General features: G+C 35.9%; 11 protein-coding genes and 1 long non-coding RNA gene across 14 annotated transcripts; 6 read left to right on the top strand and 6 right to left on the bottom strand.

Annotated features, from left to right (window-relative positions):
* Nucleotides 1-6,590: 6,590 nt before the first annotated feature.
* Nucleotides 6,591-7,417, top strand: LOC121248184 (basic leucine zipper 43-like). The gene has a single exon (XM_041146565.1). It carries the CDS (start codon nt 6,678-6,680, stop codon nt 7,269-7,271), a length of 594 nt encoding a protein of 197 aa, XP_041002499.1. The 5' UTR covers nt 6,591-6,677; the 3' UTR covers nt 7,272-7,417.
* Nucleotides 7,418-10,067: 2,650 nt separating this feature from the next.
* Nucleotides 10,068-12,895, top strand: LOC121248183 (probable galacturonosyltransferase 9). Its single transcript, XM_041146564.1, has 3 exons — nt 10,068-10,468; nt 10,694-11,932; nt 12,357-12,895. The coding sequence occupies exons 1-3, from the start codon at nt 10,295-10,297 to the stop codon at nt 12,630-12,632; spliced, it is 1,689 nt and encodes a 562-aa protein (XP_041002498.1). The 5' UTR covers nt 10,068-10,294; the 3' UTR covers nt 12,633-12,895.
* A 3,465-nt stretch (nt 12,896-16,360) lies between these two features.
* Nucleotides 16,361-19,242, top strand: LOC121248182 (6-phosphogluconate dehydrogenase, decarboxylating 2). 2 transcript variants are annotated; one of them, XM_041146562.1, is made up of 2 exons: nt 16,361-16,516; nt 17,473-19,242. In XM_041146562.1, exon 2 carries the CDS (start codon nt 17,481-17,483, stop codon nt 18,945-18,947), a length of 1,467 nt encoding a protein of 488 aa, XP_041002496.1. In that variant the 5' UTR covers nt 16,361-16,516; nt 17,473-17,480; the 3' UTR covers nt 18,948-19,242. The 2 variants fall into 2 exon arrangements, with proteins under 2 accessions (XP_041002496.1, XP_041002497.1); XM_041146563.1 differs by having other exon boundaries at nt 16,363-16,516; nt 17,476-19,242.
* Nucleotides 19,243-47,076: 27,834 nt separating this feature from the next.
* LOC121248500 (protein GLUTAMINE DUMPER 4-like) lies at nt 47,077-47,409 on the bottom strand. The gene has a single exon (XM_041146982.1). The coding sequence runs from the start codon at nt 47,407-47,409 to the stop codon at nt 47,077-47,079; it is 333 nt and encodes a 110-aa protein (XP_041002916.1).
* Nucleotides 47,410-49,669: 2,260 nt separating this feature from the next.
* On the bottom strand, nt 49,670-55,283 carry LOC121248181 (protein DJ-1 homolog D-like). Its single transcript, XM_041146561.1, has 5 exons — nt 55,128-55,283; nt 54,896-55,012; nt 52,510-52,950; nt 51,191-51,553; nt 49,670-50,200 (listed from the first exon to the last, which is right to left on the bottom strand). The coding sequence occupies exons 1-5, from the start codon at nt 55,191-55,193 to the stop codon at nt 50,012-50,014; spliced, it is 1,176 nt and encodes a 391-aa protein (XP_041002495.1). The 5' UTR covers nt 55,194-55,283; the 3' UTR covers nt 49,670-50,011.
* A 3,606-nt stretch (nt 55,284-58,889) lies between these two features.
* Nucleotides 58,890-63,825, bottom strand: LOC121248180 (protein DJ-1 homolog D-like). The gene is made up of 5 exons (XM_041146560.1): nt 63,658-63,825; nt 63,426-63,542; nt 62,424-62,864; nt 61,005-61,367; nt 58,890-59,603 (listed from the first exon to the last, which is right to left on the bottom strand). Exons 1-5 carry the CDS (start codon nt 63,721-63,723, stop codon nt 59,415-59,417), a joined length of 1,176 nt encoding a protein of 391 aa, XP_041002494.1. The 5' UTR covers nt 63,724-63,825; the 3' UTR covers nt 58,890-59,414.
* A 1,999-nt stretch (nt 63,826-65,824) lies between these two features.
* LOC121248179 (CASP-like protein 2A1) lies at nt 65,825-68,894 on the top strand. The gene is made up of 3 exons (XM_041146559.1): nt 65,825-66,179; nt 68,219-68,339; nt 68,429-68,894. The coding sequence occupies exons 1-3, from the start codon at nt 65,968-65,970 to the stop codon at nt 68,699-68,701; spliced, it is 606 nt and encodes a 201-aa protein (XP_041002493.1). The 5' UTR covers nt 65,825-65,967; the 3' UTR covers nt 68,702-68,894.
* A 1,288-nt stretch (nt 68,895-70,182) lies between these two features.
* Nucleotides 70,183-71,189, bottom strand: LOC121248178 (microsomal glutathione S-transferase 3-like). The gene is made up of 3 exons (XM_041146558.1): nt 70,858-71,189; nt 70,687-70,762; nt 70,183-70,601 (listed from the first exon to the last, which is right to left on the bottom strand). Exons 1-3 carry the CDS (start codon nt 70,971-70,973, stop codon nt 70,356-70,358), a joined length of 438 nt encoding a protein of 145 aa, XP_041002492.1. The 5' UTR covers nt 70,974-71,189; the 3' UTR covers nt 70,183-70,355.
* A 4,026-nt stretch (nt 71,190-75,215) lies between these two features.
* Nucleotides 75,216-75,687, bottom strand: LOC121248177 (60S ribosomal protein L36-2-like). Its single transcript, XM_041146557.1, is given in 1 exon segment — nt 75,216-75,687. A coding segment is annotated over 1 exon segment (330 nt). The 5' UTR covers nt 75,673-75,687; the 3' UTR covers nt 75,216-75,342.
* A 5,353-nt stretch (nt 75,688-81,040) lies between these two features.
* On the top strand, nt 81,041-81,624 carry LOC121248176. Its single transcript, XR_005937406.1, has 3 exons — nt 81,041-81,305; nt 81,386-81,507; nt 81,598-81,624. It is a non-coding gene; the product is annotated as an uncharacterized LOC121248176 (long non-coding RNA).
* A 2,273-nt stretch (nt 81,625-83,897) lies between these two features.
* On the top strand, nt 83,898-89,555 carry LOC121248174 (helicase SEN1-like). The gene is made up of 10 exons (XM_041146554.1): nt 83,898-84,143; nt 84,983-85,543; nt 85,658-86,764; nt 86,878-87,202; nt 87,328-87,586; nt 87,676-87,889; nt 88,034-88,401; nt 88,541-88,677; nt 89,033-89,110; nt 89,374-89,555. Exons 1-10 carry the CDS (start codon nt 84,030-84,032, stop codon nt 89,424-89,426), a joined length of 3,216 nt encoding a protein of 1,071 aa, XP_041002488.1. The 5' UTR covers nt 83,898-84,029; the 3' UTR covers nt 89,427-89,555.
* Nucleotides 89,556-90,087: 532 nt separating this feature from the next.
* On the bottom strand, nt 90,088-127,945 carry LOC121248175 (transportin MOS14). Of its 2 annotated transcripts, none has more exons than XM_041146556.1 (24): nt 127,461-127,945; nt 127,218-127,316; nt 126,784-126,906; nt 126,592-126,711; nt 126,245-126,328; nt 126,089-126,148; nt 124,904-125,032; nt 124,393-124,454; nt 122,829-122,885; nt 113,919-114,042; nt 107,794-107,928; nt 107,237-107,317; nt 105,273-105,386; nt 105,037-105,116; nt 104,589-104,724; nt 103,932-104,078; nt 101,640-101,725; nt 100,666-100,850; nt 100,474-100,566; nt 98,745-98,932; nt 98,501-98,612; nt 92,728-92,885; nt 91,874-91,990; nt 90,088-90,592 (listed from the first exon to the last, which is right to left on the bottom strand). In XM_041146556.1, the coding sequence occupies exons 1-24, from the start codon at nt 127,686-127,688 to the stop codon at nt 90,368-90,370; spliced, it is 2,943 nt and encodes a 980-aa protein (XP_041002490.1). In that variant the 5' UTR covers nt 127,689-127,945; the 3' UTR covers nt 90,088-90,367. The 2 variants fall into 2 exon arrangements, with proteins under 2 accessions (XP_041002490.1, XP_041002489.1); XM_041146555.1 differs by having other exon boundaries at nt 126,784-127,008; nt 127,461-127,944.
* Nucleotides 127,946-129,950: the final 2,005 nt, after the last annotated feature.

The raw sequence follows: 129,950 nt of genomic DNA, 5'->3' as shown, positions 1-129,950 counted from the left end.
ATATATAGATGATCGTGTCCAATGTGCACATCAAAACTAAGATGATTATCTTATTGAAACACACAAAAGTATTACATAATTTATTTATTTTGGAGAGATTTTATTTACATATGATAAAAGTGGGCAAAAAGGAAAAATGATGAATTAGGTCTTGTTGGTACATGCATATGGTACCTGGTGACTTTCTCTTACAACCAATAATCTCTTGAGAACCCCTTTAAAAAAAAAAAAAATAATCTCTTGAGATCTCATGACCTCACGAGAAAAAACAAGTAGCAAAGTAACATGATTGGTTGTTGGGAGGAATTTTTGGGTGACCGCACGTGGCTTGTAGCACATCATGACAAAGTGTACCAATTTAAGGCATGATAAAATTCAAATAGAAAAAAATCAACGCGTAATTTATAAGATTTTCTTGACCATGTGATCAGAATTTCATGTAGAATAAGATTGAATAGTGAGTTGATATGAAAATTAAATAAAATATTATTTTTTAATATTATTATTATTTTATAATTTAAAAAAGTTAAATTATTTATTATATTTTATGTGAAAATTTAAAAAAATTATAATGATGATATGAGATGAGTTGAGATCACTTTTCAATTCAAATGGAATCTAATTGTTGGCAATGAAAATCTTCCCATTTATAATTTAAAAAAGTGCTATATATATATATATAAGTTTTACAAGTGATACGTTAAATTTATCATTTATTTTATAATAAAGTGAATTTTATAATTTGAAGAATTATATCAAACTATGTCAGTCTGTAAATTTATTTTTATAAAATTTTTTTGTGACCAAAATATTTCTCTATAATTTATAGACCTCGTTTGGTTATATAAATTATCTCATCTAATCATTACAACTTTCTCAAACTTACACACAAAAATATAATAAATAATTTAAATTTTTTAAATCTCAAAGTAAAAATAATATTAAAAAAATAATATTATAATAATATTTTATTCAACTTTCATCTCATTTCATGTTCAGTACTATTCTTTTGTATCTAATTTTAACCTAATATTCTAAAAATTACATATGACTAAATATGATAAAAAAAATAGAATGTTAAACTCTCATCAATCGGGTTCGTTTGGATTCAGAGAATGTTTCATCTTATCTCATCATTAAATTTTTTTAAATTTTCATATAAAATATAATAAACAATTCAATTTTTTCAAATCTCAATTCAATTTTTTTAAATTTTAAAACAATAATAATATTAAAAAATAATATTCTAACAATAATTTTTTTAAAATTTTTAATTTTCATCTCATCTCATCTTATCTTATCTTATCTTATCATATCTCAATATCTAAACCATCACTTAATCTTAATCTTTACAAGCTTAAAAGAATCCAATTAGATTAACCGGATGATCATCATGAGACTTTCATCTATCTCCCCCCATCAGTAATCGTATCAGCAATCAACAAACATTAATGAAGGTTGGCTTAGTGGGGTGCACACTTGGTACCAAGCTGAGAACACCTTCAAAATTTGCCACCGCCCTTTATGGGTGGGGGAGGCAGAAAAAAAAAAAAAAAAAAAAAGCCCTCCAAAAAATTAAAGGCAAGGAGTCTTTTTTGTAGAGAGAAACCCTACCCAGAGTATAGAGAGAGAGAGAAAAAAAAGTGTGAAGAGGGTCTTTTGGTTGAGTTGACAGGCTGAGCAATAGGGTTAGAAGGTGGTGCACTAAGCACCCACGCGCGCTCGTTAGCAAGGGACCCACAGGGTCACATCTATCATGCGCCCGCGTTTTTCTCGTCTCTCTTGCCCTTCTCTGCATTATTTGCTGAAATTATTGTTTTTTGGGTTTCCTTCTTTCTTTCTTTTTCTTCTTGTTATTTTTTTGGACGGTGTTTTTGGTACGAAAAGAAGGAAAGGAGTTAAATCAAAGCAATCTCTGTGCCGGACCCAAGCCGTTATTCTAGGGCACTGTCCCTTCCAATTCCCAAGGTCATCAATCTTCCCAAAATGTCACCGTCATTGGCTTGGAAGATAGTGATTTTGGAAGGGTAAATTGGGTAGGGTGCAGAGAGATATGGGTAATGATTTTCAGAGGTAGATAAGATATGTAAGTTGGGTGAGGGGCTATGGCTCCTCCGTTGAGTTCTATTATCATTACTTTGAGGTCACAGATTTTTTCATGGCATACACACTCTGCATTTGGTAGAAACAAAATATACCGTGATGTCTATGAATTATGTTTTCCAACAGACATGAGGTTGTTTATTAAAACAAGTGTCGGAATTATAAAATATAACATAAAAAATAAGAGAGACAATTGTATATTTGAAAAATTATTTTTATCAGTTATTACTTATTATCTCACACTCGACATTTTATTAAAAATACTTCACATCCTATAAAAAGAAAGAAAGAAAGAAAGAAAGAAAATGCATGGTGTGTGGATGAAAAATAATCTCTTTTTTTTTTTTGAGATATTTTATAATTCCGACACTTGTTTTACTAAACAAATTCATGTATGTTGGAAAACATAATTCATAGACATCACGGTATATTTTGTTTCTACCAAATTGCATACTTGAAAAATTCTTCTCATTAATTATTATTTACTACCTCACATATGACATCTTACAAAAAATATTCCACATCCTATGAAAAGAAAAAAAGAAAGAAAATATAGAGTGTGGGGGTAAATAGTGGCTGATGTATATCATTTTTCTATTTAGATGTGGTGTATGAACAGTGAAACTCACCACCCTCTTGCATCATTAGTGCAGACAAAAATAAAACATCATGTGTGATTTCTTTGGATTAGAGTGGGAAAAGAAGGGGGGGGGGGGGGGGGGGGGGGGGGGGGGGGGGGGGGGGGGGGGGGGGGGGGTTGGAGATGAGCCTATCTCCTGAATTCTGACTCGAGCCTATCTCCTGAATTCTGACTCGAGAATTTAGTGGGAAATGTAATATGATTTTAAATGTTATCCATTTCAAATATTCAATGCTTTACTTAATCTGATCAAAATAGTTCTAACACAATATTTCCAAGTACTTCTCGTACTCCAAATTATGATCCTGATCTTGGGTTTGACAATTTGGGTAATTAAGCAGGAGTTTAGGCTAAAAGGTAGAGGAAAGAAAAATGAGGGGAAATTAAAAAAAAAAAAAAACGTGTCACATAAAAAAAATTATGTTTGACAAAGCTGTTTAATAGAAGATAAAAGTACTTATTTCTGAAATCGTTGACACTACACATTCCCTGGCACGAGAGTGGTCTTATTTGAAACTTTTGACAAACTGAAAGAAACATATTGCAATGATGCGCGCAGCAGCTTAGGCAAAAGTCATAGTGAATAGGTTTGTGAAACATATGAAATTACTTATATAAAGTTACAACAGTTAACGATGTAGTTAGTGATGGTAATTAATGAATATCTAAGTACTAAACAATAGTACTAGTAGGAAGGGTGAGGTCGGATTCCATTTTTACTATCTCATGATATGGCAAATCAAATCAGACTAAACAAACATAAATTAGTAGTACTGTTCCCAAATGGATAAAGATTCCAATAAGAATACAGATTTGGATCAACCAAGTAGTTTATTTATAAAGAATAGAAGATATTCAAGTGGCAGGGGTCAGTTTTCAACTTGAAAAGTCCAATTAAGTGCAACATGATTGACCATTGATTATGATTTTATTTGTAAGGTATAATATATATACAGGTACAAGTAGACAAGAATAAGTAGTGATGTAAGCCTCCAACCACAAGCAAAAAGAAACTTAGGAAAATGGAGAAAAAAGAAAATGGAACAGGGAAAGAACAATCACAAGACAAGAAAAGAAATGTGAGTCTAAATCTGTCTAATGATAATATTGACCATTCGGTCCACTCATGACTAAACCAAAGAGAGAGAGAGAGAGAGAGAGGGCATTTGCATCAATAGGATTTTGGCTCTGTATGCATTAGAAAGCTTTTCATTTAGTGGGAAGACTGCATTTCAAAGTACATCCCATTTTCTCTCTTTTGATTCCCACCACCATATAGCAAGAGTTTTGTACTCAGGTGACCCTGAGTGTCAAATACCATAGCTAGCTAGTCCTCTCCATGTTTATGAATAAGGCTGCATTTAGATGTTGAACTGAGTTGAGTTGAGATGATAAAATATTATTATAATATTATTTTTTAATATTATTATTATTTTAGAATTTGAAAAAGTTGAATTGTTTATTATATTTTGTAATGAGATTTGAAAAAGTTGTAATGATGAGTTGAGATGAGTTTACTTACCAAACGAAGCCTAAATCTACCAAAACTTGACCAAATTTTATGTGTGTGTGTGTGTGTGTGTATATATATATATGCTTGAAAACTTACTAGTAATTAGCTGATTGAATAATAAAAGTAAATCAGATTGACAGTAAAGTAGTCGAACTGCACTTGATTTTCAATTTCATCCGCAACCCTCTTTAATTAGTGCAAGCTTATCCTATGCCTTTACAGCATAGGTTTCAAATGCTTCGACAAATTTTGACACGCAAAATATAATGGCAACACCTTAACACTCTTAAATAAAATACGAATCATTAAGAAAAGTAATAAGGACAGAGACTCTCTCTCTCTCGATTGCCACTTTAATCTTTCCTATTAAAATCATGGTTTAGCATTTGTCTTTGTCATACTAGACAGATATTCAAACCCTAAAAGAAGTGGCAGTGATCACCAAGTACAAAGAAGAAGCCACCACTAAAAATTGGCTAACCTTTCATTATCTGTTGCGTTTTACTTTCAACTAATAGAATCAATAGAATAATGATCTACTTTCATTCAACTTTATAAAAGTATAGTACTCATGCGCTAGTGCAGTGCACTCATCGATCCATTGCCTTCTTCAAGTACTACTGCTTTCCCTTGAACTGTGAATCCTCTTGCAGAAATCGGACAGTTTGATCAACGTTATTAGTAGCAGAATTAAGGTAGCATGGTTTCCTGTTAGCAGCAGCAGTACTCTAATATTAATGTTATTGATGTTTATGATTTTGCAAATTGACGTGAATATGGCTGATCTTTTGTGTTTCGAATATTGGATGCCGTTTCAATATTTTAGTACTGTCCTTCGTTGTGATGGCCATTTTGTTTTATATATCGATCATCAACCAATGATTTATTACTTTCGGCATATTGCCAACTCGAGAGCTGCTTGAGAAATGGACGTATATTTGGTAAAGGTTCACGTCACGACCATTTCACTTACTCCCAACTTCAAAGATTAAAAAATTAGTGCATTGGCCATTCTTTTTCTTAAGAGACATTCCCCTTTCATGTAATAATTAAAAAAGAAGAACTGCTCTTAATTTGATTAACTTATTATGAGCCTTGCTACGTACAAGTAGTTTGGTGCACCAAATCGCGTATCGACACTGACATAACTATTTTTATTGAAAAGAAAAATAAAAGAAGGAAAGTTTTGAGAGAAAAAAAAGGTCATCTGTCTTACGAAAATTTATTTTGTCACAATTCACACCGTTTCATTGAACGGATGCCTTACATGTTAGCATCGATGCACGGTTTGACGTGCGAACTCGCTTACAAAAAGACTTTCCCTTTTATTTTATAGAGGTTTTATGCAAACCCTCATTAATTAGCAGGTCATCGTGGACTATGATTAGTGCCTAAACATGTCAGATAGAGGAGGACCGGTATTGGTCGATGAAAATAATCAAAAGAATGAGGGTCAAGGCCTGTTAATCTATTATATTTAGTCTCTCATACAAGTGGTAATTGAGTCATCAAACTCAATATAATATTTCGTAGTTATGGATATAGTAGAGAGTTTGCCATTCCCCCAACATCTTTCCATCGGTTTCGATCCTTACGTGTCAAATGGTTCTATTGGGTGTGAGTTTAAGTGAAAAACCATCTAACATTAATGTATCTGGCTTGGCAATAACACAACCAATATTTTAGATTGACTTCTTTGAACTCCATTTAATTCTCTCCTGTGCTTTCCTTTTGCCAAAACATTCTCACATCTTAATAATTGTACTCCCCACGAACTGCCTTTTTCTCTCATCTGATGTAAGCATATCTTTGATCTCAAAATGATTATCCACAAACACAATTGCAGCCCCTTATGCTTATATCTCTGTATCATGGCACGCATGGTTACATCTAACCACTACATGGTAACCTATGGATTGTTGTAGAGCTTCACGCATATATCAATATGGAGAAATGATAGTTGCAATCTTGAATGTGCAATCGTCGTGCTATTACTTTGAAAAAAGTAAATAAATAGGTGTACACATGAAAAAAAGATTAATTTTTTAATAGTAAATCATATTATTTTTCAAAACAACTGCACGACGTTTACGCATTCCACGATTATATATAGTATTACTCATGAATATGTAATGCCACTTTTTTTTTTTTTTTGTTTTGTTTTTTGTATTTTGATTTTTGATTTTTTTTTTCTTTGAGCAAGGTGATGCCGCATGAAAGGATCATGTGTGCATGATTTATATTCCAATGGCATGAGATTTACGAAACTTCCCCCACGGTTGCTAAGAGTGGGGCCATTCAACCTTTTTCCCATCCTATAAAACACCTGCTCTGCTCACGCTTTCCTCCCCCTTCAACACGAACAATATCAACTTCACCTTCCCTTCCAATACCCTGCATTTTCTAACTCAAGTTCTAGCCATGCAGCCTAGTGAGGTTACAGCTCTTCATTATCTAGTCCCTCCAAACCCATCTCCATACCCTTCTCATCACTTTAGCATGTCTCAGAGTTGCACACCTGGAATTCAATTGAACCAATTTTCTAGCCCAATATACAATTTCCAGTTCCCTCAAGCTCAAGAATTCAACCCACAATCATCATCTTTCAGCAGCAATTCAACTTCTGATGAAGCTGATGAGCAACAACTGAGCCTTATCAACGAGAGGAAACAAAGACGGATGATATCTAATAGAGAGTCTGCGCGTCGTTCACGTATGCGCAAGCAGAAGCACCTAGATGAGCTCTGGTCACAGGTGCTTTGGCTCCGGAATGAAAATCACCAGCTCATAGATAAGCTGAACCATGCCTCGGAGAGCCATGACCGGGTGGTTCAAGAAAATGCTCAGCTCAAAGAGGAAGCTTCAGAACTTCGCCAAATGCTTAATAACATGCAAATCAATAGCCCCTTCCCTTCCTTGAGAGACCTTGAAGATGTTCCCTGCAACACAGCTTACCTCAGAGCTGAGTCATCAAACCAGTCCATCAGTACAAGTTCCATGGATCTGCTTGGCTAAATTATTAGATGGATGAAAAAGTCCTACTATTATCCTCTTTTCTCTTTTTGGTTCTTCTGTTTGTAAGGAAGTGAACCAGTTTTTGGCTTGCTTTTTAAGCCATAAGAGATTGCCGTTAAATTATAATAATATGTATGTTCTGAGCATTTTATTTTGATTCTCATATATATATATATATATATATATATGTCTATAAATGATGCAGCCCAGCCTTCCAAGGGTTCTTCTATACATACTAAATAAACAAGAATCTAAATTTATATCACCATATTAACATTAAAAGTACTACTACTTGTACAGCCTAAACTTGAGCATATTAATGCTGGCACCACCTATATGGAGCACTCTCGGAGACTTCATCATGATTCTTCCATAGAAATTATTTCATGAGACATCGATCATCATGTACTGATCATCTGAAAACTGAACCAGTGGATCATATGCAATATAAATGAAAAGTATTCGTGTAAAAAATAAAAAATCCTATGAATCGTTGTGCAAGAAATGTGGTATTGATTATGTCAGGTGTGCTAGGGGGAACCAGTGGCTTTGGGTGTTGGGGAGTTGGACATGACAGAGAAATAAAGGTAGTGATCAAGTGGGTTTTGGTGAACAAAACAAAAATTGCCATAAAAAGAAAAATATTTGGAAAAGCTTTCCACTGACTCCCAAATACTGTTTGGTACTTTTGAGGAACACCCTTGACTGAATGTAATAGGAAATTATTTAACATTCAGCTATGCAATTTAATTCTGACTCAGGTTGGGTCCAGCAGAGTTTGTACGTGTTCCGGTCATTAAGCATAAGCTACATATTATTTTATTTTCTCTTTGGTAATTAATCTTGTTCATTGCAATTTCCTTTAATATCTGATGTTGGACATCTTAAATTTATGTGAAATCATGTTATTCAACTCTCCGATAATGATTAAAGCACCCTCAGATAGTTGGACTCCTAGCAAGAACGTAGGAGTTGACTCTTGGAATGTTAGCGGGTCACAGTTCCATATATATATATATATATATATATATATATATATATATATATATCTCGACTGTTCTGTTCTAAAATAACTTGCGACTGTAGTGGGGACAGTGAAGAAGACAGATTATGCTCAGAGGTTAGAAAAAATGTATTTTGAATGAGAGAAGCGCTAGCTCCTCCTCTCCATCAACAACCATAACAACAATCTCCTTCAGAACCGCTCACTATCTGAATTCTGGAGAGGAAAAGCTCAATTTTAAACCACCATACGTGCACCAACTACCAAGGTCCCATCTTGAATTAACATGTTAAGCATACTTATGGTGGACTGGGGTCTATGCAACCATAGCTTTACAAGGCATTGGGAGTTTCTTAGGTTGTCATGTCACGCTTGCAATGCCTCTATAAAAGTCGTCCAGGATGACCCAAAAGTAACAATTATACATTTACTGATAGCAATAGTTCTGATCTGTAAAGAACATGGTAACAAATGTCCCAATGTTTTTGACACATCTTGAAGCCAAACTCTTCAGATGCTCTGGCAGTTCACTTCCTAGCTCTTAAACAACGACCAAATCTGTCCCTTTGTAATGCATCACTCATTGCCACAGACAATATATGAAGTCCTAGATACATTCCATTTCAAGCAAAGTCCAAGATACATTCAAAGCCCATAGGTTGTCTGTTACTTCTGAAATGTTATGATGTAATCATGCCTGCATTATGGTAAATATGGTTAAGTATTAATTCTAAAATATCTTACTCTAAACAGATTTTAGCCTGATATAATCATGTGAGAATCTAGGTTAACAAGATACTTTAAATATGTTGTTATGGTAGTTTGGCCTCTTAATTAACATGAATAGAGCCAAACATTCATTCATCCCAGAGAATTATGGTTACGTGCTGTCCACCAACTCATTTGAAGTGGGAGATGTTGGATATTGGGTCTTTAGCCCGGCTAGATAGAATACCCATCATTAGGTCCAGCCCTTGTTGAAGTGGAAATCGTGTTTCACTTTGGGAGTGAAGCAAATGGGCATCATCCTCTCATCAATTCTGGGGGTTGGTTGTTGGTAATTGCACAGAGGCAGATTACCTAAAACCAACTCATTTCTCAGTACAATATCGTTGAATCAGGAAAGTTCAGGTCAAGTTATTACAGTACTGTTAAATTACATTGTTGGTCATCATAATCATAAAGAAAAATTCTATAGATCAGCCGGTCAATCAAATACACACCCCCACACCTGACGTGTCAGATCGGGTTCACTAACAACAAATTTGAGAGGGGAGGGATTGAGGGCTTCGGGGAGAGGGGGGCTGAGGTCAGAATCGGTTCGTTGTTAGTGAACCCAGTCCGACACATGAAGTGTGGGGTGTGTTTTTGGTAGACTGGCTGATCTATAGAATTTTTCTTTCTTAATAAACAACTACAGGATACTAGAAATTGGTACATGGAAAATTCAATTAAATTTCTAGACTTAAATTTCAATATTCATAGAAAATAAATAAAATGTTTTCCTTTGCCTAGGGAATGAAACAACTTACCAGATATTTTTACTAAGAAAAAATTTAAAAATAAGCCTTACATCACATATATTTACTTAGTCAACTTATAATTTATAATTTTTATATTTTATCTTGAGGATTAAAAAAGCTCAACGCACTCAGAACTAGAAAAGCTATGTGCAAGTACAAACAATCCACAGATTGCTGCATCTGATGGGGGCCCAAGTGAACCAGCCCAGAAAGCTGAACTGGCAACATCTACTAAGCAGATCGAGGGAAGAAAGTCGGCAACTAAACCCGAAGTTGAAGCTCCTAATGGTCCACCCCACAGTGCCCCACACTCGAATTGTTTATTCAGCGAACACCCATCTTCGATCAATGTAATAAAGAAGAAAAAATCCACCCAAAATCGGTTTCTTTTCGACGCTCTCTCTTCCTATCCTAGGTCTGGCGCACTGCCAACAGCATTTGGTCTAACTTTATAGATTTCATTCCGATCGAGGCTCAAAGAAGAGATCTTTGATCCGATGGCGGTCGCTGTCCGAGGAAGCCGGGGCGGTGGGGGATCGGGTATCGGTGGATTGAGCTTCCGGAGTTTCTTCTCGTACCGGATCTTCGTTTCCGCCATGTTCTCCCTCCTCTTCATCGCCACACTCTCCGTTCTCCTCACCACCAATCCCTCCACTCCTCAGCACGACTCTGTAAGGCACTCCCTTTCCGTTTTCACTTTTGTTTTTATCTAATATTGGAGAGCAGTAACAAAGTAATGGTTTTCGCTTTATTACAACACAATCTTTATAATTCCCCTCGAAAATTTTCTCAATTAAGCTAAACCCAACTCGCAAGTCGTCTTCATTTAGAAAACAAAGATGACTATTTAGCAATTAGACAAGACCCACGTTGATCTTATGAGTGTTTGGATGCAGACACTTCCGACAACTGGTAATGCGTACGTGCATCGAACATTTTTGGCATTGAAATCCGATCCACTTAAAACGAAATTGGATTTGATACATAAGCAAGCGAGTGATCACATTACGCTTGTGAATGCGTACGCTGCCTATGCGAGGAAGCTTAAGCTTGAGATTTCTAGGCAGTTGAGGATGTTTGATGATCTAGCGCAGACATTCTCGGATCTACAGATGAAGCCCACTTACCGGGCATCGTTGTTTGAGTCCGACGGTCCAGTGGATGAAGATATTTTGAGGCAATTTGAAAAGGAGGTGAAGGATAGAGTTAAGACTGCACGGTTGATGATTGCAGAGGCGAAGGAGAATTATGATAATCAGTTAAAGATACAAAAGTTGAAGGATACAATCTTTGCTGTTAATGAGTTGCTTATTAAGGCAAAAAAGAATGGGGCATCTGCAAGCTTGATTTCTGCAAAGTCGATTCCAAAGAGCTTGCATTGTTTGGCAATGAGGCTTGTAGAGGAGAGGATTTCTCACCCTGAGAAGTATAGGGAGGAGGTGTCTAAGCCAGAGTTTGAGGACCCAAGTCTGTATCATTATGCCATATTTTCTGATAATGTGATTGCAGTATCTGTGGTAGTAAGATCTGTGGTAAAGAATGCACAGGAGCCTTGGAAACATGTTTTTCATGTTGTTACGGACAGGATGAATCTTGCGGCAATGAAAGTTTGGTTTAAGATGAGGCCGGTGGAAGGAGGTGCCCATGTGGAGGTGAAGGCGGTAGAGGATTATACTTTCTTGAATTCTTCATATGTGCCAGTATTGAGGCAATTCGAATCATCAAAGTTGCAGAGGTCTTACTTTGAGAACCAGGCAGAGAATGCTACTAAGGAAGCTAATAACATGAAGTTTGGGAACCCAAAGTATGAATCAATGTTGAGTCACCTTCGTTTTTATTTGCCAGAGATCTATCCAAAATTGCACAAAATCCTATATTTGGATGATGATGTTGTGGTTCAGAAAGACTTAACTCCCCTATGGAAAATTGATCTAGATGGGAAAGTGAATGGGGCTGTTGAGACCTGCTTTGGGTCTTTCCACCGCTTTGCCCGGTATTTGAATTTTTCGCATCCTCTAATTAGGGAGAGGTTCAATCCTAAGGCTTGTGCTTGGGCTTATGGGATGAACATATTTGATCTTGATGCTTGGAGGTTTGAGAAATGCACAGAGCAGTACCATAACTGGCAGAACTTGGTGAGTGAATAATTTCTTTCACTTTGACATCTTTGCATCTGTTCGCTAATGGAGTAATTACACTTTTAGCCCACAAACCATTACATGTTTTTCACATTGCATTCCAAACTATTAAAAGTTTCTTAGCACCATAAACTACCTATATTTTTCAATTTGCACCATCAATTAAGATTTGACCATTAAGATGAACTAAAAATTGGCCACATGAACACATGGTCCATCAACATGGCCAATTTTCTAAACCTAGCACGTTTTATTTAACTTGTGGGTGTGAAAAGTTTAATATACCCGTCCATTAATTTATGTGATGGTTTATTCAGTATGTCTTATCTATATCTCTTGTCATCTATAATGCACTTGACAAACTAATTGTACAGTTTTAATTTGGTAGAATTGTTGACTCTCACTTGTGTTCCGTGATTAGAATGAAGAACGCACCTTATGGAAGTTGGATACTCTTCCGCCTGGCCTGATCACCTTTTACTCAACAACAAAATCATTGGACAAATCCTGGCATGTGCTAGGGCTCGGCTACAATCCCAGCATTAGCATGGATGAGATCAACAATGCAGCAGTCATCCATTACAATGGCAACATGAAGCCTTGGCTTGACATTGCTATGAACCAATATAAGAATCTTTGGACCAAGTATGTGGACAATGATATGGAGTTTGTGCAGATGTGCAATTTTGGCCTTTAACTGAATAGCAGTACTGCTCCGTCATCGATCAGGTAACATGATAAATGAGTGCCAGCAAGGGTCCATATTGTGTTATCTTATTCTTGCCAGTTCTAAAATCTGTATTAGTTAACCTGCAGTGATATTGTCGTTATTTTTTATTCAATGGTGAAGAGCTACCCAACATTTTCACTTTTGGTTTCTGATGTTCTGTTAGCGGTAAGCTGTCTGGCATGAACTGTAACGAACTGTATTGATTATATACACATAAATTATTCTTTTGATGAAAAATATTTTTCCAATTTTTTTCTTGCTCGAAACATGGCTCTATTTTATTAGAAGATTCTGCATGTCACTAGCACTTCCAATTTTTCAGATGACTGCTGGTCATCTCTTGTTCTTTGTCTAAAAATGCCTGTCTTGTGATTCAATGGCTGAAGCTTCTCTTTCCAAATTCAGTACAAGCATTTTACGTTCACATTTAAACATGGATTTCATCTTGTAGTGTATATGACAAGAGAACGGGCACTACTTAATAACAATTTGGAAGAAAAAAAAATCTGTTGTGTTCCTTGAATGTATTTAGGGTACATAGGCTTTGCCTATTTCGTTTGTATTAATTAAGCTCTTTTCTTACTTATATATATAAAAATCCGTCTCTGCCCTTACAGAACTGAGAAGTTGCAGCTACTTGAGTTTAGGAAGGTAGCATTAGATTCTTCGTTGTTGTTTTCAAAGAAAACAAGAATGTTCTGTGGAGTGTAGGGTCAAAATGGAGTCTTCGCAAAGTTGGCATGGTCTCGATGAACTGATACAGTTAGAAAAGTGGATTTGAGGGGTAAAATCAACATTTTCTCAATTCAAAGTTAATTTGACTTTTATGTTATATTTGTGTTGGGATGATTTTAAGTAAACTTACAGGCCGAAGTAAACTGCGCTCAAGTTCGTAACCCAAACAAGGAGTTTTTTTTTTTTTTTGGGATAACTCGGGAATCTCCCCATGGCAGAGCCCTTAAGACTCATCCATAGAACATGAGAGGTTTAGACAGTGAGTTGAGATGAAAATTAAATAAAATATTATTAGAATATTATTTTTGTTTTAGAATTTACAAAAAGTTGAATTGTTTATTATATTTTTATTTGAAAATTTAAAAAAATTATAATGATTAGATGAGATGAGTTGAGATGATTTTGATATCTAAACTTAAATATTCGGGGAGACTAACACAACAATCCACCGCCATGCCTCTCACTTAAATTGCAGTTTGATTCCAGGTGAAATAGAACCTGTGGCATGGGCTAATGCACACAAATTCGCCCTTACCACATGGGCTACCCATGGGTGGGTAGGAAACTTCTATTCTTAGCTGATACTTCCAAGGTATCCAGGATAAATGTATATCGACAGATCTGTATTTCTGGTAACCATATTTATTCTCAAACTCATAATCGTGCGTGGGTGCGCAATTGTGAAGTAAAGTATTGGAATCTCATGACTTCTGCTACTATTTCTGAGGTTCATTCGTTTAATCTGAGCTACTATTGATTGACAGTTTAGAAGGGCGAGAATAAGGAAAAAAACACCTACTGGGAGCAGTTCAGCCGTTGTTTTGCCGTCGGGCAGGCGGTAGTTGCTTAAACAGACGATTGTTATAGTCAGTTCCGGTTGTGGAGTAGGGCATAACAGTTATAAAACCACTCGTAAGGGTTGATAACAGTGCACAACAATGTACAAGCTTCTTGCCCATATTTCCTGTATTCAGTATATTCTAGCCACTGTACATGGTGGACAACGAGTTGCGGCCACCTGAGGAACTCGTTCCTCCACCATGTCGTGCTTGATAGCATTTGGTTTTTCAACCATTCAAGAGAAAGGGGTCGTGAATTTTATCATGCAGACGTTCAGCAAAATTTTAAGCCCCATGCTTTGAAATTCTGAAGCTAAACATATATGTATATATAAGAAATTCATTATAGCAAATCCAAAAGATAAGCATGCACTGAGAAAGGATTAAGACGGAGAAAAGGGAAAAAGAGAGATGTGGAGGATAAGATAAAGGTGGGTGCCAACCACCAACCCCCTTCTGGATTGGGGTAGAAGGTATGGTGCGGTATGTCAATTGTCACCTACCTTTCTGCGTGGGGTTGGAGAGGTGACCTGTCAGGAAAAAGATATTTAGCAACTCCCCCCAAGAGCCAACGACATGCTTATCTCTTCATCATTACAGTAATTCTTCTTGCCATTTTCACATCGGTACCGTTATAATTTAATCACTGCCATTCCTTCCATAAAAAAAGTAACTGTCTTGCAAAGCACTTGAATTGCTAGGAGCCTGATGGCACTGTTATTAATACCGTATCGTACCTGTTGGTATGGTCGGTATTTATCGTATCAGATACCAGCCGTACCGGCTATTAGGTCGATATAGATACTATATATATTTCGTACCGGCTGGTACTGATTAATATTTCGGTTTGTACCGGTCTGTACCAGCCGATATTTTAGTCTTAATTTTTTTTTTATTTTTTCACATTATAAGTTTATTGTTTTATCTTTAATTCAGATTAAACTATTTATAATTTATATATATATGTATTTATATATAATTTATTCATATATAGATTATTATTTTAAAATATAATTTATATATATAATTTATTTATATATCAATTATTTCGAAACGATACACAAAACGATACTAATATAAAAATATTTTATTTTAATATTTTGACCGATACAATATTCAGTACGATATTGAAAATATTACCTGATACTCCATTTATCTACACACAACATGGTTAGGGAAATAACAAACGGGAATTTACGTGTCCGGATTTGGCTGAACTAATTTGAAAAAATAGTCTATCCATTTCCCTCTTTATCACAACTCGAGAAAAGTTCAAATAGCCGGCTTCGAAATGCAGCTTGAGATGACAGGGCCCATTGGAGGCACATTGAACATTCCGGTCGGCCAGATTCAGAGAATGGGGACTGCATCACCATAACAGCCAAAAAACTAAAAAGCATGACAGGAGGAAAGGGGACCCATGCCATTCCTCTCATAACTGCATTATTTTTACAAGGTGAAATATATAGAAAATACTTTGATCATAAATTGATTCCATAAAAATAAATTTAAAAAATAATATAATTTGATGTAATAATTTAGATTATTAAATTATTTTTATTATAAAATAAATCTAATAAATTAAATTAAACTACGTTATTTTATGAATTTACTTTTAAATAATCTAATTTTATAGTACTTTTCAAACATATAAATTCAGCTTCTAAAAATTTCTCTATCTGTCTCAAATCTGCTTTTAAAATTTAAATGGATTTGATGAACAAGTTGATATAAGATAAGGAAAACATATAAAAAACAATTAAATAATTTGAGCATATGATGACACAATGCTCAATATTATGAATATTTATAGAATGTTAAATCACTAATTTTTTTTAAGTAGTAGTTCTTTTAATGACTATCAGAAGATGAAAATACTATATATCTATTTACAAAACTATTGAATCATTAATATCATATTCTCAAGATTAGAAAATTCTCAAGATTCAATACTGAAAAGAAAATCTAATTGAAATTGAATGTTTAATTATTGAAAAGAAAAATCAATTAGACCCATGACATGGCGAAATCCCGGGCGTCAGATCACTGTAGAAAATTTACCACCTACTGGCTACCAACACGTGGTCAAACTTGACCTGCTGAGAGACTGGTGCTGATATTACTTTTCCAATGTCCAAATATAAGTGGTGGTTGGTAGCTGGGTCCGGACTCCCTATTCTGCTCTCCGTGCCCACCCAGATCTTTGATTTCTAGAGTTTTGCTTAGTTGTCCCTGAATCTCAGTCAGCTTCATCGATCAGAGAAGAAAAACTTCAAGGTTTGGGTCGTTTAGCTTTCTGGGTTCTGATTAAGTTCTTAGTGCTTGTTTTGGTATAAATTGATGTTCTGTCTGCCGAAGTTCATTACCAAAATATAAAGCTGTCTAATAAAGTCGAGTGTTTCTCACATTTATATTAAATTTGGTTTACATTCTTTTGTTTCCGTTTGTTTTACTGCTACCTGTTAATATATTTGTGTCGCTTCTATATCGGATTCGAGTGTTCGGGGAAGATCTCGCAGGTGAATCTAGCTTGAATACCATCTATCCCCGGTGAAAAGCCAGAGATTTGTGTGATTCATGTTCCCCCTGTGATTTTGTCCCATGGATCGATCATTTTTCGGAAATTATGAGAGAAAACTACTTGAATATTCTTCTCAATCTCTGTTTTTTATGGGTTTTTATTTTAACTACAAAATTTTTGTGATCAAGGATCGGCGCGTCATGTTTTTCTGGTTAACAATAAGCGGCGATTCTCTTGTCGGTTATGCTATGGTTGACTGAAATTTTGTGATGAGTAATTAAAAACTTGATCTTGTCCTTTCTTTTGATCTGCCTTGAGAACAAGTTTGTAAGGAAAAGGAATTCGAACCTGCAAACGTATAATTTTTTGTCCTCGATTGAAATCATAAGATGCTGGTAGTTTTATCCTTCCGTGAATATCTGGAGGATTTTTTGGAATTGTTATCTTCTTCAAAACGAAATAAACTTGACTTTCTTAAGTATTATCTGAATGTCGGTTGAACTGTCCATGTGGTCTTTGTCGAAAGATTCTTTTGTTGATTGCTTGTGTGATCTTATGAAGTTTTATTTTTCATGAACTCCGGTAATTTAAAGCTTTCATAAAATCATTCAGACGTTTTTTCTTTTTATTTTTTCTCTAAGGTTCTTGTATGAACTTTTGTTTAAATGACAATTCTTGGCTTTGTTTCACTGACAATGCCGAATTTGGGCAGAAGAGAATATGGCTGCACCCTCCCAGCCTACAAGAATTGGCCTTGCTGGTCTGGCTGTCATGGGCCAAAACCTGGCTCTCAACATTGCTGAGAAAGGCTTTCCAATTTCTGTATATAATCGAACTACCTCGAAAGTTGATGAGACTGTTGAGCGAGCTAAGAAGGAAGGAGATCTTCCTCTATTTGGTTTCCATGATCCCAAATCTTTTGTGCACTCCATCCAGAAACCTCGTGTCATCATTATGCTAGTTAAGGCCGGGGCACCTGTTGACCAAACCATAAAGACCCTCTCTGTTTACCTGGAGAAGGGTGATTGTATCATTGATGGTGGTAATGAGTGGTATGAGAACACTGAGAGAAGAGAGAAAGCCATGGCCGAATTGGGTTTACTGTACCTTGGAATGGGAGTTTCAGGTGGTGAGGAGGGTGCTCGACATGGACCCTCTTTGATGCCTGGAGGGTCCTTCGAGGCTTACAAGAACATTGAAGACATTCTTCTTAAAGTTGCAGCTCAAGTGCAAGACAGTGGCCCCTGTGTGACTTACATAGGCAAAGGTGGCTCTGGTAATTTTGTTAAGATGATTCATAACGGAATTGAGTATGGTGATATGCAGCTGATTGCAGAGGCTTATGATGTACTGAAATCTGTTGGAAAGTTGTCAAATGAGGAGCTTCAGAGTGTTTTTTCAGAATGGAACAAGGGGGAACTTCTGAGCTTCTTGATCGAGATCACTGCAGATATATTTGGAATTAAGGATGATAAGGGTGAGGGATATTTGGTTGACAAGGTTCTGGACAAAACTGGCATGAAGGGTACTGGCAAATGGACCGTACAGCAAGCTGCTGACCTATCAGTTGCAGCTCCCACAATCGAATCTTCTTTGGACGCAAGATTCCTCAGTGGATTAAAGGAGGAAAGAGTTGAAGCTGCCAAAGTCTTCAAATCTGGTGGGTTTGGTGATATCTTGACTGATCAAGCTGTTGACAAGAAGCAGTTGGTCGATGATGTAAGGAAAGCTCTTTATGCATCCAAGATATGCAGTTATGCACAGGGAATGAATCTGATCCGTGCAAAGAGTATTGAGAAGGGGTGGGACCTGAAGTTAGGGGAATTGGCTAGGATTTGGAAGGGGGGTTGCATCATCCGAGCCATATTCCTGGACAGAATTAAGAAGGCATATGATAGGAACCCTGATCTGGCAAACCTTCTTGTGGATCCAGAGTTTGCAAAGGAAATTATTGAGCGACAATCCGCCTGGCGAAGAGTTGTGTGCCTGTCTATTAACTCAGGTATTAGCACCCCGGGCATGTCCGCCAGTCTTGCTTACTTTGATTCTTACCGAAGGGAAAGATTGCCAGCTAATTTGGTCCAAGCTCAAAGAGACTATTTTGGTGCTCATACTTATGAAAGGATTGATGTGGAGGGATCTTTCCATACTGAGTGGTTCAAGCTTGCCAAACAGTCTAAGAATTAATGCTTGGTTGTGTTCTACTTGGTCTGGACTCAAAATATTTCCAAATAGTATCTGCTCTGGACTCTGCTGGGGGAGCTGACACCAACTCTACTTGGTGAAATTATCCCGTTTATCCTGTTTAATCATTTGAAGTCAATTTGTGTTGTTTGTCACGGTTGTGGTTAATCCTGCACTACTTTTGTGTTTTCCTTTCAAAATAATCCAATATGTGGTCTTTCTCCTGTTTAAGAAGACGCCTTTCAGTGTGGGGCAAGACACGTTTGAACATTAATAAGCATCATAAAGAGTTTTGTTATGTATCTTGATCCATTTTTTTTTAATATCCCTAAGTGGTTATGTTGCACAAAACTCGATGATAACTCATTGTTACTAGAGATCACTCACACATATTCCAACATGGGGATTTTCATTTGTCTCTTTCTTTGGAAGAAAGTGAATGCAATTTGCTAGACTGTTGCCTAACTAACCAGATCAGAGAAGAACACTGGAAAGGAGTAAAGAGGTACTTTGGTCATTTATTTTAAATGTTATTATTGTGCCCTAACTTGGTTTGAATTTAGTATTCATCAATAACCTGTAATGCAGTGAAATCCAAATCCAGTTAGAAATAAAACATGTTGCCATCAAACCAATCACAATGTTTTGGTTGTGTTGTATTCATTTTTCCCTTTTTGTTGCAATTGAGTGGAAAATGATTTTTTTTTTCTTTTTATCAAACAGAAACAATCATTGCATCACTCTCATTTGGGTGGTAGTAAATTCAACCAGAAAACAATTGAAACAGTATGTGGTGTTGGCATTTTTCGTTTTGACAGAGTTTCCTTCATTTTTTTCTAATGATTTGACCCTAATTGGAATCTCATTAATTTTTTGAGTGATTTTAACTACAACATAAACGGAAAATCCTGCATTTCTATAGTTCTTCCTTCCACCAAGATAAAATGCCCATCTTCCCTCTTTTGTTGTTGATATACTCATGTTTCACGAGTTTGCTGTATCTTTCATGTGTATATCTTTCAAACTAGACCTTCATGATTTTCCTGCAGCTATTCATTTTGGCTATTTGGACCCGGACAAAACAACGAATAAATGGAAGAAGGAAAAAAAAAAAAAAAAAAAAAAAAAAAAAAAAAGATCCGTGTCGGTCAGCTGTATATAAGAATTATTTTTTAAGTGGTTTTAATAATGAACGCGAGCTGCTGCAAAATCTCAGCCTTAAAATATGCTATTTCAGCACCAGTAGTAATTTTTCTTTCTTAAAATCATTAACAAGTTATTGCTTACTTTCTTATGGACGCAGGTCAAATATTATGGTAGGTCACATTCAAATTTTAAAGTATGATATGCACACTGGCATGTAAATATAATTTTTTAAGATTAAAAATCAAAAGAGAAATAATATTTACAGTTTTAAGATATGCAAGTCTGTTTTTGAAAAAAGTTGATAAATTTAGAACTCACATAAAAAATTATTTTTTAGTGGTGAACTCTATTTTTTTTCAAATTGAATACGGGAGACTTGCATACCATAAGAGTGTATTTAATACTACTAAATACTCTTTGTCATGACAAATTGAGAATCACTAATCACTATTAATTAATTACGAATTCCTCAAAGCTCAAGACTTGCATACCTTAAGACTTGCACATTGATAGTTGGCTCCTGACACTTTTTTTTTTTATTTACTTAGTGATTAAGGATTTGTCTTTTAATGATGTTGTAATTTTTTTTTAAAAAATATTTAAGAATATCAAAAAAATCTATGAAAGAAAAAAGGAAAAAGAAAAGAGGATTTAGCCTTCTCGAGATCAATCCTCAGTGATGTAGCACTACTCATTTGTATTAGTATGGGCAGTCATTCCCTCGAGTTAAAAAAACAAATGTGTACAGGTGGATGTAGTAGTTTCAAAACTCTTTTTAACAGACGTGCTAGCTAGCTAGCTAGCATTGACACAAATGCTGCATGCCCAGGGGTGTGTATACATAGCAAAGAGATCGATGTGTTGTCAAAATGTCTTCCCAGAAGCTAGCTAATATATGTCACTTCTTACACCGAATCGATCATTTATGGTCATATAAGTAGCATGCAGCACCAAATCTAACCCGCCTCATGATCACATATATTAATGTGCAAGTCTTAGATCATCTCAAAGGGTACAAAAATTTCATTTAAGAAGATGATTGATGCAGATAGCATTAGTTAATGTACATTGAGGAAACAGAAGACTTTTTATTCACTCTGTATTTCTATATGGCCAAATTGGATTAGATCTGAGCAACAAAGTCTTTAAGAGGCAGCAGGCATGCACCCATCTGAAGAGGCTGCTTTCAATTTCTCTCCACCATTTTGTATCTGAAATGGTACGAAAACTGATACAAAGAAAGAACGGTAACATAGATATGTAGTTTGCTTAGAACAATTACCATATATATACGTATGAAATACATGTTCCTTGTTTACATAGAAATTATAATAAAATAGAAAAGAAGATAGAGAAGAGAGAACGAGAGAGAGACTTTATTTATTATCTTCAAGTGTTATTAAACACATAATATCTACCCCTATTTTAATTGATAAGTGATCAATCATGAGGTAAAGAAAGAAATACAATAAATTAACTATACTAATTAATTTATACAACAAACTAAATATGATTGAATACATATAGTACTAGAATATTATTATGAACATATTATATATTTTATAAAAGTTTATATCGACGGTACCTAGCTAGCCAGCGGTTGGTCCTAATTAAGCTTATGGTGATCACAGTACTCACGCCTCCCACTAGTACTCATGTCGACAGTGCCAACCCGCCGCGCGCATCCACTAACATACATACATACATTCAAATTCAACAACAAAAAAAGAGCCCACTTTTGATGAGAACCAAATAATAGATGGCCAGCCAATGAAAGTAGCACGCGTGCTCCCTAGAAAAGATCGAGAGGCTTAATTAATTAATTAGCTAGATTTATGTAATTAGGAAAAGAAATTACTCGATCAGACGCCCAAGCCTAGCTAGCCTAGCTATTAATATCCAATATTGAATATTGACATGATCATCTACTCGATCGATGATCGGTGCATGGCTGGGTGGACGTACGGCCGAGAATCATCAACCAGCACCTCTCGATCACTACTACTACTACTACTACTACTACTACAGGCACGTACGTACACATGATCGACCGACTCACGAGTTCTTAATTACGACCTCGAAGGGTTTAATTTCAAATATGTATGGTAAATGCTATGATTAATGATTCGCGTGCTTTAGTATTCCTCCGGTCCCCTTTTCCGTCCAAGTACATGCATACATACATATATATATATACATACATATACATATATATATATATACACACATAAGTCATGGCATATTATATATGCTTATTAGCAAGCGCATACACGAGTGCTGCGATCCCTGGTGAAAATAATAATACTAAACTGTTAATGCTTTTCCAGCCAGCAGGAAAAACAAGAAGTTTGAACAGAATTGTAACGATGATCTGATGGAGAGAGCATGCATGCACATGACACTTAGGAATTACTTCATGACACAGATCGAAACCCAGAATTTATTTATTATTATTATTTGAAAAAAATGCACATGCATGCATCCTGATCCATATCATTAGAACCTGTGGACGACAAGAACTAGCAACTTAATTTGGATAAGTAAGGATATATAATTTCTTGTGAGACCAGGTTATGATCGTTTCTTTCTTCAAAATTAAAGTCATTAGCAATTACTCATCAACGAACGTACATATTCCAGCAGCCATTGCTAAAACGGACAAGAATACTCTTTGCAGAACATGATGATTGAAGCTGAAGCATGATCTATATGATCATCAGTTGCAGATCGTGAGTAGAGCAATTTGTACTGGAAGCTGTGACCGGTTTAGCTATGTACGTGGGCTTGTCATCCCCGGCCATTATGACAACAATCTTTGGCTCAGCATCAAGCTGCTGCACCGTGACTTCGTTGTTCGTGGGCATTAATGCTGGCATCTCTCGTCCTTCACGGCCCGATGATCTGCTCGAAGCGTGCTTTCGGTGTGAGCATACTAGGATCACCAATGCCCCGGCAATGAGTACTATCATTATAGCTACGCCACCATAGAGGTAAGGTACCGGAGACTTCCATAGATGGGGGCACCGGTCACCGACGCTGACGTTGATATGGTTGGTGACCTCATCTCTGATATCTCTCTCTCTCTCTTTCTCTCTCTCTCTCTCTCTCTCTCTCTAAATTAACCTAATTTTGGTGCAAGTGCAATGGGGGTGGTAGTTGGTTTTAGTGCAATGGAATAAGAGCTTGGGTTTTCATGGATATATATATATATATAGAGAGAGAGAGAGAGAGAGAGAGAGAGAGAGAGAGAGGGGTTATTTGACACGTACTTGGGTAATTAGTAAATCATACATATATGTGTGTGTGTGTGTGTGTGTGTGTGTGTGGGCACTGATGATTACCATGGTGCCCTTGGTTTCAGGATGGAAGATTCTTTGTTGTGCTTCTAAAGATGCCTGTAAATGGACGGATGTCAAAAGTGATCACTTGGAGAGAGATTGGCTTTGAAAAGTAACATCCAAAAAGAATGGTTATGCAGTAGAATGAGGTTGGTCGTTCATGAATTCATGAAGGGGAATTTGAATTGTTTGGAGTTTTTTTATTACTACAAATAAATAAATTAATGGTCCTCTTGGTAAGAGATCAGGAAGATTCTCTGTTATGCTCTTTCAGATGCCTTTTATTTCTTCATGTACAGGAACTCGTTGAATCGGGCAGCTTTCAAAAGTACTGCCTTATCTTATATATGATTAGATTAAAGCAAATCTTGCTTTTTTTTCTTTCTTTCGCTTTGTTTTTTATTTTTTTTGAAAGCAGGGGGCCGGGAGGAGGCCGGCTTTTGGTACAGAATGCTAAAGACTTTCCTAAGTGCCTTCAAGAAATTAGAATGTAAGTGTAATTGGAACTAAAGGAGGTTGGTCGTTGAAGAAATTTATTGGCGTAATTTATCTCATAAAATCAGTTTTATAAGAAAGGTAGATTGTTCATTTTTTATAAACATGTCCAAGACCTTATTTATTGGTAATAGGAGATTATTTCTCAATACATTCCCTTATGTGCAGGCTAATATTTTTTCTGACTCTTGTCGCAGGATAAGTAGTATTGTGGGCTCCTATTCGTCCTGTGGAAGACTCTGATACTACGAAAAAATTCATAGGCCTAACTCATTTCATAAAATCGATTCTACAAGAAAGAATTGTTCATTCCTTATAAACATATTCAAAATCTTTTCCACATGCAACGTGATATTAATATTCGTCAATAGTGGTTCGTTGACTATATAGTTCTTGTTTTGAGTTTTCGCGTTGGGGTCTTCTAGACTGCATAAAATGCCATGGAAGATTCTTTGCTATGCTTTAACAGATGCTTAATTAATATATAGTTAAATGATATCAAAAGTGAGATGGTAATTAGTGGAGCTCTCAAAAGTAGTATTGTTCTCTCATACTTGATGATATCGATCGCATGAAATCTAAGGGTGTTTGGCAGAGGCACGTGGCATATTGAGGGACATCATGATTAACGTACTATATTATATTGGATTTTGGTTCTTAATCTCAAAGAAAAATTTGTTTTTCTAAGCAAAATATAACTCGTATTGAATTATTGATAAAATTAAGGTTTATGTTGGGGTATATATAGAGATTGATTTTGAAGCTGAAAAATGTGTTTGTTGAAAGTTGGCTTAAGCCAAAGTTCGCTCGACATACCGCTCGAGCGAAGCTCAAGTCTAAGAGTTTGCTCTAATCCTGCTCGACACTCCACTCGAGTGAGATACAAATCCTAGTATTCACTTGACATTCGCTCGACACCTCACTCTAGCCAATATTCATTTGGCTGTTTGCTCGAGGCGCTCTCGAACGCCGCTCGAGCGAAGTATGCAGTTTTGTCAAATTAGAATTTCTATGCCGTCTGCTATATATATGTCATATTTTGACATGTCTTGGACAACCTTGAGCATATTTTGAGAGAGAACAATTGTCTAGTGAATGTATATTATGTAAGAGAGCAAAAAGTCATAAAGAGTGTGAGTTGAGATTGAGTGATTGTAATCTCTTCTGGTTAATAAGATTTCTGCAGTTCAGTAGACTTAGACAATTTATTGGACCACTTATATTGTGAGTTGTATGCTTGATTGTGATTGCTTTTACTTTATTTGTCATCGTTGGTGTGTGTGTTCTGCATAAGATTTCACAACAATTGGTATCAAGAGCTAAGGTCAGATCTGAAAGAGAATGATGACTAGAGATAAAGTGAACACACCCGGGATCGAGAAGTTCGCTGACACTAATTTTGGGTACTGGAAGATGCAGATCAAGGATTATCTTTATAGGAAGAGGCTCCACCTACCACTATTGGGAAAGAAGTCAGAGAGATGGTTGATGTTGAGTGGACCCTGTTAGATCGACATGTTCTAGGACTTATTCTACTAACATTGTCCAGAACAGTGGCACATAATGTTAGTAAGGAGAGAACCACGATGGATCTCATGATGACTTTGTCAGGTATGTATGAAATGTCGTCTGCAAACAATAAGGTGCACTTGATAAAGAAATTGTTTAATCTGAAGATGTCTGAAGGTATGTCTGTAGCCCAACACTTGAATGAACTCAATACGATCACAAATCAACTTTCTTCTGTAGAGATTGACTTTGATGATGAGATCAGAGCGTTGATTCTGATAGCATCGTTGCCAAATAGTTGGGAGGTCATGAGGATGGCTGTGAGTAGTTTAGTCGGCAAGACGAAACTGAACTAGGATGATATGCGTGACATGGTCCTTTCTAAAGACGTACGTATGAGAGACTCGAATGAGTCCTCGGGTTCAGGATTTGCCCTGAATGTTGACTATAGGGGCAGATGACATGATAGGTCAAGCTCCAAGAGTAGGGGGAAGAGCAATATGAGATCTGAGCAGCAGATCGCATGCTGGAGTTGTGGCAAGTTGGGCCACATCAAGAGAAACTGCAGGAATCAAGAAATTTCTGATGATGATGATGTGAATGTAGTGGTAGAAGAAATTCATGATGCATTAGTTCTTGCAGTGTACAGTTCGATTGATGATTAGGTGTTGGATTCAGGGTCTCCATTCCATAGCACCTCACATCGTGAAATCATACAGAATTATGTTGCTAGTGATTTTGGGAAGATATATGCGGCTGATGGAGAGGCATTGATGTAGTTGGAGTGGGTGATGTGCACATCACACTTCCAAATAAGAGCATGTGGACTTTACAGTAAGTCAGACATGTTCCAAATTTGGCGCATGCCAAGAGATCTAACTCTTTGTATTTAACAACAGGGTCTAATGATGCGTAGGGAAATACAAGAGTGTAAAAAGGTAGGCTTGATCGCGCGAAATATGTAAGGAAGCCAAAGGGAGTTAGCTTTACCGTTCCTCATGAAAGCATGGAAAAGTTGGCTAAGGTTGCCAAGATCGGTTCGAGACAGGATACTCCTAGTGCAGTAGGAGTTGTGAGTCGCCCAGTGAATGTGCTGACTAAAGGCGATGTACGTGGAAGACTGAAGTCGATGCGTCTTCTAGTTTGAAGACGGGAGCTGTGAGTTGCAGAGATGATAGGGTTTGACTGGAAACAGAGGCTGGCATGTGGAGACCCAGTCTCTAAGTGAGAGATTGTTGAGATATATGTGGAGATTAGTTTTGGAACTGAAAAATGTGTTTGCTGAAAGTTGACTCAACAGTTGGCTCAAACCAAAGTTCGCTCGATATCGCTAGACATACCGCTGGAGTGAAGCTCAAGTCCGAGAGTTTAATCGAGTCTCGCTTGAAACTCCGCTCGAGCTAGACACAAACCCTAGTGTTCGCTTGACCCTAGCTTGACATGCCGCTCGAGCCAATATTCATTTGGTTGTTTGTTCGAGGAGCACTCGACACACCGCTCGAGCGAAGTACTCAGTTTTGCCAGATTAGGGTTTCCATGCCGTGTGCTATATATATGTCATATTTTGACATGTCTTGGATGACCTTAAGCTTTTTTTGATAGAGAACAATTGTCTAGTGAGTGGAACAAAAAGCTCTAGAGAATATGAGTCGAGATTGAGTGATTGTAATCTCTTCTGGTTAATAAGATTTTTGCAACTCTGTGGACATAGGTAATTTGTCGAATCACGTATATTATGCGTCGTGTGTTTGATTATGATTATTTTTACTTTATTTGTTATTGTTAATGTGTGTGCTTTGCATAACATTTCACAACAGGTTATACTAAAGATATAATTAGAGGATGAGATGATCACGTGAATTAATCTCGATAAAAACTCCATTATTACAATAATTATATATAGTATTTTGAAAAGAAAAGAAAAGAAATTAAATTAAAGCACATTATTTCATGAATCGATAACTTTTTGCTCAATCGTGTTAAAGAGAGACAAGAACTAAAAGAGAGTACGGTTTTTAATTAATGCGGTCTAGCTAAGGGACTCATGATGTAATATGGTAATATTGTTGTTTCTGAAAATAAACGTAACTCATGGTAAATTTGCATTGAACTATGTTGCTTTGAAGTATACAGTACTAGAAATTTTGATCATTCCTTGATCAATATCCTTGGGTCCTTATAATCAGATAAGATATATTAGAGGAATTGAAGAAAAACCAGCTGGGGTCCAACAAAGGTACGTACGTACTCATGGAGATCATTCTCACTTTTATAGATAGATAGATAGATATATAGTTATAAGGATGGCCGGATCATATGATCATCCTCAAATATAGGAAATTAAAAGAGTGATCAAATTACTGTCCCAAGGGCATTAATGCTTGAGATCCAAGCGTGCTTGCATGTCGAAGGGGCCGAAGGCCGGCCGGAGACTAGAGAATTAAGAATGGAGGGAGCTCTCAGCTCTGTGAGGTATTTTTTGAAGAAAAAGGCTAACTTTTTGAGAGAGAGATAAGAGAGAGGTCCTTCTAACTTTTTGAGTGATAAACAGATCTTTAAGATTTAATGCTGCCGGAGAACATTCATGATTTCCTTTAAGATTAGAATTTAGGCTTTTAATGATGCAACAACGTAATAAATTGTATAATCTAATCGAGACGACCTTCGAACGCCCACTCTAATGTAATCGCTACAATTTTGAGTATTTTAGTATGAACTTTTAATTAATTTGGCTCTTGCAAAACAGTAATCATGAGCAGTGATAAAATGTATAGAATCGTTTGGAATACATATGGTTAACGTCGTGTTTCGCACATATTTGAGTCAAGCTTTGACAACTCAGGTCTTCGAAAACAGGCCTGCAAAAGATGGAAAGAATGGCAACTTGGAGAGGGTGGCCTAGGGGCCGGGTAGCCTGCGATGCTAAAGTTAGTAAATATTTTTGAAAGTTTGTAAATAAGTAAGAGATCAGTCTAGGTATCAGAGAAATATTCTCGTATCTGAGATATGTTATTTATACTATATGTCTGGGAGCAGACCGTGCCTACTCCTATGAAATCTGCATTCTCCGTACTGTTCCTTGTGTCAGAACTTGTAAATGCGACGTGGCTCTGCGATGGTGTCATTAATGTGGCGTGTTGCTCGGGTGGTGGAGTCATTGATGCGGCGTGGTTCTCCAACCTCCTTCTCTCAGTCTGTCTCACCTCTGGTCTGTTCATGTCTTCTCTGTCAGTAGATCAATGGCTCCTCGTATATCATGCTTGCTGTGCGGGTGGGCACTTGAGGATTGGACACTGCTCAAGGGGTCCTCAGACCGACGAGTCCCAACCCCTGCAGTACCACTCTTCCTACAGGTTGTGTTCAGAAGAGCTTTCCCATGGGCCGGGTTAGGGACTATTTATTCTAAGGGACTTTTTATCTTGCTTCTCTTTTATGCACAGGCTTCCTAGGCTTGATGGGGGAAAATCCCCCTACACTATTTCACATATAGCTATATATATATATATAGGTTAATGCATTAAACTAACATGCAGGTCATACATTAGTTCAATCCTTGTAAGTATATTAATCAAATTAGAGAAATGATATTTGCTATCGTAGAATGTGTTAGTACTGTGCAATTCCTTAGAAAAAAAAAAAGAGTAAATACAAGACTTAATTAAAAAAAAAAACTAATTTTTTAATAATAGATTCTACTAATTTTTAAAATAATTGTACGACGCTTGCACACTTCACGACTATATGTAACATTAATCATCAAATTAATGTGCGTAGGTCGAATACTTAATGCTTTGATCTAGCATTAGTGAAAATTGCATAAGCTCAACAAATTAACACTAGAAGAGAATGCGGGTAAAGAATGCATGTCCTTTTTCATGAGATTCTTCACCACTTTGGGACTACCCTATGCTACGCACGTACATAATACCCCAGAAATGCTATTTTGGCTTTATTATTCCTAGCTATGATCTCGGCCATCAAGCACGGTTAAAACATAATTTACTTGTGAACTTATCATTTAATACTATATTAAAAGATGATGAGAAAAAAAATAATGAGTAAAATTTTTCATTAAAATAAGCTTTTAATTTCTGATTATGTGTTGTGTAATTAGCTTCATTGCTTATAATTAAATTTGTTTGGTCGACTTAATTAAGTTGTAAAGTAATGTTACATACAATTGTAAAGTGTGCAAACGTCACGCAGTCATTTTAAAAGAGTAGGGTTTATTATTAAAAAATTAATTTTTTTATGTGAATTTCGTATTTATTTTTTATTTTTCAAAATGATTGCGACTATCATTTCTCATTTAAGTAGCTATATGAGTGCAAAGATATCACATTAATTAATATTGTCAATCGATTTTGCGAGGACCACCCAATTAATTATATAATTGGGTCCATGATATTGATCGATCAGCAACTTAATTCGATTTGGAACGTTTAATTAATTGAATAAGTAAGATAATAATTATTAAGAATAAAGTGGCATTAATATATAATATTAGATACCCATGAGAGAGATCAGGGGGCCGGGGAGAAAATCTGGATCGATAATATTTGTCTCCCACTGGAAAAGATCATGAAGTGGTGGAAAACACTTAGTACTGCTTTTGCTTTTGCTTTTGCATTTGCATTTGCATGATCAGTTGCTATATGATGATCTTACAAGTCATTCAATCTTAACATCATGATCACCAATCTTCTTCCAAGTCTTCAAGATCCGGCCAACATTAATTCTATTCAACCTTTTAGACTTATTTGGATCATCACCACTTCCTATTCTTTTTTTCAAAAAGGATCCACTAGCTAGTATATAGTCTTCTACAAAGAAGCTAGCTATCTAGTATTCAAAGACTAGGATAAGGAAATAATGGTTAAAAAGATTAGAAAAAAAAATGAGACAATATTATGATCTATTCTATCAATAAAATATTATTAATGCTGATATATGCCGGATGCAATTTTCTTTTTCAAAAAATTAAACCTATTTAGCTAGGATATATCATTAATTTCAAAGTTCACACTTTTTAGAAGTGATATTATAAATTATTTTCAAATGTGGCATTAAATTAATAGAATTTTCTGATTCCAACTTATAGACTTATTTATTAACTATTTGATGCCGCAACAAAGAATTGCAAGACCGACAAATTATATATATTTTTTTAAACTGAAGTAATTGCCAACTTGTATAGTTTTTCAACATATACAAGCTTCGTGCAACTATAACTTAAAAAAGAGATTTACTGTAGTAGATCATATTGGTAATTGTTGAGAGGTGGGTTGAATTTTGTTGAAAAAGTGCATCTATAGATTTCTCGCTCGAGCAGTGTCTCTGTCGCTCGAGTGAAGTTTCAACTCGAGAGTTCACTCATCAATTGTTCGACAATAAGCTCGAGCAGTGCACAATCCGTGAGTTCATTCAACACCCGCTCGATACTCAGCTCGAGCAGAATGCAAACCCTAACGTTTACTTGAGAATCGCTCGACACCTCGCTTGAGCGAATGTTTTGTTTTGAGTACTCTGCACCGTTTCACTATATATGCACACTGTTTTCTACATATTGACTACTTTTGGCATTTGAAGCAACCGTACACTTACGGTAGAGAGACAGACTACTTTATTGGGTGTACTGAGGCTTTGGGATTGAGAACTTTTGTGATTGATCTCTTGTATTTCACATTTGTTGATAATGAATTTATTGAGACCGACCCCGCCAATGGACATAGGCTCACATTGAGTCGAACTACTTAAATCTTTGTGTTTTGTGTGTGTAATGGTTGATTTTTCTTTTATTTCTTCCGCTATTTCACTTCAATTTAGCAGTTGATAATCAGTTAATTCCAACAGTAATATATATATGCAGTTAATCCCAACAGTAATATATTTGCTTCAGATTTTTGGCACCTTTTGTTTCTCCAATCACAATCATACATGCATATATATATATATATATATATATATATATATATATATACTAGCAGTTGGGCAATGTGCGAGCGAGGCATATTTGCCTGGTTGAATGAAAAACAAGTTGTTTTGTAAAATATAAACATGCTTTGTGTTAAAAAAAAAATGTAATCATAAGCAAAATAAGTGGTATATGGAGAATCTTTTATGAACTCAATTTCTGCACCTAGCAAGTGAAAAGAGATGCGGAGAATCTATGTGATGATGACAGTACTTCACTGCATAAATCGAAGCAATACAACCGAAGAAAATAAAAAACGAGAAGTAGCAAAATGAAATTTCTAATTAGCGAAACCAAAGCATGGTCTTGGTCACAGAATAGAAAATTCTGAATCAGTTTTATTGGAGTGCAAAAGAATATGTATCAATAGAAAAAAACACATTATAGTTAGAAAATGAAAGAGAACCCAATCGTAAAATTCTGAGTCAATTCCTCCAAAGTAGCAGTCTATATGTAAAGCCACAAAAACTCCTACGGAAATTGTAAAAATAAATGTTACAGTAATATGAGTAATATAAAAATTAAAAGATTTTAGATATTCTAGTAATAGTTTTCTTAGCAAAATATATGAATTGTAGAATTCAACCATACTACTCAATGACCTAGGGAGTACTAAAAAAATATAGTCTTTTATTTCTATATTGTTCTCACATTTCTTTCATCATTAAAGTAAGTCTCTTCTATTTTGGAAATTCCAAAAATATTATAATGGTAGAAAATCATTTTATTTAAATGATTTTAGTTAATTAAGAATATTATGAGATTTAAATTATATTAAAAATTTTAATTATTTATATGATTTTACTCTTTTAAAAATATTTAACAAAACTCTATCACTTATTTAATGATGAAATATTAATATTTTATAAATTAAAGTTGAAATTTTATTTTAATTATCTATTTTAAGTTAGTTTATTTTTAATGTTTTAATCTTCGCCTATTGTTGGATCAATTCTGGAGATTCAGGATGAATGGTTGAGATTTAAAATCTAAAACCTAAACTTTTTCTTTCATTTTTTCCTCTTCCCTCTCTCTCCTCCCTCCCTCCAGCCGCACTCCCCTTTCCCTCTCGATCTCTTCTCCTCGGCTCCGCCCAGCACAACCGGCCGCCGCTACCGCGCCACCACCAAGCCCAGTCACTGGCGACTTTCCCCACATCGATCTCGTGCCCACAGACCTCTCTGTCTTCCCCCGCAATAGGCCGAAGCCCGTAGCCCTCTCTCTTCCTCTACACGCATGGGTTTCTCCCCGTAGTGCTGCCGTCAACCACCCCTACGACACCACACCAGCAGCAGCAGCCCGCCGAGCTCATCCCCACAGACCCCTCTCTCTCCCGCCGCAACAGGTCGAAGCCCGTAGCCCTCTCTCTTCCTCTACACGCACGAGTTTCTCCCCATGTGTTGATTTGTGATTTGTGTGGAAACTTGTGTGTTGATTTGGTGATTTGTGTGGTGATTTTTTGATTTTGTGGTATTTTTGTGGTGATTTGGTTTCTCTCCGTGTGTTGATTTGTGATTTATGTGGAAACTTGTGTGTTAATTTGGTGATTTGTGTGGTGATTTACTGTGAGATTTTGTAGTATTTGTGTAGTGATTTGTTGTGAGATTTTGTGGTATTTGTGTGGTGATTTGCTATGAGAGTTTGTAGTGATTTTGCCGTGGGGATTTTGTGATTTTGTAGTGATTTGGTTTCTCCCCGTGTGTTGATTTGTGATTTGTGTGGAAACTTGTGTGTTGATTTGATGATTTGTGTTGTGATTTTTTGATTTTGTGGTATTTGTGTGGTGATTTGCTGCGAGATTTTGTGGTGATTTTGCCGTGAGTTTCCTGTGAGGATAGAGAGGAACACGGAAGCAGAGAGGGACATAAAGTGGAAGATAGTGTTCATCACTATTCATATTACTGTTTATTACTGTTTACGTTATAGCGGCTTTAAGTATAAAGGGATATATGTATGGAGAGAGAGAGATAAACTATAACGTAAAAAGAGACAAACGAAAGGGAAAAGGATGATCAACATGCTGCATGCTGCATGGGGTCAAAATTGTGACCAAATTAATTGTACGAGTTTAATTTGGCATATATGCAGTATCGACAACAGTACTACAATATATCTGTCAAAAACCTCTATTGGTGGTGGTGGCGGCCTCACTGACATTCGTTTAATTAACGTGGTAGTCACTAGTCATGACTGAAAATCATATATATTAATTCTTCAGTGCAGAATGGCCTAAAGATTGCACATGGAAATTAGCATATGATCATGATCAGGTTTTGGCCGGCCTGGTTCAAATGCATGCATGTAAATTAATTCCAATATGCTTTAAAACCATTTATTTATTTTACAACAGATAATCAAATGATTATATGTGGTTGCACTACAAGAAAAATGAACATTTATATTGAGTTATTTGTAACAAAAATGATTATTTATAACGATTGAGAATAGACTCAATTTGATAAGACATAATCATTTTCGTAAAACATAACTAACAGCAAACAAACAATTTTCTTATAATGCCAGGAGATTAAACTGCATGGTCTTTTTTATCAAATTAGCAATTAATTAATATTATACATAAATATGGTGTAGTACTGTAGCATGTAGGGTTCTAAATGAATCAATCTGTTTGATAACCTGCTCGGTACTCGCCCGGTTAAAATCGAATTGAACTTGACTCATGAAAAAAAAAGATCGTCCGTGAAAACAGATACTTGCTCGATTAGTAAATCATACCCTACAAAACTTGATTCGACTTGGCTAAGGCTCGTTAAGACCCGCTTATTTATGCTCGAGTCGACTCGTTATCCTGGCTCGATTAAAACTCATTCATATATTGATAAATATATACATACACTTATGTATATGTACATACATATATATATGTATTGGCTAATAATATAAGCGTAACACTTTTATAATTAAATATATAATATGTAATCTAATTACTTATGTCTATATATTGAATATATTTCATAGTTATATTTTATAATTTGTACAATAATCAGTTGGTAATATTTAATAATCTCTTATACTAGTATGTGGGAATCATATATGAAATAGATATATACTATCATATTCTGTGTATGTATTAATAATATATGTAGACATATAATATATTGTTATTATAGATAAATATAAATTAGTTAGATATTAATTATTTTAAAATTTTTAAAATCTTACAATTCAATAGAGGTTCTACTTGTTAGTTGTATAAATTCAATATTAAGTTTTTTTTATTTATCTAATTTATTAATTATGAAATTTTATTCAATAAATAAATAAATAGTTCGAGCTCGAATAAAGAATAAATAAAAATCTCGAACTCGAACTCAAGTATTTTGAATCGAGTCAAGCTCGACAAGCTAAAAACCGGCTTAGCTGGACTCGAGTACAGCCCTATGCAGTAGTACTACTAGAATTGCTATATATTTATCACACTAATTTGGTAAATATTAAAGACGTAACGCTGATCGGATCTATCATGATTTAGATGTGTACATGGAGAAGTATCATACTATGTTTCCCACCATATTTGAAGACGATGTACTGGAAATGCACTTCCACTTCCACAACCTAGCTAGCTAACGCGCGCCTTAATATATTTATATTCCTTATATATTAAAAGCGCAAATGAATAGAAATAAATAGTATTTTTGTTTGACACTTTCTATTCCACTTATACTTATGTGTAATTGATTGTTATTATAGTTATGCCCTTGAATGCTCTATATAAGATTATAGTATTTTTTTTGTCCAATTTTGCCCTTTGTTTTCTCAAATTCCCATCTTTTTGTGTTTTTCTTTTCCTCACCAAATATGTAAAGTGTATTTTTACGGTATTTCACTTGTCTCTTTATAGGTTTTTTCTTATTCAAAGGTTGATCGAAATTTTTTTTCCTCTCACTTTCTCACGTTTCCTATATCTTTTACTCTCTACTTCCTCACACAAACTTTTAGATTTTTCAACATTGGAATTTCTCTTATTGCCTGTGAATCTCGCCGTTACGTGGGTATGAGTTTTCTTTGTCTCTCTTCTCAGTTGAAGCTCTTTAGATTTTTAGAAGCTGTGCAGAAAACTCACATGTATAATCTGGGTTAGCCTTCCTTCGAAATAATGAGATTAATAGACATATATCAATTTGGATGAAACCAGTCATCAAGTTAAACGAAATAAACACTATATAATATCTGTTTAGATCTAAAAAAATTGGCAATGAGACGATTTAACTGTTAACAAACAGCAAATCGGATGAAACAAGTATTATGTATGTTTAAATAAAAAAAAATTGGTAATGAGACGATTTAACAAACAGAAACAAGGGAGATCTTAGAGATCCTTACACCGACGCATTGGGGCGACGTGAGTGAAACAAGATTTACGTAAAAAATTGTGTTTATAAACTTGGTGATTTTGGTACGCAACTCTCACAAGCTTTTCAATTGAATGATGAATTTTTATATTGGCCATTTATGTAAATAATGGTATTTTTAATTAGGTATTGTTCAAAATCTTTTAAAGAGCTTTTATTTAATAATTGTTACTATTATATGCTTCTGCAAAAAGATTTTAGGACTTTTTTTTTCCTCCAGCCAGACGCTACGTACCAGGGTCATATGTGCCTTGCACGTAGCCCTCATGCTAGTATATATATAGAGATTTACTATTCATAAGTCTCACACACCACACACCATACACCACACTTTTTTTATTTTTTTTATTTTTTTTTGGTTTTATTCTTCTTAAAATAATTGAATTATTCTACTCATCATCCATATACCACACATTTGGTAAGAGAAAAAAAATTACGAAAATAACAAAAAGTGTAGTGTGTGAAGCTTATATATTTTATTCAGCGTTTTTCAGAAAGCTGCAGGCAACCCTTTTAATAACTTACTCCAATTAATATTGTTTAGTCGCTATATATAAAGTTTTGCTAAATAAATTGGGACTTTTTTATTCAGATAAAAAATACGATTTTTTTTTTGTAAGCATATTAATTATATTTTATCGCAAGTTTATTGTAGTTATTAAATAAATTAAAAATTATTTTTTTTATATTCATTGATGTGACATATACTTTTATATCAATAATATATTTAATGTGTCAATAAATAAATTTATAATTTTTCTTCGTGCTATTTATTAATTTGTCTACCATTACAAACTATATATAATATATATTATATCCATATAATATGCTTTTAATTATGAGTCTTCGTGTGTTCAGTTTTAATATTCCTTAGTAGCGATTGCAAATGTCAAAAATCAAATCGAATAAATATTTACCTTAAACGTGTCAAAGTACACTCATGCGTTGGTCAATGCCGCGATTATTCGTAGCGTATTGGAAGAGTGCAATATTTAGTAATCAAGTAAAGGGAGACCAAGGATTAATTATTAGTCCAGGCGATAAAACATTTAGATTCTATTTGGATGATGAGTTGAGTTGAGATTAATTTTTTTTTTTAATAATAGTGACTTGAGATGGTGGAGCTCGTTTCGTGAAACTCATTTAAGATAAGTTTAGATTTGTTTAGATGTTAAGATGAATTTAGATATATTTATGGAAAGTTGAAAAATATTGTGAATCTCGCGTGTAAAGAGGTATTGAGTTGAAAAAAATATGTAAGTCCTACGTGTAAAGAAGTTTTAAATTAGGATGAGTTTAGTAATTGAAGAGTTGAGTTATGTTTAGATATTAGAGTCTTAGACTGATCAGCTTAAAATTAGATTGAATTGTTCAATTTTCAAACGGGGCCTTAAACGTACATGACTAGCCAGCTTAGTTATTCTCAATTTAAATATTTGTTATTTTTCCATTAATTAGTACAATAATTAGCTCCATCAAGACTTCCAATATCTGAAGTGCTAACGAAGGAGAAGGATAATTCTTCGTTGACTTCAGGGTATTGAGTTTTTTTTTTATCTTTTCTTTTAGAGGATATATAGTATACTATATCGTGATATATCCAATTAATTAATAAAGAATATTCTGCCACACAAGCACTAATTTTTTAAGTTAATCGGTATTGATCATACCCTTAATTGCAAGTAATTTTTTTTTTTTAATTTTAGAAAAAAAGTAATATTCATATATAGCAAAAAGAAGAGGAAGTAAAAGAAAGATGATACATGAAAAGAAAAGAAAAATAAAAATATAAAAATAAAAAGAAATATGTAATATTAATTAAGACCACGGCCATGCATATTCATGTATATAATAATTTGTAAAAAATATATATAATTATCCTCATGAATTTACAGACCAATCCGACAAGCTAGCTAGCTCCATTAACAATGATAAAAACCTAGACTAGATCAAGAGATTAACGGAGAATATCTATGAAGCTGACCAGAAATTAGAAGACATGATGATCTGGATAAAATTAGAGATCATGTACGTGTTGAGGTTTAAGTCAAAAGTTACCAACCCAGAGCATGCATGAAAACAGCTTATAAATGGATTAGGACGCAGACAGCAGGCCATGATGCAGACCTGCCAGCTTAATTACATGATCCTGTATGTATATTAAGGATGTCATGCTGCCATGCGTAAGCATAGTTGTTAGGGTCCTCTCTGCTCGTCTTAATTAAGGATGATCTTTCTCAGAAAGATGGTGAAAACTGGTCTCTGCATGTTCGCTTTTTTGAGCATTCAAAGCTTCATAATTTTCCTGTCGCGGAGTACCATATCATGTTAACGTCGGGAGAATGAATTGAGACATCCTCACAAGAGACCAGTTCAAACTGATCTGTGATTGTTCTAGACATCCTCAAGATAAACGTCATCTGCAACAATAAAATTAGTTTGAATTTTGAAATATTTTTAAATCATGTTCAAAATTCAAAATAATTAGTTCAAACTTAGTTTGAATTTTGAAATACTTTTAAATGTACTTATTTATCTTATCATCTTTTGGATCATGTATCTACAACACCTATAAATATTTAAATAAATAACAAGTAACAATCTCACCTAGCCATGTTAGGTGAGAATTCACAAGAATATTTGTGACCTGATCTTCACAAAATCAACAATAATCTACAGTACTAAAAAGCCGTCGGCCAAGTTCTTTTAGATCAGATCGACATGATACGACCCTAGGGTTGGCTTTGTCACAGTATTCAAGGATATCCTGAGGAATATGTCCGAAACCACATAGAGAATTCTTTGCACGACGGCTGTGGAGAATTATCTGCATGGATGTCCGCCATTACTCACAGTGCCAAGGACCTTTTTTCCGAGCTTTTCAACGAGACTATCATTGACATATTTGCGTCTCCAAGCCGCCGAGTCCACGAAGTTTTAGATGGGGAAAAAAAAAAAAACAAAAAACAACTTTTGGGGTGAAAAACAAGTGCATTGTCGGCACCTTTGGAAATAGCTGGGTTCGGCGTCTCAAAAGAGGAGAGGCCGAAATAAAAAATACGCCTAAGGGCACCTCACTGCATACGCCCGCCCAACGCCTCTCTTGAACAATAGGGTCATTTCTTATATATGTGATTTTGATTGACATTATGACCTCGTGACTGAGGAATATTATTGACCTTAAAATGTTCATTTTGGACATGGGAAGGTGGGGTTGGAAACCTTATTTTGGGTGATTATTTCAACAGTTTAATCCAAAAGTTTCTATCTAGACTTGAGTGGTTGGAAAAATATTATGACTCATGAGAAGGAGGATTCTAGCTAATTGCTTGTCATTAGTATATATAGAATGCCAACATTAATACAATCAGTGCCAGGTTAGTATAGATAACAGATCCCACATCAAGGCTAGAATGAAGATTATAACTAAAGTAAACCAGGGTCAGTTTGATGGTTGATGGCTCCATCTTACCTATTTTATTGCAATTAACAAGTTGTTATTCATGTACTAGCTGCTCTGTTTTCTGCACTGTTCTGGGATTACTTTCTGCCTTGTTTTAGCTTCTGCTGTTGCATAGTCCATGGCAATTTGGAGAGATTTATCCAACCAAATTTGCAGAGCCGTATTGGCTCAACAAGGTGAAAATAAAGACTGCAAATTAACCAAAGTGAGCTTGATCATACAAATAGAAGCGCGGCAGCCAGGGATTCGAAACTATAACCTCCGTTGATCAAGAAAAGAAAACAACAAAAAAGATCTAAAAGCCTCAGTTTTCACCGGAAATGGTCTCGGGAAATTGTTTTATCCCTTGAGGATGATGACTATATACATAGACATAAGAACTTTATCTGATATATATTACTTTGCTTAGGTTTCACGAACATATTGTTATAGGCCAGACGCCGATTGATTGCTCAAAACATCTCCATTAATACTCATCAATTTACATATTCGCGAAAATGGTAAAACAGAAACCAAAAAATGGTATAGAGTACAGAAAAAGAAGAGTCAGAAGCAGCAACAAACAAAAGGACACAAGCCTACTCTCTTCTACAGATCGAAACAAAATTTTTTACTTTAACGGCAATCAGTGAGGCTAAAGTAATTAAACTTGCTCACTAGGGTGAGTCGAAGGAATGGAAGGAGTAGCCAAGTACGTGGGCTTGTCGTCCCCGGCCATTATAACGACGATCCTTGGCTCGGTATCAATCACTGCATCCATCGTCTTTGCAGCAGCTGGCTTGTCTTCGTTTTCACCTGAGGAATTGGAAACACGTTTTCTGTACGAGCAAACTAAGATGATCAATGCCACGGCGATAAGTAACAACGTTAGAGCTAGGCTCCCAAAGAGATATGGGATCGGAGACTTCCATAGCCGGACTTCGGATACTGATGATGACGTGCTTGTACCCGGCCTCTGCATATCTCTCCTGATCTCTTTTAATTTTTTTTTTTTTCCTACTATTTTTTCTTTTCGATTTCTGGTTGGTGGAGTAAGTGCAAAATGAGCATGGTGGTTCATGAATTTATAGGGGAGGAGTTAGGATTGCTTGGATTTGGGTGCATGGAAGATTCCTTTTCGTTCTTTTTGATGCCTAATAATTCAATGATGTCAATTGGTAATGATCATGATTACTGCGTTGTGGTGTATTACTTCATGCCGAACAGTTTCTTGGGGTATTTTTTTTTTTTTTTTTCTAAACAAGATAATTTAGTGAATATATATTGCTCACTGTAATTGCGGTATTTTGATAGAATTGTAAAATAAATTTAATGTATCGTAAAATTATATCAGTATCTAGTTTACTTAAATTAGCATTTTTCATATATAATTGTGACATCTTGAGAGAATTGATGGCTTCATAAAAAAAATGTACTTTTAATAAAAAAGAAAATAGAATTGATCGAGTCATGGTAATTAATATGTAATCCCATATTTATTAGTAATAAAAATTATATGAAATATTTTTCTATTTTTTCTTTTGATTTCTTGCACGCCAAGAAATTAGGGAAACCTTCTGTATTAATTGTCTTACTAACTAAAAGATTTCCTAATTAAGGTTGTGATTACCATATATACATGCAGTGTGAAGTTGTGAATACCTAAAAATTCTGGTTCAACAGTAATTATTTTTCTTTAATAATTAGTAATAACCATCATTCTCTTTATGTGCTGCAAATTGTGGCAAATTAATAAATATAGTGGCAAATGAGGGATTCAATTGGAAATCTATCGAAGTTAATTATTGTACGTCTTAAGTGCCCACTCCAATTAAGAATATTTATTTTTAAAACAAAAAATCTTCACAACATCCTAACACTCTACACTCTACATTATTTTTAATTTTTATTTTTTTTTCTTTTATTAAATATTTATTATATGAATAATTAATAGAGAATTTGAAATAATTTAAAAAGAATAAATTCAAAAAAAAATTTAAAATATATTAAAAATTAAAAAAATAATGTGGAGTATGGAGTGTGGTGGAAGTTGTATAGCAAAACTCTTTTTTAAATGATCAAAAGTAGCTAGCTAGCTAGATGTTGCCGTCAATTGTCAACCTAGCTAGCTAGCTAGTCGCGTTTAGTCACAATTCGGATATAAATGTTTACGTGGTAACAAAATACTTTTTAAATTTAAATTTTTAATTTTTTTAAGCTTATAATTATTACCTCATTATTATATATTTTTCAATCTTTTAAATAAAACATAAAAAATAATACCATTGTTTCAAATTTTAAAACAAAAATTATATGAAAAAATTATTATTTTTTCTTTATAATATTATTATTCAATTTTTTTTCACATTTTCTAAAACTCAATAAAATATCTTAACTCAAACTATTTCACTATTGTTTACAAATCATTTCACTTAGAACTTGTTTAGAGAGTGAGATGAGATGAAAATTTTGTGAATAATTGTAAGATAGTTTGTGAATAATAGTGAAATAGTTTGAGTTAAGTTTTTTTTTTTTTTAGAAAAGAAAGAAAAAAAGTTGAATAAAAAATATTATAAAGTTAAAATATTGTAATACTATATTTTTATAATATTATTTTTGTTTGGAGATTTGATTGAAAAATACTCTCAACTCAATTCATTTTATCTCATCTCATCTCATTATTACAATTTTCACAAATTCTTACATAAAATACAATAAACAATTTAACTTTTTTAAATCTCAAAACAATACAATAAACAATAAACAAATAAAATACTCGGAACCGAATACGGGTGAACAATTATAACCTAATTAAGAAGTAGTAAAAAAAAAACCCTATCCTCGCTCTCTCCATTTTTTCTCTACATAGCCGCCTCCTTCAAAAAACTCAGACCAGAGAAGGGGGTTGGAGCTTTGGCTCCTCCCTTCCTCCCTCATCCCTCCATTTTCTCTCTAGTTTTTCTTTTATTTTTCTGGTTTTGTTTGTTTTTTCGTTCACAATAGGACGAAATGCATATTTGTTGTTCTCCAGAGCCAGGCGACCACAACGCACCCCATCACAAGATTGCCAAGACGCCGATCATTCAGACAGATGAAGAATCTTGTTGAACGGAGAGGCGCGCTGCCTAAAGTGCGCGCGTGACATCCACGTGCCACTGCAAGGGGAGCTTTATCCCCACCACACACGGTTTTTTTGGGATTAAAGCCATCGATTTCTTCAGACCTAACGTTCCATCATACTTCAAGGGTGGCGTGTGTCCCTCACACGCCACCATAGTCTCAGTGTTTGAAAATGCGGATTTACAACTTTCTAAGCTGTAATTCACTATTTTCCCATACATCTCTTACGTTTTCTGTTATTTTCTTTGTTTTAGGTTAAAAAAAAATAGCAGTCTCTTGGATTTTTGTCTATAGAGTGTCCTCTACTCCGTCTTAGACAGAGTGTGAGTTTGTTTAATTTTGTCTAAGAACATAATGCGGGGTTTGTTAAATCTTTCTTAGAACATAGTACTGTCTCTCAGATGGTTTATCTATAGAGAGCTACAGTAATGAACTAGACCATGTCAGCTACAAAGAAATTTGTGTATTGGGGAGCCTTAAAAGCAATAGTTAGCTTGTATTCTGTATGTCTTAGGTTAAAGTTATAATGTCCCGTTATGAATGAATGGAGTTTGTTCTACCTTAAAAAAAATCTCAAAACAATAATAATATTCTAATAATATTTTATTTAATTTTCAACTTTCATTTCATCTCAACTCAACTCACTATTCAAATCTAACATTTTACTATTTACAGATATCTCATCTCATTACCCAAACATACCTTTATTTACGAGGCGATTAGGTGGCCGGATGAGATATTCGAAGAAGATGATGATCTTAAATTCAAAAGCGGTTCATGTATACTTTAGAATCAATGGGTCATGTGCGTCCAGGTCCACATGTAGAACTTCGAACAACAAATGTCTCCGATCCCCACTATATAATGTGATCAGCACAACGACACTAATCGAATAATATTTATATATATACATGATCCTCTTGTGGACTAATTTGCCACACTTAAAAACCACATTTTTGAAGTGGCTGGCTCGTCCAAGGTTTGTACTAATTATAAATAAAACCGACCAAATGCTTTCCACCCTCCCAACATTATCCTTAATTAGTGCCATAAGTCCTGTTCTCTCCCTTCCACAGCAATGCTAATATTGCTGTCCAACAAAAGGATATAGATCATCCTGGTGACGAAAATAAATTTTGCTTCTTAAGTTATATATATATACATATATATATATATATATATTATATATAAATGCAACTGATCAGCAGCTTGCAAGTGATTAACAACTTTTATAAATCATTCCACTCATTAATTATGATCGATTGGTCCCGAGGGGCCCTTTTCGATCATGTCCACCAACCCATAATCGATGACAATATATATATATATATATATATATATACACATATATATATATATATATATATGCATGTTAATTTGAACACAATTTCCATCCCTTTCATATGCAAAATAGAGAGAGAACTCATGAATCGATGTTCTCATTTATAAATAAAAGAGAACCGTGGGGTTTTGGCTGAAGTACCAGATCATGATGCATGTAAATGAATTGGTTTATTCTTTTTTCTCAAACACAATGAACATATTTTTCTCATGACATAAACTATAGCTAGTAGAAGATGATATGCTCATGACTGTTCTATGAGCTCATAGAACAGTCAATGGCAATTACAATTTGTTAATGTTCTGATTAGACTTGGATTAAAAAAATGGCAATTACAAGTGAACTTCAACTGTATTATTTGCAATTTAAGGGACAATAATAAAGTATATACTGGACAGTGATAATTAAAAAAAAAAAGAATTTTTTTTTTCTTGAATATAGAGTTATGACTTAATTTGTTTGTGAGGAAGAGATTCTCATTACTTGCTTGATAAGAATTGGATTGGGAATTAATTAAAACGCAATAATCATATATAGCTGGCCGCATGTCATCCGCGTGGCAAATACCATCACTTTCACCCATAAAGGATACGTCAAATTAGGAAGCAATGGCGATTTTCCAGGAAAAAAAAAATGAGTCAAATGACTTTGGCCTTATCCCTTATCGATCATTTTCAAACTAGCTGTTTCCACATGAGTTAATTTACGTACCTTAAATATTTATATATACATATATATATAGTTATAATTTCCTCCCCTTTCCCTAGCTAGCCTCCTCCCTCATGGGATTCATATATATATGTGTGTGAAATGAGACAAAATTGCCTAATGTATAACAATATTGGAAGGAACGAAGAAAAAGAGAGAGAGAAGTCCACCCTGACAACCTCAAAATTCAATAATAATGTTGATGAGATGAATTTAGACTCATAATAACCTCGCGGTGTCCACTCTCCACATGAATTACTATTTTGTATTGGAGGCAGCATCACATGATTAAAGATTGGGAATATCCAAATTGATTGATCTGCAACATTAACGTCATATCTCTCTTAATATAACTTTTTTACGTACCGCGCTATCAACGTTAATATTTTGCAGAAGAGTACTATTCCAGCCACCAACACATACATGCGTGTAAAATACATATGCCCACGGGAGGGATTGGTGGAGGAGGCATGAATTATATAAGCTGGTTCTGTCAATGTCAATGAGAAACTCGACAGATTAATTTGTGGGATAATATTTTTACAAATCCTAGTGGAAATTATCATCATTTCACATGTCTCCCACTACATGAGAAGTTGACGTATTAATTAAGTGCACTCCCTTTAGACTAATCTGCCATTTTCTGAGAAAAAAACCACCTCTTTTCACTTGCTCCTTTGTCCATTCCACATGACTTGATAATAAAAGAAAATGTCCATTCCACACTAACCTTCATACATTTCTCACCACTAATATTCACGAGTGTTACCCAGAATACGTGTGCATTTTCGAGCAGCCACGTCTTTTAATCTAATCAAGTGCCGTATTATAAACACAATTGTCAATTGTCATCCCCTCCTGTCAAACTTAGTTGGCAAAGTGTAGCAAACTGGAAGACTCATATATAGTAATTAATTAGAATAAAGGAAGACGTGGGTCTTTGGTGGTTAACAAAGGTAACTTGGAAGTCAGCTTATTCTATCTTTAGGTGTTTCTGATCCACTACTTCAATTACTCCATGTTTTATAATTATATATATATATATATATATATATATATACACACACACACACACACACACAATCTATCTGGCCTTGAAGTAATGGCGGTGGACTGTGACAAGATGATCAACATGAAATCAGAAAATGCACATCATTGACAAATTCATGTTATTTAGGAGGAAACCCATGATCATGTAGGAAAAATTACTTCCGAGTTTTCTGAGTCAGAAAATTATATGCCACGACTCGGCCATGAATCGAATCATTGAGGCTAGCTAATTAATTAAAGTGAACTTATCTATAACTTTCTGTAGAATGGCCAAAGTTTTCTTTTAGTATCGTCCAAGTCTTGCTGGTTTTTTTCTCAAAGATTCTCAAGTGCTTCTTAGAATGTATAAGTTTCTGCATGGAAATGGAAACGTCGGCTGATTCATATTTATATAACATGGACCCAGAAAATCGAATGTTCAATTGGGGGTAAAAACAGCTAGCGAGCTGCTGGGGGCCGGATCGATCAACACACGCAAGTCAAAAGTTAGTGCTCTCTGATGTGGCCTGATTTTGACGCTAAAAAGTCCCATTGAAGATCTACTCCCAAAAATATTATTTTTTAAGTTCAATATGATCTTGTCCTTGCTTTCTGACGTAAATTCTTCTGATCTATCACCTTATCCCTTAACCCAACAGAAACGCTAAAAATAGCATGAAATTAATTAGTAGTATTACATGTAAAAATTAGTGTGAAATTAGTAGCTTCAAATTAACCGCGCGCGGTAAAGAAATCAGAGCCATAATGATTGGTGGGTTTTATTTGGGCTATATATATATATATATATATATATATGTATGTATGTATGTATGTATGTATATGGAGATGCAAAGTACTGTTGGAAACTTTCTTTGATCTTCTTCAAATTGACATTTCTTGAAGATTTTTTTTCTTTAATTTGGATAACTAATTATAATTAAGATTTGCTTGCCCAGAAGGGATCATGAAATTAATTTCTGAATCACAAATTACTGCATGCATTTGGACAAAATCATCTCATTCCGTTTCTGTTTTTTTCCTTCTTAATTTGAGCTTTCTCCTCTTTATTTCTTTTGAACTTGATTGTTTGGCTGATCATTAATAAGATTATGAGGAAAAAAACAGAAACAAAATGTTTTGGAATTAAAGTGAAAGTATATATAAATTCTAGCTGAAGTTATAACATGGAAAAAATAATTAGTTTGTCGACGTTGCTTCCAATTAAAGATGCACAAACCAAGTTCGCTTAGCTTTTAAGCTACAACAATATCAGTTCATCATGATATATATACATAAATCATTATTCTATTCTTGTTTTTGTTATTATAACTTTTGGCCATGGAAAGATTATTAATTTGGATCAGCAAGTTGATGATCATCCCATGCATATATGCAATAGTCTGCAGAAAAATATAATCGATCAAGGAAAAAAAAAAATAACGAAGAAATTAAGAATAAAAAGGATTAATAGATATATATTATTTTAGTAAAAACTCATTTTTACAGATTCTCGCTAGCTGAAAGCTGATAAAAAAGCCTAGATCATGAGAAGACTACAGCAAATTCATTCTAATGCAAAGAAAAGGAGCACAAAATATACAAGTATTAATACAACTCGCATGCATATGGAGTAGTATAATTAAGAGATCCAATATCTTAGACTTGTTCATGATCAGCGCCATGGGATGTCGAAGAGACGGGTTTGGCCAAGTACGTAGGGTTGTCATCTCCTGCCATGATGACAACAATCTTTGGCTCGGAATCCACAGCCATGTTCGCTGGCTGTGCTGCAGATATTTTTTCTTCAGCATCTCTAGGGCGGGATGAGTCGGACAAAGAATATTTACGATAAGAGCAAGCTAGGATCACCAAGGCCATCGAAATGAGTCCCAACATGAGTGCTAGGCCGCCAAAGAGATAAGGAATGGGAGAGTTCCAGTTCCCGAACCCGGAATCAACGGTTGTGGTGGAGTTGTTTGCAGGCCTCATTTTCTGATCACTGTGATCTGTTCTCTCTCTCTCTCTCTCTCTCTCTCTCTCTATAGCTTTGTCAAGATATATATATATATATATATAAAAATTATATATTTGCAATATTTGATATGGAGTGAGGTTGATGATGATGATATTCTTGCTTGTATTTATAGCAAAAGGTTAAAGTTGCTACGTACAGTTAATTGGATTAGGACAAGGAAGTTTCATTTGGTATAGTGCAAGTGCCGCGTGCATGCCCATTGTTTTCATTTCTAAAAAGCTAGCATGGGTGATTCTTTCTTGTGCTTCACTAACACTTTTGCTTTGTTTCCTTTTGAAGGGTTCTTGAATCTTTGTTTGTTGGAGAATGCTTCACAATTATCTATTATTCCCCCTATATATTTATTAATATTTATATTTATTAATATATATATAGTTATATTTATCTGCTAAGCTCCTAGCTATAGTACTACTTCCTTTTAATTTGTTGCTGCATCTCTCGGCACTAAAAAATAATTTTTTGTTTTAATTTATAATCGGTACTGCTAGTCATGATCAATTAATTACAATATGGAGTCCATATATGTTTGGAAAGAAATCTTTCTCAGATATGTTGTATTTATATTTTTAAAATTAAGTTCACGAGAATACGCGGTTTAATTAATTTTTTCTGCCCCGAAAATTAATATTTTTGGTTTTGCATTTTTTATTAAAAAAAAATGTTACAAAGAGATTATTTTTTTAAAAATGCATACACAATTATTTGGCATGCGCGTGAGGGATGCAAATTAATTGGATGGAAAATGAAAATGTGTACTTATAAAAAGGAGAATTTCGAACGTCCAAACAAGCTGGAATTGATGATCAGCAGCAGCCTATTAAAAACTCATGAGGTTTTTAGAAGCCGTTTGGGAAAAAGATTTCTTCAATTAGTAATTGTCCCAACTTATTTTTCTCTCACTTAAAATTCTCAATTTCGGACAATAAGTTTGCTCTCTATTTTATTTTTTTTCTAAGGCCTTGATCACATACTCGTTTTATTTAAAAAAAAAAACAAAAGAAAAGAAATTCAATTTACAAAAAAAAAAAAAACTAATTCATTGGGTTTTAGTGTGTCATGATCAATTTACTCGTTTGAATATTCAAGTAACATGAATGAAGCAACCGATCGAAAAGGAAAAGAGGAGTGAATGCGATCTTGTTCCATGGTGGCTAGCTAGCTTTTGCTTATCCATTAAACAAAAAGGACCCACTAAACGTGTCTCGATCGACAGCTCAAATATTCCATAAATTTTTCGGTTTCAGCTCCATGATCATGTCGTCAGATAATTAAATATAGCAAGCAGGCAAGCAAGCTCGCTCTCTGCCTTTTCCTCTCGTAGAAATTTTTGTTTCTTTGGGATAGAAAGCACCAAATTCCTTATGAAAGCAGAAAACAGCATATCCTTCCTTCAGCAGAAAGAACCAGAATCTCTTTGCATTCAAATTTGAGAAGAAACCATGGAGTTTCCTCTCGCTAAATGGGAAATTTCCTTCCATATATACGAATAAAATGATTTTTCTCTACAAGTTTTAGGAATAAAATGATTTTTTTTTATGGTTGGCTTTCGTTGAATTTGATGAAATTAACACCTTTTTCATTGTTTTTTTTTCTTATTATTTTAGCTTTAAATGGACAAATTAGATGAAAGTAGTTCTTTTATACTGATAATACTGATACGCCATGCAGATACCATGAACATTAAAATAAAAAACAACTAATTTTAATTTCTGTAATTTGCACCCCAACTGGGTTGAGGATTGTGGCCAATTAGAAACAACAACATTGCAAATTCATGAGTTTACCAGAGACTATATATCTTCTAATTAATTAAACACCATAGTATACTACGTAGCTTATTTTGGACTTGCTTTAATTAATTTAAGGTTTTCTTTCGGAATCATTAACACAAAGACCACTACCTGATAATTTCTTCATTCATTAAATCTTAAGACATAAATATAAATAATAAAATCTACATCTTCTCATCAGTTTAAACTTTTGGAACAAGTGATGATTTCACATGCATGGTATCAGAGTGTAGGTCATGAGTTCGAATCCTAACTCTACACTCAATCTCATTTAATTAAATATTTAACGTGTAGGGTCTACTCATTGAATGAGAGTCTGGCCCAAAAAATTTAAACTTTTGTAACAAGTAGTTGTTTCATAAGAAAAAAGAAAAATGCTTACTATTGCAACTTTGAGGTGGCTTTGGCACCAAAATGTTAATCATATCAAAAGCTTCCAGCTCTATTATTCAATCCCCAAGTCCAAAAGCAAAGCAACAAAGTTTCACCCAAAATGATCCTAATAATATCAAATCTTCCAGCTATATTATTCCACCTCAAGTCCAAGAAAGCAGAGCAACAAAGTTTCATATCCAGGAAAAAGACTAGAAGATACATGTTCTCTCATACAAACACACCAGAAGTACTCACCTTAATATCTTATTTTTATTTGGATACATGTCGCAGATACAAGAAGCAGCATGGTAACGTCTTTCACATATGCTCATTATTTATGTTGGAACACCCCTGCATAAAAGCAAGCCGATACCGCAGTGAACGAAAACAACTAGAATGATACTCGAACACCGAGCAATGTCATAAACTGGGAAATGAACTCTGGATGCCCTGGCCATGCTGCTCCAGTTACTAAATTTCCATCGGTGAAGCAGCGATCTATCGGATCAGGTTCCGACCATATGGCACCCGACAATACAACATTGAGCTTCACAGCTGGGTATGCAGTACATTTTCTTCCCTATTCCAACACATTGAACAAAACCAAAACATTAGGATGTGCTAATAATATTCAAGAAAAGGGTGTAGCCATGTTTGTGGTACGGTAAAGACAACACGACAGACAGACAGACAGCACCAAGACATAATGGTAATTTATGCAGCACAAAGAAAATGATGCATTTTAAATCTCCCTGAAATGGTCAAACTTCTCTTTTATTGTCACTGCCAAACCAGAGGAATCCTCCCTAGGCCACATGTTTCTAAATCCAGGAGGATGCTAACCCACCTCTATCTAAATCAATGGGACAGCGAACTGAAACCAGCCCAGAAAGAAAACTCTGCACCGGATTTCAATTATGCCCCAATCCATACTAAGAGTACTTCGTCTCAACAGATAAAGATTTTTTTTTACATGGATCTCAACGGATAAAGATTCTGTCTTTCTTTATATTATTCAGTCTACAAGCACAATTAAAATGTTTCCTACAAAATGAAAAAAAAAAAAAAAAATTGAAACAATAGAAACGTAAAAGAATTAGAAGAAATATGTTTACTCTGTCATATTAACTGATCTCATAAGAAGCTTGTCCAGCATTTCCTATCTATGCTACCAATTTAACAAATGTGATACAAGAACGAACACTCGATTGATTACGTAGTTCAGATGAGATAAGAGAAGATGTTTTGTTAAAAGTTAAATAAAATATTGTTATAATATAATTTTTGTTTTGGGATTTGAAAAAGTTAAATTGTTTATTATATTTTATGAAGGAGTTTGAGAAAGTTGTAATAATTATATGAGATGAGATAATTTGGTTTTGTGTAACCAAACCATCTATTCTACAATCCACAATGTTTATGGTTACATGGATACTACATGAATTGATATAAGATTTCTTGTGACGAATGAATAATATGCACTCCCAATTATCAAGTAGTCAATATGTATATAATGGAAGTACCATAACTGGGCTTCTAAAGGATAATGCCAATTCATCAAGAAGACTACCTTTAGAAGGTTGGCAGCAGCTAAAATCTGCTGACCATGGCAGATGGATGCAACTGGCTTCTTGGTCTCCATGAAGTCCTTCACCAAGGCAATGACTGAATCATCCAAAGCTAAATATGCAGGAGCTCGACCTCCAGGGATAACAAGAGCATCATATTTTGAGGCTTCTAGACTTTCAAATTTAGCAGTTAGAATGAAATTATGGCCTGGCTTCTCGCTATAAGTCTGGTCGCCTTCAAAATCATGGATAGCAGTTGGGCAGGTATCACCAGCCTTCTTTTTGGGGCAAACTGCATCAACATGGCATCCTAAAGCTTGAAGGGACTGAAAAGGAACAGTTACCTCATAATCTTCCATGTAATCCTGAAATAGGAAAGAAAAAAACAACTTTAAATATTGAAATATAACTGCAAGAGACCGATAAGTTTCAGGAGTTTGGCATGAATATAAGAAAACAAGAAGAAATAAGATGCAATGATGCTCAACAACTGTGCAGGACCAAGTTTTACCTGTAACAGGAACAAAAGAACTAGTTCATTACCAGGAACTTCCCCAGAAATGAAAAGATTTTTATTTTAGAGCTACACAATGAAAAATTGTTTCCCAAACATTCAATATTGACCAATTGAACATTTTTCAGATTTTAGAGGGCGAGAAAAACTACTTGATTCCCATAAAAATCATTACATGTAGCTGTCATAAATTATAAGCAGATGAACATACCTTCTCAATCCTTAAAGTAGTAATTGCAAAGTACCATAAACAAAAACCAACTTAGACAAATAAGCCCGAATTGAATGTAACATCAATCATGCACACGTAAATAATCGTAGGTGACATTTGGAAGTAAATTCTCAAATGACTTCACTTTAAACCATTAACCTCCAAGAGACACCAAAGTGCAACAACATGGAATGGAGACCTCACCAAATCATTGTCTTCTTATCAGCAAGGTTTAAGACAATCATCACCTAAACTCTCTACCCATTTTTCCTTCTATGCATATTTACAAATTTAAATATTGGTCTTCATAATTCCTTGAATTCCCAAACACTTGGAGCATAAATAAACTGGGATTTTGAAGCACAAAAAAAAGCGTGTTCTAAAGGTCATGGGTACTGGTGCACGTTCACCACTTCTGTCCATTTCTATACTTTTATGGTATGTGTTCTACCTCTGCAACTTCAAACTACGGTCAATCAGTATGAAATTCAAGGGAAAAGACAAAAGAAAAGAAGTCAACAACCCGTGGTTCAAGATCCAATGATTTTTATAATCCGAAATTTCCAACTCGAGCATATAAAAAAATGGAATCCTACCCCACAAAGAAACAGGATCCTTCTATCTGAGCCAGTTATGGTTCCTCCCAGTGCTTTCACAAAATGTCGGATGAACTCGGGATGCCCTTTATACGTAGCTGCAGTTATGATATTACCATCAACAACACATGCTGCCATAGTTTCAGGTTCTACCCAATGAGCACCTGCAGCAATGAGTACATGTTTCACGAAAGGGTATGCAGTGCACTTCCGACCTTCAAGTGAGCCTGCAGCTGCCAAGATCAGTTGCCCATGGCAGATACAGGCAATTGGTTTTCTGGAGTTGGAAAAGTCTCTGACCAAGTCTATAACGCTTGCATCCACTGCAAGATATTCTGGAGCCCGTCCTCCGGGTATCACCAAGCCATCATATTTGGGAGATTCAATTTCATCAAATGTAGCATTTAATGCAAAATTGTGACCTCGCGACTCAGAGTAAGTCTGCAGCCAATAAAAGTACAACAGAACAAAGATGAGATAGAAGGAAAAAAGGAAGCGAAAACTATATTATCAACTCCACAACAAGTTAAGAAGATCATACAGAAAGTCATAAACTATCATACAAAGAAACGACCAAAAGCAATTACGGTAGTACTACCCATAGAAGAAAAAGATTGTCACTCCTTAACTCTCCAAAACTCGTATTCATTAGGCTGGTTTGGATGTTGAGATGAGATCCAAAACTCATCTCATCTCAACATTCAATCATTACTCAAATACAAACACTTTCAATTTTAAATTCTCAATTTTTTTATCTAATCATTACCTAATGATCATTACAACTTTCTCTAACTTTCAAACAAAACACAAAAAACATAACTTTTTTAAATTTCAAAACAAAAATTATATTAAAAAATTATATTCTAACAATATTTTTAATTTTAAATTTATAATATTTTTATTTAATTTTTTCTCTCTCATTTCTCAAAATCCATAAAACATCTTAACTCAAACTATTCACTACTATTTAAAGATTTTTCATCTCATCTCAACATTTAAACGAGGTCCAAGTTTTCACCTTTATCAAGCCACAAAAGTGAATAAAAATGAAGCCAATGATACCACTTTAGTATTAGTTTGATTTGATATATTTTAAGGACAACGCTAGGGTGCACATCAAATGTGCACTCCAAATATGCACACTAGTGTTATTAAAGAATAGTTATTTTATTTTATTCTTTGATTTGTATCATTTTACACGTGTGTATTTACTGTATATATAAGGCAAGATATTGTAATTAACATTTCACTTTGATTTCAATAATATTGGTACTTTCCCTTTTCACAAGTGTAAATGATTTTTTTTCTTTTTTCTTTTCTTTTTTTAAGCATTTTTTAAGCATCCTTAACTATTAAGAAAAAATAAAAAAATAATATAAATATACCAATAGTCACTTCCTTAACTATTAAGAAAAAAATTAAAAATTAAAAATTAAAAAATATATATATAAATATATGAGTGGGCATATTTGAGAGTCATACTAACATTTTTCATATTTTAATTCAAGAACACAAGACATGATCGATCTATTTACTAATAGTTATATCTACATAGAATTTATATACATATAATTTATAATTGATCAGATTATGGATTCAGGTACCAAATATTTCCTCCACCTAAACTTCATATATGTTCCATGTACATAGGTTTTATTTATTTATTTATTTATTTATTTTAAATGACCATGTACATAGTTCTATTAACAGCACTTACGTCAAAATTTTATATATAAAGAAAACATATTTAGGATACATTTGGAATTTAAATTCCTCTCAACTCATCTAAATTCATCATTACAATTTTTTTAAATTTCAATACAAAATATAATAAACAATTCAACTTTTTTAAATTTTAAAATAATAATAATATTAAAAAATAATATTATAATAATATTTTATCATCTCAACTCAACTCAGTTCAACATTTAAACGCAGTATTAGAAGCCTTACTTTTAACCCACATACCGCTTAAGCTTTTCAGGTCAACTATGCTAAAAAATAATGACAAATGCTAGTATCTCTCCATATTTTACCTCTATTTTGACCGTTTATATATTTATTTTTTTAAAAAAATCATAATAATTAAGAAAGTGGGATCTTTGTTTATTTTTTAAAAATATTTAAATATGTTTAAAAAAGATTTGAAATAAAATGTAAAAAAAAAAAAAGCAAACTGCAAATTGCAAATTGCAGCACAGAAAGCGGTCATGCTGGGCATAGTAGCACCGCTCAAAAATAATTGGCGTTTTAATTTTTTTAAAGTTGGGTCTACCTACCATACAAGCTTTGTGCAGCAAAACTCGTGTGTGTGTATATCTATATATATATATAGAGAGAGAGAGAGAGAGAGAGAGAGAGAGAGAACAAAAGAAAAGAGAGAGACCTGATGACCAGAACGCTGCTGAACAGCGGTGCGGCAGACTTCGCCGGCTTTCTTGCCGGGGCATACAGCATCCACTGAGAGTCCAAACGCCAGCAACGCTTGGAAAGGAACCATTGCCTGCAATCAGAAAATAATGGTGCAAGATATTAACTAGATACAAAACTGCAAAGAAGAAAGTTACAGTTAAGATACGGAGAGAAATAGTAAAGGGTATGGTGTGTAAAGAAGATGCCTCATAGTCTTCCATGTAATCCCCGCATAGTAGTAGAACCCTTTTCTGAGCCTTGGCACTGGCCATTGGATTCGCAGTCTTTCGAGGGAGAGACGAAGAAGTGTGTGGAGTGAAGTTCTAAATTTTTCTGGGCTCGGGATGAATGAAGTTGATTATGTGTGTGTGTGTGTCTTATTTACGATTAGCATATGAGTTCTTATTTATGATTAGAATATAAGAAATGATATTTGTAGTTTTATGCAGATAAATTTCGTACACCATTTTTAAAAGAAATAATTGAGGGTTCGTTTTATTTTAGATACGAGTTGATATGATTTTAAATGAATTGAATAAAATATTATTAAAATATTATTTTTAATATTATTATTATTTTAAGATTTAAAAATATTAAATTATTTATTATATTTTATGTGAAAATTTAAAAAAATTATAATGATGCGACGAGATAAGTTAAGATGAATTAAGTTGAATCTCAAATCTAAACAAGAGCTAAATCTATAGTCCATAAAAAAAAATAATTCTTTTAATGGTAGACGATACTTTATTTCAAAGGGAAAGTATGTGATTTGTACACTTTAATATTGTATCTAACGTTACTCATAATAAAAATCTTTTTTATTTTTTTAAGAGAAATATTTTAGCCATAAATAGATTACATATAAATAAATTTATAAATTGATGTGATTTGATGCAGTACGTCAGATTGTAAAGTTATTTTTATTATAAAGTAGATCTAATAGATCATATGAAGCTATATCAATTTATAAATTTATTTTTGTGTATTCTTCTTATGTATGTAGCACTTCTCTTTTTTTAATAAAAAGAAGAGAAGACTTAGGAAACTGCTCTCTTGAAACACTTTGAGTTTATTTTAGGAAAATGTTATTATGTCTCTTAATTTATATCATTCACCTTATTTTAAAAATACAAAAAAATGAAAACTAAAATTTTAGATTTTTTATATTTTTTGTGTTTGTATTTTTAATTTTTTTAACAAATCACGATATTGTGGTATATCACTTAACATCAAGGAAATAAAATGAGTATTATAAATTAAGGGTATAGTAACATTGTCGTTTCCCAAATATTGATCCGGAGAAATTATATACCTAAGTTTTTTAATCATCATATTTTATCCAAGCCGTGACATCATAAAAATGATTTGACCATGACTAATTTGAACGTGTCACTTGTATCAATAAATGACAAAGGGATGATAGGTATAAGTATAGGTCACGTCAAATGTTTGAAAAAAAAAATTATCACAGAAATTTCGTAAAAATAAATATATAAATTTTGTAATATATTTAAATTCAAAATATATAAATTCAAAATATATAAATTTCGTAAAAATTAATATATAAATTCAAAATGCATTAAATATATTTTATAATAAAAATAATTTTAAATTTATAAATTTTGTATTAAAGCATTTTTCCTTTAAAAAAACGAGTTCAATTGACACACGGCTCTGAACAGAGCCACCCTCAAAAAAATAAAAAAATAAAAAAAATGAAGTGGCTCCAAATTCAATATTCATGTTTATTGACTAACGGAGGCCACCTACCGAGGAGGCTTTCCATCCCATTTTCCACTACGAAATGTACGTTCAATCTTGTTTAGTATTGTTAAGTTGATGACATAAAGTAAGTCTGCATTTAGATGTTAAATTAAGTTAAATTGAGATAATAAAATATTATTAAAATATTATTTTTTAATATTATTATTATTATTTTAAGATTTTAAAAAAATTAAATTATTTATTATATTTTATATTAAAATTTAAAAAAATTGTAATAATGAATTTATACGAGTTGAGTTTTGGATAACCATTCAAAGTCGACAATTCAATAAAAATATTAGTACCAACTCCCCCACAATCCGCATGGCAAGGATTTCCTTAACAAACGCCAACAATGTTCATCTTAAGCAAGCCAAAAGAAAGAGGGGTCCATTTTACCAAGAAAGGCTTTTTCAATGAGAACAGTAATATGGAGAAAGTCCAAAGTAGACAAATTAAGATTGTGTGTAGATATTGAGCTGTACTCAGTTGAGTTGAGTAGTGGAAGGAGTTATGTAGAGCTTATTTAAATTGAGTTTAAAGTGTATTTGAATGTCAAAATGAGTTTAGTATTTTTAATGAAAAATTAAAAAAAGTTGTAGATCTCAAGTGTAAAAAGGTTTTGAATTGAAATGAATTTAATAATTTGAGAGTTTGGTGTGAATTGAGATGAATTTAATAATTTGAAAGTGGGTGTTTGGATGTTAGACTCAACTTAAAATTAAACTGAACTCAGCTGAGCTTAACTAAGTTTGAAAACCAAACGTAGCCTTAAATCTAGATGCAAGAGTTTTAGATTTTAAAAGAAGGTTAAGATCTATCAACCATGTCTTAACTTTGTGAACAATAGAATGAGAGTTAAAGTGGATATTCTCAAAACAAGTTTTGCTCCTGACTAGCCAAATCTCCTAACAAATGAGGGCAGATAAAAGAGAAACAGTCAAGTGCAATTGATCAATGCCCCGAAATGTAAACCACCAATGGGTAGCTCTAGTTTTCCAGTTATAAGATGAAGTGAGAGTGTAGCTAAGGATGCAATAAAAATGAGTGCTTCCAAATTCTAATGTCAGAAGTTGAGAACCAGGTTTTAGAGTAATGAATTTTTTTTTTTTTTTTTTTTAAGCTCTTGGAAGAGAGAGAGAGAGAGAGAGAGAGAGAGAGAGAGAGAGAGAGAGAGATCTGCAAGCCTAGAAATTTTATCCCAAATCCAACTAGAAGAAGAACGTACATCCTTTAATTGCAGAGGGAAAAACAAACAGGAAAGCCTTTTTGGGAAAGAAAACCATCAGCAAACTAGTTATGATGCAAAGACTTGAGGCTCCTTCAGACTTTCCATTGTCTCTCTTGGTGAATGACAGGCAAGAATTTACAAATAGTTTTCCAGAAGTTAGAATGACAAGGTTTTAATGATTCCAAAAGAAAACCTCAAAAGCAATTCCAAAATAAGCTACGTAGTACCATTGTGTTCAATTAGAAGGGTTTGCTTTCAGTTTCTGCAAGCATCAATTATGTGGTGAACTCATGAATTTGCAATGTTTTTGTTTCTAATTGGCCACAATCCTCAGCCCAGTTGGGGTGCAAACTACAGAAATTAAAATTAGTTTTTTTTTTTTTTTTTTAAGTGTTCATGGCGTATCAATATAGCAATAGTTAAATTGCATCCCTACGAGTCTATCTATCTCTGCACAAGAATGTGTCCCAAAGCTAGAAAGTGTATCATTGAGGTTCCTACTGGCTTTAGAGAAAGACAAGTTTCCCACCACATACCTTGGAGCTCTCCTCTCTAATGGCAAAATTCCTATCTCTACTTATAATTCCATCCTTTCCAAACTTCGTAAGAAGGTTACAGTTGGAAATGGCGCCTCTTGTCTTATGGGGGTAAACTCGCTTTACTCAAATATGTGCTTTTTTCTATTCTTATCTATATTCTCTTAGTCCTTAACCCTTTGAAAAATGTGATCAATTCCATTCACAAAGCATTTGCTACTTTTTTATGGGGGGAAGTTTATGATCATTCTAAAAACATTTGCTACCCCTTTTCTGAAGGTGGTCTGGGTATTCAAAATTTACCTGATACTCTCAAAACTCTTTGATGTAAACTTGCTTGGAATTTTCCGAGGTCGGATTCCTTTTGGGCTAGTTTTCTCACTTCATAAATACATGCAAAATGCGCATTCTCGTAACCACATTAAGGCAGACAATGACCACCACCTGATAATTTCTTCATTCCTTCAGAAAAATTAACAATAATCCATTTTTATTTCCCTCCAAAATAATAGGGACTAAATAATCATATAGACAGGTACATCCGAACTGGGGAAAAAGAAATATGCTTACTGTTGCGACTTTGAGGTGGCTTTGGCACCAAAATGATATTATATCAAAAGCTTCCAGCTCTAATATTCAATCCCCAAGTCCAAAAGCCAAGCAACAAAGTTTCACCCAAAATGATCCTAATAATATCAAATCTTCCAGCTATATTATTCCACCTCAAGTAGTCCAAGAAAGCAGAGCAACAAAGTTTCATATCCAGGAAAAAGACTAGAAGATACATGTTCTCTCATACAAACACACCAGAAGTACTCACCTTAATATCTTATTTTTATTTGGATACATGTTGTTGCAGAGACAAGCCGTAGCATGGTAACAACCTTAACATATGCTCATTATTTATGTTGGAACACCCGTGCATTAAAGCAAGCCGATAGTGCAGTGAACGAGAACAACTAGAATGATACTCGAACACCAAGCAATGTCATGAACTGGGAAATGAACTCTGGATGCCCTGGCCATGCTGCTCCAGTTACTAAATTTCCATCAGTGAAGCAGCGATCTATCGGATCAGGTTCCAACCATGTGGCACCTGACAATACAACATTGAGCTTCACGGCTGGGTATGCAGTACATTTTCTTCCCTATTCCAACACATTGAACAAAACTAAAACATTAAGATGTGCTCATAAGGTTCAAGAAAAGGGTGTAGCCATGTTTGTGGCACGGTAAAGACAACACGTTAGACAAACAGCACCAAGACATAAAGCTAATTTATGCAGCACAAAGAAAATGATGCATTTTAAATCTCCCTACAAACAGAAAATGGTCAAATTTCTCTTGTAAATGTTACGACAAAGAAAATAGTGCCTTTTAAACTTTTTTTCTTCTTTGATAAGTAAAATAGTGCCTTTTAAACATATAGCACCAGTCAATAATAACTCATTTTCTCTCAGAAAAGTTATCAACAATAAGGTTCTATCCAGGATATGAAGGCAACCATAGGTAGCACCTTTAATGCCAAAATTTTTTCAATGGGAACAAAGCTCAGAACCCTCCCCCCCAAAAAAAATGAAAAGATAAAATTAAAACAAAAACAAAAACAAAAACAAAAATACTCCCCCAAGTTCTTGCAACACCCTATAAAAGATTTGACAGCAAATTCTCATCCCTTAATAGCAACCTAATAATAAAAAAAATCCTTCGATAGCAACCAATCCTGTTTCCTGTTTCATTCCACCCACGCCAACAATCCTAGAATACTAAATTTGAAAATTACTAAAACAAATTAACATAACAGTGTTTTAAATTTCTAATCCAGAACCATCATAAATCTCAGAAGACCAATAGAACTTTCATCCCCAGCCAACCCACAACTAGCCACCAAGCATATTGTCCATTGTAATCGAGGATACATGTCTTGTTGAGAAAGCAAATTTCAGAAATGCTTCGTATACCAGACATCATAATGGAAAGGAATCTAGTCCCATGTGACAAATACTCACAACTGAAACATCCCCACAACATATACAACCCCAAAGAGTTCACCTCTATCAAAGAGGACAACTTGGGAAAGCCAATCTAGAAGTCACTGCATTTCAATTACGTTCGCCCCACTCCATACAAGAGTACCTCATCTCAACAGATAAATATTTTTTTATAAGGATCTCAACAGATAAAGATTCTGTCTTTCTTTAAAAAAAAAAATGAAACATAATATCAATCTCCACATTGCTAACCTTCCTCTTTTACCACCTAAGAATAAGAAGAAATATGTTTACTCTGTCATATTAACTGATGTCTACGAGCTAGTCCAGCATTTCCTATCTATGCTACCAATTTAATAAATGTGAGAAAATAATGAAAATTAATTGTTCTACAATCCGTAATGTTTATGGTTATGTGGATACTACATGAATTGATAAAAGATTTCTTGTGACGAATGAATAACATGCACTCCTAATAATCAATTTGTCTATTTGTATGTAATGGAAGTACCATAATTTGGCTTCTAAAGGATAATGCCAATCCATCAAGAAGGCTACCTTCAGAACGTTTGCAGCAGCTAAAATCTGCTGCCCATGGCAGATGGATGCAACTGGCTTCTTGGTCTCCATGAAGTCCTTCACCAAGGCAATGACTGAATCATCCAAAGCTAAATATTCAGGAGCTCGACCTCCAGGGATAACAAGAGCATCATACTTTGAGGCTTCTAGACCTTCAAATTTAGCAGTTAGAACGAAATTATGGCCTGGCTTCTCGCTATAAGTCTGGTCGCCTTCAAAATCATGGATAGCAGTTGGGCAGGTATCACCAGCCTTCTTTTTGGGGCAAACTGCATCAACATGGCATTCTAAAGCTTGAAGGGACTGAAAAGGAACAGTTACCTCATAATCTTCCATGTAATCCTGAAATAGGAAGGAAAAAAACAACTTTAATTATTGAAATATAACTCAATAACTGCAAGAGACCGATAAGTTTCAGGAGTTTGGCATGAATATAAGAAAACAAGAAGAAATAAGATGCAATGATGCTCAACAACTTTGCAGGACCAAGTTTTACCTGTAACAGGAACAAAAGAACTAGTTCATTACCAGGAACCTCCCCAGAAATGAAAAGATTTTTATTTTAGAGCTACACAATTGCTTCCCAAACATTCAATATTGTCCAATTAAACATTTTTCAGATTTTGGAGGGCGAGAACAACTACTTGGTTCCCATAAAAATTATTAAAAGTAGCTGTCATAAATTATAAGCAGATGAACATACCTTCTCAGTCCTTAAGTAGTAATTGCAAAGTACCTTAAACAAAAACCAACTTAGACATATAAGCCCAAATTGATCTTTGCTCCTTACCCAAGTACTAAGAATTTCACACATTCTAAGAATGTAACATCAATCATGTACATGTAAATACCGTGTAGGTGACATTTGGAAGTAAATTCTCAAATGACTTCACTTTAAACCATTAACCTCCAAGAGACCAAAGTGCAACATGGAATGGAGACCTCACCAAATCATTGTCTTCGTTTTAGCATGGATTAAGAAAATCATGGCCTAAACTCTCTACCCATTTTTTTCCTACTATGCATATTTACCAATTTAAAGATTGGTCTTCATAATTCCAAAATACTTGAGCATTAATAAATTGGGCACTAGTGCACAGTTCGCCACTTCTATCCATTTCCATATTTTTATGGTACGTGCTCTACCTCTGCAACTTCAAACTATGGTCAATCAGTATGAAATTCAAGGGGGAACACAAAGAAGAGAAGTCAACAACCACTGAAACAGATGAGACTTATCAATGGACTCTTTATCCTTTCTTTTTCCATCTAATTAAAATCTAAGTAAATCGTTTTTTGTTCATCATAGGATAACAAGAAGGTTAGAAATCCTTTATTTTTTCAAACCAATCGCTCTTTTGATTTTCCAACTCAAGCATATAAAAAAATGGAACCTACCCCGCAAAGAAACAGGATCCTTCTATCTGAGCCAGTTATGGTTCCTCCCAGTGCTTTCACAATATGTCGGATGAACTCGGGATGCCCTTCATATGTAGCTGCAGTTATGATATTACCATCAACAACGCATGCTGCCATGGTTTCAGGTTCTACCCAATGAGCACCTGCAGCAATGAGTACGGGTTTCACAGGAGGGTACGCAGTGCACTTCCGACCTTCAACCGAGCCTGCAGCTGCCAAGATCAATTGCCCATGGCAGATAGAGGCAATTGGTTTTCTGGAGTTGGAAAAGTCTCTGACCAAGTCTATAACGCTTGCATCCATTGCAAGATATTCTGGAGCCCGTCCTCCGGGTATCACTAAGCCATCATATTTGGCAGATTCAATTTCATCAAATGTAGCATTTAATGCAAAATTGTGACCGCGGGACTCGGAGTAAGTCTGCAGCCAATAAAAGTGCAAAAGAACAAAGATGAGATAGAAGGAAAAAAGGAAGCGAAAACTATAGTATCAACTCCACAACAAATTAAGAAGATCATACAGGAAGTCATAAACTAGCATACAAATAAAATACCAAAATCAATCACGGTGGTACTACCTATAGAAGAAAAAGATTGTCACTCCTTAACTCTCAAAACTCGTATACATTAAGTTTTCACCTCTATCAAACCATAGAAGTGAATGAAAATGAAGCCTACGATACCACTTTAGTATCAGTTTGATTTGATATATTTTAATTCAAGAACACAAGACATGATCGATCTATATACTAATAGTTATATCTAGATAGGATTTATATACATATAGTTTATAATTTATCAGGTCATGGATTCAGGTACCAAATATTTCCTCCACCTAAACTTCATATATGTTCCAAGTACACAGTTCTATTAACAGCACATACGTCGAAATTTGGGTATGAAATAGATATATATATATATATATATATATATATAGAGAGAGAGAGAGAGAGAGAGAGAGATAACAAAAGAAAAGAGAGACCTGATGACCAGAACTCTCATGAACAGCGGTGCGGCAGACTTCGCCAGCTTTCTTGCCGGGGCATACAGCATCCACCGAGACTCCAAACGCCAGCAAAGCTTGGAAAGGAACCATTGCCTGCAATCAGAAAATAACGATGCAAGAAATTAACAAGATACAAAACTGCAAAGAAGAAAGTTACAGTTGAGATACAGAGAGAAATAGTAAAGGGTATGGTGGGTAAAGAAGATGCCTCATAATCTTCCATGTAATCCCCGCACAGTAGCAGAACCCTTTTCTGAGCCTTGGCACTGGCCATCGGATTCACAGTCTTTCGAGGGAGAGACGAAGAATTGTGTGGAGTGAAGTTCTTGATTTTTCTGGGCTCCGGATGAATGAAGTTGATTTTATACCAAATAAAAAAAATAAAAAGGGAAGTTTTTTTCAGTGTGATTTGAATATTGAGTTGAGTTGAATTTTTATGAATAGTTGTAAATTAAGATAGTAGAATAAATTTTATAGTATTTATTTAAAATAAGTTTAGATGTGTTTAAATATTAAAATAAATTTAAATATATTTATAAAAAATTGAAAAAAAATATGAGTAGCATATAATAAAGTGTTAAGTTAAAAAAAAAATGATAGCTTCTACGTTTTGAATCAGATGAATTTAATAATTTAAGAATTAAGTGAAGGAGATGAATTGATGTAATACAACTTCCAAGCCGCCTTAATCAAAAGAAGACAGGCTTGGGACTTGTGAGTCTGGGACTTCTCTGGAAACGCCTTGAATTTATTTTATCCGGAGAATATGGCGTTCGTTTTCCCAAATAAATGGACATATCCCACGAAATGTGTGGACTGAAGTCTGAAGGATAGCCGCACATTGCAGTTGTTCCTGAACAATCGAGGCGAGGTTGCTACAGCCTACCAATGCATGATGTATCTCTATATGATTCGTATCCTAAACTGTAGCCAACACGTTTCGGTAGCTCCTAGAAGTCGAAGCCATGTCTTCCCCACTCTTTGATTTCTTTTCCTTTTTTTCCATTTTTTAATGTTGTCGACTCGGTCCCGGGCTCGGAACTCGTAGTCTAGCTTGAGCTGTGCTGAACTATTAAAAGCAGTGCGGCTAAGAGCATCATATTCGACAAGGTAAAAGTTGTCTCATTTATATCAAATTTTGTCAGTACTGGAACAGGGCTAACTAACATAGGTAACATGCATTGACACTACAATTTCAATACTTGTATGATATTTGTCCGCATACTCTAATTTAGGCAAACAACTTCTAGTCGTTTTTTTCTTTTTTTTTTTTTTGGCCTTAAGAGAGTCCAATCTCTGAAATAGAGCTTAGTCTCTCCCCGTAGTAGTATACTAGTCAAAGGCCTAGATTATGACTTGATCCAATAGAGTCAGAATACCTTTATATATAAAAGAAATGGTGCTCGATGAAACGATCCAGATTCCACACTATGCTGTGGGCTGGGGAGAGAGCTGCTCTGCGAAGCTGGGCAGGTATGCTTGCTTCTAGATAAGGAACTGAAACTCACGCCATAAACTGAATCCCTATCATGAACGCGAGCATAATCCATCCGCTTTTGATATGGAAGGTATACTACTACCACTTCTTCAGCTTTTGGATCCACAACTGGCTGTCTTTCAAACTCCAACGTTTGAAAAATATAAAACATAAATATAAAGCAAAAAGAAGCTAAGCCAATGTGAAAAATAACTTGTCTATGTAATCCTCTATAGTTCTGTTTTTTATTTTTATTTAAAAAAAAAAAAGGATAATGCCTCATAATTTATTTATTTATTTTTTTTTTGATAAGTCCTCATAAATTTTATTAATGTATCCTCACTTATATACCAAAAAAAAAAATCCCTGAATTAACCATATGATTTGGCTTTATACAAACATGTGCTACTTCTCAATGTTCTCATCTATACATTCTGGATGTCACAAGACTCACAACCACCCCTTTACCTCCTTGTCACGGAGCTTGATTATGACTTCAACTAGTCCTCTCACTGTTGGCCTTCCTAACTCATTTAATTCCCTGAATATCGATCATTTACTCATCTTGTTGGCTCAAAACATCTCAACAATAATATGAATAAGAAGGTTTTTTTTTTTAATATTTGACAAAGTATAATATTGAGAATAAATTTTTTTTCTAATTTAAATATGTAATTATATCGATTTTTTATAATATAGAGTATTAAGTTATAAATAAATGTTAATTAGTGGGTAGAATATTCACTAATAGTCACTTCTATAATTATTAAATAAAAAATAAAAATTAAATACATAAACGATAAAAATGAGAGAGAACATACCATTTGAAAAATTTAATAATAATAATGTTACCATATGTTATCAGCTGGGATGCATGGGGTGGCTTTGATTGCATTGAATGCTCTCTCAACTACCCAGCCTCCCCAACTAGGTGAGACTCCCTTAAATGAGTACTAGTCATGGCGGAGGATCTTCAAAAAAGACTCATGCTTTGCCGAGTACCCAAACATCCCAAAAGAGCAGAGAAAAGAGGGAAGGAAAATGTTGGCAGAGAAGACAGCTACCTCTCCTATGGAGATCATGGGGCCAAGAGACGAGGAGGATGGGAGTAATAGCAACGCCATGCGCACTGCAGAGACCTTGCTGCGTTTGGTCCCCATGGCTCTATGCATCTCTGCACTCGTGCTCATGCTCAAGGACTCTCAGACCAACGACTTCGGTTCCATTTCCTACTCTGACCTGGGAACCTTCAGGTATTCTTAAACTTGGCGTTTTTCATGTATATTTATATCTGTCCATTAAGAGCAAGGTAAGGTTAATTAACCAACCCAGATGAAATGAACAACTGGCAATCATGTATTGTTTTTGTTGAGGTCATATTTCGCAGCCCAAGTAGTGCCACACTTGCCAATCTGATGCCACCTGCAACAAGGAGGGAGAATGGGCTCTGGTGACTTTCGGGGTCACTCCAATGCCAAAGTTAGTAAATAATCATTTGATGGGAAAACCTTAAAGAACTAAAGAGAATGATCAAGGATTCAGAGAGCCTTCATAGATGGCTGTTATTGATACTTGATTTGGACCCTTCTGCTGAGGGAGGTCATGGAGTGTCAGGTCATACCTGACCTGCCACCACTCTCCCCTGTTGTGGCACTGTGTCGGCCTGCGGCTCAAACTGTTGTAGGAGGTAGTGGCGTGTTAGGTCGTGCTTGGTTAGACCCGTTACCACCATCTATCCAAGACAGGGTGTCAGGTCGTGGCCTAGCCGTCCTGCGTACTTTGGCAGTGCGTCGTTGCATGTCAGGTCTTTTGACACGTGCATTGAATGCGATGTGCCTTGGGTCTGACTTGCCCAAATCATGGGCATGTCTTGCCGTCCGCATGCAATGGGATAGTCTGCATGGTACCACATGGCAGGGCTCGGTAGGTCACCGAGTCTCGAGACGGGACTCTTGGCTTATCCTAACTTAGTGCCAAAGCCTTTCCAGATAGGCTTACGGTTGTGAGCTCGGTGCGCGTTCTCCAGATCTGGGCTTCTTGCCCACGCCAAGGTCTCATCCGAGGGCCTGAGGTTCCTGCAGCTTGATTTCTTTGGGTCTTCTGAGATGGGCCCCCCTTCATAGTTTTTATGAAGGTTCATTTTAGGGGTGAAAATCGAAGGTGTCGGTACGGTTTTGGTCAAAAACCGAAACTGCACCGACAAGCTGAAAATGTGTATATCTCGACCAAAACTGGCCGGTGAAGGGGAAGAAAACCGTCGATGTCAGTTTCGATTTTCTTCCGGTCTGTTCGCCGACGTCGTCGGTAGCACAAACAAACTTACAAACACTCAAACGCCCATCACAGATTCACAAAAAATATGAAATATCACAACAAATATCAAAGATTCAAACAGTTGAAACGGCACAAATGGATGAATCATGAAATGGCACAAATGGATGGAGCTGAGATGAAAAGAGCCCAATGAAATCGGCAAGGGATCGATGACATCAAAATGCGAGAGAGAGAGAGAGAGAGAGAACGGCGTAAGATGTTAAAGATGATATTCGAGAATGAGAGGGAGAACAGGGGGGATTCTTAACCTATTCAAGAAAAGATGTCGTTTGGTTGAGGCCAAACGACGCCGTTTGCTTTTTTTTTTTCAACTGTGGGGGTTCAAAACGACACCGTTTCACTTATTTACGTAAAACGGCGTCATTTTTATATAGGTATAAAATGAAAAAAAAAAAAAAAAAAAAAAGATAGAACCGGTCGGCCAGTTCAGCGGTTTTTCACTGGATCAAACCACGACCGAACCAACAGAGATCGGTTCTTCTTATTTTCCACCGCCGGCAGACTGGTTCCCTGCCGATTCGTTGCTCCTACTGCCGGTTAATCAAAAGAACGCTAACCCATATCTGCAATTGATAGAATGATAGCTGCCAGAAGATTAATCAGGTTTTGTTAAATCAGTTTAAGCTCCACTCCCAAGTAAATGCTGGACATTACCTCTAGCAATCACATTCATCATTGCTAATTTTCTGAGATGCATTTATATGGTCATGGAAGCAACGACTACAGCTATTGCAGATCAATTTGGTTAGCTAATTATGAGGGCAGCTAGCTTATTATTGCTGTTCTTTAAGGTGTGGGGAAATTGGTACTGTCCAGTATATCTGCTTATTTCACGGCCAAAGAAAATATATCAGCATATCTGATATATAGATTTCTCATGGAAGCTGCATTCTCAAAAACTTGGCATAAATTGTCCTTTTTCAACAGTTAATACAAGATCATGACTTTCATTATGCAGGTATTTGGTGCACGCCAATGGAATTTGCGCAGGCTATTCCCTTCTTTCAGCCATCATTATTGTAGCCATGCCTCGCCCCTCCAGCATGTCCCGCGCTTGGACTTTCTTCTTCCTTGACCAGGTTAGTTGATTTTCTAAATCTTACACTTCAAAAAAAACATGACAAAGCAAGAACCACTATCGAGATTGGTTTGTTGATATTGCACCTAGGTGCTCACCTACACTATTCTAGCTGCCGGAGCTGTGTCAGTAGAGGTGTTATTCCTGGCATACAAGGGAGATACGGCCATCACCTGGAGTGCAGCTTGTGGGTCTTTTGGAGGGTTCTGTCATAAGGCCACAGCATCCGTAGTCATTACATTCGTTGTAGTGGCTTGCTATGCAATGATTTCGCTCATTTCATCCTATAAACTTTTCAGCAAATTTGATGCACCTGTGGCCAACCCCGGCAGGGGCATCAACATTACCGCCTTTCAAGGCTGACCAGAATTGTGTTCTTCCAGTTGCATGCACCTAAGTTGATATCCTGGGCATAATATACGTGGTTGATAGCATTGGAGGTGCTTGGCTGTGTTCTTTGTAATCCTACTGTTTCTGCGTATGCGTTATGTTGCTTGCTCACATACAACTGATCCTGGGCTACTTGTGTATAAGATGTTTTCCTTTTCCTTTTTCATCTTCCAGCCTCTAGTATTTATTTTTCTTGTTGACTTCTGAGATATATTCTGTACCAGAACCTTCAAGGGAGGTTTGATTAACAATGATTAAATAAGATATGCATGCTTGGTACACAGAGATCTCACAACAATGTGGTTCTTGAAGAGGCCGGATTGTATTTAAACTCTTGTGCCCAAATGAAACCATGTCATACGGCAATGCAGCATGGCTTTATGGAGAGAGTGAAGGGCTGGGCAACTAGGAACGCACTCAATTGATATTTGCTCCGAGCAGTGGGGTTAAAATGCAAGCCCAGCTGAGAACTGCTTTTGGGCCAAAATGAGTTGCTCTGCCCGAGTCATCCTTAGAAATTCCTCTTTCTTCTAACAACCTTAAGCATAAACTAGGTCAACTGAATCACTAACGCCAGCGTGATCACTACGGAATTAGCAAAATTTCCTTGGGACTTCTTTTCCTTGTTGAAGGGGAAAACAAGGACGAATAGATTGTCTTTGAACTAGATTAAAAAAATGTATATACATCTTCCATATATTTATCCACTTTTCATTGTCGGGATGAGAATATAAAATATGAAGTTCAAACTTCAAACTTTGTAAACGTCTTGATGCTATGGTATTGCATTGGTACCTAATGTCTTCCCTAAGAAACGACCTAAAAACAGTCCCGTTTGAATTCAGAGATGAGTTGAGATTGTCTGTAAATAGTAAAATAAAATATTATTTTTTAATATTATTATTATTTTAAAATTTGAAAAAGTTGAATTATTTATTATATTTTATGTGCGAATTTAAAAAAAATTGTAATGATGAGATGAAATGAGATGGGTTTTCTATCCAAACCGGGATTGACATGGCCAGGAACCAACCAAAAACTAACTCCTCTTAATAATTCTAAGAATAGCAATTCCCAAAAACACGATTTCTCTCACCATCGGACCGAAACAATCGACAACGACAGAAATCACCATAAATACAGATGGCACCAGAAAAAATCATCCCAAAAACTCGGTGACTGAGCCTCTGCTTTGGTCCAAACCAATTTGGGCTAAATTGTTTGCTCAAAAAGCGAATTGGGCTAAAATTTCTGCAATTCAAAACTATAATTTAACAAAGTGCTTGAATGCAATTGTTCTCTGAAGCCAAGTCGTGTAACAATCAACTGAAAGAGTAAAACCCATAAATCACTTTAGAAAGAGGATGCAAAGTCACCAACTATGAAGTCATTTAGGAAAGTAATGTAAACAGATTAGCATCAGATTCAAAGTACCAAATTTTACAAAAGAAAAGTATTAGCAAGTCCAGCAGTCTCATTATTCATATGGCAGTAACTTCACAGTTCACAGCTACACATACAAAAGGCTAAAACCCTTCAAATTCGAACATAAGTTTCAATTATTCAAAGCCCGACATAAAAAAGTTCAAAACCAAGCACGAGTATATAGAAAGCAGAGGCTTATAGATCAAAGAAGAAGACTGACACCGAATGAGACAGTGGAGATTAAAAGCCCCAACAAGGCCAAGAAGCCAAATTTCCCAAGGGTGAGACGCTTCTGGGGATCGCCCGTGGCATAGCCTGTGAAGTAGAAAAAGCGAGTCACGATGTAGAGTAGACCAAGCAGAGCTGTAGCGCGAGGATGCCTCATCCCTCCCAATATCATCAGCGTGCAAAACGTGGGCATCAGCTCCAGCGAGTTCTGATGCCCTCTCTGCATAAATTCATCAGTTGAATCAATCAACACATCAATTGAATCGTGGAAATTAATCCTAATGAAGATAAGCAAAAGTCCAAACCTGAACACAGTTGAAGAGCTTTGCATCTTTGTTTTCAGATTCTAAAGCGTAGAGGGTGGGATATGGCACTTTGTACCTGTTGAAAATTACAACAACACAAGATTCTCTCTCTTTCACTCAATTTGGAAGAACAACATGGGAGAAAAAGAAAAAAAGATTCGAGGGTAGTACCTTTTTCGGGCCTTGCCAACTTGGCCAGCCATCCAGAAGTTGAGAAAGCAGTAGAGAACGAGAACGATGACCACATAGCCGTACTCCTTAGGCAGCACCAACTCCACTCCACCCATTTTCTCTTCCGATCCGAAGCCCAGACGACGATATTGCTTATTCACTTTTGTGTTGCAACGAAGAATATTGAGAGAATAAAGAGATCGACTTTGAGTGACCGAGGCCGTGCCCGTGAGTGGATACCGATGACTTTGAGCGTTCTGCGTGGGTTTCCACGCTTCAAGTGGTGTAATTTCTAGTTGGTTCCACGACTTCTTCTCCAAGGCAGTATCCGACGGCCGGCCTTCAAAATTAGGCAAACAAAATTAACGAGGAGAGATCACTATTACTATTAAAAAAAATCCTTAAGTGCATGTATCTTAACTGTAATCAAGGGAAACAAAATTAAAATGTCGTTTGGATTCGAAGATAAGTTGAGATGAGTTGAGATATATTGTAAATAGTAATGAGATGAGTTGTGAATAATAATAAAATTTATGAGTTAAAATTGATAAATAGTAATAAATAATAATGAGATGAATTGAAATGACTTCCGAATACAAATCACCCCTTAATTAAGGTCAAATGGTAAATACCAATATAGTGCTTCGGATTTATGCATTTTTCAATGACTTTTAGTTCTAAAAAAATTTATCATAGATTGTTTTAACAATTTTGCTAGGCACAGTAGTATATGCGAGCTTGAGGAATAAAAAAGGTAAAAATGACAAAAGCAAACCAGATCTCTTTTTTTCTTTCTTCTTTTTTGAAAACTTTTCTTTCTTTGGTTTTTTCTTTCTCGTCACTCTTTTTTCTTTTTTTTTTTTGGATCAATTATTTTAAGGCTGGTTCTGTGTTTTTTATCCAAGATTTTTGAATAGATACATCTGTTGGATAAGTTATTTTTTTTCTTTCTTCATACACTAGCTCGTCATCTATATACAGATTTTATCTCAAGCATCTCTCTCTCTCTTTCACAGCTTTTTATCTCTAAGTCTAAGTCGTTACGCCATGGGAGCAAAAGATGGGTGCAGCTGTTTCACTTCCTTTGTGGGTGCCTCCTCAATTGCCTTATAAGCTGACGACCACCCTCTCTACCTTTTCTTTTACATAGATTTTGTTCTCTTGTATTTTTCCCAACAGCCAAACAGTGAGGTAAAATTTTGACTAGGTAGAAGCTAGAAAGAAAAGCAATCAATGCAATTAACTCTAGCGTTTTTTTATTTTACTAGGAAGCAATCAATGCAAAATTTTCCTAGCAGCCACCAGTCCATGTTTTTCCCTCTGAGATAGAGATCATCAGGAGTGGAAATGGGGACTTCCATGAAGTGAGGGTGCTCGAGCTGGTCATTCTACATTCTTATTCATTCTTCCCATTATTTTCACTTTTATTTGTAGAACGTTGATTCAATATGTATGGTTGTGGGTTGACAACTTAACACCAAAACTTGAAAAAGAAAAAAAAAATATTAATTGAAATTTGTTTAGAATGGTGGGGGGATTTCAATCTCGTAGAGAACAGGCCATTTGCTGAGAAAAAAGAAGGGGAGAGAAATAGGAGGAAGAAAAGAAGAGAGTGGAACCCAAGCTGTCAGACTATTGCATTTTGACTGCACACACAGACTGTATATAGAGTCTTTCTTGTTTTAATTCATACCCATATAAAAATTGAAAATGATTTATAGAATTTTAAAGTATGTAAATTTCATATGCGTCTCCTTTTGAAAAAAAAAATATGAAAAATTTAGGACTCATATAAACAAACCAACTTTTTTTATAATAGATTTCACTTTTTTTAAATAGAGTGTGCAAAACTTACATATCTAGAACGTTTGTATCTAACATTGCTCCTAAAAATTTTACTTATAAGTTATGTTTGCCTATGTCCATGCGTAAAAGAGCACCATGTCATATAAATATAATAAAGATAAAAGCATAAAAAGTAAAGAGTAAAAATAATTAAATTTCTTTCTTTCAAAATAAAACTTAGTGTAGGCCCAACTCCGAGTTTTTTTTCTAAGCAAGATAGGACAATAATCAAATTTTATTGATAATTCTCACTTATTACAAAAAAATGTCATATACAAAAAGAGTATAAGATTACAATTAAAATATCAAAACCAAGCTTTTAAAGAAAATGAAATGAGAAAATTAATAATAAAAGATTACGAAGGGTCGGAAATTACATATAAGAAATTAATACTACCATATCTCTCAAGTTATACTATTCACTTTACCACGGCATCATGTGGTTTATTAAGAAAATTAAAAATATAAACATAAAAGAGATAAAGTGAACTTGAGGTTTCATTCTCTCTCTTTTGTATTTTTAGACGCTATTTTATTTTGAATATATTTTTTTATTTTGTAAATAAGCAAGGTGGTACAATAAGACAAACTAAGCAATATAATTTAAGCAATATAGAGACATTTTTTTTATACATTTATCATCATTAAATGATTATTTATAATATTTTTTATTATTTAATAGTGATAAATGTGTCACATATTACTTAATATGATCAAAATAAGATGAGAGTGTAGTATATAATATTACTCATATATAAAAAAAATCACATTCGACAAATTTAATTACCTGACCAAAATGCATAGAGTACACTAATTACCAAAATCACATGGTCGGTTTTGTGAGCTCTTCAATGAGAAATGATATTTATAATCGTAGATTATATAAATACTGTACAATCTCTTAAAAAATATATATATAAGGTTCATATATGAAAAATAAATAAATAAATAAAATTTTTTTTTTTCAAAACGATTAGTGCACGCACAATGACTGTACTACATTACTCTTCCTTTAGAGCATTTCATGCGTTTTTTTTTTTTTTTTTTTTTTTTTTCCAACTAATGGGCCGGTAGTAAAGCCTCTCATTTTATAGCTTTAGCAAAGTGAAAGTATTGCAACGCTGAGATTCACTTTGCTAAAGCTGCGAAGCGAGTGACGAAAGATAGAGAGAGGAGAAAAAGTGATAAGGGAAAATAAGAGTATAGACTTGTTCCGTACGTACCGCATGCGCCTTCCATCCAAGATCCGTTATGCAAAGTAACGAGATATTAATGATGCATTAAATATTATATGGATGCATGCGGAGAATTTGTACTCAAAAGCTTAGGCTTGATTTGGTTATGTCTTGTTTTATTTTATCTCGTATAATTATTATAAATTTTTTAAATTTTTATATAAAATATAATAAATAATTAAATTTTTTAAATTTAAAAAATAAAAATAATATTCAAAAATAATATTTTATTTAACTTTTAACTTTTATTTCATCTCATATAACTAAACGATACCTAATTTGGATTCTAAAACCTGAGGCTAGAAATACAAGAGTAGGAATACCGATCGAGGAAGAAAATAAAAGGGTTAAAAAACTAATTAATTTGACATCTAATTAATTTCTTCACTCTTCTTCTAAAAATAGGTCAATATTTTTGGAATATTTTTTTAATCTCCAAAATTAAGTATTAAAAGAAAATTAAATGTTTTTTTTAATAGGACGAAATTTTAATTTTATTAATAGCTCTCATTTATGACAGATGAACACCGTATACAAATAGAGAATGGGATTGCAACTAAGGACAATGCTAGGGTGCATTCCAAATATGCACACTAGTGCAAATGGGTTTTTCTTTTATTTTTATTTTTCTTTTTAAGTATTTTTTAAATATCCTTAGTCATTAAGAAAAAATAAAAAACATTTAGAATTTTACTAATAGTCATTTCCTTAATCATTAAGAAAAAAAAAAAAAAGAATATATGAGTGGATACTTTGGTAGACACATTTAAAAGTCATACAAGTATTTTCCTATAACTAAAATCCCAAAACCAAGCTCTCAAAGAAAATGAAAAGAGAAAATTAATAATAAAATATTTCAAATTAGAGTCCGTAAAGAAATAAAGAACCAGAGTCAATGCCAAAAGCTAAGAGCACTTGCATGATCCAAAGCATGCAAACCAAGCATATGTTTAGACAAACAAAACTGCTACGTACAGTCACCCTATATAAGCGGCGTGCAAACGGCTTTAAAAAAATAAATAAATAAATAACAAAATAGAGTTTTTTTTGTTTTGGATTCCAGCTTCGGTGCTCTGGTCAGTGGACATTAATATCGTCTTCGGCGTGGTGTTGTTCCTCTCAGATCATAAACTTGCGTGGTCTTTGGCTTCTTGCGTTGTGGTCCTCAAGTGGATCTGTGCTCACTCATCTGCGTGAGTCATCTTCCTCATGTGGGTTTTTGGCTTCATATCAGTTCAGACGTCCATGTGGGTCTTTGGTCTTCAAGTCGCACCTCAATTCTAGCAAAATACTAAATGCGCATAAAAGTGCTTCACATTTTGTCTCAATAAAAGAAAAGAAAATAAAAAAGACTCGGAACGAGTCTCGGACATTCTGGACCGTAAATATTGCATAGGTTATTAGATCACTTCTTTTCTCCAGCTCCATCAGACCTCATCTTGCAGAGAACACCATAAATTTCCTCGCACTTATTCTTTGTCCTCTTGTGAGTTCCAAGCTTTCTTTTGGCAACTTTCAGGGCACGCTTGTCCTTACCAACTTTTAGAAGCTCAACGATCCTCTTCTCATATGGTACAAATCTAGCAACTTCCCTAATCAAGTTCCTCACAAAGTGGACTCTTTTACTTGTTTTTCATTTGCGATCAGAGGGTCAAGGAGCCAAATCTTTCTTGGTGACAATATGGCCTTTATTTAAACCCACAAAGAGGCTAGTATTTGGCTGTTTAGGAGCCATTACCTTCCATCAGAGCTTCGAAATCTCTCTTCTTTTTTCCCTTCTTAAGAACAAACAGAACAAAAGAAAATGACAGTAAAAGAGAGCAAAACAAAGGGGCCAAGAGAGAGAGAAACCGAGCGACAGTTAGCTCAAACCCCAAAAATCAGGACACAGCTTCGTCAAATTTTTTTGAAACACTACGTTTTATTTTTCCACATCAGCACCGTCTACGCACCGCTTACATGAGACGATTGTATTCAGCATTTTACTTAGACAAATGAATTAGAGATCAAGAGAAACTTACGGTGTTGCTCACGAGGACTTTGAATGAGATGAGACTATCCCCACTACAAAAATAAGGTCTTTTCCTATGAATTCTTTTCCCACGATATATAATGGTGGCAAATAATGTGTTGATGACACGAAAGCTATCTGTGAAAAAAAAGACAAGCCTTTGCCTCGAAATCATGTCAGCAAGTAAAACTTTATGGAAAAAAATTTTTTGCCACGAAATAAACATTTTTGGGGCAATAACAAGTTGCTGAAAATAAATTCACCAAAATTATTTTACTTTCTCGGGTAAATAGTTTTTATAATAAGGTTATTAGTTTTTTGCATTTCCCTCTCTTGGGTTAATAGTTTTTGCGACTAAATTAATAATCGCTGAAAATTGCCTTGCAAACTTTTTTGTAATTCTGGATATTACAAATAAACATCACATGGACAATGGTGTTATTTTCCACTACATCATATCAGATGAAACTTTATTTGTTATGAATAAAAAAATATTTTAACCACCATGACTATTTGTAGAGAAAAAAAAAAATTTCTCGTGAACTTATGGTTTGGTGGATAAAATTTTTTTTTCCCACCAGTTATATGCAAGCCACGAGTATCTCACGACACAAATTGATTTTTCCACTAAATTTATACTTTTTCCGACCAGAGTCCCTCCCCATAAAAAAAAAAAGCATTTGTTGTAGTGCCACTAAAGCATAGCTCTTTCTGTAAATATGTTTCAGACTAAAAGGAAATGATGCTTGGAAGCACCATTAATATTTAATTTGTGGATCCCAAAAAAAGAACGAAACTATTTCACCAAGAAAAGACAGGAATTATGAACAATTAAAGGACTGGGAATTAAAAGTTAAGCAAATAATGCCGTGAATCAGCCGGATATGTAATCAAAGTCTTGCAAAAACAACGGGTTAATTATCGACAACAAAGCACGTAATTAAATTAATATTATGTGTGTGTGTGTGTGTGAAGGTAAAGACCACTCGTTGCTCAAAAGTATTTGAAGTTTATAATATTACATACATATTATGATCTCATTTTGGGATCGACATTATGTCATTATGAGATATATATATATATATATATATATATATAATATATATGTCCGTTTCTCAAAAGTGTATAATTAATTACTTGATCTTCAATTTCATATATATATATATATATATATATATATATATATAAGTGAATAAGTTTTTAGAAAATTGTCACATATATATGTTTTTTAATTCTAGTAATAGTCATATATTTTTCAGACCAACAATATATAAATTGAGAGGTCTGACATCAAAATTACTTGGTGACCTAAGATAAAATATATGCCTTTGTAATTTATGTTTCGTTTAGTGCATGCACGAGGGATCTAAGAGACTAAGACGTATATATTCATGCAAAACTTGAAGACCATCGTGCCACATATATATATATATATATATATATATATATATATATATATATATATATATATACACATATGCTACTAGCTTAAGAAAATGTGACTAGCCCCCTCAATATAAATGTTTAAAATTACCATTCGAGAATTTTAAATTTTTTAATTTTAAATTTTTTTATGAAGTGATTAAAAAAATAACTATTAATAAAGTTGTATATTTTCTTAATTTTTTCTTAATAATGAAAAATGTTAAAAGAATATTAAAAAAATTTAAAAGCTGGGCCTGCTAGCACTGTCCATATTTGACTATTCGTAGCCACCCACAGCAACAGCGCCGCCAAACGCAACCCCCCAAACCATCGGAGCCATGAGACCCAGTCACAACGCCTCTCTCTCGCTCTCTCTTTCTTGACTTCTCAGAAACCCCCACTCACTTTCTGCTCTCTCTCTCTCTCTCGACCCTCCTCAAACTCACTCTCTCACACCCCTTCTTTTGTGATCTATTTTTTGTCGAAAACCAGAGGTCTCTCTCTCTCTGTCTTCACAATTCTTCAACCGTGTCTCTCAAATCTCCTCTCTACAAATGTTTCCCGTGTTTGGTCTCAAAGAAAATGAAGAAAAATGCAGCCTAGGTCAGCCAACGAAGAACACGGTTATTCTTCATGGGTTTTTGTGGTTTCGACGGAAGCTTGCTCGACGGAAACTCTGATGGCCGGATTTGTGTTGGTGTTTTTGGCCTCTCATCTTTCGAATTTGTTTGTGTTTGGGTTATTGTTATCAGCAGTCATATGTTTGGATTTTTACGTGTTCTACTGGACCTACGTTTCGTGAATTTGGGTATGTCTAGATAGTTTTGCATTTTAGGTTTTTGGGTTTAATTTCTTTGATTTTTTTTAATCTTTTAAATATTTATTTACTTTTTTTCTTTTAGACATTTGAATCTAGGTCTTACTGATATTTTGACTTTTTGGGGGCGTTGATTTTTTGCCCCTGTTCTGCTCAAAGGCTTTTGATTCTCATAGCTTGTCTCTCTGTTTTTATTTTTTATTTTTTGTAAGCAGATTAGATGCTCAGAGATTAGCACAAGCAAGCTAAAGACATTTTGATCTCCCCCTTGACACAAGGTCTCTTCCTTACTTATTCAAGTCTTTTATTCGAGAGAAAATTTTGTATTATTATCCCTGTTTGTATTGTCTGATTATCGTAATGTTACTTCTCTTCAAATCTCCCCTCTAATTATTTTCTAAAATGTTAATATAATCAGTGAATGATCTACCATTAAATAATGAAATGTTTGAGATTTTGGACTGCGATGTGCAGGACAAAAGATCTTAGGATTCCATATGAGCGATCAGCGATATGGTCTGGTGAAATATGTTTATCTGCCAAAGAACTACTATACCATGTATGTTTTTCATCTGTAATATATTTGTGTTGGCTGTTGGTTGAATATTGTATGTATTGCACTGGTTGCTTTGATTGCTTTCCCTCTGTAAGATTAAGAGTCATAATTTGAATGATTTGCTTTCTTATGGAAAGTTTGTTGAAAACTTGATTGGGAAATTAATATACTTATAGGTCTGAGTTCATATACGCTGCTAATTTAAGCTACTTGTAGCAAGTCTCAAAGTTGTATGTAGGTGCTGTCCTTATGTTTTGTTTCATAACACAGCAACCAATTCATTGTTTTGTAGGTTTTATGCTTAAAATCAATCAACAATGATTCCACTGCTCACTATTATCTCTTTGTATGCGCAAATCATTTATGAGTTCTCAAGTAGCATTAAAAATTATTTCCCAATGTCAAAAGCATGTTTAATATCAAAATATTGGTTAAGAATCGTGAATAAAAGACACTTCAAGTCATGGTATCTTTATCAATATAAGCATATAGATGAGTTTGGGCTGTAAGCTTGAGTTGTAAGACTTGCCTTTGAGATTGAAAGATATGGGCATTATACTAAATTTTATTTCTTTTTTGTCTGGATCAAATTATCGTCGGGAGTCTATCTCTGTTCTTACTAAATTCAGGCATCTTAGGGGATCAATCTTTGGGTTCAGGTTTGTATGGTGCTAATTATTTTGAAATTGACGTTCCAAATAATCATCCTCCTCTATTAATGTTTGCTTTGTAAAATTAAGAATTATAATTAAAAATGCATAGGCTTTATGTATATGTTAAATTGTGTATGGTTTCTCTTGTGTGTTTGTTTGCTCATTTCTCATGTCTACATTCAAAAATGAATTTTGATGGGTGCTACTCTTGGGTAAGGTTGAAGGCGTGGAAGTGGAGCTTACTCTAGGTTTGGAGAATCGGGAATGAACACTGAAGCTTTTCTTCATGGAGTGTGGTTTTTATGTGAAATATATATCAGCAATGTTGGATGGAGGAACTGTACCAGTTGTTTTAAATTTTTGTTTTAGAGTTGGCGATTTTAGTCATTGTATGCTGGAAACCAGAGGTCAGTTGTTATATATATCCATACCTATGTATATATTTATATTTTAGAACAGTGGCCCAGAAGATTTATGTCTTGGGTGTATCAAGGTCAAGGTTACATTTTTTTTTTGGTTTCTTATACTGGTTTTTATTTTTATTTGGCTTACTCATGCATCTTGAACTGAACTGTTATTGCAATTAAATAATTCTGTGGGATTTCGGATTTTGTGCTGTTTGCATTTCATCTAAAGTTAGTAGTATATATTATGGTCTTTATTCCTGTGGAGATGCAAAGACCAATACATTGTTTTTTTCGTATAATTTTTTTTTTTTTTTTTTTTGGTGCTGCCTATGTGAAGTCAATTGTTTTTCAAAGCAATGCTTGCTTTAGAGAGTCTGTTATTTGCACAATTTTTTTTCATAGCTAGGGAAACGTGCCTTGCATTTAAACTGTATTAGAAAACTGATCGAATGTAGTAAACTGTATTAGTTTGGTGGTGTGAGGGTTTTCAACATGGTATTTAATTTTTATTTGACTTGTCTCGGAGAATTGCTCTTTCCACTGTGGTGAATGTTTGTAAGAAACTTCCCTCTGAATGCCCTTCATCTTTCATGAAAGCTATTCCCATATTGTGCTGTCTTCTTCAGTATGAAGATAGACAAGCATGCATTGTGTAGAGTTTTTTTGTTGTCTTTCTTTTTTCTTTTAAATGATTTTGTTGTTGGTTATTATTTAAAGTCTTTTGTTGATCTTCCAACTTACTATTAATTTTTAATTTCAAATCTGCAGCTTGTTGAATATGTTGCTAGCTGCTGGATAAAAATAGTGGAGCGAGTAAGTCAGTCTTCTAAGTTGCTGGATGAACTTTGTAAGCACAAATTGATTGATCAAGTTATACATCTTATAGACTTGAATTGCTGAACCACTATATCCCGCCCTATATACAAGTTGCATGCATAAGCTGTTAAGTTTTGTGCCATATTGTTAATTGGGAAATGTGCTATTGGGAGGATCCCTTGATTATTTGCAATACAATATCTTGTACCATAGTTTTTTTTTTAGCAAAAACTATGTCACAGATTGTAATGATAGATTGGGTTTTGGATTCATGGATTGTTTTCAACTATGTATGTGACTGCTGAAATTTAATTATGAGCCATATATTGTTTTTTTATGGGTAAAGTAAGAGCCTTGTAATACTGTAGTATAGAGGTTTTTGCGTTTATTTTTTAGTGTGAGATTCTCATTGTTATAGATTCAGTTATTGCTTTCCAATTTTGCACGTGACTATGGAATTTAATTCATGCGTTCCATAGTGTTATTAGAGGAAACATAATGGTGGTTTTATTGCTATTTTTTCATTCTCAGGTTTATGAAGTTCTGAAGCTGCTAAATGAGCTCTACCTACTATAGCTAGAGATCAAGATGCTCAACAGGTGTTGGATAAGGAATCCTTTTTAGTTAATTCCCCTAGCCTTCTGCAAAAATTCGGAATGCATATACTTCCCTTGTTGATCCAGGTTGGTTTTGTGGTATATAGCAGTAAATTGATTTTTTTTCCTTTTATGGCTTTGTAATGTTGCCTTCACCCCTTGCACAGGTAGTTAATTCTGGTGCAAATTTATATGTTTGCTATGGCTGCCTTTCTGTTATCAACAAGTTAGTTTATTTCAGCAAATCTGACATGCTTCTTGAATTGCTTAACAATACCAACATTTCAAGGTGAACCGGACTATCTTGTGTTTACAGTATTAATCAGTCATCCTAATAATATTTCTCTTGAACTGAAGATTTTTTTTTTCTAATTAGCAGTTTTTTGGCCGGAGTGTTCACTTGAAAAGATCAGCTTGTGTGCTCTTAGTAGCTCTACATATTGCTGAGATAATCTTGCAAAAGCTTTTTGATATTTTCTCAAGTTCATTTATTAAGGAAGGTGTCCTTTTTGCTATTGATGCATTGTCATTTAATTACATTTGTATCAAAGATTGTTTGCCTCGATGGTGTTGGGTTGATCCAGTGTTGTTTAAAGCGCAAAACCCCAAGGACAAAACAAAGCAAATTTACAAATATTTGCTTAAAACACACTTTTGAGTGATCTTAAAGCGCAGAAAAGCATAATTATGTAAATTTTTAATGAAGAAAATAGAAGCTATCTATTCAAGACCAAGAAAATAAATATTCTGGAGTGTTGATATTAAAAATCATTTGTCGAATGGTGCCACATGTTTTCATGTGTTATGCTTTGACCCTACTTCAACGCAAAAATATGTGTTATGTTTCGAACTTGATATAATAGTCCGAAATGAAGTTTTTTTTTATTATAAACCTTGTCTTATCTAACTAGGTAAACATGTTTTGCACGTTGTTCTGATCTAGTATATATATATATATATGAGAAATGATACTTGCAGTAGTGAGTATGCAAGCGTCGTGCAGTCGCTTTGAAAAAAGTGAATAAATATGGGACCCACATGAAAAAAAAATTAATTTTTTAACAGTAGACTTCACTCTTTTTTAAAGCGACTGCACAGCATTTATACATTCTACAACTATATATAGCATTACTCTATATATATATATATATATATATATATGCATGCATGCATGCATACGTACGCACGCACTTGATGCTTCTTTTTTGCGAATGCTTTCGCATGCAGTACTTCCTCCTACAGCTAGCTAGTACGTACCCAACACTAGCTGATCTCTGCTCTACCGAAGATCTGATATAGTTATATATATTCCCTAGGTCGCTCAATGTGAACAGTGACACATCCTTTAGTTAGTTAATTACTTTTGATGAAAATTAAATAGAAGCTGGGAATTAAGCAAAATCAATTAATATTACATTATATATAATAATATGCATGGGTACAAGATGTAAATAAGTTATAAAAGACTAACGGCCGTCTAGCTATTATATATTCGGAGGGAGAGATCAGAAGACCAACAGGCGTCTGTTGGTCTCACCTAAATGCATGCTTTCAGGCGTCTGTGTCCTTTCCATTCCCAAGATAAAGTATAAGTTTCAAAGTAGAAGGTGGTAAAGAGTCCGCCAAATTAAACCCAAACCTTGGAAAACCAAATCCCAGGTTAAGAATCTCTCCTGTTTCTTCATCCATCTTCTTCTTACTTTATAAATACCAAGTTTACTCTATATATGTTTGTCTTTTTATTGACATCCTGAGGCTTTTCATGACTGGTACCAGCTTCTCTTTCTTTTTCTTTTTCTTTTTCTTTTAGACTTTTCGTCATTTGATTCCATTAATATTGTTCATCGTCCCATGTATAAATAGAAAGGAAATATAGATTATTTGGAAGGTAACTGTCTACAATAACCAGGTTATAACCAGCTGTGAATGTCAGTCGTACGGATGGAAAAGGGTGTTAAACGGTGCAAAGAGTCATATGCATGCAGGTCTAGTATTAATTGAGCAGTGCTACATGTACATCGCGAAAGTCCACCGAACAGGTAAAAAGTATTTTTTTATTTTTTATTTTTTTTTATTTTATGTATTTTTTTAATCATCATAAATATTTATTAAAAAAAATAAAAAATTTACAATACCATTAAAAAAACACTTTCTTAATCACTAAATAAAAAAAAAAAAAAAAATTTCGGAACACATCTTCGGAACACATCTTCGTAACTTTTAGCATTTCTGGTATTAATTCGTTTACTAGTTTTCTTGCAGTCAACGTCTTCTTTAGGTCTATCGATCCGAGGATTGAATTTTAAAAACCCTAGTCTTTTCCACTCTTTTGGGCATTTGATTGTAAGTCCTGCTTTTGATGATATTTATGAATTTTTTTTTAATAAAAAATTATAGTTACGGTGGTGAGTAATATAAGTGCCATGCAATTATTTAAAAAAAATGAATAAATACGAGATTTATATAAAAAAAATTAATTTTTTAATATAAATCTTACTCTTTTTCAAAACGACTGTACGGTACTTACACGCTCTACAACATTTAACGTTACTTTTTTTTTTTTTTTATAGCTGATCAGCATCGAACAAACACGCACGTACGTCGACTGCATGTTACTTTTTTCAGCCTACCTATATATTTCCTTCAGAGGTAAGTTCTCTCTGCCTCTCGCCTATATATATAAAGAAGGCTTTAATATATGGACAGGCATGGATGCATGCATGCATTTATATCTAAATATCTGCTAATCAGAAGTAGTGTGTTTTAGCAACTCTGCCGGCTATAGATACCGAAGTCACCAAGAATTAAGAAATGGAGAGGACGAATGCCAAGAAGGAATTAGAACTTGCTGGCAGGAGCTTAATAGAAATGGTGTTCTCATGGTCTCTCAGAGATGTTCTCAATAAAGATCTTTACACAAAGAAGGTTTGTGGTTTAATTTTGTTTTTCATGAATTTAAATAGTTATTTTCTTAATGGAGTTCGTATAATTTATTAGTGTGCCCATATTTTTAATCGAAGTTATGGCAAAGGATAGTAATTAAGGACTAAAGGTGATCGTATAACCCATTAATCAAAAGCATCAGAGGAGGGTTCTAGCTAGGCTTTAAAATTAGATTGGGAATAGGATGATTTCCAACAGGTACTGCTCTTTAATTAAGCAGTACTACCTGTTGGAAAGCAGGTAAAAATATTCCAAGCATACGTATCATATTCTCCGAATTGCATGTAAAGATCTTCATTTTACCTGTATTTAGTGCAAAATATGAGCTATTTATTAAAAAATCAGATTGATATGTGAAATGACCAGAACACCTCAAAGTTAATATTTTATACCACTTGAGCATCATCGTGGAATTGTCAGTCCTCCATCAAATACTTCATGATTTACCATGGTACTGTTAGAAATGAATGATGCTCATAGAAAATATGATTTTTCCACCGAGAAACTTTTTCTCTTTTCCAAATATTAGTTGATTCATTGGAATCTATTGTTCGGTTGAAGTACTGCTTCCCTGTTTTGCCACGGCAGAGGGTTTTCTTATTGTGATTTTCCTTCTGCATTCTTGAGATTTGACATAAGGTTTGCAAGAAATTAACTAGGAATTTAAGTTCTTTAGCTATTTATCAATCAAATTATGTATTCACATGTGCATTGTTACTTTCCTTCCAATGTTCTGCATGTTGCTCACAAGCATTTGTAGATCCTGTCCCATGAATATTCATGACATTTTCACTCATAACTGTGACATCATTCCCTAACAGGTCACAAGGATCCCAGAGACATTCTCGTCCATGGCTGATTACATGAAGTCATTCATTCCTCCATTACTTGAGGAAACGCATGCTGATTTGTTTTCCAACATGACAGCACTGTCTCGAGCACCTATTCGTGAAATAGATTCTGTTGAAATGGCAAAAGAATTCAAATCTCCCAAGGACTTGTTTTATGAGATTTCATTGAAGAGGGCTGCCGATACTGAGAATGATGTTGGAAAATATGAACCTGAGGTTGGTGACCTTATTGCCTTGACAGATGTTAGACCAAAGCGCATTGATGATTTGAACAGGCCCAGACGATTCTATCTTATTGCTTATGTTCATGGCGGAAGAGATGAGAATTCTGATAAGATTTCGATACTGGCATCAAAGTCCATCATCTTTACTGAACTAGAGTACTTTCGAAAGAACAAGAGAGAGACACTTTTTGCAGTTTATCTTATGAACATGGTTACAAATGTTCGTGTATGGAAAGCACTGCACTCGGAGCTGGAAGGAGGAAACACAAACATTATTAAGCAAGTGCTACAAGCTGCCAATTCAGCTGTAAGAAATATATATCTTTTAGTTCTTCAATGTCATACACATCTTACATCTTGACCCTTTTGGCAAAATTAATGAGCTTCTCTTTTAAGATTGTCCATTGTTTATTCCTTACAGGATGAAAATTGCACTACTTGCTTTTCTAAAGGAAAATGCAGTTCTGTTCCTTCTTGTATAGCGGACAATCTAAATGACTCTCAAAAAGCAGCCGTTCTAAGTTGTGTTCATATGAGGGACTGCTATCATCAGAACACTGTCAAACTGATATGGGGCCCTCCAGGGACCGGGAAAACAAAGTCCGTTGCTTTCTTACTTCTTGCCCTCCTTAAAATGAAGTGCAGGACATTGACATGTGCTCCAACAAACATTGCAGTTGTGGAAGTGACAACACGGCTTCGGAGTTTGGTTGGGGAGACGCTGGAGTATGACACATATGGGCTTGGGGATATAGTTTTGCTGGGGAATCGTAAGCGAATGAAGATTGATGATCACAACGATCTTCTTGACGTGTTTCTTGAGCATCGTGCTTATGTGCTTGGGAAGTGTTTTGCTCCATTGACTGGATGGAAATCTTGCTTAGAATCAATGATATCTTTGCTCAACAACCCTGAATTTGAGTATATTATATACATGGAAAAAATAAAAAAGGAAACAGATGAGGATGATGATGAGCTCAACTTTGTAAAGGATGATGATGCTGCTCCTCCTTTGACATTTAAGGAGTTCTTTAGGAAGAAATTTAGTTCCCTTTTTGAGCCACTGAGGTCTTTTATGGTGGATTTGTATACTCACTTGCCCACTTCTATGATACAGTTAGAGGTAGTGAAGAACATGATTAGAGCTCTGGAATTGCTGGAATCTCTTGAAGTTTCGCTAGGCAGAGTCGATGTGGCCAAAGGGTTAACACAAGTTCTCAATTGTTTCGAAAGCAAACAGTGTCTGCGCTTACTGAGATCTCTTTCTCTGACGTTTTCTCTTCCAAATTTAACAGAAAATTATGGCATAAAAAACATGTGCTTGGAAAATGCGTGTCTAGTGTTCTGTACTGCATCAAGCTCTGCTAAATTACACACAGAAGGAATGGCGCCATTTGAATATTTAGTCATCGATGAAGCTGCCCAACTTAAGGAATGTGAATCAATTATTCCTTTACAACTATCTGGTCTCCGCCATGCAATTCTCGTAGGGGATGAGATGCAACTCCCTGCCATGGTTAAAAGCAAGGTTTTTATTGATTTCTTTCTTTCTTTGTTTTTGGTCCTTAGTTCCGTCATCTCTGCAACTTATGAACATCTACCATGCACTTTGCTTACATATTTTGAACGTGCACTTTTTAGATATCCGAGAAGGCTGAATTTGGAAGGAGTTTGTTCAAAAGACTAGTCATGTTGGGTCAGCATAGGCACCTTCTTGATGTCCAGTACAGGATGCATCCATCAATCAGCTTATTTCCAAACAGGGAGTTCTATGACAACCAGATTTCAGATGGTCCAAATGTTCGACAAAGATGCTTCGAAAAACGCTTCCTTCAGGGCAACATGTACGGCTCCTACGCTTTTATAAGTATAGCTCAAGGAAAGGAGGAGCTTGGTGGTGGTTTCAGCTCCAAGAATATGGTTGAGGCTGCCGTTGTCTCCGAGATCGTTTCCAAACTTTTTAAACGTATGTTTTTGTTCTTATTAATCGGTTCTTATTTCCCAAAAAAATTATAAGGAATTATATCGCTGGTAGAAAAGTTCATAGACAAATGTATATGAATTCCTTCATCTTTTCCTCTTTTCCTCCAGAATATGTTCACACAAAGAACGAGGTTAGTATAGGAGTCATATCACCATATAAGGCTCAAGTTCATGCGATGGAAGAGAAACTCAAAAAATACTCTACATATTCTAATGAGGGCTTCTCTGTCGATGTTCGCTCTGTCGATGGATTCCAAGGAGGAGAGCAAGATGTGGTGATTATCTCCACTGTAAGATGTAATGGGAATGGAACTATAGGTTTTCTTTCCAACCGACAAAGAGCAAACGTGGCACTGACTCGTGCAAAGTACGTACTACTTGTATATACCAGACTCTGTTGCAACTCAAAATTTTTGGGTATTTAAGCAAACCAAAAGAAATGATTTCATTCTGTAGGTATTGCCTTTGGATACTGGGAAATGGGGTTACTTTACTCAACAAAAACTCTATCTGGAAGAAACTGGTCCTTGATGCCAAGGAACGGGAGTGTTTCCACAATGCAGACGAGGACAAGAGCTTGTCTCAGGCTATTATGGCTGCCTTGGTGGAGCACCAGCCTGATACTTTACTCAGTAACGACTCTCTGCTCTTCAGAGAAGCCAGATGGAAGGTACATACAATGTCTTAAGCTGTTCTAATGCCTCTTAACATTATAAACTGGATTTTATGACTTTCTAATAGTTCCTGAAATCTCGACACAATATGACGAGGTTTCTAGATATTGCAGCTAACTATTACCTTATTTGAAATACAGATTTCCTTCAACAATGATTTTGGAAGATCTATAGCAAGAATAAGCGATGCAGAGATACGTCAGGAAGTGTTATCTATGTTGGAAAAGCTTGCAAGTGGTTGGCGTCAGCCTCAAGAGGAGAGAGACCTCATTGTCCTCGATGGAATTTCTTCTCAACTACTGGAAATTTACAACGTCAAGGACGACGAAAACTATCTGGTCTGGACTGTAGATATAGTCAAGGAGAACGAAAACTACATTCAGGTTATGAAGGTTTGTGATGTCGTGCGACTTTCTGATGTAACAAAACTTGCAAAGCATCTTGACATCTTATTTGGAAGTTACACAGTGGACAAGATGCAAAAGTGCAAACACAGATCAGTCGACGGGTATGAATTAACTGTAATTTCTTCTAACAATCAATATGAACTACTTTTTTTTAATTAATTTGTTAGTTAAACATAGAACTCGAATCAAGCAAATACTTGTGCTGAATCTGATCCCATGCACCCTTCATCACTTTTACAGGAGTTTGGTTGTTCCAATGAAATGGCCAGTTGACCCAAGTAGTACTTGTGATGAAACTGATGCTTTGTGGTACCTCTCAAAACCATTATCGGCACTCAGCATAAGGGATGAGCCAGAAACATCACTGAAACTGTCAGGTGAGTGAAACACAGCTGCAGAAGTTTCAAGTCTTAACTTTTTACTACCCAAGGGAATTTCTCTTCTTGAAGAAGGGTTAGAATTATTGAAGCTGGATTTTCTCTCTCTTTCAAATAGGAGTTGGATGTAGTTCCCTATGCTGCACGCTTAAAAGATTAGCTAGGGAAGCTTTTTCACTTCTGTGGCTGGCATTGTTTCATGCATAGATCTTTTCTGGCACTTTGCTCAATTCAGTGACCGAGGAAATTCGTAAAATATAGGAAAAATTAATTAATTTTTAATTATGATCTGTTTCTTTGCCTTGATTCGTTATGGATCCTTCAAAAGACTGACTGTGAAGCAAATGAATGTCAGAGAGCATTTTCCAAGCCTCAAATCTGAAGATGCTGGGTCGAAGAAAAAGTGGTAAGCTCGGCACAGGGAGAGAGGAGGTAAGGCTAAACTTTTCTTCTTTTTTTTTTTTTTTTTTTTTCAAATATATATTTTTTAAATTCTTTAAACATTTTAAAAAAAAATCATTAAAAAAATACTTCCTTAAACCACTAAAATAAAAAAGAAGAAAGAAAAAAAAGAAAAAGCCAATCGGTGACTTTTGTGTGTGGCTTGTTTGTGGGAATATCATTTCCCTTTATTTATTATTGAATTTGGATTTTGCATGCATTTTCAAGCCATCTCAGTATATCTATAATTTGACAGATGCAACCATCAGGGAGAAATGCTATGGGCAGTAGAAGTCAACCATTTATAGCTGGCTGTTTTGTGTATTTATTTTCTACAACATTTGTATTGAATAGTATGATGAAGTGTAGTAATGTGGCAGTTGCAGACAATATGGAGTGTTGGTTTATGGTTAAACATGGCAATCATTTAGTAGCTAGTCTACCTCTTTAGCTCCATTCGAATTAGCAGACTGCATCCGTTGAGATATACTTGGATGAGGTCAGACTCAGCTTTAAACTGAATTTACAGAAAAGAAAACCCTCTACCTCAGATTTTAAAGTATTTTTAAGAACCTTTTTGCAAAATTTGAGCCATAACAACCTTGTTTGCAAGTCTAATTAGAGACAATAGTTTCACCTTTCTTAACTTTCAACACTTTTATTAAACGAACTATTACCACTTCTAAAATTGTTGTTGGTATCATTGTTACTATTTTATTATCAATTTATTATTAATACTATTATTATTACTACTAGTAGTACTATTCTTTTTATTAGCACTTGGTGTCTGGGAACAGGGTCCAACTAATCCTGTGGGTGCACAGACTCTTAGCAAAGAGTTTCTTACAAGTGGACCCTTAGTAATTCAAGAGAAAAATCCTCCAGTCCAATAGCCTCTAGAGATTGTCGTGCACCACTTTGGAGCTACACTAGCCAAGGCATCCAACAGATTCTGGAGCCCAGGGCATAGAAAAAAAATTGGTTAATAAATAATAAGACTAAATTCTAATTTGGTTGGGGAATATAACAAAATTGGGGACATGATACTGTACAAGACTATTGAAGAAGAATCAAAACATGTGGGGACATTGCTCAAATAATGGGCCCCAAGATTGACCAACCTTTTAAGCAAGCCATCCTTTTACAACAAATGTTAGAGGTGCTGTCAGCCTACTGGAAGGAGGCCCCGGCGGCTCTTGAAGCTGCAAACTGGATCAGCTGTACACAACATAACAGAACTTCTTGCGAGTCATGTCAAATTTGGGACATTACGGTGATTATCGGCAAATTCACGGACCAGTCGCTTTAGAACTCTTCCCCCTTTCCCTTGCATATGCCCATAATTACTTTTTCCACCATCACAGCTCTTGCTCTCTAGATAGTCTGAGGCCGCTCCAGCAAGAGCTTTTAGCCAAACCGGCACTAGAGATTCGGCTTCCCCCTGGTTTAGATATTCAACTGGAAGTGCATGGACCTGTATAACTCAAGCAGTCACATAATCTAAAACTAAAGAGAAGAAACAGAGATTCCAGATCAAAATGCAGGAGATTCATCATAAAAGCAAAGCAAGCAGCTGCTGATTACACGCTAAAAATCCTAGAAGGTTTCTGCTTCTGCAGACAAGAATGTATCAAGATGAAACGCCTTTACCCACCCGTGGGTAACCCAAGTTGTAAGGTCAAACTTGTGTGCATAAGTCCCATGTCGCAGGTTCGATTCCCCCTGGGATCAAACTGTGATTTAAGTGGGAGGGCATGGCGGTATGTTGTTGTTCTAGTCTCCCCGGAGCTTAGGTTCCATGGGTGAGTCCTAAGGGCTCTGCCATGGGATGGTTCCCCGTCATAAACACACCAAAAAAAAAAAAAAAAAAAAAAAAAAAAAAAAAAAAAAAAAAAAAAAAAAGAGCCTTAAATTACAGCATAGTGCACCAACAATAAATAAATCTCCTTCCGAGATTTTGAAATAAGGAGTAGCCGTGCGTTCGACTACTTGCTGACAATTTACATAACTGTGCACGTGTAAGTTCCCAACAATAATCATGTGGTCTATACGAACCTTTATTACAAAAAGCATCTCCTTGAATATTATACACTCGTACAAAACGCCAATCACAAAAGGCAACAAGTCAATGGAACATGATAAAATTTCAACCTCCAATTTCCGGAGGCTGGTTTGTTATACATTCTTTAAAGACCACTAATTTCCTGCCAAGCTCACACAGGCAGCCCAATTGAGTATGCCCTAAAATGGTTTGTGTTTGCTTGCTTACATTTTTCTTGGGAAAAACTAACGTGTAACAACACCTACTCTGAAGGAACGGTGCCATAGCCCGAAACTTGGATACAAAACATAGTTGAAAAAGAACCAGCTTCAGGTTGGGTTCAAAATAGCCTATTCTGAACATGAACCTGGATGTGAACATGATCTGTATACCAGGAACAAAACCAAACAATCCTTTCTGGTAATAAATCTTATGACTAAATCTTATTACCATTAAAGATTTGAGCAGTGGTTTAAAAGTGCTAGCCAAAGTGATTATAGGTAATAATGTTCAGCAACATGAGTTCAAAAGTGAACCTGCCACCATTTAGCTGGATCTAAGTTACTGAAAGACATCCCATTTGGCAGAAGACACAACCCCAATTAATTTGTCTCTCATAGGCCAAGTTTACTCTTTTCTAGTTCAGATACACAAATGCACTCACACAAATATATACATATAAGACACAACACACAGTGAAAGAGAGATACAGACCGCCGAGTGTAGCCATCCATGCAAAGATTCCCAACAAAGGTTAGTCTTCCAGGTTGTTCTCTCACTCAAACTGCACATTGCTGCCAATTGTTGCAAGATTGTCGCACATTTGTGAACCTATAAAGAGGGAACAGCAATAACTTACTAAACTGAATTCCATAAAATTGTAAAGCCATAATTGATCAATAACGCAAATGGGCATCTCGCTGATTATCTTGGAGTTTGAGGGAATACATACTTATGAGCCACTACATTGGTCAAACTGTTTCCTTAACATGCCTAAGAGCAATGTAATTGAGTTGAAATCACATGAAGGTACTCCACCAATGCAGCAACTTGTGTGAGTAACAGTTATAAGAACCAGTGCTCTCCAATTTCAAGTTCATCCAAATTGAGGTTTAAATAAACGAAAACTTTTATTTGACGATAACACTGTAGCAGCTAAAATGAAAAAAAAAAAAGCTCTTTTTTGTTATCGGTGTGTAGCAGTTCAAATAAGTAATAGAAGGCATCCCATCAGTTGCTTCCTAATCATTATCGTTCAAGTATACAGTTGAAGTGGTGCCAAGAAATAAAAGGTAGCAAGTGGTAAATTGAATGTTAAGACCCAATTCATACACACGTCCCAGCACACCCGTGAGCTGCAAGTGAAACAAGAGGTTGAATCTCCTTTTTTAGGGCAAAAGGGGGTTTCTCCAAATTTTGGAAGAGCCATGGCCGTTATGAGGGGTCTAGCCAGCCCAGTCCTTGTCCAGTAACCATTCTGAGGGGGGCTCAGGTGAAAGCCCCTCAAACCCACCTTCGATAACTTTTCTCTATCCACATGTATATAAAGGAATTAGCATTGTATTTACCCGCGACATAGCTGAAACACCAAGTAAAGCATACACCACATTTGATACAAGTCCCTCGCCACTATGAGATATGACCTGAATTGCCATGGAACTGAACGATCCTTCAGGAATGCAAGTCATGCACTCCAACAAAGAGGCCAAACCCGCATCCAAGAAACCTAAAATTCTCAACATTAGAGCAGAAACACCATGTCTTGAGAAGAAAAGTTGAATAAACTCCAGTCCAAAAAGATAATTCCACTTATTCGAGAAAATTTTTGGCCACACTTTTTTTAGGTAAAAGCAAAAATAATAGAGCATGGTTTAATGTCTTGAAAAGGCCAACCGTATAACAGAAGGAACACCAAATTCAAGGAGAATCACAAAAATAGCAGCAACCTATGATATGTTTTCCAAGTTTAGTGGAGGGCTTAAGTTTTAGACATATATATATATATACATATAAAAAACCGGCAGTTGTCTGCAGTTATGAACTTTTTTCTGTGCTTTAAACTGCTAGGCTTTCAACATACACAAATACACAACAGAAAGCACCAATCTTTTACTTTCCATTAGAAACAGGTTTCTACTTTTGGGTAAATCTTACCAAGAAGCAAGTATAGCACCCTCCTGTAACAAAACTTGGATGTGTTCTCGGAGCAGTTTTATATATGAACTACCTATCAAAAAAAAGTTTTATATGTGAACTAAAAGTAGTTTCTTTGCCTTAGTCTTGTGCTAGGTCTTAAGTGCGAATCTTACCATAAATTGAACAAGATATTTTTTAAGGGCAATGGGCCAAAGCCTGTGGGGCCCTTCAAGGGCAAAGGCAAACTTCAGCCTGTGTGGAGAGCTGGACGGGGAGGAGATGCTGGCCCATCCACCGGCGAGAGGTAGTCGGGGGAGACGTCAGAGAAGACCTCGATTCCAGCCGAGAAGTTGTCGAGAGTGAGCCAGCAGGTAGAGACAACGGCGATAACGTCACTGGAAGACACAAAACTCGCCAGAGATAACATACTAGAGAAAACTTCGCTAAGGCAGAGCTGTGTGTCGATTCTCAAGCCAATCTTGGACAGACGATGCCGATGACAAAGGGGTTGAGCCTCCTCTCAAGATTCCACCGGCAACAATGCTGACGATGGTTTTAAAGCCTTTGGAAGTAGCCCAAGTCCTATTTTCATAGACATAAAATGATCGGGGGGAAGATTTGGGGTTTTCTCGGATGCTAGTTGTCGAAAATAACCCATCTGAGGGAGATGGAAGACCTGTTTATCCTGTGGAAGATCTTGATGTGCCGATGAAGCCACAATGGACATTTAGAGATGAGATGGACATTTGGGGGGGGAATACCCGATACCTCTAAAGTACCTGCTGCCAGACCAAGATAGTGTCTCTGTGTGGCTGCTGCATAAAGTAAATGAGATCCAACATTGTGTTGGAATCGAATATGAGGGTTTTGAGGAACAATTCATGGCTTTACTAAGAAGTTGGACATGGCCAGTTGAAGAAGTCAAATTAACATGGTCTCTAAACTATGAGGGTAGTTCAAGTTCAAGTATAGAAGAGCTATGGGACGGGGGTCAGCTCCATTTTTATGAAGCAATTTCTGAGGGCTCAATGAGGCAAACAAACGCCCTTGGGTGAAAAACATGTTTCGTGAGTGGAAAGCAGACATAGTGTGCTTATAGGAAACCAAGCTGAAATTTATCCCCATGAGAGTTGTATGGAGTTTATGGAGCTGTACTTATGTGGATTGGGTTTATCTTGCTTTTGACAGGGCCTCAAGAGGTGTTTTGGTGATGTAGGATAGAAGGGTGGTGGAAAAATCGGAGGAATTTATTAGTGAGTATATTGTGGCATGTTATGGGAAGAACTTGCTGGAATTCATAGCTGGCGGAACTTACCATGGTGCATAGGTGGTGATTTTAATGTTACAGGGTTTCCTAGTGAACGCTCTGGTGACAGCAGATTACGACCAGCAATGACAGAATTTTCGGAGTGTATTTTTTGACTTGAGTTTGATGGATATTCCTCTCGTGGGTGGTGCTTATACGTGGTCCAATAATCATACATGATCTAGATTGGACAGATTTTAAGTATCACCAGAGCGGGAAACTCACCATCTGGAGCTTTATCAAAAGAGGTTGCCTCGTCTATGCTCGGATCATTTCCCATTATTACTAGAATGTGGAGGTATTCAGGGAGGGCGTCGGTATTTTAAGTTTGAAAACATGTGGCTGAAAATTGAAGGTTTTGTGGAAAGTGTGAGGCAATGGTGGGATTCTTATCAGATTGATGGCACCCCTAACTTCATTTTTGCAGATAAATTGAAAGCTCTAAAAAATGATTTAAAGTTATGGAATACTGAATCTTTTGGTGACGTAGGAGAATGTAAAAAGTCCATGCTAGAGGAGCTTCAGGAGGTAGAGAGGACTCAGGAGGGGAGGGCTCTTTCTATGGAGGAAGCATCTCGGAAGGTTGAGCTAAAGGCAAAATTAGAAAAGGGTGTGTTATTGGAGATCTCTTGGCGTCAAAAATCAAGAGCTTTATGGTTGAAAGACCGCAGCACAAAGTTCTTTCACAGAGTGGCCAACTCCCATAGGAGAACTAACACCATTGAGATGCTGAAAATAGACGGAGTGGACTGTACGGAGGCTCTTGTGATTAGGGAGCATATTGTGGAATTTTTTTTAACACTAGCTTTCTGAACAGGTGGGATGGAGACCAAAATTCGATGGACCAGCCTTTGAGTCCATTGATCCACAACAAGTTTTGTGGCTAGAGCAGCCCTTTGAGGAACTAGAGGTCCACAACATGGTAAGGAGCATGGTCAAAGATAAAGCACCTAGCCTCGATGGATTTTCCATGGGAATTTTTCAAACTTGTTGGGATGTGGTGAGGGCGGATTTAATGAAAGTGTTCCAAGAATTATTTTCAGTTCGGAAATTTGAGAAAAGCCTCAACACCACATTTATAAAACTCATTCCTAAGAAGATTGGGGCCGCGGAGGTGAAGGATTACCGGTCCATTAGCCTTGTGAATGAGATATATAAAATTATTTATAAGGTGATTGTCAATCGCTTAGGAGAGATTTTGGGGAGGATCGTTACAAAACCCCAAAATGCTTTTGTTAAAGATAGGTAAATTATGGATTTAGTCCTCATTGCTAATGAATGTTTAGACAGTAGGCTAAAATCTGATCAGCTGGGAATCCTATGCAAGTTAGATATGGAGAAGACATATGATCATGTTAACTGGGAGTTCTTACTCTGTGTGCTTGGGAGGTGCGATGTTGGGAAGAAATGGTGCTCGTGGATTAAATGGTGTATTTCAACGGTGAGGTTTCAGTATTGGTGAATGGCAGCCCAAATGGTTTCTTTAACAGCTCTCGAGGTCTAAGACAAGGAGATCCTTTGTCTCCACTCCTATTTGTTCTTGTCATGGAGGCATTTAGTAAAATGATTCTAGCCTTGGTGAACAGTGACTTTATCGAGGGACTCTCAGCGGGTAACCCTAATAGGGGCACCATTAACCTATCTCACTTATTGTTTACCAATGATACACTGATTTTTTGTGAGGCGGAACAAAACCAAATTCAATCATTGAGGTCATTATTACTTTGTTTTGAAGCGGCATCCGGGTTAAAAGTGAACTTTGATAAATTAAAATTGGCGCCAATGGGCAATGTTCACAACGTCCGGCAGCTGGCTAGTATCCTTGGATGTAAGGATTCCTCTCTGCCCATGAATTACCTTGGCCTTCCTTTTTGGGCAGCTGCAAGATCTATATCGATTTGGGATACAGTGGTGGAGAAGATTGAACGCAGATTGGCAGGTTGGAAGAGATCATATCTCTCGAAAGGTGGTAGGATCACCCTTATCAAAAGTACTCTTTCTAATCTACCAATGTATTTTTTATCTGTATTCCTAATTCCAGCAAGTGTGTCGAACCATATTGAGAAGTTGTATCATGATTTTCTTTGGAGTGGGATAGGTTTTGGGCAGCTGCAAGATCTATATCGATTTGGGATACAGTGGTGGAGAAGATTGAACGCAGATTGGCAGGTTGGAAGAGATCATATCTCTCGAAAGGTGGTAGGATCACCCTTATCAAAAGTACTCTTTCTAATCTACCAATGTATTTTTTATCTGTATTCCCAATTCCAGCAAGTGTGTCGAACCATATTGAGAAGTTGTATCATGATTTTCTTTGGAGTGGGATAGGAGAAGAATTCAAGTATCATCTAGTCAAGTGGGATAAGGTATGTTCTCTAGTCTCGTTGGGTGGGTTGGGTATTAGAAATTTGAGGATTTTCAATCGAGCTTTGCTTGGGAAATGGTTGTGGAGATATAATACGAAACCGGTCCACAGGAAGCCCTATGGAAGTCAGTGATTGATTGCAAATATGAAGACATGCTTTGTTTTTTTGGGGGGGAGGGGGGGGGTGCACTAGGAAGGTTCACAGGATTTATGGAGTGGAAATTTGGAAACACATTCGAAGAGGGTGGGGGATCTTTAATCGGCATACTAGACTGAATTTTGGATTGATCTGCGGTGTGGAGATCAAGCCCTAAAGGATTCATTCCCATCAATTTTTAGGATTGCAGGTGAGAAAGATGTTTCAGTGGCTAATTGCATGGAGTTATTTGGGGATCTAGTCCAATGGAATGTGAATTTCACTAGAGCCGCCCAAGATTGGGAAATTGGCAGCATTGAGGAGTTCTTTGGTCTTCTATACACCATGATGCCGAGAACCCAAGGAGCAGATAAGATTTGGTGGACACCCACAAGTAAAGGTAAATTCTAGGTCCGTCCTTTTTATAAGACGCTTACACAACCACATAAGATGCAATTCCCATGGAGAAAGATATGGAGAAACAAGGGGCCTCCCAAGCGGCATTTTTTGTATGGACAATAGCATTAGGTAAGATCTTGACGACATATAATCTACAGAAACGTAAAATGATCATAGTAGATTGGTGTTATATGTGTAGAAAAAAAGGTGAAAATGTAGATCATTTACTGTTGCATTGTGAGGTGGTTAGAACGTTATGGAATAAGGTGTTTTATGGAATAAGGTGTTTTATGGAATGGAGTTAGCTTGGGTTATGCCTACCACAGTGACAGAGCTCATGGCCAGCTGGATAAATCTACAAGGTCTCCCACAAATCTTAGCGATGTGGAAAATGGTCCTGATTTGTATCATGTGGTGCCTATGAAAGGAGCGAAATGACCAGACATTTGAAGACAATGAGCGCTCACTAAAAGAACTTAGATTATTTTTTGTTAGTACTCTTTTCTTTGGGCCACAGCTGTAGATTGTCGTGGCCTCGATTTTTATGATTTTCTTGCTTCTATTACTTCTCTCTAAATATGTGTGACTTTTTGTATACCATCTTGTGTACTTGGGCTATGCCTATTCATATCAATATAATCGTTTACTTAAAAAAAAAAAAGTAATGATAGACAAGATATCTGTTAATTTTGAAATATTAATCCATCAACTTCAACACTTAAGCATGTGGATCACATACAACTAAGGTTTCATATAAGTTGAGCTAGTACTTGAGGTGAGGAAGTGCAGAGAAAACCAAGAGAACTAAGATATAATTAGCTTTAAAGAAAATTGAAAATATGGCTTTGAAAACACTAAAATGTAATTAATTTCACTTTTGGTTTTTCCAAGATATGATAACTAGAAGGGGGATAGTAAATTAAAAAAAAAAACTGTTAAAAAGGCTTCTTTTTTTTTTTATTAAAAAAAAAAAAAAAAAAAGCCATTTGTTATACTTACAAGACAAATATGACATTGCTGCTAGTGCTGCCCCACGATGCATAGCCGTACAACATATGGCTGCCTTTTGGAAGGAAACTTCAAGAAGGGAACCAGATGCAGCGAGCACTTCCTGAAATCCATCAAATAACCAAAATTTTCAACAGCGTGATTGCAAACACAATCCTTTCAATTTCGACACTTCTGTGGAAGGATTTCTTTTTTCCTGAAGAAGGAAATGAATAAAAAGAATGGTGTGCATAACCTTAGAAGATCCCCGAACGAACGTGGATGCAAAATTTGTGTAGGCTTCCACTAGATCAGGTTCTTGATCACATATGTATGAAGAATTAAGAGCCATTACTGATGCTGCATATGTAAACCGTTCAAAGGCGGTGACAAATAACGGACCATAGTCCTCTATGTGACCAAATTCTTCAATGACAACAGAAGCTGAAAATGAATGGTATACCAAAAAGAAAGGAAAATCAGTAATCAAGTTGTCCATGGAAACCAACAAAAGCCGGCAACACAACCAAATAATATTTATGCAAATTCTGAAGCTCGTATATTATAAAATCTTTTTAACATATGATAGCATAGGATCTTCTTCCTAGCTACATGTTCTCTCTTGTATACACCCTGTGCACTTGGCTACGCCTATTAATTATACCAAAATTTTACTTATAAAAAAGCATAAGATAGCATGGGATAGAAATTTGGGCATCATAATATTTTCTTCTGATGTTGCATGATTCCATTAGTTGAATTTTTCAAAATCATGATATCTCAAAATTTCTATGATGTATCCCAATACTTTTCCAAGTAATATAAAGGCTTATTATTAAAAGAGCACAAGTACAAAAGTCAAACCCAATTTACTAGCATCCATGCACAAGAAGTCCTGTTTTCATAACTAAAATACACTTGACCATATTGATATTTTTTTTTTTTATGTCGGGGAACCTCTCCAAAGCAGGGCCCTTCGGACCCACCGCTGCAGAGTAAACCTCGGTCCCGTGCACCGCACCCTCAAATGATTGTTTGCACCTATGAGGTGTTGAACCTTAGACCTTGAAGGGAGTGATACCCCAAGACCAAGGCCTTCACCATTTGGGCCAACCCCTTGGGGTTACTCAACCATATTGATATAACAGCTGACAATGAATTCTACAAATATTTTGAACTAAGGCAACAAGAATTTATTGGCAACTTGATAAGTACAAGACATCAACTAATATTGTCAAAATCCAATATGATTAGTTTTCTTGTACCTTGCTTCTAAACAAATATTTTTTCAAGTACCAATTCTATATGCACGTCATTAACATTCTTCATCTTTAAATGCATCCTCTCTATTTTGTGCTAAAAATAAGCAAAACAAATGCAATGATATACTAGAACCTCTATAATTGATATTTTTTAATTCTATAATCTAACATTTCTACCACATTCTTCGCATGACAAATAGAAGCATCATTTGAATAATCTTGCATGGGTTGTTGATGCATGCGCAAAAAAGAGAAAGAATCTTTATTAGTCTGATTTTAGATTTATAATTCTCAGTTTTGACTTTTGAGTAAATCTTTTGATGGATTTAGTAAAATTTGCAAGAGGCCTTTAAGGACTGCCGTCTTCTAAGTAGATCTGGGCTTGTTTTATTCGAGGGTTTAATTAGAGCCCAAAAAACCAGGAGACACAGAAGGATCATAATTATCGGCAGCGCCTAATAGGAGTTAGGGAATCATGCTTCTATAGATCGATTTTTGAGCAATGTGGAACTCTAGCGTATATGGTTCTCAGGCAAACCATTATGAAATTTGTCAGGATTCAAGTTGCTTCTTCAAACAGACTAACACCGCAGTTCCCATTGTCCTCTGGACTATAAATTAACCTAGTGGCACATCATTTATGGTCAGATATTTGTGTCGAAGCAGATAAGTCATTTTAATTCCAAGAGCAGACTGCATGTTATCATAAATCAAACACCCTACCTGTTCTGACATAGCATTCATGACTTTGGAATAACAAAAAATTTGTTGAAAGGCAATCGAGTACTTTGGGCAGTACCGTCACAAAGTGCTGGCCTGAAAATCAAACAAAATGAAAGCATTATTTATATATTTTGTGGAGAGAAGGTCTCATCACCTGTCAAGAACACCTCAGTTACAGATCTTTACTCATACCTGAAGATTGAATTGCTTGTGAAAGAGCCCGGCAAGCTGCTGTAGATAAATTACCATTTTCCATGTGTCCAGACATAAAAAGTTTCTCCAGCATGGGCCAAAAAACCGTGAGAAGTGCAAGTATAGGATCATCAGCCGAATGCCCATTTGGTAAAGGCGCAAGATGACCAAATACAGTTCCAATTCTGAAATGATATGATCAGACATGAGAGATGGAGTACAAGAACATGTGATATAATTTTGATGAGAAGGTAACAAATATCCAAGCATGGAAGGTTCCCACATTAGTCATGAACAAATGCACTGGATGGGGGGAAAAGAATCAACCCTTTAATCAAAATATAGCTTTTAGTAAAACTGTTGCATAAGATAGTCCACCTTTTAATTTGACATAGCAGACTCTTTTTATAGGTAAAAAAAAATATACAATTTTCTAGTCCAGCAATTCTATAATGTGGAGGAATGAGCACAAATCGGTAATGATAAATTAGACATCACAAAAGCCTAGCCTATATGGATGGCAAGAGTGAATTAAACAAATTACATTATTTCAAAATTCTCCATGACTGCTCAAACACATGCAATTTCATCTTATAAAGGAGGTATAGTGGAGACACGATTCGAACTCAAACCACCTGCTTTAATACCACAATATGTTGCCACTTGTCTCATAAACCAAAGGTGGGGATGAATTTAGTCCTTTACCATTCTAAACTTAACCAGGTAGTAAGCTTATAATTTAAAAGGGAAGCATACAATAGAAACAAGCTTCAGACTTGGGATGAGCTGGCCTGATACAACTAAGTTACCACATATCCTGAAAACCTAAGTTGAAGGGAAAAATATATTATTCCAACAAGGCTCAGAATTTTACTCAACACCTGACATCTCACCTACCAAGAAAAAACAAACTAGGATAGTTATTAAATTGCTAGTTTCCACAAGATATCCAACTCAGTACTCAATAACAGTACCTGTAGAGCCCCCTTGCCGCAGAGTTCAAAATTTGTGTATAAGTAGCTGGGTTCTGTCTCAAAGAATGTTTGTTATCTTCATCAACCTGAAAGAACATTAAACTCTCAGATCTTTTTTTTATAAGTAAGAAAATTTATTGATCCTCATAAATAGGCAAAACCCAAGTACATAGGTGGTATGCAAGAGAGAAATACCTAATTACAGTCTACAAACAAAGAAAGAAGCATACACATCATTAAAATTAACCCCCTATAATAAAACAGCCTTAGCCCAAATTAACAAAGATTGGAAAAATAGGTCTCTAATCGCCCCCAATGAGCATTCGCTATTTTCAAAACATCTTCCATTCCTCTCATTCCATATAGACCACATAAGACATAGGGGTACCATCTTCCAAACCTTTGCTACTTGGTGATTTCCCCATATGCCGTACCAACAAGCCAAAAGATCCACCACCCTCTTTGGCATCACTCAAGCAATGTCTAGCCTTACAAAGATTTCATCCCATAGAGCCTTTGCCACATCACAATGGAGAAGTAGATGGTCTGTCGATTTGCCATTCTTTTTGCACATGAAGCACCAATCCATTATGAAAAAACCACGCTTCCTTAGCTTGTCAGAAGTTTCCCGTGAGAGGCCAGCCAACCAAAGAAAAGCAACTTTTAGGGGCACTCTACACTTCCAAATGCGCTTCCAAGGGAAAGCAGTAGAAGGATGGGTAGACACAGCATTGTACAAAGATCTAACCGAGAAATTCTTGTTCCCGGGGTATATCCACAGCAGTTTGCCCTCCATGCCACACTCCAAATTCATGTTGTAGAAGTCACAAAATGTTTCCCACTTCCCAATCTTGAACTGATCTGATAAATGATACATTCTACTGCAGCAGGCCATTCGAAGAGTCCATGTAATCAGCAACAGAGGCTTCCTTATGCAGTGCAATTCTGAAAAGATAAGGAAAGGCCTCCTTGAGAGCAACATCACCACGCCAAACATCAACACAGAATCTGACTGTTGCTCCACGCCCCGTCACAAATCTGAAATTACGAATAAAATCCTCCCAGCCCTTCCTAATAGATTTCCATACACCCACACACTTCATAAGAAATCCAGCCTCCCCTAATGCTGCCAAATTTAGCTTCAACCACGGTCCTCCATAACGCGTCACTTACTTTATGGTACCGCCACAACCTTTTCCCAAGTGAGGTCTTATTGAAAATGCTCAACTTTCTAATCCCCAAGCCACCACAAGATAGGGGGTAAAAATCTTGTCCCATTTAATCAAAAATGAAACTTTTTCTCATCCACCCATCCACCCCACAAGAAAGCACGGAATAATCTTTCCATCCTATAAGCCACACCAGCTGGAATTGAGAATAATGAAAGATAGTACGTAGGGAGGTTAGATAGCATACTCTTAATAAGAGCGATTCTTCCTTCTTTAGATAGATACATCATTTTCCAACCAGCCAATCTATTCTCAATTTTTTCGATAACACCATCCCTTATTACCTTGGAATTATGAGGAGCTCCTAAGGGAAGACCAAGGTACTTCATAGGCAATAAAGAAACCTTACAACCCAAGGTACTCTCAGATCTTAAGTCACTGCAAAATTGATTTGGTTAATATTTATATATCATTAACTCATAGCACAACCCCATAACGGATGCTTAGGCGTTGCTCTTGTATATGTCATGTTTACTTGAGCTTTTACCAATTCTTTTATATATATATATATATATATACACACACATATACATATATATATGACAATTTTATTAAATCGAATGAAATAGGCGAAGCCCATGTACACAGAACGTATATAGAAGAAAACACCTAAATACATTCTAGGAAGCAGAAAAAGACAACAAAAAATCATGAGCTGAAACTCCATTAATCACTAAAGCAAAAAACCTTTGCAATAAAGAGTCCACAAAAAAATTCCGAATATCCTCCAAGGTGTGCTCCTTATCATTAAAACACCAATAGTTCCTTTTCATGTTTTCTCTCGTCAAATGATAATCATGTTTTCTCTCCTTATCATTAAAACACCACATGATTTCCTTGTATCTTTAGACAATCATGCATAGGTGTTGCTCTTGTATATGTCCCATGTACTTAGGCTATGCCTACTTTTCTCATTAATAAAGTTCTTTACTGATCAAAATATATATATATATATATATATTATAAGTAAGAAGTAAATACAGAAAAAATATATATATCTATATACACGAGCTCAAAAAAAAAAAAAAAAAAAAACATATACAAGATAGAAGTTAAGGCTTACAAGTTTTCCAATAGCTTCATAGCTTGAAGAAAGCAATCTAGCCAACAAATTGCTCTTTAGTTCTTTGTTGGGTACAGAACCAAGTATGAGACTTATTGCACTGACAACTTCTTCCTCATATTCCAAAGGTAAATGCCTCATCAAACTCTAGGAAACCAAACACAATCTATAAGGCAAGGAACCACAAAATATGTATTCCCATGAAATATTTGAAGAGAAGACCATGAGAATAAATACATATGAATTAGCAAGCTTTAAATCGTAAGGCAAGTATTCTGAAAGTAATGTGGATTTTGGCATTAAAAAAATGGGAACCGATATTTATCATCAATTGAGAAGGACCACATTATCCAGCAGGTTCAGTTACCGATCAAAAAAACATTATCCAGCAAGTTCAGTTAACGCATTGATAACTATAACAAACAAGGATGCATTGACTTGGATCAAACACTAGCTTGAAATATCCATATATAAATCAAAAGGCTGTAACACAAAAAACTTCCCAAACAGTGAAATCTGTAAAACAAATTGAGTAGGAATCTTATGTCAACACAATTGACATACATGAACAATTGACCATGCTGAAATCCCATGTAGATCAAACAATTGAGTGAAGCATTGATTCAACACTCATAATAGTTATGGAAAGTAATTTACCTCTCCTATCCACATCAAAATTTCCAAGTTTGCTGGTTCAAAAATTACTGCAGAAGCATCTTCACATACTTTACGCAGGGCAGAGGCACAAGCATTTGAGGACAGAGGTTCTGAGATCCCTGAAGCAAGAAATAATCTGAAAAAAGAAAACAGTACCAAAAAGGAAAAGGTCAACGCCTGATCTATGGTGATCCTATATGATGAATACAAGAAATTTTGCATATATGTTCCAAGCAAAAGAAAATGAAGAAGCTGAAAACATCATCAAGAACAAATTCATTGATACGATCAATTGGTTGATAACCCACTAGGCCCACATTCCAACTATATAGGCTTGGCTACAGGGATCATTATTCAGCATTCAGCCCTAAGACATCCTGGCAGATCATGCTTAAGATGTATACTCAAAGTAAATGGATAGGCACTGTTTGAAGAAGAGAGTAGTTACAGTAAGGGCCTAGCATTTGTTTGAAAGGCAGTCATCCACTTGGAATAGGAACCAACAACATCAGCAAGAGATCTGTATACCTAGAGCAGAAATAAGCATATTAGATAAATAGATAGAACCGGATCAAAAAATGCATTCTCCAGATTCAAGGCCAACAGTTTTTCCCAGTAAAATAAACTGCTTTTAGCAACTAATCTGCATTGTAGAAAAGAAGAGGGAGAGAATGAGTAACATACAATGCACATGAAGCCCTTAAGCTCATCAGAAGGCCTCACAGACAAAATTGTTATCAACTGCATAATCACAGAGAAATCAAAGGTTTGGCCCTCCTGAAGGACTACTTCAGCAACCTGAAATGTAAAAATTATACATTACTACCGTACAAAGTATATAAATAATAATGGCCATAAATGTGAATTGGCATGCTTCGAATTCAGTGGACTGGAAATCGATTGGTCTGAATAGCTGAAAACTCTCACATGCAGGAAAATTGGAAGCCCAGGTTGACCCCCTTTTTTTATCAGTAAACAAAATTTTATTGATCATAAGAAAAGACAAGAGTTCAAGTATACGGAACATATACAAGAGCATTGCCTATGCATGTTGTTTAGTGATACAAGAAATTCCTGAAAGTTCATGCCATTAAAATCAATTACAACCGATCAATGGAGTACAGTGTTGAAAAAAGAAATTTCCAAGCTCATCCATTGACAGTTCTCGATCTTTGAAGCTTTTTCGTTCCTCTCCCTCCAAATACAACAAGAAGTCAGAGAAATTGATAGTTGCAGAAGATACTACAACCCCTGACAAACATTCCGCACAAGGATAAAGCCGGAAAGAATGCAAGAGAAGTTCTCTCCGTAAATGATCTATTAACTCTAACCTCATGGCAGACAACCAATGATTTGTAGGAAATAAATACAAACATCAAGTGCTGACATTGAACGGGGTCCAATACAATAATCCAGAAAAGCAGGAGACAAGGAGAAGGCCATAGTTTTATATACCGACATACAGGTATATATGTGATAGAAAGATAGATCTGTGTGCACATGCATATGTGTCTACAAAACTATGTACTTTGCTGAATGTAATGAATAAAATGAATTTTAGGTCAAGTTACCTAATTGCAAAATAGCAAGGGTGACTTTGTCAGGAATAACTGAAGTTATTAGATGGCAAAGCATAAGAATTCAGAGGGAGGCTCATATTATAGCAGAAAGTGCACCCCCCAAAAACAAAAAAAACAAAACAAAACAAAAGACAGACAAGGCTTAAAAAGCGCACTGAAGAAAACGACATTATGACACTCAGGAGATGGACAGTATGCCAGCTACTAAAGTGGCAGGGAAGGCACCAAACTCGTCTTCCTCCCCAGAAGCATCCATAGTATCCTCAAGTCTTCTTCTTTTGCCAAGATGCCCAACATAATCGACCAAATGAAAGAATTCAGTTCTCTGCCTTAATAACAAGAGAAGCCTTTGGATTTGAAGACCATTTGCCCCTTTATAAACACCTGAGCATTTTCCTTTAAAACTTTCCTCTTTAAGAGCCTGCAGAAGTCTACTAAGAAAATTTTACAATGAAAGAGTGGTTGGTGAACTAAGGTACCACATATAGCAACTTGTCTTCATATTGACAGACAGTCCTCTCAGGAGGAAAATCAACACAATGGAATGGTGTTGCATGCGTAGTTAACAGTTCATGAAGGTCTTCTTCATTGAAGGTCAGAGTCCCTCGTATACAACATGCGTACTTGGTTATGAACAGCATTCATTCTAGTACAATTGCAAACACTATCGATACTGACATTCAGTAACTTACAAGAATCATTGCTGCCATTTCTGGGAACCTGAATAAATTGCACTAAAGAAACATTTTGAAGACTACAATAATTTGTGCCTTTTCACGTTTTTCACATGGAAGAACAAACACAAGTTCAATATCATTGATGGAGGCAAAACATATCTCATTTCAACTTTTTAAACACAAAATGGAGCAAACCTGTTATAGATGGCAACAACATATCAGATAATTTTTTTTTTTTATCAGTAACAACATATCAATATATATAATATATAAATATATAAGCGCAAAGAATTAAGAAATGGGTCCTTAAAGCAAACAATAACTTAGAACATCGTGTAACTAAAACTAATAACAGCACCCCAAAAGAAAAATCAACCAAGTTGTTCCTCACCACGTTAAGAGCAAATAATTTGCTCTCCACCTCCGTCCAAGGTATTGGTACATTTGTTGAGGCCCAACCACCAATCAAAAGCTACAATGACATTTAAACTAAAAATTACAAACATCACAAATTTGTCAAAAAGGAACTTGGAACTGGAAGTAAACACTAAGGGCTCGTTTGGACACTTAGAATATCTCAGAATATCTGTGAATTGTAGCGCAATGGTTTGAGTTTAAAATGTTTTATTTGGTTTTAAGAAATGAGAGAGAAAAAATTGAATAAAATATTATAAAGTTAAAAAATTGTTTGAATATAATTTTTTAATATTATTTTTATTTTATTTTTTTGTATTTTGTTTGGAAGTTTTGGAAACTTTTGTGTTTGGATAATGATTAGAGAATGATTAGATAAAAAAGTTGAAAGTTTGAAAATGAAGTGTTGTGTGGGAAAGAAATATCTGAGAATACCTCGGTGTCCAAACTAGCCCTAAATGTACCTTGTGTAAGTAAAAAGAAGAAATTCTCTTAAACAAATACCTTTCCATAAGGAAAAAAAAAAAAAAGTACCTTTTGTATAAATGTAGCTGATCTTAAAAGCTGACAAATATCAACCAAAAGTTCAACAAGATTCATCCTAAAATGAACAAGGCCATCAGGCAGGTCAGGGTTTCCTCTGCCATCATCAAATGTAGATTCATCCACCTGTTAAAGAGAAGATGTTATTCATATCATATATCTGTGCTTATTACTGACCAAACTGACATAGCAAAGAAATGAAAAAATTAGAGTGTACGCACAGACCATAAAGTTCAACAAACAGACGCACTGTGAACATGTGAAATAGATAAATCATCTCTTTGACAACTAGTTAAACTTCTAGCACATTAAACACATTAAATCAAACTATCGAAAAGATTGCAAAGTTCACTGAGAAAGCAGAAGAGCTAGTCCTTGTCAGAGCCGAAAGGACTTAAATTTTGAGCATCAAGGGCTAATTATCATCAGTACCATTAAGATAAAATTGTAATTAATGATAATTTATAGTGCAAGAGGTAGATAAAAGCCAAATGAACTTCAAGTTCTTAAACTAAATACAATAATTAACAAATTTTTTTTACAAGTAAACGATTTTATTAATAAATAGAATAGGCATAGCCCAAGTACACAAGATGGTATACAAGAGGAAACACCCATCTAAGATGGAGAAAAGGAAACAAGAAAATCATGAAGGTCTAAACCATTAAAATCTATAGCTATGGCCCATGGGAATAACATTCTAACAAAAACAGATCTAAGATCCTCAAATGATCGCTCCTTGTCTTCAAACGTCCTATCATTTTGCTCCTGCCATAAACACCATAGAATACAAATAGGAACCATCTTTCACACGGCTTTAATTTGTGAAATACCTCCTAGATTTGTCCAACAAGCTAAGAGCGCCTCCACTATGACGAGCATAACCCATGCTAACTCTAATCTGCTAAACACCTCAACCTATAACGCTCTAGCAACATCACAATGTAGTAGAAGATGATCCACTGTTTCACCACTCTTTTTGCACATGCAACACCAGTCTATTATGATCACCCCACGTCTTCGCAAATTCTCCGTTGTCAAGATCTTTCCCAATAAAGTTGTCCATGCAAAGAAAGTCACTTTGGCAAGCGCCTTATTACGCCAAATCCTCTTCCATGGAAGTTGAGTGTTCTGCACCTGTGTGAGAGACTTTGGCCTTTACCTGCAGATACCCACCACATCTTATCATTTCCTAGGATGCTCGTTCTCACAGAATACAGAAGTCGAAAGAACTCCTCAAAACTACTAACTTCCCAATCTTGGACAGCCCCTACTAAAGATGATGTTCCACTGTATTTGATCCCCAGCTATCACCATAAAATCAGCTCTGAAGCTTCTTTCTCACATGCAATCCTGAATACCGAGAGGAATAAATCTTTTAGTGTATTATTTCCACATCATATATCGCTCCAGAATTTTATTCTAGAACCATCTCCCAACACAAGTCTAGAATGACGATAGAACACCTCCCATCCCCAACTAATATGCTTCCACATCCACACTCCGTGAGGCCCATTTACCTCTCTACTACACCAACCCCCCCCCCCCCCCCCCCCCAAAACACACTTCCATATTTACAATCAAATTGCCAACTTTCATAGAGCTTCCAGTTCCGTGTTATATCGCCACAACCATAATATTGAAAATCTTTAGATTTCTAATACCCAACCCTTCCAAGGGAAGTGGAGAACATACCTTAGGCCATTTGACTAGATGGAATTTAAAGTCCTCCTCCATGCCACTCCAAAGGAAGTCCCTATATAGTTTCTCAATCCAAAGCGCCACACTTGCTAGAATTAGGAATAGAGATAAAAAGTGTGTTGGTAGGTTAGAGAGTGTACTTTTGCTTAAAGTGATCCTGCGCCTTTTCGACAAATACAATCTCTTCCAACCAGCCAATCTATGTTTGATTTTCTCGATCACTGTATCCCATATTGTTATAGTCCTTGGGGCTGCCCCCAACGGTAAACCCAGGTAATTCATAGGTAGGGCAAGCACCTTGCATCCTAGAGTGTAGGGCTGGGCTCCGACTTCGACGGAGTCGGAGTGCTCGTTTCCGACCTCCGACTCCGACAAGAGTCGGAGCCAAATTGGAGCTCCGACTCCGACTCCGAATTGGAGTCGGAGTCTGACTCCGATCGGAGGTCAGAGCTCCGACATCCTATCAGAGCTCCGACCTCCTATAGGAGCTCCGACATAAGATCGGAGCTCGACGTGTGCTCGACGTGGCGCTAGAGCGGAACTCTTTCAGAGAGGTTCGCTCGACTTCCGCTCGACATGTCGCTCGAGCGAACCTCTCTGGAAGAGGTTTGCTTGACTTCCGCTTGACATGTCGCTCGAGCAGAACTCTTCCAGAGAGGTTCACTCGACTTCCGCTCGACATGTCGCTGGAGCCAATGTTCAATACAATGTGTGCTCGACTTGCGCTCGACACCTCGCTCGAGTGCAAGTGTACAGTAAAAAAAAAATTCGGAGTCGGAATCGGAGCTTCTTGGAGCTCCGACTCCGACTCCGACTCCGAATACATATTCGGAGCTACTCCGAATTCCGACTCCGAATTCCGATGACTCCGACTTCGTCGGAGTCGGAGTCGGAGGGAAGTCGGACGGAGTCGGAATTTTCGGAATTTTGCACACCCCTACTAGAGTGTTAGCCAGTTTTCGGATATTAATAACATTACCACTGGCACCAATTCTGATTTTTCAAGGTTCACTTTCAAACCCAACGCCGCTTCAAAGCATAGTAGGATCGCCCTCAGTGCCCACAATTGATTTTGTTCTGCCTCACAGAATATAAGCATATCATCTGCAAAAACAAACAATAAATGTTAATAATACCCCTAGTGGGGCCACCAATCGAGAATCCAGCCATGAAACCACTGCAAACCAATGCCAAAGTCATTCTGCTTCGTGCCTCCATAACAATGACAAAGAGGAATGGGGACAATGGATCCCCTCGTCTTAGATCGTGAGAACTGCTAAAGAAACTAATTGGACTACCATATACTAGCACAGAGAAACTTGCTGTTGATATGCACCATCTAATCCACAAGCACCATCTCTCCCCAAAACCACACCTCCCAAGCAAGAGTAGGAAATCCCAATTAACATGATCACATGCCTTCTCCATATCTAACTTGCATAGGATCCCCGGGTTACCAAAGTTTTGTCTGCTATCTAGACACTCATTGACAATGAGGACTAAATCTAGAATTTGCCTTCCTCGTACAAATGCTTTTTGGGGTATTGTTATAATATTCCCCAACACCTCCCCTAATCGGTTTGCAAGCACCTTAGAGATGATCTTATACACCCCACTCACAAGACTAATGGGCCAAAAATCTTTGACCTCCGATGCTCTAATCTTCGTAGGAATTAGTGTTATAAATGTGGTGTTAAGGCTCTTTTCAAATTTTCCAGCCATGAATAGCTCCTGAAACACCTTCATTAAATCCCCTTTCAACACTTCCTAACAAGTTTGGAAGAATCCCATAGAAAATCCATCTAGCCCAAGTGCTTTATCTTTGGCTATTTTCCTCACCACATCATGAACCTCCATCTCCTCGAAGGGCCTCTCCAACCTCGAGACATCCAGTGGGTCAACAGAATCAAAAACTAAACCATCGAGTTTTGGCCACCACCCCATTTGTTCTGTAAGCAAGTGTTCAAAGAAACCAACAACATGATCTCTAATTACAGGGGCCTCGGTACATGCTGCACCCTCTATATTCAACGTCTCTATAATGTTGGTTCTCCTGTGAGAATTGGCCACTCTATGAAAGAATCTTGTACTTCGATCCCCTTCTTTCAACCACAAAGCTCTAGATTTTTGGCGCCACAAAATCTCTTCCAGCAAAATAACCCTCTCTAATTCAATACCCACCTTTGACTTTCGAGATATTTCTTCCAAGGAAAGAGCCCGACCCTCCTGTGTCCTCTCTAGCTTCTGAAGCTCTTCCAATATGGACTCCTTTCATTCCCCTACAAGAATGAAACTAGGGGTTCCATCAAACTAATATGAGGACCACCATTGTCGAACCCTATCCACAAAACCTTCAATCTTCAACCACATATTTTCAAATTTAAAATATCAACGCCCTCCTTGGATGCCACCATAATCAAGCAAAATAGGAAAATGATCCGAGCACAAACGAGAGACAGCCTCCTTTGACAATCGACATACTTCCAGATACTGAGCTCCCCAATCTGAGGATACTAGAAATCTGTCCAATCTAAACCACATATGATTATTTGACCACGTGAATGCCCCTTCCATGAGAAGGATGCCCACCAGATTCAAGTCGAAAATAAATTCTGAAAATTCTGTCATTGTTGGTCGCATTCTACTATCAAGCGTTCACTTGAAAATCTTACAACATTAAAGTCACCACCTATACACCATGGTAGTTCCCACCAGCTATGCACTCCAACTAATTCTTCCCACAACATACTTTTTATTGCTGTCCAAGTTTGGCCCGTAAATACCAGCGAAGGCCCACATAAAGTTATCTTCCACACTTCTAAAAGAGAATGCCACTGTGTACTCCCCTATAAAGTCCTCCATTCTCTCCACCACTATTCTATCCCACATCACTAATACACCTCCTGAAGCCCCATCAGCTGCAAGATCAGCCCAATCCACATATGTACAGCTCCATATACTTCGAACAATTCTTCTTGTAACATATTTCAATTTGGGTTCCTATAAGCATATGATGTCCGCCCTCCATTCACGAAGCAAGTTTTTTATACGAATACATTTATTTGCCTCGATAAGCTCTCGAACATTCCAAGAAACAATTTTAGGCTTCATAAAACAGGTGTTATTCCCTTCCCTATAGATCTCTCTCAACTTGAATTGCCTTCATAATTAAGAGACCACGTTAGCCTCTTTAGCTCCCTCTGTTTTTTAGAAACTGATTTATAAGATCAACATGACCAGATTCAATGGCTCTAAGCAATGCCATAAATTGCTCCTCAAAACCTTCACACTCAATCCCGACACAATATTGAATTTCCTTTACCTTATGCAGAACCCAATCCGAAACATTAGACTGACCTAAAAGCATACAGTTAAGAGGTATGGGTTCCCCCTCCTTGTTAGCCCATTGCGAAACCAACGGCGTCCTCAGCTAACCCTTAGAAAAATTCTCATACTCCCATTCTGAAGGACCCGGTAACGATATAAGGCTCCTAGGAGACCCTTCATCTGCACCCATGTCCCTTGTTTCCTCCAAAAATAGGTCTTGGGTATCATCCCTTTGCTGTGTAGCCTTCACTGGAGAGGATAACGTTGGAGGAGCGGTGGCAGCCTCCTCCTTGTCACTCGTTGGCGTTATCTGGCTTAGATTAGCCATCAAATACCGTTGCAGAGGCCTCTGTCGTCACCTCTCCCGCCGTTGCCTTCACCCTCTGTGGCTCCATTGAAGACTCCTCAGCCTATCTCGCGGTTGACAAATTTTTATTTAGAATATCATAAATCCATTCAAAAAAATCAATTTCTTCCAAAAATTTTCGCTTGAATGCTACAACACTAAACTTCAACCACTAAAAGGAACCGCACATGAACATCTCGAAGACTTTAATTATGTGGGCCATGGTTATAGAGTCTAAGGCTGCGTTTGGATGTTGAACTGAGTTAAGTTGAGATGATAAAATATTGTTAGAATATTATTTTTTAATATTATTATTATTTTGGGATTTGAAAAAGTTGAATAGTTTATTATATTTTGTGTTAGAATTTGAAAAAGTTGTAATGATGAGTTGAGATGAGTTTGGCTTCCAAACGAACCCTAATGGTCTCAACTTTCATGATTTCCTTGTATCCGTTTCTAGTTCCTAACTAGATGTAATCGCTTGTATATTTCCTATGTAATTAGGTTATGCCTATTTCAATATCAATAAAATATCTTCGTACTTAAAAAAAAAAAAAATTAAAAGATGTAATGAAGATGCCTGAAATCAACCAGGCATACTTCACATCATAGTTTCAAGATGCATAAACCAACAGAAAGCAACATCTATTAGGTCACCTACCAAAATAGAAGGCACATTAATCATACAACACAAAATCATTAACATACAATTACAATACAAGGGAAATAGACAAGGGTAAACCTGTGCACGCAATAAAAGCGCATCAAGCAAAGCTGAAAATACAGAAAAAAACATGTCTTCCACGTGTTTCCTATTTTTTGCACCATCCTCATCAAGGCCAAGAATATAGCTTGCAAAACTAGACCTGGGAAAGAAAACTTCTACTCAGTTATCATGCTTTAAATTTGCAGCAAGAAACAAGAGAAGCTTTTCCACATAATTCACATAACAAAAAACTAGAAGCTTCAAATCAAATATGTCTATGGGGAACTATAATTTGTTTATAATTAATGAGTCAATCAGAAATAAAAAAATAAAATATGGGGGGGGGGGGGGGGGGGGGGGGGGGGGGGGGGGGGGGGGGGGGGAACAATTTTAATGCACATCAAGCAACTGTTAACATAGGGAACTTATATTTGCAAATATAGGGCACAAGAGCTTCAGATAAAACTGACCATCACCTTGGGTTACACACACATAAATGGAAGTGTGTACATTTAAAAAGGTGTATACTTATAAAAAAAAACCATTTAAAAAGGTGTATATGTTTTGGAATAAAATAAATGTTGTGCTTATTTTTGGGGTGGGAAGGAAGGAGAGAGAAACTACTTTTTGAACAGTGAATAGTAGCAGAGCACCAAAGAAGAGAGCGAGAGAACAAAGACAGCATTATAAGCACTCTTACCTGAAAACTCATGCCACTCAATATTACACTAAGCGCTTGTTTGGACACTTGAATATCTCATAATTTTGTGAATAGTAGTAAAATAGTTTGAGTTAAGATGTTTTATTAGGTTTTGGGAAATGAGAGAAAAGGTTGAATAAAGATATTATAAAGTTAAAAAAATTGTTTGAATATTATTTTTATTTTGAAACTAGAAAAAAGTTGTGTTGTTTTTTATGTTTTGTTTGGAAGTTTGGGAAATTTGTATTGGCTTTTGTGTTTGGATAATGATTAGATAAAAAAAGTTGAAAATTTGAAATTAAAAAGTATTTTGTGTTTGAGTGATATTTGAAAAGGAACTTATGAGAAGTTTTGAAAATATCTGAGAATATCTCAATACCGAAACAAGGCCTAAGTCTGAGTTCTTTGAGTGCAATGAAGCATATTGATATAGATTCATTGTCTCCTAACTTTTCAGGGTTACAACTCTGATTTTAACTAGTAAATAAAAGACTAAATAGAACCCAATAAAAGAGAAACTAGGTCTCAAGAAAATAGAATCAACACACTAGAAATTTCAACAATACTAGACTCCACTCTATGTTTTTTAACAAGTGGAGTATGGTCCAGTAATAGAGTGGAATCTAATACGAGACCCTGCCTATTACCAAAATACCTATTCATAAGATTCTTAAGAGATCAACAGATTTGCCCCGTTTCAAAATTGACTATAACTTACAGAAAATAAAAATCCTAAATCTAGAATACTTTGCTCAGACCTTTAAAACCACAAACTTGTGCTTCTATTAGACTTTGCATGTTGGTGCCATAACATGAATTGTTCTAACTTGCCAAAACAATATGTATATATATATATATATATTCTAAAGCCAGCATCTTGACCTTATTCCATGGCTGCGTCAATATCACAATCACATCACACACAACAGTCAATTAACATTTCATACATCTATATCATATCTCACAGGAAAAGCACAAAAAGCGAATATATGACTTGAGTTTACCAAGGACATAGAACTTTAAAATTATCTATTGCACTTTGATCCAAAAAGACAGAAAAATAGCAGACTTTTTTTTGTCGGTAAGCAAGATTTTATTGATCAAAAGAATAGGCAAAAGTCCAAGTATACGAGACATATACAAGAGCAAACTTAAAATATACACCCAAAAAATGGGCTGAAAACTTCCACAAAATAGGTTCACGGGCTCAAAAAAGTATAGATGCATAATCTAAGCCTCAAAACTAACTCGCAGGTTCCAGGTAAGGGAAGACAAATGATATAATAAATGCATCTACAATATGTACAAGGTAAAAAATCTTTAAAACTCTATGTGGGTATGACCTTTCATCTTCCATCCCAGGCTCTTCTCGCCAGGGATAATCCTTGATCTTTCTTTGCTTACCTAACTTGTGTTCCCTTTGTCTTTTTTCTGATTCGTTTCTTCTTTAGTTTTTAATCTTATTTTCTTTGTTCCTCTCTTCTAGTTTTCTTCGTTTCTGGGGTATTATTGGTTCCGGTTTTGTTTGATGGTTTGTGTCGGAAGATACATATTGATCAGAAGCTCTTTGAGTTCAAAAAAGAAAATGCCCAATGGTGGAGGATCACACAGATGAGAGAACAGTCGTAGGGTCACTAAGTTCATCTCCATTGACGCAGCTGCATTGGAAGGGTTAGCATATGCCGTGGGAGCTTGTAGAGTGTCTATTGGTTCTTCTGAGTTTTATAAAACTCTAAGGAAAGGGAATCAAGTGCTGGTTGTCCAAAGATGTCTCAATAGCTATGGCAGGTTTCTGTCTTTGTCGAAGTATGGACATGATAGAAGGCGTGGTTTCATCATTGTTCCAAAAGGATTAAAGGGTGAGGGGTGGAGGAGGTTTGGAGAATTGCTGAGAGAGGTTGTTTCTTCTTTCACTATTTTGGGTGTTAAAAGCAAAGTACCCGAGAAGGTTGTACCCCAGTCTTATGTTGAAGAGGGTCAGAAGGGGACCTTTTTACACAAATAGCACCAATCTCTCACGACGCAACCCCTTTTCCTCAAGTTGTCTGTGGTCAAAATATTTCCAAGAGCAACAGTCCATACAAAGAAGGCCATTTTGGAAGGCATGCGAGACCTCCAAATATTCTTCCAAGGGAAATGAACATTAGCTTGTGATATCAATATTTTGAAATACGCCCTAACTGTACATTTCTTGCTGCCATTAGACCTCCACTGCATCTTATCCCCCTGTGCTATGGTGTTTCCCGTGGAGTATATCAATCTGAAACAGAGTAATTCCCAATCATGAGTATCCCGATTGAAGAGGACATTCCACTGGGGAGGGCCATGAGAAGATACCCGCAAATCCGCCACAGTAGCATCCCCGTTAGCAGCAATACGATAAGAGAGCTGGAAAAACTGTGTTAAGAACGCGGCAAACATCATGCCAAAACCTAATTCTGGTACCCTCTCCAGCCACGAAATGGATATGACTTACAAAACTCGAACATCCCTTCCAAATGAATTTCCATAAGCCCACATCATACCCCCCCCCCCCCCCCTTTTACTTCATTGGAGCACCAAATCCCCAATAACTTCCATGTCTACAATCAATAATTTCCTTCCACAACGACTCTCCCTCCAAGTAATACCTCCATAACCATTTTCCCAACAAAGCTTCATTGAAGGTCCTCAAGTTACACACTCCCAGTCCCCCCATTTGAAATTGGGGATCAAACTTTATTCCAATGAACAAAATGGAATTTCTTTTCCTCCCCCCCAATAAGAAGGCCCAAAATAATTTCTCAATCATGTTCGCTGCCCCTGCAGGCAAAGGAAACAAAGATAAAAAAATAGGTGGGAAGATTCGTTAAGGTACTCTTAAGTAATGTAAGTCGATCCCCTTTCGATAAATACATCCATTTCCAACCAACCAGCCTTTTCTCTATTTTCTCCACGACCCCATCCCAAATGGATCTAACATTAAAAGTCCCCCAACGGGAGGCCCAAATATTTCATAGGCAACGAGGACACTTTACAATCCAAGAGGCTCGCCAAGCTGTTGATACAGGGCACCACACCCACCGCAACCATCTCGAACTTACTCAGATTCACCTTAAGCCCTGACATGGCTTCATGGCTTCAAAGCATAATAAGAGTGCTCGTAGAGTTTGAAAATCTGACCATGATCCGCTTCACAAAAAAAGTAGAGTGTCATATGCAAACAAGAGATGTGAAATTATGATAGAGCCATTATTACCATTACCCACTGAAAATCCTGATAGAAAACCGCCTCCAATAGCTGCCTTTACCATCCGGCCAAGTGCCTCCATAACTATAACAGAGAAGAGGAGATGGTAGATCCCCTTGTCATAATCCACGAGAACTGTTAAAAAAAAAAAAAAAAAAAAAAAAGAGTAGGGGTGCCATTCACTAGCACCAAGAATCAAGCGGTGGAAACACTATTTTATCCATGAAGTCCACCTATCCCCAAATCCATACCTACTGAGCAAGTATATAAGAAAATCTTAATTCACATGATCATAAACATTTTCCATTTGAAGCTTGCATAGAATACCAGGAACTCCCTCCCGCAGCGTATGATCCAAGCACTCATTGGCAATAAGAACCGAGTCTAGGATTTGTCTCTCTCGAACAAACGCATTTTGAGGCCTAGAAATAATTTGTTCTATTACCAGGCCGAGACGGTTAGCAAGAACCTTTGAAATGATTTTGTATACTCTACTCACAAGGCTTATGGGACGAAACTTCTCAACTGTCGTGGCCCCATGTTTCTTCGGAATAAAAGCAATGAATGTCGCATTGAGGCACTTTTCAAACCTTTTTTTTTTTTTTTATGTCGGGGAACCTCTCCAAGGCAAGGCTCTTCCGACTCACCCCTGCAGAGTAAACCCCGATCCCGTGCACTGCACCCTCGGAAGTTTCCCTTCACCGAACTGGTTAAATCGCTGACTTTTCACCAGGAAGTGTGGCCTCAAATGATTGTTTGCACCCATGAAGTGTTGAACCTTGGACATTGAGGGAGTGATACCCCAAGATCAAGGCCTTCACCACTTGGGCCAACCCCCTGGGGTTACTTTTCAAACTTTTTAAAGGAGTGGAAGTCTCCAAAAACCTGCAATACATCACATTTTATAAATTATCCCAACAACCTTGTAGATTCATCTTTGTCAAAAGGTCTTTCCAGCCAACTCGCACTCTGCGAATCAATAGACTCAAACAACATATTATCAAGCTTCGGCCTCCAACAGACCAGCTCTGTGAGGAGGTTCTCATAGTAATGCACAATATGGTTTTCTAATTCAAAAGGGAAGTAAGCAATTGAGAACCTGAATGAAGTGTCTCAATGGCATTGTTGCGCCTATGTGAATTAGCCCCTTTATGAAAGAACTTCGTACATTTATCGCCTTCTTTCAACCAAAGGGCCCTGGATTTTTTATGCCACGAAGTCTCCTCCATCAATAGTACCCTCTCCAAATATGTCACTACCGAACTCTTCCTCAAGGATACCTCCTCCGAGGTGTCTCCCATCAACTCCCTCCCCTCTAACTCCTGCAATTCCTCCATAAGAATAGTCTTATGGTTGTCAACGTTACCAACAACTTCCAAGTTCCACTTCTTAATATCGTGCTTCAAAGCCTTAACTTGCCTGCAAGAATGAAACTAGGAGTGCCTGTAAATTGAAAAGAACGCCACTTGACGCTCCTAACGAAGCCAAATATGACCAGCCCACATACGAACACCCCACAAACTACGAATAATTCATCTATCAATGACCTACAATTTTGTTTCTTGAAAACACACCACATCAACCTTCCACATTCGCAATAAAGATTTAATGTGAATGTGCTTATTGCGATCATTAAGCCCCCGCACATTCCAAGAGAGGATCTTAGGTTTCATGAGCAAAGGTGACCCTCCCCTCCCTTTCAATCTATCCCTTCCGTCACTCTCATCCTTTGCTTCATAATTAATAGAATATTTGAGCCTTTTAAGTTCCCTATTTCTCTTTGTGGTGGACTTCGATATGCCATCTTCAATGGCCACAAGAAGGGCTCTGAATTGTTCTTCAAATCCTACACAAGAGACCCCAATGCAAGCTTGTATCTCCTCAACCTTCTTAAACACTCACTCTGAAATGAACCTTTTTGTGTTGGGGCTAGGAGGTAGCAAGAATATTGGATCAGCATCCCCCCCCCAAAAAACAGTCCCCTTCACAAATAGCCAACTACAAATCCACACCCTCTGCCCCCCCCCCCCCAAAAAACAGTCCCCTTCACAAATAGCCAACTACAAATCCACACCCTCTGCCCCCCCCCCCCCCCCCCAAAAAAAAACAGGGAGCACCTCATTTCTCATGTTGCCCCCCCCCCTCTTCCATTTTTCGGTGAGATTTCCAGTTCTAGTAAGCCAATGGAAGGGTCAGTGGCCTCCGAAACTACATCCAGTATCTGCCCAGCCAGAGGAGGGACAAACAGGGAGATTCGCACCCCCCCTTGCTAGAACTTCACTCCCTAACGGACTAGGCACCTTAGTTGTCATCGTGGATGTGCCAGCGACCAGCGTCGCATGATCATGTGCAGGTTCCGAAGGTGTGGATGCGCCGGTGACCACTTCAGGATCACAGAGAACATCGCGACTGCAGGACTTGTCGTCGCCTTCTATTAGTGTTGTCGCCGCACGTAGCCTCTGACGATAGATTGGCAACCTTCGGCGAGGTCACCTGAGCCTTCGCCGGCGACGGTGGCTCGGACCCAGTCGCCGAAGGGCCAGCTCCCCCCTGCACTCTCTTCCACCAGACCGGGCTTGTCTGTTGAAGGACCGAAGGTCGCCCCACAAGCTAAGGCCCAACACCTGGGCCCAGAGCCATTTCCTTCCCCTGCAGCTAACCGAATGAGTTAGGTCCGTTGGGCCCACTGTGCTTGCCTTGATCCATAAGTCTTGAGCACGTTTATCCACCACTCACTGCTTCAAAACTTTGACCACAGCCCAGGCCCAAGCACCATATATCCACCCCTTAATTAACACACTATTTTACCCAGTTTATTTTATCAGTCAATACTCCCAATTGGTTCTCCATTTCAGACAATGCCTGAAGCAGAGTTTCCTCATTCAGACCCACCACGTCCCTACCACCCCCACAACTCCAAATACCTGCCAAAAAGGTGGAACCACCTGACCTTGGCATGCCTACCTTCTCTGTGCGCTTCGCGTCTCGAGGCATCTCCACCTGACCTTGAAGCACCTCCCTGTACAACCGAGGGTTTGACGTATGCACCGTCGTCGTCAGTGGAAGCAATCGCGAAGGACCACCTTCTCTTCCAGCTTCCTTCAACACCTCTATTAGTTTCCTCCAACACATTCTATCCTTATCCCCTGGAATGAAGATAAAGCTCCGGCGACCTCCACCACCATACTCCACTAAAGCCATGAAAATGCCCTTGAAGTTGGAACAACGTTGGGCGATGTAACCTCTATCACTTTCTTGATGAGCAGTGTAGAACTCCTTCCTCCCAGCCTTCAAACTCTCCTCCAAAGCTTTAGACCAACAAACTATCTCTAGCCCCAAACTCATCTCTTTTACAACTTTCCATCCTTTCTCAGTCAGCATTACATGGTGTCCATTCCTTACCACCTCAAACCGCTTGGATTCAATGGGAATACATATCTTAGAAAGCATTTTGTGCAAAGAAAATTGAAGAAATGATACATAAATGTAGGAAATCACCAGTAAGAATTAACTCAGGCCCGATGAACGGAAACATTCAGACATGGTGAAGAGCCTAATACTAAATTAAGGTTTCATAAGCACCTTCCAAGACTGGATCTACAGTAACACCTCTTGCAATGATATTTGTTAAAAATAAAGAAGAGACGGTGACAAAGAGTAGATGGCGAAAAGAATGATGCTCGCCATCTCAGGTTTTTATGGAAATTTATTAGAAAAGGGTGGAACATTTTTTAAAAACATCTTAAGTTTGAGGTTCGAGATGGTGCAAGAATCCGTTTTTGTTTGATGAATGGTGTGGTGAGAGTCCTCTTAATACTGTTTTTCCGGTTGTCTTCAGGTTGGTTGGAAACCAGCAGGCTGTTGTTTCAAAGGTGTTGTGTTGTGCTAATGGGATTGCGCTTTGGAATGTTATTTTCACTAGAAATGCTCAAGATTGGGAACTTGATGAGATTGCAAGTTTTTTCAGCTTTTTGTATTTAGTGAAGATAGGAGGAAATGGGAGAGATAGGATGTTGTGGAAACACACGGGGAGTAATAAGTTTTATGGTAAATCTTTTTACAAGGTGTTAACAGTCCAACAGCATCTCTCTTTTCCATGGAAGAGCATTTGGAGGGTTTCTCTGCCGTCTAAAGTTGCCTTTTTTACATGGACAGCTACACTTGAGAAGATTTTGATTGTTGATAATCTAAGGAAACGTAATATGATTGTTATGGAGTGGTGCTTCATGTGTAAGAAGAATGGGGAATCAATTGATTATTTACTTTTACATTGTGAGGTGGCTAGGGAGTTATGGGTTGGCATTCTTAGTAGAGCTGGGCTGAGTTGGATTATGCCTAAGAGTGTGGTGGATTTACTAGCATGCTAGAATAGGCATCATAATAGCTTTCAACTGGTAGCGGCATAGAGGATGATACCTTTGTGCTTAATGTGGTGTTTATGAACGGAAAGGAATGACAGGTGCTTTAACAAGAAGGAGCAAGCAGTGGGGGAAATCTGGAATTTCTTTGTATCTTCTGTTTTTTAATGGTTTTCTACTATTGTACTAAAGGGAGGGAATGTTCATGAGTTTTTTTTTTCCTTTCAGCTTTCTAGAATGTAATTTGGTGTCTCATTTTGTATATTTCATGTGTACATGGGTTTCGCCTAGTTTCATTCGATTCAATAACGATTCTTACTTATCAAAAAAAAAAATGAACAAGGTGACCAAAAAATACAAAACCAAATTCAAGCCCTGATAAGAGACAGAGAAGCTCTTTATGAAAGTCCAAAATGGAGAATCCTCCAAACTTGGAATACAATCAGCAGTAACATCTTTTTACTAAATTCAAAAAATAGTATAAATTTTTTTTTTTTTTTATAAGTAGAATGAATAAATCAAAATAAAATGAAGCAAATATGCTTAATCAATTTTTTAAAAAATGCAACGAGACCTCCAATTATTTCAAATTTAAACTCAACTTTATTGTGGAAACAACACACCAAAAAAAACAATAACTAAATCAATGACAATAGTACCAGAATTGCAAAGTTGAGTCTGCAATCTCCCAGTCTTCACTTGGAAATGCCACACAACTGCCAATATATCGAACAGGTTAGACACATCACAAAGCAAATACATCATAAAAATAAAAGGCGTGTGGATATAAATCCAAACAAACACTTTACTTATATAAAAAAAATAAACAAGCACTTTAAAACCAAACTATTTCCTAAACTTGTCCATCCATTTTAAAGGTTTTTTTCTCGTGCTTAATTATTATCAATCTTAATTCCATATAAATAACCCTCAAGCATAGAGCTGTCAGCACATTAGGCACACCCAGGAGCAGCATAATGCAAAGTACTTTTTTTTTTTTTGGGGGGGGGGGGGGGGGGGGGGGGGGGGGGGGGGGGGGGGTTGTTGTTGGTGCTCCAACAAAGTGAGGAGGGGTGTATGGCATGGGCTTATGGAAATTTATTACGAGGGGATGGCAGAGTTTAGAAAACCACATCCGTTTTGTGGCTGGAGAGGGCACCAGAATCAAGTTTTGGCAAGATAGTTGGTGTGGAGATTGTGCTCTTGATAGGGCGCTTCCAGATCTCTTCGGTTTTGCAGCTAACATGGATACCTCCGTGGCGGATCTTAGGGTATCTTCACATGGTTCCCACCAGTGGAATGTCCTATTTAATAGGGATATTCATGGTTGGGAACTGCACACTATTTCAGAATTTTTCAGGTTGATATACTCTACGGGAAACAATACGACACGGGGATAGGATGCAGTGGAAGTCCAAAGGCAGCAGGAAGTTTATAGTCCGAGAGTATTACAAAATTTTGGTATCACAAGGTAATGCTCCGTTCTCTTGGAAGAATATTTGGAGATCTCGGGTGCCTTCTAAAGTAGCTTTCTTCGTTTGGACCACTGCTCTTGGGAAGATTTTGACTACAGACAACTTGAGGAAGAGGGGACTCAGTGTGATGGATTGGTGCTACTTGTGTAAAAAACAAGGAGAATCGGTGGATCACTTATTATTGCATTGTGAGGTGTCAAGGGTATTGTAGGATGAGATCTTTAGAAGAGTTGACGTTGCTTGGGTAATACCTCTAAGGGTGGCTGATTTACTGGCTGGTTGGACAGAGATTCAAGGTTGTTATCAAGTGGCAGCAGTGTGGAAGATGATTATGTTGTGTTATGTGGTGTATTTGGGTGGAACGAAATGAGCATTGCTTTGAAGATAGGGAGCGCACAATGGCAGAGCTTCAGAATTCTTTTATACATACTCTATTGCTTTGGTTTTCTGCTATTGTACTTAATGGGAACAATGCTCATGATTTTCTAACTTAATTTCTCGTTCCTAGAATGTATTTAGGTGCTCTTTTGTATACTTTCTATGTACATGGGATATGCCAATTTCATTCGTATTAATGAAATTTACCTCTTACTTATCAAAAAAAAAAAAAAAGGAGCACAGCGTATATGTTTCTAAATAATTGGTTAATTATCAAGAGAACTTTTTATACTCTCATAGTTTCTCGCCAGTCAAAATCTCAAAGAAAACACTACTGGATATATTAAATGTTATAAGATCGACCTATTACCTCAACAGTGCATCTGCCAGAGCAATTGCTTCAGCACTTGCTTCTACAATCAGAGATGGTGCCTAGTGAACATTCACAAGCCAAAAAAGTTCATGAGAAGGAGAAAGATATATCAAGTAGTGATTATACACATCAAATTCTGTTAAGTATGTCACTGTCATTAACAGTAATAATGTAGACAAGTTAGAACTGCTCACACATGTTAAGTCATTTACAGTTTACAACTAAAAAACCAATGCTATCTCCATCTCAACATATTTTTACAATTATTAATGAAAATGTAAAAATAAAGTCAGCTTCCAGCTTCCTAAAATGTCATCTACTTTATATTAGAAGTGGCATGACATCTGCGTGTGATAAGAATCTCATATGATTCTGGGAAAAAAGGTAAGAATAATATAGTAAACTGAATAAGTAAAACTTCCAAAAGTGGAAGTTTTGCATATTTTGAAACAATCCAAAAGGGGGAATCATTATCTATTTTGAAATGGAAGGAGTAGTCAGTACGTACGGCCTGCCCAATTTCTGACAACAAGCATGCAAGACCACCAATAACTTTCTCATCTCCCTTACTAAGAGCTGGTAGAAGGAGCACTTCTTTAAGAAAGTGTACTCTGCATAACAAAACTTGGGGCAGCCCCTAGAAAGGAAAGCATAGCTGAGAGTATATAAGATATTCAAACCAAAGGCAATACAGACGTTGCAAATAGTTTAATCTTAGCATGATGGTCCCAACATTAATTTCAATTTTGCTTCAAAAACATTAGGTTAAAAAGATGTAGCTCAAATTGGGTATGCCAATAGTTTTGTTACGGATTCCAAAGTATCTGGCACACCATCAATATTTATTAGAAAATAAAATAGGTAACTTTTTTTTTTATATAAGTAAAATCAAAGTTTTATTGATACGAATGAAATAGGTGAAGCCCATATACACAGGAAGTATACAAAAGAACACATAAATACATTATAGGAACCAGAAATTAAAGACAGAAATAGGTAACTTAGCCACCAATATGACATATAATCATAAGAATTCACCAGTTCTCTCGTACAAGTGGCATTTATGCACCATTTTGGCATCAAGTGGAGTGAAGTCGGCTTAGCATGAAATAAACGAAACTACAAGTGATTTAATTGGAGCATCTTATGGATCAAACAAACCTTGGTATTGAATTCTATTGAGCCAAGAGTGCATATCATACAACAGGGGCAACTCATATCCCATCCAGTAGGGTTGCCATGGGCTAGGCCACTCGTTTAGTGCAAACCGAGATTCTAAAAGCCCAGGCCATATGTTTTAGCCCAAAATTGTAAGGTTGTTTGCCTTTCCTAATAAGATCTCAGGCCTGGCTTGAGTTTCATGATCATTGGCCTGGTGATTCTTGATTCTAATATTAATTATTCATCTATATGCCTTTGATGTGATTTGAACCCTTGACCTTGGATGACTATGATTCACCTTTGACCATTTGAGCTACAAACTCTCAAACCATTCAGGCTGAACTGAAACCAAGACCACAAGAAGCTCTCTTTGACCATGCTTGGGCTAAAAAAATAGGGCCCAAGAACCGATTAGGTCAGCAGTTTTCACTTAAGCACATGGTGCAGGCCCAGCTCACCCCATGAGCAAACCTACTACAATACGTACATATGGAAAATGATTGCAGTGTGAACGTGAAAGGGTAGGACATACCTCATGTCGGCTAACAAGTTCAATGAGAACTTCAATGGCCAGATCAAATGAAGATAAAACCTATAACCAACAGTGTAGATATTAATTACAGATGTGACAACTATAAATATTAATACTCTATCTATTTCAACGGCCAGTGTAGTTAAGAAGGATTACCTGCAGAGAACTAAATACAAAATTAAGAAGCGGATGTGCTGGCAATGAGCCTGGGGGAATCTCTGAGAAGCACCCTGCTCGAATCTGAGTGCCAGGAGGTTGATATTAAAAGAAAACCATAGATGAAAGAAAAGCTTAATATAATGCACTTGCATTTTCAGTAAAAACAATAATATAATATAAAATGAAAACAATGCCAAAAGTTAAGAAAGAAATCGTGCCATAACTTATGTGAAGACTAATGAAGCACAAGCCAGTGCTCGTTTCCTTATTTGATTGCAGGAAAAAACATACTTATGCAGTTTAATCAGCACAAGCTCTTAGCATAGTTTGAACAATTGGCATACCCAACTCAGTAAGCAGCGCAGAATTTTTCTGTTGCTTTCATGTAGTTGTGCACCTCCACCAAAACTTTTCTCAGATTGCTGTAGTAGGAACTCAAGAACTGTCGGAGTATGCGAGAGAAGCTGTGTAAAAGAGAATTAAGGCCTAGCACGGAAAAGGGCCAAAAGCAAATGAGGAGAAGGGAGTTCGTAAACCTCTTGGCAATACTGGCTTCTGCAGGCTGAACTTATTTTGTTATCAGCATTTTGGCTGTCAAAAACTTCTTCCGGAAGAACCGTAAGCATCTCCAAGACAGCAACATTACCATCATCGTGGCTCTGCAGATTCTGAAGGCTGTAAAATAGCTGCTCAATGGGTTTCCCATTCTCAACAGAACGAAGTATAAGCGCAGAGAGTGCAAGACAGATTTGTGTTAAAAGCTGTCATTAAAATAACACAAAATCATCAAAAAAAAAAAAAAAAAAAAACAGATTCAGATTATAACCCAGGACCAAAGAACCAACATGGCATCAAATTCTCACATAATTACAACTAATCAACAATATAGCCAGTATAGCCAGCATATATCATCAGTTCCAGCCAATAAACACCTAGAGCGTTCTACCGTTAGGCTGGGGAAAAAAAACACCTGAGGAGGGCCAGAGCTAAATCTTTTGGCAGCCAAAAGAAGAGCATTAAGCAAAGCATCTTTAGCTCCTAACTGCAGATAATATCCTTCCTTTTGGATCTGCAATGCGATAGGATTTATATCAAAAAATGGCGAATATGTATCGCGTTTCAGACACAGATACGCAAGGGAGGCGAATAAGATACTAAATGAGAGTGAGAGAGGATAAATTTGAAGTAATGGCTAGGGAGTGGAAAAGGAAACCTTGCGTTTGAGAATCTGGGCGGCGAAGAACTCGACCTCGAAATCGGAGACAAAAGAGTGGGAGGAGGAGAAGAGGGAGGAGGCGGTCAGGATGGAGGTGGCCACCTCCCAAGCGGCGTCGCTTTGCTGAAACTGAACCAGCCATTGATTCGCGGCCACGCGGTTGCCAGATTGGCTGTCGTGATTAAGGACGTGAACCGCCTCTGCCACCTTCATTTGCAACTCCATCTCTCTCCCTCCCTCTCTATCTCTCTCGTTTCTATCAGTATCGGAGTAATACGAAACCCTCCTCGTCAAAAGGGAAGAGACAAGGGAGGATCATCTCAACAGACTACTCTAATGGGAAGCTTAGGTGTGGTGTGGCCGTCTTGTCTGGTTAATCAACCAAAGGTAACGGAGAGTGACTGCTTCAACCAACCCACGAAATTCAACAATTTTTTTTTTTTTTAAATAAAAGATTCAAACCCTAAAATCCCTAAAATATGAAATCCACCCAATAGATTTAAAAGCACTGGAATGGGTTAGTCAAATGTAAGTGTATCTGGGAATTTATTCGATTTATATTCGTAACCCATCTCAATCTATTTTAATTCATTTTATTATTATTTATCAACTTTAATTTACAAATATTATTATTATTTACAACTCATCTTACTATTATTCATAACTCATCTCAACTCATTACAATTCATTTTCAAATCTAAACGACATTTTTATCTTTCTATTAGTAAAACCTTCTGTCTTGGAATAGTTAAAATTTAAGATTACAGTAAATTTAAACATTTATTCATCTTTAACTAGACATTGTTCATAACCAAAACATATATTTTATTCTAAAATACTATTATCTCTAATTATTAATTAATATTATTATTAATTAACTGATTTTATGCATAATTATTAATATTATTATCTCTAATTATTAATTAGAATATGATTAGTGTAGTTATAAAATATGAAAAAAAATAAAATATTATTATTAAAAAAATAATATTATAATAATATTTTAACTAATATATAGATAATCCAACGTGAGGTTATATGCAGAATAACATTGACCTTAGGCAAAACATATAGTTTTAAGCAAATTTTAACTTTTGTTTTGACTAAACCATTGTCAATGCTCTAAGAAAGTCCATGATCTGACAAAGATGGCCCACAAATTATTGGATTTGAGCACTCTCTAACTACTTGAAAGTGTATATCTTATTTATTTTTACAAATATGATAAGATGAATTAAGATAAAAATTAAAAATTAAATAAAATATTATTATAATATATTTTTTTAATATTATTTTTATTTTAAAATTTTCAAAAAATAAATTTTTTATTTTATTTTACATGAAAATTTAAAATAATTATAATAATTAATTAGGTGAGATGAGGATAAAAGATCAAACGAAACACCAAAAGAATAAAATTATTTTGCTTCCCTACTTTAACTTTTTCATTTGACTGTTGGTAAAAAATTATTATTTTTATTTTTATTTAGTAATTAAAAAAATAATTTTTTAAGTGTATTGATATATTTTTTTATTTTTTAAAAATATTTAAATATATTAAAAAAATATAAAAAAAAAAACGAATGAGACGGCATGGTAAGCCCCACTCAACACCCAAATACTGTTTTAACCCTTTTCAGTGAAACTCGTCGTCCGACGCACCTATCCTCACGTACCCTCTCTGCCGATCTGTCGTCGGAGAATGCGACCGCTGCCAAAATAACGACGTTGAATTGATTCGAAAAAATAAAAAAAAGTAACTAATTTTTTCGTTGGTACCGAAACGAATCTTACAGTCCAGAACGGAACGCTTTTTAACTCTTTATTTTTCATTTGAAGTTAATTGAATTTCATCTACTTTTTACTTTTGTCTAATTCTTTAATTTCTCTCAATTCATTTTAACTCATTATTATAATTTTTTAAAATTTTAATATAAAATATAATAAATAATTTAATATTTTAAAATTTTAAAATAATAATAATATTAAAAAATAATATTCTAATAATATTTTATCATCCCAATTCAATTCACTTTAATATCAAATCCTAATTTTAAGATTTTCAAATTGCTCAAGCACAAAGTCAAGGCGGACGGAGAATGAAATCATGCTCAGATATGGATTTCCCCACTCGCACTTCATATGCAGCATCGTCACCTGTTTAGATTTTTTCTTTTTTTAATAATTGGTCAGTGAAGTATCTTTACATTGAAAGCTTGAATAAACACAATACAAATTTACAACGAAGCCCATAGCCTTGCAAGAATATATGACTCTTAACCCTTAATTTTATTTTAAAATCGAGTAATGAATATAATATTATTGATAAAATAATATTAGATACAATTTTAAAATGGATAAATCTCATACATTTTATTTAAAAAGTTAATATTTATATTTATAATTTTTATTTAGATAATAATACCTTACAAAAAAAATATAAAATTTGAAATGCAGAATTTACATGTAAAAAGAAATTGATAAAAT

This window comes from Juglans microcarpa x Juglans regia, chromosome 2D (assembly GCF_004785595.1).
Source record: "Juglans microcarpa x Juglans regia isolate MS1-56 chromosome 2D, Jm3101_v1.0, whole genome shotgun sequence".
Lineage (NCBI taxonomy): Eukaryota > Viridiplantae > Streptophyta > Magnoliopsida > Fagales > Juglandaceae > Juglans > Juglans microcarpa x Juglans regia.
This window is presented reverse-complemented; position numbering and strand designations above follow the sequence as displayed.

Excerpts from the sequence above, each read along its gene's own strand:
- LOC121248184 (XM_041146565.1), top strand. The coding sequence starts at position 6,678 with ATGCAGCCTAGTGAGGTTACAGCTCTTCATTATCTAGTCCCTCCAAAC.
- LOC121248183 (XM_041146564.1), top strand. The coding sequence starts at position 10,295 with ATGGCGGTCGCTGTCCGAGGAAGCCGGGGCGGTGGGGGATCGGGTATC. Across the intron at positions 10,469-10,693 it reads CCACTCCTCAGCACGACTCT|ACACTTCCGACAACTGGTAA; the intron begins GTAAGGCACTCC and ends GTTTGGATGCAG. Across the intron at positions 11,933-12,356 it reads ACCATAACTGGCAGAACTTG|AATGAAGAACGCACCTTATG; the intron begins GTGAGTGAATAA and ends TTCCGTGATTAG.
- LOC121248174 (XM_041146554.1), top strand. The coding sequence starts at position 84,030 with ATGGAGAGGACGAATGCCAAGAAGGAATTAGAACTTGCTGGCAGGAGC. Across the intron at positions 85,544-85,657 it reads TACAAGCTGCCAATTCAGCT|GATGAAAATTGCACTACTTG; the intron begins GTAAGAAATATA and ends TATTCCTTACAG. Across the intron at positions 88,402-88,540 it reads AAACACAGATCAGTCGACGG|GAGTTTGGTTGTTCCAATGA; the intron begins GTATGAATTAAC and ends TCACTTTTACAG.
- LOC121248179 (XM_041146559.1), top strand. The coding sequence starts at position 65,968 with ATGTTGGCAGAGAAGACAGCTACCTCTCCTATGGAGATCATGGGGCCA. Across the intron at positions 66,180-68,218 it reads TCTGACCTGGGAACCTTCAG|GTATTTGGTGCACGCCAATG; the intron begins GTATTCTTAAAC and ends TTCATTATGCAG. Across the intron at positions 68,340-68,428 it reads CTTTCTTCTTCCTTGACCAG|GTGCTCACCTACACTATTCT; the intron begins GTTAGTTGATTT and ends TATTGCACCTAG.
- LOC121248180 (XM_041146560.1), bottom strand. The coding sequence starts at position 63,723 with ATGGCCAGTGCCAAGGCTCAGAAAAGGGTTCTGCTACTGTGCGGGGAT. Across the intron at positions 62,865-63,425 it reads ATGAGAGTTCTGGTCATCAG|ACTTACTCCGAGTCCCGCGG; the intron begins GTCTCTCTTTTC and ends TATTGGCTGCAG. Across the intron at positions 59,604-61,004 it reads CTGCTGCAAACGTTCTGAAG|GGAAGAAAATGTACTGCATA; the intron begins GTAGCCTTCTTG and ends GTGTTGGAATAG.
- LOC121248175 (XM_041146555.1), bottom strand. The coding sequence starts at position 127,688 with ATGGAGTTGCAAATGAAGGTGGCAGAGGCGGTTCACGTCCTTAATCAC. Across the intron at positions 122,886-124,392 it reads CTGGCAGATGCACTGTTGAG|TTGTGTGGCATTTCCAAGTG; the intron begins GTAATAGGTCGA and ends ATATATTGGCAG. Across the intron at positions 101,726-103,931 it reads ATGAAGCTATTGGAAAACTT|GTTGATGAAGATAACAAACA; the intron begins GTAAGCCTTAAC and ends ATGTTCTTTCAG.
- LOC121248178 (XM_041146558.1), bottom strand. The coding sequence starts at position 70,973 with ATGGGTGGAGTGGAGTTGGTGCTGCCTAAGGAGTACGGCTATGTGGTC. Across the intron at positions 70,763-70,857 it reads GTTGGCAAGGCCCGAAAAAG|GTACAAAGTGCCATATCCCA; the intron begins GTACTACCCTCG and ends AATTTTCAACAG. Across the intron at positions 70,602-70,686 it reads AGCTCTTCAACTGTGTTCAG|AGAGGGCATCAGAACTCGCT; the intron begins GTTTGGACTTTT and ends GAATTTATGCAG.
- LOC121248181 (XM_041146561.1), bottom strand. The coding sequence starts at position 55,193 with ATGGCCAGTGCCAAGGCTCAGAAAAGGGTTCTACTACTATGCGGGGAT. Across the intron at positions 51,554-52,509 it reads GGATCCTGTTTCTTTGTGGG|GATTACATGGAAGATTATGA; the intron begins GTAGGATTCCAT and ends TTCCTATTTCAG. Across the intron at positions 50,201-51,190 it reads CTGCTGCCAACCTTCTAAAG|GGAAGAAAATGTACTGCATA; the intron begins GTAGTCTTCTTG and ends GTGTTGGAATAG.
- LOC121248182 (XM_041146562.1), top strand. The coding sequence starts at position 17,481 with ATGGCTGCACCCTCCCAGCCTACAAGAATTGGCCTTGCTGGTCTGGCT.
- LOC121248500 (XM_041146982.1), bottom strand. The coding sequence starts at position 47,409 with ATGAGGCCTGCAAACAACTCCACCACAACCGTTGATTCCGGGTTCGGG.